General features: G+C 34.4%; 6 protein-coding genes across 8 annotated transcripts; 5 read left to right on the top strand and 1 right to left on the bottom strand.

The window, feature by feature from the left end:
- The first annotated feature begins 6,854 nt into the window (after window positions 1-6,854).
- On the top strand, window positions 6,855-12,312 carry LOC145587579 (exosome complex component RRP4 homolog). The gene is made up of 8 exons (XM_081644309.1): window positions 6,855-7,145; window positions 7,696-8,035; window positions 8,153-8,254; window positions 8,343-8,388; window positions 8,858-8,947; window positions 10,936-11,001; window positions 11,104-11,172; window positions 11,614-12,312. The coding sequence occupies exons 2-8, from the start codon at window positions 7,881-7,883 to the stop codon at window positions 12,061-12,063; spliced, it is 978 nt and encodes a 325-aa protein (XP_081500435.1). The 5' UTR covers window positions 6,855-7,145; window positions 7,696-7,880; the 3' UTR covers window positions 12,064-12,312.
- Window positions 12,313-34,319: 22,007 nt separating this feature from the next.
- Window positions 34,320-39,712, top strand: LOC145587580 (uncharacterized). The gene is made up of 4 exons (XM_081644310.1): window positions 34,320-36,110; window positions 36,181-36,271; window positions 36,867-36,945; window positions 39,550-39,712. The coding sequence occupies exon 1, from the start codon at window positions 35,153-35,155 to the stop codon at window positions 36,083-36,085; it is 933 nt and encodes a 310-aa protein (XP_081500436.1). The 5' UTR covers window positions 34,320-35,152; the 3' UTR covers window positions 36,086-36,110; window positions 36,181-36,271; window positions 36,867-36,945; window positions 39,550-39,712.
- Window positions 39,713-46,177: 6,465 nt separating this feature from the next.
- LOC145589485 (L-ascorbate peroxidase, cytosolic) lies at window positions 46,178-49,897 on the top strand. Its single transcript, XM_081646072.1, has 10 exons — window positions 46,178-46,332; window positions 47,790-47,920; window positions 48,011-48,185; window positions 48,278-48,343; window positions 48,500-48,548; window positions 48,696-48,781; window positions 48,873-48,952; window positions 49,045-49,147; window positions 49,403-49,461; window positions 49,573-49,897. The coding sequence occupies exons 2-10, from the start codon at window positions 47,802-47,804 to the stop codon at window positions 49,586-49,588; spliced, it is 753 nt and encodes a 250-aa protein (XP_081502198.1). The 5' UTR covers window positions 46,178-46,332; window positions 47,790-47,801; the 3' UTR covers window positions 49,589-49,897.
- Window positions 49,898-53,301: 3,404 nt separating this feature from the next.
- Window positions 53,302-54,306, top strand: LOC145587582 (zinc finger BED domain-containing protein RICESLEEPER 2-like). Its single transcript, XM_081644311.1, has 3 exons — window positions 53,302-53,620; window positions 53,764-54,140; window positions 54,222-54,306. Exons 1-2 carry the CDS (start codon window positions 53,339-53,341, stop codon window positions 54,130-54,132), a joined length of 651 nt encoding a protein of 216 aa, XP_081500437.1. The 5' UTR covers window positions 53,302-53,338; the 3' UTR covers window positions 54,133-54,140; window positions 54,222-54,306.
- A 4,887-nt stretch (window positions 54,307-59,193) lies between these two features.
- LOC145587583 (mitogen-activated protein kinase 3-like) lies at window positions 59,194-62,376 on the top strand. 3 transcript variants are annotated; one of them, XM_081644312.1, is made up of 6 exons: window positions 59,194-59,468; window positions 59,610-59,739; window positions 60,272-60,409; window positions 60,581-60,913; window positions 61,416-61,599; window positions 61,896-62,376. In XM_081644312.1, the coding sequence occupies exons 1-6, from the start codon at window positions 59,287-59,289 to the stop codon at window positions 62,066-62,068; spliced, it is 1,140 nt and encodes a 379-aa protein (XP_081500438.1). In that variant the 5' UTR covers window positions 59,194-59,286; the 3' UTR covers window positions 62,069-62,376. The 3 variants fall into 3 exon arrangements, with proteins under 3 accessions (XP_081500438.1, XP_081500439.1, XP_081500441.1); XM_081644313.1 differs by having other exon boundaries at window positions 59,196-59,468; window positions 61,899-62,376; XM_081644315.1 differs by having other exon boundaries at window positions 59,320-59,458.
- A 6,896-nt stretch (window positions 62,377-69,272) lies between these two features.
- On the bottom strand, window positions 69,273-87,195 carry LOC145587584 (DEAD-box ATP-dependent RNA helicase 13-like). The gene is made up of 15 exons (XM_081644316.1): window positions 87,052-87,195; window positions 86,559-86,915; window positions 85,658-85,830; window positions 85,394-85,588; window positions 84,660-84,836; window positions 81,287-81,675; window positions 80,119-80,299; window positions 77,192-77,314; window positions 76,988-77,104; window positions 76,762-76,866; window positions 74,288-74,428; window positions 74,028-74,093; window positions 70,656-70,811; window positions 69,881-69,962; window positions 69,273-69,763 (listed from the first exon to the last, which is right to left on the bottom strand). Exons 1-15 carry the CDS (start codon window positions 87,095-87,097, stop codon window positions 69,711-69,713), a joined length of 2,361 nt encoding a protein of 786 aa, XP_081500442.1. The 5' UTR covers window positions 87,098-87,195; the 3' UTR covers window positions 69,273-69,710.
- Window positions 87,196-144,179: the final 56,984 nt, after the last annotated feature.

Here is a 144,179-nt window from a genome sequence, read left to right on the forward strand (position 1 = left end):
AACCTTACATTCAATGACGACCGGGTCATCATGCGGACGGCAGACGCTGCCCCTGTCCTTCTCAGTTGTGAGGACGTCTGGGAAGGTGGAACTGGCAGACGCCTGCTCATCATCATCCTTGTCCATCTTTCGAAGATGGCTCTTAGTGCCCCGGATGGTAGGGCCACCACATGAAAATCCGCCTGCTATAGTGTAGACCGGATCCTTGTCGGTATCCGAGCTACTAGTAGGCTGATGGGTAGTCTTGGGGGACTGACCCTTGTTTTTCTTCTTTGCCCCAGCTGGGGACTTAGAAATGTAGGACTTTAGAAGCCCTTTGTCAGCCAGACGGTCCAACGTCCGCTGTAGACTGAAGCAGTCGTTGGTGTCATGGCCAACCTCCTCATGGAACTGGCAGAATTTATTTTTGTTCCGTGACTGGACGGAACTCTTCATTGGATTCGGCTTCTCAATAGACAGCTGGTCCTTTACCTCCATGAGGATGGAGTTACAGTCTTTGTTAAACTCGTACTTGGGGACGTACGGTTTAAACTCTCTCTTTTTCTTCTGGGACGGCTGGTCAGAATCACTAACCGCCCAGACTTCTTTTCTCTTTTTGCTCTCTTCTTTTTTGCTACCCGGCTGAGCAGACCGGCTTTCTTTTTGTTTGTCAGACTTCTTGGAGTCTGACTGACTATCAGGTGTGCAGAGGTCGGTAGCTTGTATGTAGCTCTCCGCCTCCCTCAGGGCCGCCTGTAGCGTAAATGCCCCTTTTCTGACAAGGTCGAACTTAAAAGCCGACCCGTCCTTCAGACCCTTGAAAAAGTCTGTAAAAGCAACCTCGTCAGACAGTCCCTGGATCTGTAACTTGACCAGGTTGAACCGCCTAACATATGAGCGTAGCCCTTCTCTCTCACCCTGCTTAACGGTGCTCCAATCAAGGCTCGTTTTCTTAGCAGGGATGTTCATTGAGAAGTTGGTGGCAAACAAGAAGGCTAGCTTCTTGAAGCAATCAATTGAGCCGGCTGGCAAGTTGCCAAACCACTGTTGGGCAATGCCCTTCAGTGTAGCCTGGAAACATCGACACCAGGTGGCATCGTCCCAACCCTTTAATCACATGAGGTTGGTGTATGCCATCAGGTGGTCTTCTGGGTTGGTGGTACCATCATAGGTGCCCACCAACACATTCTTAACCTTGGACAGCTGAGCCGCCTCGGTTATATTCTTGGCAAACACAGAGGGTTGTTCACCAAGTTTGAGCAGCCGGAGCTGCCTGTCTAGAGGCTGGACGGGAGTGTATTCCGCCTGACCTCCAAAAGGAGGGGGCTGCATGAACTGTAGGCCATATTGCCCATACTGCGCCTGAGGCGCATATGGGACAGACCCAATCATCAGCTGAGGTTCGGTATTGATGGTCTTGCCGCCTGTCCGACTCTCAAGTAAGGACTGTGAGTTCCTTACAGAAGTTTCTTTGAAGCTGTCTGGAAAGCTCAAAGTAGAGGCTGACTCAGACAGCTGCTGGTTTCTCCTCCGCTCGATGATGTGTCGAGCGTTGGAGGCTGTTTTCTTGCTGGTCCCCGGCTGTTCTTGCCGAGGCTGCCTCTGAGGTCCAGTAGGCAGTAGAATTTTCGACCAGTCAAGTCTGGAGGCCATCCTCTCCTTCTCCCTTTCTTTGTCTTTGGGATGGGGAGTTGGACGCCTGTCCTTGACGGGCTTTTTCTTCCCAGGAGTGGGAGACTTCTTAGCTGGCGGACTCTTGCTAGAGCCTGCCTTGTTTTTGTTGATCATGGCCTTGATTTCACCTTTGAAAGAGGTCATGAATTTCATGAGCTCATCTCGGGTGACTGGGGCTTGACCTTTAGCCTTCTGGGTTTCCCCTTCTGGCCTTCCAGAGGGGCACCTGCTTGGGCCCACCTGGTCGATATTGCGCTCCAATCTATCTTTGGAACGCTTGTACTTCGACATGAAGGACCATCCTTTGTGGTATAGGTCTCCACGTCGTCATCATCTTCATCATCAGCTTCGTCCTCAATGACAACCTCAGGTTGAGGCCGAGGGAACAACTGAGGAACTCCAGAACCTCCCGGCTGAGGTGCCGGTTGAGGGTTTTCTTGATTTTCCGGCTGTATAACCGGCTGTAAGTTGGTAAGATCAGGAATGGGTACAGACTCTCCAACCATCTTTGAGGTACTCTCCCCACAGACGGCGCCAAATGTTTTGGGTGTTTTGTCCCTCGGGAGAGTTACAGCTCGAAGACTGGTCTGGTGCGGCCTGTACCTGCAAGACAAACGGAGACACCAGTTGGTAGGTGCTCCGCCTCCGACGATCAAGTTAGTAACTTGAAAGGAGAGAAAAAGGTGCGGAAATTTAGGTGGGGATCTGCTAGTATTTCTAGCTCAGTTGTCTCTATCAAAGGGACAGTTTGTAATAAATGGAAAAACGTGCCCTCCAAAAGAGGGAAATCTCCCTATTTATAGGGTCCTTGGGAATTGTGCCCCTGATTAGGTCACAAAACCCTAATCAGTGGTGGGTTGCGCCGCATTACGGCTTTTTCGGGATTTGGGCCTGAAGGCCGTCATTTTCCCAAATATCTGGGATGACAAGTGTCAAGCAGGGATAGGTCCACTTTGGACCATCCTTGGGCTGACACATGTTGCCCTCTGGTTAGTCCACATGGCGGGGTAAAATTACCCTAAACAGTTCTCATTATAACTTGGTTCTAAAATAAGAACTAGGAACTAATCTAGGCCCTTAGATCATGTTAATCGGACGGCTCACATGCTTCCCGTGTCATTAATGGCATTTTTGTAATATTTTAACTTTATAAAGTAATTTCCAGTTTCATTTCTCAAAAGTAAATGAAAATTTAGTAAAAGTAAATGAAATCAGTCTTAAAGTAAATAAAATTGCCTTAAAAGTCAAAAAAACTGAAAAAAAAAATGAAAACAGCGAAATTACAAGAATGCCATTAATGAGAGCGGGTGCAATGTGAGCCATTAGATTGAGTGCGATCAATGGCTGAGATTAGGTCCTAGTTCCTATTATATTCACCTTGGTTCTCACATGATCTCAATTATATATATATATATATATATATATATATATATATATATATATATATATATATATATATATAGGCTGAAGATCTGAATATATATTTAATGACTGCGATTCTTAAAATATATATTCTATTATTTGCTAATAATGCTCATCGACGAGGTAATGCAAACAAGAATTATATACTAATTTTATTTATTTAATTATTTTGATAATAATTATGTCTTTATTTTCATATTAATTATAAATTATATACAAAAGACATCAATCAATAACTTAATACTAAAACAGACACCGGGAAGTGACATGTATCACATCCTGGTGCTGTTTTCTCCCTCCAAAACCCCCCTTCCCTTTTTAACCAAATTTTTTTTTCTCCATCAAAATAATAATAATCTATACTAATATACTAAAGTAATCCCCAAAATAATTCTTACATTACACATGTCAACACTATATTAAAAATTTTCCCTCCAAAAACTTTTTTTTTGTTGTCTTTTTTTTTCATAAGAAAATAAATAATAATTTTATCAAGATTAAAGATAAGATAGAAAATTTAAATTTAAACATACAGAATCCTGTTTTTAATTTGATCGAATTAAAAAAAAAGTTCTCTTACATATTGATAATTCCATTTATTAACGACTAAGAAAATCATTATACAAATTTTATCTTTCATGTTATGCATAAAAATATTCCAGCCATGTAATAATTGAAAAACCCGAGCATAGCTTGGGCATTAACTAGTAGTGATAATAATAATAATAATAATAATAATAATAATAATAATAATAATAATAATAATAATAATAATAATAATAATAATAATAATATCATTCCAAATCTTTTATATTATCTTTATGACAAAAATGTTACTTTTTATTTGATGTTCATAATTATTCCATACACATTTACCTAAAATATTATTCCAACTTCTTTTTGATTATCTGATATACGGAGTAAAATTAGATCTTGCTAAAAAAGTAATACTTTGTAATAAAATTGATTGATATTAACGAAATTACTTTAAAGCATCACTTTTATTTGTTAGATTTAATTATTTTTTACAAAAAAAAAAAAAATACACTTACCGTGCATGACGCGGGGCCTAAGCTAGTAACTTAATAATAAAACAGACACCGAGAGTGACACGTGTCACACTCTGGTGCTGTTTTTTTCCCTTCAAAACCCCCTTCCCTTTTTAACTTTTTTTTTAAAAAAAATATATCTACCCAATATTACCTATTATATTTATACACAAAATATTCACCAAATCATATAAGTATGGTATTTTTTATTCACATATTTTTTTTTATTTGTAATAATATATTTTCCAAATCTACTACTTTATTATTATTATTATTATTATTATTATTATTATTATTATTATTATTATTATTTCCCTCAAAAAAAAAAATTATTATTATTATTATTATTATTATTATTAGAAATCTTCGTACTTTACTAATAACTTACGAAGTATTTCTTGGACATATAACATTGTTAATTTATTTCTTAGACAAATATAACATTATTCTATTTTTTAATTTACAACTATTTATTATATATATCACTTAGCTTATTTATGTTTTCCACTATTACAAAGTGTATTAACTGCATTATAGTTTAAGTTCCGGTGTAATTTTTATGTTCTTAATATTTCGATTAGAATCTCTTCATTAATATAAAATGGGATTTTTTTTTAATATTTTAATTGGTTTCTCGCCTAATTATAATATATACGAAGAACATAATGGGATGAAGGGAGTATACAATATAGCTTAACATTATCATTATTATAAACTCTAATCTATGTATGCACTTTTTGAAATTTTTTTTTCCTTAAATATTTTCATATTATTATATTTTGTATGGAAAAAAATTGACCAAATATCATTAAAACAGGATTATTGTTCCTACCCATTGTGTGTAATACATAATTTTAATATACTCATGGTCTAATCGTTCTTTGTTATATTCCATGTTTTATATTTTATATATGCAAAATAAGAAGAAACTAAACAAAACCTATGTTATAGTTGTGTTATGTCGGTCATAGTTTTATATTAAAAAAATTGAATATTTTTTTTTTGTTATTTACCGTGCATGGCACAGGTCCTAAGCTAGTAATTACTATCATACAGACTAAGGGCCTGTTCTGATGACTGAACTGAATATTTTATGAGAGAAGGAAATTAAGATAAGAACTGAATTGAACTTATTGGAGCTGAACTGAACTGAAAAAAGCTAAAGAGAACAGGCCTTAAGCATTTATCAGAGTTTTTTTTTTTTTGGAGGCTTTATAGAGTACAATAAATATATATATATATATATATATATATATATATATATATATATATATATATATATATATATATATATATATATATATATATATATATATATATATATATATATATATATATATATATATATATATATATTAAAACTCAATAGGAAGACATGAGCCTGCCACATGTCATCATGGCTAGGCAGATGATGTGGTGCCATGTCATTTGTTGAGTAATTCTTATAACCTCTAATTTAAGAGGATGTTTAAGGTGATTAATCACCACCATTATTCTTTTGATAAGTAACTCTCATAATTAACCCCCCATTTAAGAGGATATTGATTATTCACCTCCCTTATGCTTGAGATTCTTCTTCTATGTTCTTTCATTTTTCTCTATAAATAGAAGAAGTCCTTTTTTTTCCTAATTTTTACACTTGAAAAGAACATCAAGCACAATAGTCTAACACACATTCTATATTGGGAGTTACTTGACTCAAACTTTTCACCCAAAAGTGTCTTTTGGGTGAAAGTGGTGTGTTAACCTTAGGGTTCGTGCAAACGAATACAATTGAGCATATTGATTGCGTCGGAAATTCATTTTCAAGTCAGTGATAATTTGCATCACGACCCACCGATACTGTGCCATTGTTTGTGAGATTATTTAAATATTTTTATACTGTTTGTACTAGACTACTTCTTTATTTACAACAAATGTAACTAATTTAATCTATATTTGTATTTTATCACTTAATTTTTATTATAAAACCTCATTTATAATATAAATATAATGACCTGGGGCATTGTCCGGGGCCAAAAACTAGTGTTTATATAATTAGTAGTTGTTCCACAAATAAATTATTTAAAGGTTAAATGAAAAATTATTATATGAATAAACAAATCTATAAATATAACTAAAGTAACAACCGCTGACATCATCATTTTTTTCAAATTGTACATGTGTTAGCTTCTCCTTCACTTTTATCCCGCCTAAACTTTTTTTTTTCCTTCCATATTTTTTTCTTAAAAAAAAATTCTATTGATTGTAAAGTATTTTAATACAGTACAATAAACTTTTAAGTTTTCAATTTTTCATTACATTTTTCTTTTAAGAACCTTTTAAAAATCTTAAGGAAAACAAATATCAACCTTTAATATATGTGATTATTTCATCTAATTACAAAGTTCGCTAAAATTTATTTTAGATGTGAATTTTCTTTTGTTTACATTATTTTAATTTTTGTAGTTTGGTTTATGTTAATAATATCGTATATAATACAAAGATTTTACATATTGTAGCTAATATGTGTTTGAAATTTACACAATTATAAATTCTTTTATTATATCTATGCATCGCACGGGAATTAATCTAATAATTAATAAATAATTAGCGGACCTGGTTTCAAAAAAAAAAAAAAAATTGGCCGACCTACTCTGATGCACGCTGAGTCACGTGACTTGAGAAAAAAAAATTAAGTTTAATTTTTTTATAAAAAAAGAAAAAGAAAAATCGCATGAAAGCCGTGAATGCGTTATTCAGCGAATTAGCGAACCTCAAACATCACAGACTCACAACTCACAACCCTAACTCCCTCTCTCACATCAATCAGCCGACCGCCGACGTCGGAGTGCCGGACCAGCCACCAGCCCTGCCCACCGTACCGTTCGTACGTGCGCATCACTTCGTCAGACCACCGCTTCACTCCTTCAAGCCTTCAAGGCGACAAGGCCTTTGTTCTGCTGTCTGCAAGCCTGCTGCCACGGCGCCACCACCCTTAGATCTAGGCGACCACCGACTGAAGCACTGAAGTAGAGCACGGTATGAACTATTTAATTTGTTATTTAGTTTTAATTTTAACTATGTATAATTTTAGTTATTTGACTGATTAAATTGAACTGAATTGTTGATTTGTTGTTCATTATTGTGTTAATTACTTAATTGATTATAATTTCAGTCATCTATAAATTATAATTTCATAGTCTTGAGTTCTTGACAGGTTGTTCATTGTGGTGTTGAAAAGTTGAATTGAATTTAACTTTTTTGTAATATTGCTACTTTGTATTTTATAGTCTTGATTAGTTGGTCATTTGATTGTAGTTTCTTGTCTTTATGTTTTGTTAATTGCTAATTTTTGTCTTTGTTTGAGGTGGAAAATTTTTAACAATTTGGTTTTGCTTTTGGGACTTCTGGGTGGGTGGTATAGTCTGCTGCCTCTTTTGCTTCATTGAAAACTTTGGCTGTATTTGGATTTTATCTAAGTTAATTTAATCTCCCTTTTTCATAAAATAAAGAAAAGAACTGAAATTGTGTGTATTTGATTGTATATTCGAATTGCTGAATTTTTTGTTATTGCTTAAATGATTTTTAGAATGAAGCGGAATTGCGGAAACAGTACTCCAAATAAAATGCAGAATATCGCTAGTTTTCTCATTTAAAAACTGCAAAATCTCATAGAGGGTTTAAGGGTTTAAGCAATTCACCAAATTCAAAGAAAGAATCAAACAAGCGCCAAAGAAAGAGCTACTCTCATAACAACAATAACCGAAGAAGAAAATGAGAGAAATAGAATTGTCGTTGAATCAAACCCAAAAGATTCGACTTCAAAGAGCCCTAGAAAAACTCCAATCTCTCTCCTCCAAATCCGCTGCCAACGCTTCCGTCACCGTCGCCGACACTATTCCTGTCAACAATGAAGACAATATCCTCAAGTATTCTTTTCTCGAATCCCTAATTTATATTTACTACATCCGTTTCATATTATTTGCAACGATTTGATATAAAGTGTGAGTAGAAAATGTCTAATAGTCGCTGTTTTTGTTTTGAAGGGGACATGGAACATTGGAGCTTGACGGCGAAGTGGTTGCAACTGTGTGTGGTGTTGTCGACCGAGTTGATAAACTTGTTATTGTTCGTTCTTTGCGATCCAGGTTTGTCGATACAAGTTTGAGAAATTCTGCTGATTTCATGCTTGAATAATTGTTTTGAATTTTTTTTTTGATGAATTGATTTATGTAGGTATAAGCCTGATACTGGAGATATCATTGTTGGACGAGTTGTTGAGGTATATACATGAGAATTTGATGATATGTAGTCAGTTTTAATTAGCTGCTAAGTGTATGATCAAATGAACATTTAGTTGTTGAACTAATTTGTAATTGCTTTATTTTGCTAGCTTAGTGCTATGAATTAAACTTAAATGCTATGGAGTATAACTTATACTACGTATGTGGTATTTGGTCCATTTTATTTGAGTTGACACATTTCTTTAGGCGCGTTTGCCAACATGAAAAATATCAGTAGGCAAAAATTATAAAAATTGATTTTTAGAAAGTGGTTATTGAGAAAATCTAACAATTTCTGTGAAAAGAGGGGATATGATTTTTGTTAGTAGAATTGGATGGCTTGTGATTTATATGTTGTTTAGTTCGTTTTTGACTATGACATGTTTGTCTATTTGATATCTGCTCATTAAATTGTTTCGAAGTTTTGATAAATATGAAATGTTAGCTAAATTTGAAATTTTTTATCAGGTTGCTCAAAAGCGGTGGAGAGTTGAGATCCATTCGAACCAAGATGCTGTTCTTATGCTTTCTTCAGTGACTTTACCTGATGGTATCCAGGTATATGTTGTTCTTAACTGCTGTTAGAATATTTGTTTGTCCTCTCTGCCTCGATATGCTTTGCATTGTTACTTGAAATTTCTTCTATTCTGCACCTTTTACTGAAGTATATGACACTCTGTTATGAACTTATAGCCAATCTTGAGCTGAAAATTTTGCTGCTTCTAGGATGATGATTTTTACTTATCAATCATTTTAGTTCCATTAACTTTTAAGAGTCCAAAACCTTAGGCATTAGATTAATAGATTGAACTTATCGGTTTGATATATCTATGTACTTTGTATCTGAATGGTACCAAGATTAAACCTATTTGTTTTTCTCTGAAGTGTACTCTCATCATATTGCTCAATAGTCAGTGAGCTTTCTGATTTATTTGTGAAAAAAGTTTAAATAAATTCTCATATCCAACACCAAACCATGCATCAGGACATCCGGTACTGATTTGCGATGTTCTAATCTTTAAATTCTTGGGAACAAACCTAGAAACTCAAAAAATTGCACCTTGTGAACTGTTATTGCCATTTACAAATTAGGATTGGACCAGGAGTGTTTTAAATCTAACATGTGAAGCACCAGGTCGAGGACTGGCAAGATGAGTTGGTTTTCCTTGCTCTACCCTCTAAATTGTTTGCCTGCATTTAGGTACTTTTAAATACAGACAAGTTTTACTTTACCTTACTGTAGTTATTAAACTTTTAATGTGTTTATTGGATTACTATGTTCTAGTAACTACTAAGGGGTTGATATGCATTACTCCATCGAACCCTTCTCATCGAGTACACTCAGGGAAAGGGAAAGGGAAAGGGAAAGGGAAAGGGAAAGGGAAAGGGGAAGGAATCAAGAAAGAGATAGGGAAAGGAATTAAGAAAGAGATAGGGAAGGAAAAGATTGTAAATGCTTTTGTTATAATATGTTGTTAGGGTTAAGTGGTTGACAAAACACAAAAGTCACAAGATACTACAGAATATCTTCCTTGCCTACCCTGTACACACCACCGTTTCTCCTAGTGTCTATTGTCTAGTCATCATTTTCTTCCTATTATCCTTGCTTGCCCACCAGCTTCCCTCACCACCCACTGCAGTTGCAGACTTATTTTAATGTGTCTCTCTCTGCTTTCACTCACCAGAGCACCTTTTCGGCCATTCACTTAGACATTAGTGATCAAATTGTAAATAATAAATGTTTTATGTATGGATAGGATGTGATTATTTGAAAGAGACGGTAAAGAAGAATGATAATGCTAGCTAACCTGTTTCCAAGTATGTTAACCTCAGTAGTATGTTAGGGAGATGAAGGGAAATAAACAATTATGTATAATATCAATGTTATGGCCACCATGATATGTAAACCTTCCACCTAAAGCAGGGACTTGTTGATGTATGATGCACCTTATCCTTGGGATTGGCAAATTGTCGCGACTTGACTTAGTTATCACTGCAACATTTACACTCACACACACACTGAAAAGAAAAGAACAAAACAATAATTAAGGAGAGGGTGAATGGCCACTTGGCCAACATTCTAAGTGTCACTGATGTTGAGATGGATGATATTAGATGCATTTTTAAGGTGTCCAGATTCTTCTTGCAAGGTTGATCTCCATTTCTTGAGTATCATATTTGCTTATTCTCACATCTGGTCTTTGGTTATACTTAAGCCTGCCACAGGGGAGTCTCTATCAGATGCTTCTAGGACTTGGAAAGCCTATTACTTATTAGGCCATCTTGTAAAGTTGTAATTAATAAGCTATTTTGTCTCTTGCTTTCCTATATATTGATAAGAATTTTTGTTTTCAGCTTTGAATAAATAATGAAGAAATATTATTAGCAACATGCATATTCATGAATGGGTCTTTGGAATCGTAATCATAGTTGAGTAGTCAATGTTGTCGATTTTGTTTGAAAGATGATGTGCTCATCTATGTATGTGTTTTGCTTTCTGAGATCAGCATGGTAAAAATTAATCTTCAGTTTGTTGTCATTGCTAGAGGCGGCGTACAGCGGTTGATGAACTCAACATGCGTAATATTTTTGTAGAGAATGATGTTATTTCTGTAAGTTTCGTTGGTTTTTTCAAATGTTAAATTATTTGGTGAATGACAACTTCAAATAATCAAATTTCTGATTTTTTTTTGATAAATGTGCCTTCCACACAGGCTGAGGTTCGTAACAGTCAACACAATGGTACTTGGCAGCTACATGCAAGGAGTGATAAGTATGGGAAGGTATGGTTTCAAGCTTTCTATTCTTAAATCATCCTTAACATCGCTAGTTTATTGTTATGGGAATTTGGGTATAAATAAAGTCATTTTCCAGGGAGAGTAATAAAGGGACTTGTGGGAAACAGTTATGGAAATCTGTGGCATCATTTTTCACTTGCTTTTTTTCTTTCCCTTCGTTTTTGTGGAAAACTGGAAACATCCTATCTTCCATTTGGGCCTTCGCCCGTCCTTGAAATCACCATGCCTAGAATATTATTCTGCATAGAAGGATTAAGTATGTAGTTGTTAATGTTTCTTTCGTGTTCATTTGTAATTGCTTCAACATAGAATGAGACAAGAACATGTTACACTTTATTTTGTAATTATTGGGACCCTAAATTTTAGTAATAGTACCAGCAAGTTCTTTTTTACTTTGTTTTCATTACTTGATGCTTAATCTTGCAGCTTGAGAGGGGTCAACTGATCACCGTTCCTTCCTATTTGGTGAAAAGACGCAAGCAGCACTTCCACCAGTTAGATCAATATGGTGTTCTCTTAATACTTGGTTGTAATGGTTATGTCTGGGTTGGTGAACTCACTGTAGCAAAAGACAGTATGGACGTGGATGATGCGAATGAATCCGAGAAAACCCATGCAAATTCCATTGGCGAAATGAATCTTGAAGAAAATTACACTCCCTTGGAAACACGGCAGAATGTATGCAGGATTGCGAATGCTGTCCGGGTCTTAGCCGTTCTGGGTTTCAATATAACTGTTGAAGTTATACTGGAGTTGTGTGATTTGAGTACCTCATTGAATCTTGACATTCACGACATGCTTGGGGCAGAGTTCTGTGTTGCAGTTGCTGAGAAAGAGGTGGAGAGACGGAGTACCGTAAATAAGAGGAAGGGCTGATCATGTTATTTGAGCTGGTGTTGCTGAAATTTTGGTATTTAGGGAAAGTATTTGCAAAGGATGAAGGTAGCTTTGTGTTTATTCTCCTTGACTAGTTAGACAGAACACAGAAGCCTGATTATAATTATGGGAAGAAGTAAGTCCCTTTACTACTATGAGTAAAATTTCAACTATGTTTTATTATTTTCACTTTTTCAGTGGCGTGAACGTAGTAATGAACATTAACGAAAGCTTAATTTTATTTTTTTCCATGGTGTCGCTTTATTTTTTATAATTAATGCATCCCTCCAATAATTGGGATTAAAAAAAAAAAAAAAAAAAAAAAAAAAAAAAAAAAAAAAAAAAAAAAAAAAAAGCTGCTGTTTAAATGGCTTCAGTTTTTTTTTTCTATTTTTGGCATCAAGTGAACAAGAGCTAAACAGGTTACTTCTGGCTTATGGCCTTGGTAGCAAGGTAATGTGAAGAAGTAACCTGTGAACCAAGGGACTTCACTTGTACAAAAATATGACGACTTACTAATATAAGATCTCTATTATTTCTGACTTAACTCCTGAGTTCCCATGCCAAATCCTCCAAGCTTCTAATCGCTGCTATTGCCTCTGACTATCTGTCCACACGTCCACACTTGCTGCATACTTCTGTGCTCTCGCTATTCCTGTCAAAATTGCTTCCACTTCTGAGTGTAGTGGTTGACTGGTTGGGCTTCCTGTTCAAGGGTTATGCCTTCCCTAACCCACCCTATAGCTGCTTGTTCTAGTCCCGAGTCTTTCCTATTCCAAGCTCCATCCACTATGCAATGTTACCGGAGTGATATCCAGGGTCCCTAGGCACTAAAAAATTGTCAATCTGATCTTCCGGCCGGACATAGTTGACATCCTTGACGGTTCTTCTACGCCCCTTTGTTTAAGCCTACTAGTTGATTCCGAGAGGAGAGCCATGATCCTTGATGGGCTTGAGGACACATCCCGAAAGATGACTTCATTCCTATGCACCCAAATGATTTCTCATACTTGTACTCCGTATAAGATAGTTACCAATATCCATTATTCCATTATGATGTACTTAACATTTGTCATTGTCATATATTTAGGTAAGTACGATCCTAACCCTTAACTATTCAACATAGAAATTCTTACCAAGATCATATCAAATGAGAAACAAATCGTACATTAAATTGAATATTATATTGGACACTTTTGACAATATGGGTTTTAATATATATATGAGTTTGTTTAGCTATACATTAGGGATTCCTCTCCTGATGAGAGTTCCTAATGTATATTAAAATTTGTAATAACTTTAGTTTGCTATCAAAAATCGAAAATTTAAAATTCAAAATCTAGAGCCTGGAGTGGTTTTGCTTGGACCAGATGTAGACTACACCAATAAAATCGGTTCAAAACTTGGATCGGGTTTTGTTTTTTGTTTTCTATTATATATGGTTAATAAAATCTACATAATGCTAGATCGAATTATGGAAGACAATATTATTAACTTTACCACAATGATATTGATTCGACTTGAACTTTGACACAAACCCAAGAATGATTCAATTTAAAGATTAGACTTGATAATTATCTGACCCAACCCGAACTCGAATTTATCACTTGTTAACCCGCTCAAACTCGACTTGACACAACCCGAACTTGAAGTTGAACCTGATCTGAATTGGACTCGAATCAAACCTGCCTAAACCCGAAAGGGTGAATGACTCGAAATAACCTGAACCGAGATTGAAATTGGAATAAAAATAATTCAAAAAAAAAAAAAAGCCAATAATCAGCAAATAAAAAAAAGAAAGATTAATCAATAAACAGAGAAAAAGGAAAGCTTAATCAATCAACCAAAAAAAAAAAAGTGGAAATTAATTAATCAGCAAAATTTAAATTAACAATAAACTATGCATAACTTTTGGATTAATGCCTCCCCATCATGGCTAATAGACGGCTTGAGCAAAATTAAAGAAAATAATTAAAATTTCAACTAATAGAGATTCTTAGCTAAAAGTAAAAATTTAAATTTCTCACTTCAAAAATTGGACTAAGGCCCCGTTCTTTAGAGCTGCTCTGCCCTGCTCTGCTCTGCTTAAAAATAATACTTAATATTGAATTACTATAATAATAATTAAAATTTTTAATAATAATAATAAATATTTAATACTTAATAATAATAATAATAAATATTAAATTATTATTATTATAATAATAAATATTTAATAAAAATAATAATAATTAATATTGAATCATTATTATAATAATAATAAATATTTCATAATAATAATAAATAATTAATATTTAATAATAATAATAATGAAAATTAATATTTAATAATAATAATAATTAATAAATAAATAATATTTAATAATAATAATTTTATTAAAAATTAACATTTAATAATAAATAATAAATAATTAATATTTAATAATTAATATTGAACTGTAATAATAATAATAATAATAATAATAATTAATAATTAATAATAATAATAATTAATATTATTGATAATAATAATAATAATAATTAATATTATTGATAATAATAATAATAATAAATAATAAATAATAATAATAATAATAAAAAATAATAATAATAGTAAAAATAATAATGATAATAACATTTTCTCAAAAAAAAAAATAATGACAATAATAGTAATAATAATACTTATTAATAATAATAATAATAATAATAATAATAATAATTTATTTTTTATAATATAAATTAATATTTAAAGATAATAACTAATATTTAAATATAATACTAATTATTAATTTTTAATAAAAATGATAGTAATAATAGTAATAATAATAGTAATAATAATAACAATAATAATAATAATAATAATAATAATAATAATAAAATCCACCTTTTCTTTGTCTCCTCGTCAGTCGGCATTGTGGAAGTCGCAGCAGGGAGACCACACCTCTGCTTGGCTTCGGGCAGTCCCTATTTTTGTGTTGGGTAAAATGATGAACGCAAAGACATACCGATGTGTGCTGTGCTACCGGCTGGGTATTCCATTGTTCTTTGTCTCAACGCCGTGCTCTGCTTGCTGTCGGGTTTTTACTAGGGATATTTTCGGTGACCACGCGGTGTCGTGTGCTGGTATTGTAGGTATTAAACATCGGCATAATATTGTTCGAGATACAATTGTTGATATTTGCTACAGATCTGGGATTTCAGCAAGAAAGGAGGTTGACATAGGGTTGTCTGGAGGGAATGACGGGGCCCTCAGACCTGCCGATGTGTTACTTTATTCATGGGATCGTGGTCGTGATGTATGTGTCGACTTCACTAGGCCTTCTCCTTTGACACATACAGGGTTATCTGACTTTTTTCTAGGGTGGGTTGTGGCTGATGCGGCTCATCGGAAGCAGGTTAAGTATGAAGCCCGTTGTCGGGCGATTGGCTATGGTTTCATTCCCTTCTCCTTTTCTTCGCTTGGGGAATTGGAGAAGGAACCTGTTGCGTTGCTGAAGCGGATTCAGAGGTTCTCGACAACGCAAGACATAGGGGCTCGTGCTGCAGCTCATATCTTCAATAAGGTAGGCTTTGCTATACCTAGAGGAGTGGGGGCCTAGATTGTATATCGACTTCCCACTAATTTATTGTAGGTTGTATGACTTTTATTTTTGAGAGGTTGACATTGGGTTGGCTGGAGGGAACGACGAGGCCCTCAGACCTGCGGATGTGTTACTTTATTCATGGGATCGTGGTCGCGATGTCTGTGTTGATTTGACAGGGTATTCTCCTTTGACACAGTCAGGGCTATCTGACTTTATTCCTGGGCGGGTTGTGGCTGATGCTGCTCATCGGAAGCGGGTTAAGTATGAAGCTCGATGTCAGGCGATTGGATATGGTTTCATTCCCTTCTCCTTTTCTTCGCTTGGGGAATTAGAGAAGGAGGCTATTGCGTTACTGAAGCGGATTCAGAGGTTCTCGACGACGCAAGACATTGGGGCTCGTGCTGCAGCTCATATCTTCACTAGGGTAGGATTTGCTATAGCTAGAGGAGTGGGGGCCCAGATTGTATCTCGGCTTCCTACTAATTTATTGTAGGTTGTATGATTTTTGTTTTTGAGATATAATAATAATAATAATAATAATAATAATAATAATAATAAGGAAATCTGCTCTGTGTTGTTCTGCTCTGCTGAAATCTGCTCTGCTCTGTCCGAAAACTCAAAAGAACAGGGCCTAATTCTCTTTGATTTAAGATCGACCCTAATCATCATATGTACTATTGATTTAAAAATCCGGTCACTGTGATCCCGCCTCGATAATTTAAATATACTGGCTCTACTATTTGCTTCGGAGTTTGAAAGAAGTGAACCGAAATTTGAACCTCTGAATCCCGCTTATTCTCCACCTTCATCATCATCACCACCGAAATTTAAATATACTGGTTCTACTATTTGATTTTGCCCAAATTGAGGTATCTTATGTACTTTAGGGATTTTTATTTTCAAATAGTAATCTACTACGGTAATACGGAGTATTAGTTTTTTTGCATCACATTTCTGAAAATTTGAATTAATTTTTTTTGTTTTCTATTAGGATTGATTGTTGATGTACGATGTTAACCACCTTATCCCTGGGATTGGCAAATTATTGCGACTCGACTTAGTTATCACTGCCACATTGACACACACACACACAATGAAGAAAAGAAGAAAACAATAACTAAGGAGAGAGTGACTGGCCACTTGGCCAGCGCTCTAAGTGTCACTGATGTTGAGATGAATGGTATTAGATGCATTCTTAGGTTTCCCTTCGTTTTTGTGGAAACATCCTATCTTCCATTTGGGCCTTCTACCGTCCTTGAAAACTTTCAGGTCTTCATCTTAGTGCTTATTGCTTCATATCACCATGCCTAGATTACTATGCTGCATAGAAGGATTAAGTATGTAGTTGTTAATGTTTCTTTCATGTTCATTTGTAATTGCTTCAACATAGAATGAGACAAGAACATGTTACACTTTATTTTGTAATTATTGGGACCCTAAGTTTTAGGAATAGTACCAGCAAGTTCTTTTTTACTTTGTTTTCATTACTTGATGCTTGCTCATGCAGCTTGAGAGGGGTCAATTGATCACTGTCCCTTCCTATTTGGTGAAAAGACGCAAGCAGCACTTCCACCAGTTAGATCAGTATGGAGTTTTCTTAATACTTGGTTGTAATGGTTATGTCTGGGTTGGTGAACTCACTGTAGCAAAAGACAGTATGGAAGTGGATGATGTGAATGAATCTGAGAAAACCAATGCAAATTCCATTGGTGAAATGAATCTTGATGAAAATTACACTCCCTTGGAAACAAGGCAGAACATATGCAGGATTGCGAATGCTGTCCGGGTCTTGGCCGTTCTGGGCTTCAATATAACTGTTGAAGTTATGCTGGAGTTGTGTGATTTGAGTACCTCATTGAATCTTCGACATTCACGACATGCTTGGGGCAGAGTTCTGTGTTGCAGTTGCTGAGAAAGAGGTGGAGAGACGGAGTATCGTAAGTAAGAGGAAGGGCTGATCATGCTATTTGTAGATATAGTTGGTGCTGCTAAAATTTTGGTAATTTGGCGAAAGTATTTGCAAAGGATGAAGGTAGCTTTGTATTTTATTCCTGTTGACTAGTTTGACAGAAGCCTGATTATAATTATGGGAGTTCCTTTACTACTATGAGTAAAATTTCAACTTCATTTTATCATTTTGAGTGGCATGAACAACGTAGTAATGAACATTATTGAAAGCTTAAATTTTATTTTTTCCATGGTGTAATGCATCCCTCTAACAACTGGGCTCAAAACCAAGAAAAAAAATGTTGTATGTTATAACATGGTTCATTGTTTTATACATGTTTAGTAATACATCCATTATGATGTACTTACCTGCATAGGGACATTATACTAAACCTTACTATCGCAGCAATAGCTGGGCTTAGTAGCATCAGCTTATCACCGGGGCATCAAGGGTTGACCTATGATGGTTCCTATCCTGATAGGATCCTTTTATCTTACCTATTATTACTTGATATTTTTTTTTATACTGAGCGCACTCTAAGTTAAAATGTTTTTTTGTGGAAAATCATTCCACGCCATCTCTCATCCATGCCCACTCATGGTTTTAATTGGTAGACCAAACGATTCTCCATACAACATTTTTAGTGAAAATATTCAAATTCAAAAAAAGAATTGTCGAAAAAGCTTTTGTAGTGAGGGAGAATAAAGCAAAACAATATATGTACTCAAATCGGGTTGACTCTTGATATACCAATTTGATGTGGATTTAAATGGGATATAACCTTTAATTGCAGTTAAAAGTTTGAGACATTGAGTTTCTTCAACAAACACTAAGTAACACTAGCCTATAACCTTAACAAGGCCATAGTTATAAGACATACATCCCATGCATAAGATCCCAAAAGATAAAATTAATCCTAAAGTAATTCTTAAGAAAGTGAAAATCCTTAATAATATTAAGTGATCAGCTTGATTTCAAAAAAAAAAAAAAAAAAAGATTTTCCTTGATTCACGCATTTTTGAACAAACACATTAGACTAATCTATATCTATACTTTTATACTGATTATTAAAAAACACAAACCATCATTATACATATAACACAAGTGATTAGCTTGCTTCGAAAAAAAAAAAAACTATGTACCTTTTACAAATACATTCAATCTGTATCTTTTACAAATACATTCAATCTTTACCCTTTCTTCTTTATATAATATTCATTTTTCAATAAAAACATATTATAAATTTATATTATATACCTATAAATAACTAGTGCATTGCACGGGGTAAAATACTAGTTATGAAAATTATCAACAAACCATGCGTAATTATTGGATTAATGTCACCCGATCTCATGACTATAGACAATTTGAGCAAAATTAAATAAAAGTAGTTAAAATTTCAATCATAACTAAATATGTACTGATTAAAGCATGTTCAAATTTTGTTAAACTCAAGAATATTGTTGAGAAAACGGCTTAACCTTTGTATTGATATTAATCACATATATATACACAATACAAAATATAACCCAACTTGCCTAAAACTCCTAACAAGATAAACTTGCCAAATATACAAACATAACATAATACACCAAACCGACTCTAATACTCCCCCTCAAGTTGGAGCATGCAAATCGTGAATGCCCAACTTGCGTAACGAAAAACCAAACTGCTGACGTCCAAGAGCCTTTGTGAGAATATCTGCCAACTGATGACCAGTCAAAACATATGAGGTAGAAATATTACCGTTAAACAACTCATCACGAACAAAATGACAATCTATCTCAATATGCTTCGTACGTTCATGAAATACCGGATTATAAGCTATATGCAGGGCTGATTGACTATCACAAAACAACTGCATAGGCTTTGAATGCTTAACACCAAGAACAAACAACAACTGCTTCAACCATTTCAACTCACTAGTAATGAGAGCCATAGACCTGTATTTGGCTTCAGCCAAGGATGTGGCCACAGTAGGTTGTTTCTTAGTCTTCCAAGAAACAGGGGAACGACCTAAGAAAACAAAATAGCATGACAAGGAACGCCGAGTCAATGGACACGCCGCCCAATCACTATCACAAAACGCCGTCAAGCGTAAATCCGACATAGGTCGCAATAAGATGCCTTGTCCCGGACTACCTTTAAGGTAGCACAAGACACGAACGACCGCATCCCAATGGGAAACCTGTGAAACACTCAAAAACTGTGCCAAACACATGCACCCGAATAACTCAACACTGGTCGAGTGACCGATAAATATACCAATCGTCCAACCAACCGACGATATTGTTCCGGTTGAGCAAATGGCTCACCGGAAGCATGTGCAAGTCGATGGTTCTGCTCCATCGAAGTATCAATGGGTTTACAACTCAACATTCCTGCCTTAGTCAAAATATCTAGAGCATACTTTCGTTGAGAAAGAAAGATGCCCTCCGGACTCCGAGCAACTTCAATGCCTAAGAAATACTTAAGAAAACCCAAATCTTTCAAATAGAAGCATTTGCACAAATAGGCTTTGAACCGAACAATAGCATCATGAGAGGAGCCTACAATAATCAAGTCATCGACATATACAAGAACATGCAAAGAGACGATGCCTTGTACATAACTAAATAGAGAGTAATCAGTATATGAGTTTTTAAACCCAAAAGCTCGCAGAGCACTAGACACCTTTAAAAACCATTGTCGCGGGGCTTGTTTCAAGCCATATAAAGACTTTCGCAACCTGCAAACTTTGCCAGGTGTCGGAGTACCGCACCCTGGAGGAAACTGCATATACACTTCTTCATCCAAATCACCACGAGGAAAAGCATTATGAACATCCATCTGATGTAACTCCCAATTCAAAGATACAGCAACAACTAACAAAATATGTACCATACCCATCTTTGCAACAGGAGCAAATGTCTCATTATAATCAACACCTTCAACCTGTCGGTTGCCATGAACAACCAAACGAGCCTTGAGACGTTCCACCTTCGATTTGTCGGTGTACTTGATCTTGTACACCCAACCACTACCAATAGCCCTCTTGCCGGGAGGAAGATCCTCAACGGTCCATGTGCCATTACGCTCTAAAGTGTCAATCTCATCATGCATCGCCTTACGCCATTCGACATCTTTAACCGCCTCTTTGAATGAAGATGATTCCTTTCCCTTAGTGATTGTCGCCAACAAACACCTGTGTCTCATAGAAAAACGATTATATTCAACATGACAAGCTATAGGGAAAGGTTTACCTAAGGAATGTGATTGAGGAGGGACGACAGTTGATGTTGAAGGAATTATGTCTTCGATAAGTGCAATTACTAGATATATCAAGGATCACTATTATGGAGATAATAAGTTCATTCTATAGGGTCGTCAATATATGGTGCTAGATATGATAATTGATCTTTGGGTTAGTTAAATAGCCCAAAGCCTTATAGAATGGATCCTATGAGGTCACACAACAAGGGTATTGGGTTAAACAAGTAAGAGGCCCGTTAATGGGCCTCATGAGATTATGACATACCATGTAGAGTGTTGGGCTAGAGTAGTGTGTTTAGGATAAGGGTTTTGGGCTTTTGACATGGGCTCTTATTTAGAGATGTGATCTATAAATAAGATCCATGCCTAGGGTTGCATGTAAGCAGTAACAATCAACATACAATAGATTGTGAAAGAAGCAACCAAGTCCCAAAACCCTAAACACTCTCCTCACTCACGGCCCTCCCCTCTCCCTTCACGTCCGTACGTGCGGTGCCCCTCATGGTGGCTCGTGGTGTTCGTCGTGGTGGTTCATGGTTAGCTCGTGTCTCTCCTCTCCGTTGAAGGTTGATTGAAGTGTTCAGTCACGACTAACTAGCATTAGTGGAGGTTTAACTTGTGCCCGTGGACCAAGTAGAGGAATCACGCTTGGGGTTCTTTATCTCCCTTTGTTCTTGCTCGATCGCACGTGGAATCACGCTTCAAAGGTACAATTATGTGTTCTTTATGTGTTATGCAATGATCCTTGGTTTAGGTGCTTTATGAATATGATTCATGTTATTTCCGCTGCGTAGTACCTATTAACCCCTACAGTGGTATCAGTTAGCCTATTGCATTTACGCATATTGCCAATAATTCTTTGATAATCCACAATTTTAATTCAATTAGGAGGGAGAATAATTAATTATGGTTCAATCTTTATATTAAATGGAGATTTAATTTTTGGAATATGATTAAATATGATTAAATATGATTTAATTGCTCAATTGTTCTAGTAAAATCCGAATTAAGCCCTAGTATTTTCGAAAATTTTAATTGAAATAAAGCCCTAAAATTTTGATTTTGTGCTTAATTTTGATGAATTTCGAAAATTTTATGCTTCATAAATTTAATTGAATTGATTTTATACATAAAATATGATTTTTGTATAATCAATAATTTGATTTAAAAGTTAAATTAAATTTTAATTAATTTTGTGAAGAACCCTAGATTTGAAATTGAATTGTGAATTTGATTTCAAAATTGAATTAAGCATAAAAGTTATGTTTTAATTCAAAAGACCTAATTTAATTTAATTTTGCAAAAGTTGTTTAATTAGATTAAATATCTCAAAAAAAAAAGGAAAGAATCAGTTTTTGGGAGGGGCAACCGTGGCTGGGTGGATGAACCACCGTCAGGTGGCCATGGCGGCTTCCCAGGTGGTCGAAATGGTGCAGCAAGGAGGGCGGCGAGTCGCGGACAGGTGGCAGCAGGAAGTGCAAACGTTGCACTGCCGCAAGCTGCTGCCTGCTGTAGCCAAGAGACGCAGGTGGCTGGGCTCCGGCCTAGCTGCGACGCGCGACGGCAGACTCCAGACAACCGCGGCGAACTCCGGCTGGAACAGTTCCAGCTACGTTTGGTTGGAGTGACGCCGTGGCTGGATCTGTTCCTAGCTGCGTTTGTGCGTTGGTTGGGGTCTTCCTGACTGACGCACAACGTGCGTGGTTCAGCTGCTTCGTTGGCTGGGGATTACTCCCTGGCTGACGTGGCAGCTGTTTTAATTTCAAAAAAAAAAAGTTTTTATTAAAATTATTTTATTTTAAAGATAATTTCAAAATAAAATATGATTTTATTTTGGATAAAATCAAATTTCAAAAGTTGGTTTTTGATAATTATCCTTAATTAAAGTTTTTACTTTTGGATAGAATTTGTTAGAATATTCTGAGCATATTCCAAAAGGATAAAGATTGATTTAAATAATGTGATTATCCCATAATTATTTTTGGATATAATTGATTTAAAATATTGTGATTGGCCAGTAATTAGGATAGAATTTCCTAACTTTGTTAGGATAATCTTTGAGGATAAATATGATTTATCTTTTAAGATTAAAATAAGATTTGATTTTATCTCATGACTTATTTAGAATATATGATATTTTATTGATGATCATGAATAATATATGATATTATCTAATTGCGGTAATTAAAATATAAGATATTTAGATGTCATGTTTCCTTAATTATGATCATTCGATGTTATAGTTTAGGAAAGCATGATGAGTGATTTATTATGTGGCAATTTTATAATATATGATGTTGTTTATTGCTATATAATGACTAGTATGGCCCAATAGATTGCTAAATACGATCTGCGCATCGTGATGTATTTTTGTAATTTTATTTTATTTTATTTAAGTAGTAGATAGAATAGAGTAAATTTACAGGTTGCAGTTAATCCAAGAAGCCCATGAAGTGAAGGCCCAAAGGAGCAAGGTGGATGCGATCCATGATGATTCAAGTGGGAGCATTTACTTTATTAGTTTTCTTAGGATTAGGGGCCATGCTATGTCTTATTTATGCATTCAGTATTTTATGCATGTTAGATTTTATTGATGTTTTGTGATGATGCGCTAGAGTTCACTATTTAATCACAACATAATAAATCTAGATCCCAGTAATATTGATGCAGCTTTTCCAATTAAAAACCCGACGAAACCTTCGATCGTTTATGATGGGTCAGCCCTCAGCAGAGCATCATAATATATCTTGGGGAAGTGGGGGTAGGACCGCATATCTACACTTTTAATTGGTTATATTCAACAAGGTTACCTAAAGCGTTTAGAACCTTGAAGCTAAGAGTAATAATTAAACATGCGATGGTTAATTATTCGACCAAAAATTACAAGAGTTGTAATCACTAAAGAGTTTACTCACCTTGAAAATGTAATGGTTGATTGCAGGGCCTCACTCTAGTTAATTATTGCACGAATAAAGGATCTTGGAATCACTTAATTCAAGTTGGGATCACTTAAATTGAATAGAGTGTTTTAAAGTTACCAATTTAATTCGCTTTTGGTACTTTAAATTTAATAAACATAATTGAATTTTGCGTTTACTTATAAGTAACATGTCGTTCTAATTTTATTATTATATATAATCTCCTCGATTGAAAATAAAGTTGAGAAACGTTCTCAAAAAGTTTAAAAGATAATCCATAAACCTATATTCCAATTTTGCTAAGATGGTTCTAAAAGGCAAGTTTTAGAAATCCATGTCACATGTCTAAGGTTGGTTTTATTCAAAATGTTTGAGTAAAATGCCAACACATCTTCATTTTGAAAAATGTTTCAAGGGATATAATGAGATGGGAGGTACAAACCCTCTTAAAGACAAATAAAGAAATCCAATAAAATCTCTTATTATCAATATGATTGAATATAAGAAAGTGATTGGAAATATCTATGATCAAAAGTTAATCAAATGACACTATCCATTTCATATAGGGTTTAATATTTGATTAAACTCAAATATGAAAAATGATTGAATAGACTTAGCAAAATCATGAGAAGTGCTTAAACAAGTTAAGCAAAGTATCATTTTGAACCTAAGAGAAGTGTTCTAAGTGGCTCAAACGGGAAAGGTTTAGGAATATATGAGGATCGCATTAAGAAGTTATAGGCCAAGAAATGCAAACAAGTTGCTACTTCTCAAACCTAGAAATACTTATATGCTAAAAGTTGTTATGAACAACAAATGTTTCAAATTAAATGGATCAATTCCAATTGATTAGAAACTACCTCATAACAGTTGGAAGGTAAAAGAATGGAAATGTTCCAATTTAAGAAGTATATTATAGAAATTGATTTAGCATATTGCTACTTCTTGGACATATGATGTCTTGTTTAGATCACTCATTGCACAATCTGGTTGAACTAAAGGAAGAATTTAGCTAAAGGAGGAATAAATCTACAAGTTTAGAAGCAAATGTTGCTACTTCACAAGTAGAATCTACGAGTCTGGACGCAAAAGTTGCAACTTTACAAGTAGAACCAGTATTTCACCACTAATAATTGGCTAGAGTTAAATAAATGTTATTTATTCTTGCCATTATCAAAACAACATTCAATGTTAGTAATGACTAAACATCGAAGATTCAAAAACGTGGAATAAATGTTATTTTATGCTTCATTGAATCATAATGTATTTTGGATTGCTAAATGGGTTTATAATTCTATATGATAGAAATAATTAAACCATTTCTACATATATAAATTGTCTCTAAAATGTCAATTAATTCGAATAAAAATGAAAATTGCATGCGGAAGATTCAAAGGGATGGACTTTCAATATCATTGAATTATGAATCCATTGATATATGTAATTGTCATTCTAATTTGAAACTTTGACAAAGTCACCATTTAGAGAAATGATGATGAGAACTCAAGGTCGAATACATATCGATGTAAGAAAACCAAAGGTTCAAAGACTAGAGATGGACAATGAAACTTCATTTGTGATACGATCACTACTTGTGCTTGGTTGAAGCATAAGAGTGAAGATTTTGAAAAGTTCAAAATGTTCAGTATGAAGTTCAGTATCAACTTGACAAGATAATGATTACACTACAATATGATTGTAATTGTGAAAATTTAAGTCAAGACATGTACTTGGCAACACATTTGAAATATTGCGATATGATCGTAATAATGAGAATTTAAGCCAAGACCTTGATAAACATCCAAGAGTTGTGAAAACGTTTTACAACAAACTCCGAAAGTAAACCTTGTGAAGTGTTTATGAAGGAAGCTATCAATCTATATGAGATATATTTTGAAAATGGATGTAAGTTACTTATCTTCCAACCATTGTTCAAGGGATATACTTTTAAGATAAGCTACAAAACTAAACAAAAAAAAATTACATAGGTCAAATCAGAATGTAGCAAAGGCTTCATATGTGATATGGATAAGAAAAGTTCTTATATAGTCTTTCTACAAACCAAGGAATAAAAGTTGTATTAAAACGTTTAATGCACGTTCGATTCCTATACAAAGCACAGGGTACTACTACACAAATCATACTTAGCACAAAATGATTGTTGCTCAAGTAGGTGCCCTTATGGAAATTGTTCCAAAAGGTCAAGTGGGAGTAGTATAAATCTCGAAAGAGTTCGAGAAAAGCAACAAACAAACATGGTTCAAAACCATGGTTGGTTCACCCTATGCTAAATATGCCTCCTCAAAAGGCAAGTGGGAGTATAAGAATCTCGAAAAGTTCGAGAGCCTTGAAAGAGTTCAAGAAAAGTGATTTCGAAAATCTCGAAGAAATTTGAGAAGTTATCGAATAAAAGCAACAATATGATCATGATTCACCTCATGTTACAAATGACAACGCGTGGTCTCATTAAGTGTAATGGGATTAATAACCATGTGTCGAAGGTAGTACATTCCAAGTGCACATCCTCTATTGTCGTTTCTCATTGAAAGCTAAACAAAGTTGTTGTATGAGTTTCAATTGTTGCATCAAACCCACAATGATGACTAGCATATGTAAATCTTAGCCAAAGAAATATGATTTCATATTGACTAAGAGTTCTAAAATATTTATTTTGGAACATGATGATTATGCAAGTAATAAAGATGATTTGACAAGTTATAACTCCAAGTGGTTTAAAACCATGAAATCTGAAATAGATTCTAAGTCTGTAAGAAAGTGTATGACACTTGATTAATTTGCCTAAATTGGGTGAAACCCATTGTAAGCAAAGCAGACAAGAAAGGAAAATGTTTTCTAACTAAAGCAAAGACTTGTTAATGGATTCAACATATTCATAGTATGACTATGATTACGATGAAACCTTTACATTAGTCACGTTGCAAAGATCTATTAAAGATATTTGAGTGATTTCTACCTTATAAGATTTGGTAGATGGATTTCAAAACGTTTTCTTGAAATTGTTCATGAAATAAGATTTGTATATGATACAATCAAAAGTTTGGAGATCCAATAATCCTAGGGATGCATAAAAGATCAATAATGGATTGAAGTTAGCATCAGGGAGTTAGTGTTCCTAATTTTGTGAGTTAATCAAATCGTTTGATGTTCTCGTAAAATGAAGAAAAGGTCTTGTGTGTACAAGATGTTTAGTGGGAGCTATGAAGTCTTCTTGGTCTAGTACAAAGAGCAATTAATGAAGGATCAAGTAATGGCTATTGCATTTTGTATGAAAACCTTGAAGAAGAAGATGAGTACATTTGGGATTCAAGATCTATAGAGATAGATCTCGAAGGATGTTTGAGTTTTGATTAAGAAACTTATATTGATAAGATTCTTAATAAGTTCAACATTATATTTAAAAGAGTTTCAATCCCATATGACATGGCACGTTGCTTAATGATTCAATACCTTGAGAAAGGTTGATGAAATTAAGACTTTGAGTGATGATCCTTATGCAATATGCAAAGGATGCATCATGCATGTCATGGACTATTCTCATCCATTTGATTCACGTATTTTAGAACAAGTGATGATAGATTTCAATCGAAATCCAATGTAACGTTGGAATACAAATTAGAAATTCCAAAGTTCCTTGCGAAAGGACGAAGGAAAATTCTTAGTGTATGGAGATGAAAATGATTATAAAACTTAGAAATTGCAAAATTCATGTTTATAAGAATGTCTCATGAACTATACTTACTGAACCCCTTCCATGACCAAGGTATGAGAGTCATACTAAGGTTTTTGGATTGAAGCAAGTTATGTAATTTTAGTTGTGTATGTTTTGAGAAAGCATATTACAAAAGTAAATACATTAGCTTGCAGAATTATGTTTATCAATTGAAACAAAGTTTCAGTCTTATTTAATCGTGGTTTCAAGATTAAATAAAATGTCCAAAATAATTATGAAATGATGGGCTCACTAGGTTGATGACCTTTTGAATGAAACCCCACAGGTGAACTAAATTCATATATTATTTAAGTTCCTAGTTCGGAATCATTAAACTGGACATAAATGAATTCCAATAATGGACTAGCATGTTAATATTGATTGGATAGCGCAGTTTCATGGGCTATAGGAGCGTAGTGATGCTTGGTCAATCACATGGATATGCATGAATGATGCATGATCGAACTATAGACCTACTTTGAAGTTCAAGTATAGAGCTTCCGGATATATTAGTGAATTCCTTTGACATGAGTGGAACACTGATTCCATTCAATGATTGATTTAACTGTGGTACATTCAAACGTCTAGCCGTAACTGGAGATTATAAAGGATGTTTCCCGGTTACTTCATGAGTTGAGTGGGAGCTTTGGTTGCCACAAGATTGGATAGAGTCTACCTATTTAAATTAGGAATGTGTCTTGGCCCCTTGAGGAGGGAGAATTCAGAAAATGCATGGTCGTGCTCAAATGGATTACATAGTAATCATTTGTTTTGTAATTCTAACTCAGATTTCAAGAAAAGATTTGTAGATTAATATGATCACGACATAAGATGCAATCATATTATCAAATCGACACACATTGACTTAAGGAATTTGAATATTGCGCACTTGTCTCAGACAAGTGGGAGATTGAAGGAATTATGTCTTCGATAAGTGCAATTACTAGATATATCAAGGATCACTATTATGGAGATAATAAGTTCATTCTATAGGGTCGTCAATATATGGTGCTAGATATGATAATTGATCTTTGGGTTAGTTAAATAGCCCAAAGCCTTATAGAATGGATCCTATGAGGTCACACAACAAGGGTATTGGGTTAAACAAGTAAGAGGCCCGTTAATGGGCCTCATGAGATTATGACATACCATGTAGAGTGTTGGGCTAGAGTAGTGTGTTTAGGATAAGGGTTTTGGGCTTTTGACATGGGCTCTTATTTAGAGATGTGATCTATAAATAAGATCCATGCCTAGGGTTGCATGTAAGCAGTAACAATCAACATACAATAGATTGTGAAAGAAGCAACCAAGTCCCAAAACCCTAAACACTCTCCTCACTCACGGCCCTCCCCTCTCCCTTCACGTCCGTACGTGCGGTGCCCCTCATGGTGGCTCGTGGTGTTCGTCGTGGTGGTTCATGGTTAGCTCGTGTCTCTCCTCTCCGTTGAAGGTTGATTGAAGTGTTCAGTCACGACTAACTAGCATTAGTGGAGGTTTAACTTGTGCCCGTGGACCAAGTAGAGGAATCACGCTTGGGGTTCTTTATCTCCCTTTGTTCTTGCTCGATCGCACGTGGAATCACGCTTCAAAGGTACAATTATGTGTTCTTTATGTGTTATGCAATGATCCTTGGTTTAGGTGCTTTATGAATATGATTCATGTTATTTCCGCTGCGTAGTACCTATTAACCCCTACAGATGTAGCGGGGTCTATATTTTCATACGAGTAACATAATTACGATACCACGAAGGAGGTCGTTTTTCACGATGACCACGACCCAAATTATCCGACGAACTCCCCCTCAAATGGGCGAAATCACAATATTGTCACCAACTATTTCTTGCTCCGGAACACTACCGGACCAAACTTGAGAACTACCCTCATTAGACACACACACCAAGGAAGTAGGCAAAGAAGAAGACGAAATGGGCGAAGAAAAGGAGGGGGCAGCACCCTCCACGGCCTGCCTGTGGCTGGAGGGCTGCTGCCGCGGCCTACCCGTGGCCAAAAAAGATGGGGCAGCACCCTCCACAGCCGTGGCTGAAGGGCTACTGCTGCAGCCTACCCGCGACCTACTACTGCGGGGCTGTTGAAACTCTAGGCTGCTCCGCAGCCAGGTCGTGGTTGGGAGCATCATGCCGTAACCTACTTGCGGGCAGGTTTGCTGGGGGTGATTGCGGGGAGCAAGCTGCTCCGCAGCCTGGTTGTGGCTGGGCAGCGGCTCCTGCAACCCGGTTGCGGGGTGGGTTTTCTCGGACGCGACTCCCCCTCCTTGTACACCAAGATGCGTCCCAAAAAATTCATCATCATCATCCCACACCGAGGGATTTGCAAAGTATCATTCCCACAAAAGTCTCCGCTCATCCGAAAGTGACTCAAGATATGAGAATTTATCCTCAAAAAACTGAACATCTCAACTAACAAAAAATTCATTCGTCTCTAAATCATAAAGATGTCAACCCTTTTTTCTGTGAGGATAACCGACAAGGATACATTTTCGGGAACGAGAATTAAACTTATCTTTAATCCGGGGATGATTCGCAGCATAAGCAAGACAACCAAAAACCCGCAAACTATCATATGAAGGTGACTGACCAAATCTCAACAATTAATTGCGGAAGAAATAAAAAAGATCGATGAACAAACCAAGATCGTAAAATTCTCTAGAAATCAGCCTGGCTCTGATACCATGTTAAACTCAAGAATATTGTGGAGAAAACGGCTTAACCTTTTTATTGATATCAATCACATATATATACACAATACAAAATATAACCCAGCTTGCCTAAAACTCCTAACAAGATAAACTTGCCAAATATACAAACATAACATATATACACCAAACCGACTCTAATAAATTAACTTAACTGAACTAAATCGTTTATGAGAAAGTAAAAATTTAAAATTTTCACTTGAAAAACCGGACTAACTCTTTGGTTTAAGACATTAAGATCGACCCTAATCACATGTACTGATTTAAAATCCGGTCACTCTGATCCCGCCTCGATAATTTAAATAAAGTGGTTCTACAATTTGGTTCGGAGTTTCAAAGTGAACCAAAATTTGAACCTCTGAATCCCGCTTATTCTCCACCTTCAAAGCCGATACCTCCTTCTTCACTACCACCACCGGCACAACAACCTCCGGCCGCCGTCATTTTTCTCCGACCACTTTCTCATTCCGCCGCCATTATTCTCTGCATTTATCTCTCTCAAGGTTACTTTTCTCATTTCTACATTCTCCATTTTCCACTACTTTACTTTTAGGGTTCTTCGATTTCGTAATGTCCTCAATTCATTTGTTCATGTTTGATGTTGATTTTCGCGGAAATGTGGACTGATTTCGCCCAAATTGAGGTATTTTATGTAGTTTAGGGATTTTATTTTCAAGTAGTAATCTATTACGGAGTAGTACTAGTTTCTTCGCATTACATTTCTAGAAATTTGGATTAGATTTTTTTGGTTTTCGATTAGGATCATGAAAGTGAAATGAATAACTAAATATTGGATTTTTGAATAGTAATCTGGAAAATCGATGTATATTTTCCTGACAATTGTAGATGAGACACTTATTTTGATGTTGAAAATAGTCAAATTGTCAGAAAATTATGAGAATTTGTATGTTACACAAGAAACTTAGACATACTTTCAATACAGGTTTATCTGGAAAATAAGGGATGATAAAAACATTAGGATTTTGTTAGATATCTAGTTATATGATAAATTTTTAATGATAATATAATCGTAATTTCTATAATGAAATTTGGCGGTTAATGAATTTATCAATCAAGACTCAATGTGCAATGTAAATCACATAGCTGCAAGCATGCTGGTGAACAACATTGAAAGTGTTGTCTAAAATTTAACTTCCTGTAAATATTTCTAAATATAAGGTCAAAGTTAGTGTAGAGGTTAAATATAGATGCTATGTTTTGACTTTGACTCGTGCTAATTCATAACTTTGATTGTTTATATTTCTAATTATCTACGTAAAAATTGTAAAATTTTGATATTCAGTTAGTATAAATTGAGATTGATCCAACTGCATTGTACATAGTCACATTTGTTAATCGTATTAGGATAAATATAAGGTCAAAGTTAGTGTAGAGGTTAAAGTGTAGCATCTATTTTGAATCGGAGGAAGTATTTTAGTAAATGACATCAAAACGAATCTTTTGGGCTCTAATCTTATCATGATTTTTTTTTTAACTGATGGAGACCCCTGCCTCTTAGTACCAAAGAAGGAAAAACTTGTGTTCATTAATGGATTTGGAAATTATACACTCTAATATAAAGTTAAGTCTTTCTTGTGGAAATGTTTACTTGATGATTATTTACTAATCATAGACTCTAGTGAGGTCGGTTTTGTGGTTTAGACACAAGTTCAAGGTAATATATATTATAGATTAATTTTTGGTGTATTTATAGAAGAGCCTTATATATTGATCATGCTGCCATTTGAGTTTGTGAATTCCTGATATTTCTGTTTCTCACACAACGTAGATAAATGATTGTCCACATATACTGTTTTGGTTTGGAAAATTCCTCAGAATTTTTGTTTCTCACACTTGTAAATGAATGGTATATTGCCCTCTTCCTGATCACCATCAGTCTAGTTGGTTTTAAATCTGACTATATATGATATGTTGTTTGCTGATTAAATGTATAGTTCAATGCCGCTTATGTAGAGAGTATCTTTTTGCAAAAAAAAAATACTCGTATTACATTTTATGTTGGTATAATACTTGTTGCTATGATGTTTGGAAACTTGTGAAAGTCATTTGAATTGAAATTATGTAAATTTAGAATGGGGTGGTTTATTTGTAAATTTGCCTCATTTCATCTTAGTTGTAGGCTCAAAAGGCAACACAAGCAGCCAAGTTCATGGGAGTGTTTGAACTTACAACAATAAAGAAAGTCTCAATGATAATGAAAACAAGTTAGGTGTGCCTAATTTAATTGCTAAACACTTAAACCACACAAAATGAAGAGGAGCAAAAAGGCTGGTGGGTACAATTTGAGGAAAAGCTTGGCTTGGGACAGGGCTTTCCTCACTGAAGAAGGTATTCATTGGGTTGCCTCAAAGGGGTTGACTTTATATTTACCTCACAAGAGATTGCTTTTGGACAATTAAGTTGACTGGTCTTTCTCTCAGGTGTGCTCAATGATTTAGAGTTATCTTTGATTTGTGGAACAATAGATGGTACAGATAATCTTTCTGTCATAGATGAACATGGAAAAGATTCAATGCCTGCGAACTCTAGCACAGCGAATTTGGAAACTCTTGAAGAAGATCTTTTTAAAGAATTGCCATCTGGTTACCCCAACAAAAGAAATGCTACTTGTAGTTCACCCATGAAGTGGGATTCCCTAAGTAGCGGTGGTCTAACTTCAGCTTCCAAAGTCAGTCTCTAATTTCCTGCATTGTTTCTGATCTATTCTTGCTGGAGTGCATCCTAAAGAATTGTTTATTGTATTTTGATATGTACGGTCCACACAAAAGGTTGCCCCTCTCAGCCATGGTCTTAAGAAGGCTGTATGTAAAGGGGAAGTTTGCTCTTCTTCAATGACTTCTGTTTCATATCCTTATAGTGCTTTATTATAAGAGCCTGTGTTTGTGTTATATCATACATTAAAAGTGCGAAAATAGTAGTCCTTAACTAATATATTACTCAGAAGAGACTTTCAAATACAGGAACTAAACAAATGTCAACAAGAAACTCGAAAATTCCTAAAGTTTCGGTTCCAAAGAACAATTCTTCTGTGCCTTCCATGACCACTATTCATAGTGCAGCAGGTGGAAGCAGCTTGATCCCTCAACCAGGTATATTAACTTTTGCTTGGTACAATTAATTTTTATGTGTCTGAGATTCATAGTTCTATCTCTACATTTGCTTGACTGCAAACTTTTTTCAGTTTTGTTATGATATACAACAAGCTGAAAATAGTATAGTGCACCCGGGTGCACCATGCGCATGGTGCACCCGGGTGCACCATGCGCATGGTGCACCCGATAAAACTAAAAAAGGTGGAAAGAACATACTAGTGTTGGAAAAAGAACATACTAGTGGTGCACCAACCACGCGTTAACAAGAAGCCTCCCTTTTCTTTTTAAATTTAAATCATCTAGATTATCTGTATTTCATATTTTGTTACTCCACCTCACTATTAAAGTTAACATTATTTCTTCCCATTCTGCAGCCCGGAAAAGTCTAAGCTCAAAAGTATCATCAAAAGTCAAGCATGCTTCTAATGCTGCGAAATCTAGTTTGGAGTCAGTATCCAAATCTAATAAGCCTGCTGCTGATTTGAGAAATGATGTGGTGAGAATATGATGTGTAAAAGTTCTGTTGAGTAGCATTGATTTATAAGTTATAGGAGTTTCGACATTTAATATGTGAGCATAATTTTCCACATAGGTCAACTCAGCTTTGCGAAGGCATTCATTGATGAGTCACAGAGCTCCACACACCACCAAAGTAAGCAAATGTTCTGAAAACAGTTCAAGTCAGGGTCTTCTGAGTGGTGTGGCTGACATGGTCAAGTCCAGTGATGAAACAAGTAACACTGCAGTCTTGTCCCATGTTCGCTTTGATAATGCTGGTCTTAACAGAAAAAATGTACAAGTTCAAGGAATAAAGCCATCAGGATTACGAATGCCGTCACCATCCCTTAGATTCTTTAGTGAGGTATGAAACAAGGTTCCTAAAAAGCATTCCTGTTCAAGGCTTTTAGAAATAAAATTTTCTCAATGTAAAAGTGCTCTTGAGCCTTTACGTAACTAACTTTGCACTCTAATCCAATGCAGACAAAGGCACCTACTTCAAATACCCTATCACAGGTTAATAGTAAGCTGCCTAACCTCCTTGAGTCTACTATCTCAACTTCAAGAAAATCTGAAGTTGCAGATTGTAACCATGACTTCAAGTGTACACAACTATCACATGGAGCTCCTAATGTTGATGCAATGGGAAAAGCAGTGACGTGCTCACAAACAACAGACAAATGCTCAACTTCATTAATTGTTGCCCCTAAAGTGCATTCTGACGTGATACAAAAAAAATGCAATCAGCAGGCAATCGACATTAAAACTCTAGTAGGAGACAAGACTTCTGAATTGACAAAGGATGAGCAATCTGGATATGATTTTCTTGACACATTTGAAATGCAATATGAAGGCCAGGTGTCTATTTCTTCGAAGGTTGAAGAAAAGGATAGAAAGGATAACAAATCAGTGTGCTCTAATATAGAATTTGAGGAACCCAGCTGTAAAGATGCCATTCTCTTACAAGAAAATAGAACCACTGATAGAAGTATGCTGGATGAGTCCCATGAGTCTTGCCTTTAAGCTGAACTTGTTAAGCCTTGTGAAGCAAATGCAGAAATTCAATCCCAACAATTAGAAGTGGAAGTCAACTCAAAAGCCATGAATAATGATGCTACACTTGAACCACAAACCAATTCAATTAGTCATTACGACAATTTGATTTTGGCTCCTGATAGCAACACATCAAGCAGAATTGTTGATGATAATAGAACTTCTGATAATGATTTGGATCAAACCAACAGTCAACGAAGCACACAGGAGCAGTTTTCTGAAATAAATTTGCTTGCAAATGACAAATCTGCGATAAAAGTGGTTGAGGAAGGCTCTGCTGTTCCAGTTCCACAGATAATGTTATGACTGAGAGCAATTGTAGTGGAGTAACAGGAATCTGCAATGCAAGTTGCAGTGTAGCTGGTGACTCAGAGTTTGAACGTGTAGATGATGAACAAGATGAAGTACTATATTATTGCAAGTCGCCAACCATGAACCTCAGTGAAAGTTCAGAAGTGCAAGACAGAGAAATTGAGAACCATGATATGCAGCAGATAACCTCTACAAACTCTACAAGTTATGATACCAAAGACAGTTGTGCTGTGAATGTGGAACTTGCAGAGATGTCCAGTCATTGCGCTTCAACTTTACCAGAATTGTTGAATAAAGTCCCTGTTAAACTTGATCATTTGGCCAACTCAGATCAAGGTGAAGGACAATCCCAGTCCTCTAGATGTGGAATATCTGGTAATTATGCTTCTGTCCTTGGTGCTTCAGTAGCTAGTAATCAAGACACAGAAATTACTAAAGACTCAGATGCTGAGGCAGACAAGCAGCAGGTCTTGAATAAAAAATTGCTTGCCAAGGAAATGACTCTCCAGAAAAATGAGGCATACTTGAATCATAGTACCGTGTCACAAGACAGTTCTTACAGAATAGGTCAATCTAACAACCACACAGAGGACGTGCAGGACCAAATTGATTTGCTTAGCAGTCTTCCCAACAACGACAATGAAATTACTCCTAAAATTACTCGTCTGGAATTTCAATCATCAGGATTGAGATGCGAGGATCAGTTGGTAGTTTCTGTAGCCAATTCTGATCCAGAAGAATATCAATGTCCAGTAAATAACAATGAAATGTCACCTCAAGAAGTGTTGATGAGAAAAACTTTTGATGAGTGCATTGTATCAGATGAACAAGGGTGCAGTGACAGCAATCTCTCACTAAGGGAAGCTAGGTTGAATGTTTCCCAATATGTAGAGAATATAACTGATGAAAGAACGAAGTTATAGATAACAAGGATGCAGCTACAAAGCAGTAAGTATTGTAGAGTTTTTGATGTCTTATTCATAAGTTGTTCAGTGTCTTATACTAGTCCAATATTCAGGAGGACAGAAAACCAAAAGTCAACGAGACCACCGCCAAATGTTGTTCCATTCTCAGATGAGTGGCTTGCTGTTATTGAATCTGCTGGAGAGGTAAACCATTTTAATCAGAAAGTTAGACTTGAAAAGTTCTATACTTATCACAGTCATGTAGACCACTCAGACCAGTGAAACACTTGTCTTTATTAATTTACATGTTTCACTATGCAGTTGTTCCTAAAAAATCCATTTAGCTTGTCATAAGTTTTCTGTAATATCTTATAACTTATTGGACATAGTTCTTATCTAACACTATCTTGTATTTTACAAGTTTCCAGATGGGGGACCTTCATTTATTATATTGACTTGACTTTTTATATCGAGTCCTATGTTTGACACTTTTACTGAATATAGTTTAATAAAAATTACATATATTTTAGTATATGTATCTTGTATAAAAAGAAATTGTTCTGAGAGTATGTTAGCAAAACACTAATAAAGTTCAATAGAACATTTAACTTTCCTTCCCTGCTGTCTGTAGAAAGCTGAGTAAAACGTAGGATTTATTTGACATGTTTCCAGAGCTCAGTTGTACTTGATTTAAACTGATGTATCTGAAACAGCAATTAGACAGTTCTTTGTCTTCTATTATTTGATCCTTCCTCGACTCAGTTTTTCATGTTATCCTAATGCTGCTTCATTGTGGCAGGAAATTTTAACGTTGAAGACTGGTCCTGTAACATTCGCCTCCTGACAAGTCAACACTTGAACCTAGTCCATGGTCACCGGTATGAGTCTCCTAATCGTTGCCTCTCTTTATTTGAATATTGATGCAAATATAAAGACATATGGTTTGAATGGTTAAATGATGATATCTAAATCCATCTGCAATATAATTGAGTTGGTGTAAGACATGGTGCTTTGCTTCATATGTGTCTATCAATGCCTGCACAACTTTCTATGCTTTAGCTCTTGCTTGATCTGTTTTAATCCCGTGGCTGATTGATCAATGCAGCTGTCACCCTAAACTCCTAAAGCAACTGAACCTTAAAAACATGAAACTATGACTTGTAATCATTAAACCTCGGTACTTTTGCATCTTTTTCTCGTCAAAGCTTGGTCAAATTCTGTAAGTGTTAAATCCTGGCAGAAGTTGACAAGCAGAAACTTAATCATTGGCAAAATGTATGCTGAATTGCTGATGACTCATTAGTTGTGTACAGAAGGGTATAATTCCATCCCTAACACCCATGTAGTTAGCTTAACACCTTATGTATCGAAGGAATTAATTTGACTGTTACCAATTTTTATTTATTTGTATTGTAGTCTTGTACAGAAATTGATAGTCAGAGTCACCTAGGACCAGGCACCAAACTCTCAATTTCTGTTTCAATTGCAAATTCTTCCGCTCTCAGCCATTTCCTCATTTTTCTTAGACTGCAAATTTATTTGACCAGTGTTTAACTGTAGGTGAGGATGTTTCCTGATTTATTCTCTGCCCAATACCTGAAAATTGTTCTATATGCAAAGATGTAAACTGGATTTTTAATGTGTGCCATGTCTGGTACTTGTCAGCACCATTGTATGCTTACTCACTGAAAAGACTACTTTTTCCTATCGAGAGTGGTCTTCGTTGTAAATGATGTAATTTTTAAAACCTGACTGGTCTACTCCTACCACCAGTTGCTTCGCCCATATGGATGTATGGGAGAATGATCTGATATTGATTGATTGAGAGAATTGAATAATCCATTTTAAATTACTTAATTCCTTTTGAAGCTGACTCGAAATTCTATTATTTTGAAAACTTTTTATAAAGACTTAGAATAGTATAAACCCCAACTCTAGGTTTTAGTGACCATTGACCGGCACATGTATCCTCATAAAATGAGTCTAGCTTTGCAGAATTCAAAATGAATTATAAGGCATTCTTACCATTTGATGTATGGGAGAATGATCTGATATTGATTGATTGAGAGAATTGAATAATCCATTTTAAATTACTTAATTCCTTTTGAAGCTGACTCGAAATTCTATTATTTTGAAAACTTTTTATAAAGACTTAGAATAGTATAAATACCAACTCTAGGTTTTAGTGACCATTGACCGGCAAATGTATCCTCATAAAATGAGTCTAGCTTTGCAGAATTCAAAATGAATTATAAGGCATTCTTACCATTTGATGTCTGAGTTAAAAACTTGTTGCCAATTTATGTTGTTGAAGGTAAGATTGTTATTTGTTTTCGAAGAATTCAAATCAGTGTCTAAAGAGATCTCTGGAATCATTTGGTCATCACAATTATCTAGATTCTAAGAAATAGCCTGATCATGATTACAAGATTCTAAACAAATTAGACTTGCAGCTTTTTACTTTGCCATTGTGAACCTTTAGAAGGTATACTGTATTTTAGATCTTCATGGGCAGCGTAATGTTGACTTGTAACTTAGTTCATAACAGCTTTGGGGAAAGGAGTTGAGATGAACAAGTTCCACACTATCACCCGTATCACACCTCGCTACTAGGTGTGCAACAGTATTACAACTCCTCTTAGCATGTGAAAATAAATAAAAATTAAACCAAGCTCTATCTAAATTCTAAACTATATCATCATAAATAACATGAATAAGGGAAAGACCAGTGACATTCGAAATAATGGCTTTGATCACATTGATTGCGTCTGATTCAACCCAAACATTTCTGAAGCCAAACCTCTTTGCAAGGAGAAGAGCATATCTCATCATAAAGAATTTGAGTCCTTATAACAGTATAAGATTTGCACATTTTGTTTCATATAGAGCTTTTTTTCAGCTTTACAGGAAACATTCATTCTTGACTCTTTAATTTCATCAAAGATGGTATAATGTATATCTCATGGTGCGGTGCCTTTCATGACCTAGGCCCCTCTTGGTAACGCTCTGGAACATTGTGTTCTTGTCTTTTAAAATTTCCTTTTCGAACAATCCTCACTAGCCTCTGAATAACTCAAAAATCCTTGTTGCTTTGGTTAAACTGCGAAGAATAGAATTTGGAAACTTTTCTTTCCTTGCACAAAACTAACCCAAATCTTCCACCTCTTTAAACTCTTTTGCAAGTCATTGTTACCCATCTGACGATTATCAACATAACTAATTGAAGCTATGCTAGGAAATTGGAATTACCACCTCTAATGTGCTGCAATGGCTCTCTTAAAGACGACTTTAGCATTCTTTGATTCACTTTCTTAAGAAAGGCTTAAGCTTCTTATGTTCTACAAGTTCTCTTTATATATCCTCTTATACTTGCTGGTTAGTTATATCTTATTAAAGCATTGCTGTTTTCTTAGACAAAAGATGATTGATCTAAATTTGCAATATTTTAGAAACTGTTCTTACAGTTCTGGTATTTATTTCAGGTGAAACGGGTGATTGGACCATTTGACTGCACTAAATACACAAATGCTCAACCTGATAACATCAACTAGGATTTGTTTATGTGCTAACTTGTGTACAAGGTGCTAACACTTCACCACGTTTAGAATACTTGATTTTCTTCAACATTCTATTCGTTTACAGCTATGGCTATTGATTCGTAATATTTTTCTCACAAACATTGTCTTCTTTTCCTTTCATTATTTTTTCTTTAACAACAAAAGTTGATTAACTAAAAGGGACATTAATCATTTCAATCATTATATTGAAGTGAAGGTAGACGTCAACAAATATTGTTCAATGATTGAACGTTTGGTATGAAATAAGGATAAAAGCTAGGGAATTCATTGTTGGGAATTGATTGATTTTTCCTTAGTTGAGAAATTGATTGTTATTAGCAAATTTATAAAAATACCCTTATTAAGCCTCTCTCATTCTCTCTTCCATTTCATCAATGGGGCGTTTGGTAAAAAAATTAAATTAGGGATAAGGGTAGGAAAATATTGTATGGGTAAAGGATAAAATATTAATTATGATACAGAAAGGGAATAGATTTGGGATGAATGATAGTCACATAAATAACCTTACTATTCTTTTTTTTTTTTTTTTTTTTTTCATTGAAGTTAAAATATAGACTGTCTTTTATCCAAGTATCCTTTATACCACCCTTCCCCAATATTATTTTGATGGAATGATGCAAATTTTTATCCATATCTCTATCCCTATAACTAGTCCTTACTTATTTTCATCGTTTAAAACATACAAATTAGGAAGAATGGATGTTATTAGTCCCAAATGTAAATATTCTTTTTTAAGCGGTCCTAATTACTGATTAACTCATAGCAATCTTAACTTTGGGGTTGTCCTTAAAATAGCCATTAACATATAGTGACCAAGTAAACCGATTTGATATGATATGTTTTATAAAGATGACATGATATTGTTTCCTCGTAAACGTTGTCTACCATAAACTTTGAAAGCGAGTTAATTTAAGAGCAATTTTATTCCCACTTCATTATAAAAAACAAAAAAATAAAAAATAAAAAATCAAATTATCCCCTTTAAATCCCCCCCCCCCCCCCCCCTCTTTCCCCCCCGGAAGAACTTGGGTGATAGACAAACAGTTGCTCTCCAGTCTCCACTCTAACTCTTGCAAACCCAACTTTAAAGTCACTTTGCATACTACAAAAAACTGTACTGTATTTGTTTCTACTTTTCTTATACTACCTCCGTTTTATATTATTTGCAACGATTTAAAATAAAGTAGAGAGGAAAAATGTCTAATCATTACAAATAATATAAAACGGAGGTAGTATCTCATTTCTCGCTTGATACTCGTATTGCATTGAGGCTAGCGAGTACAGTATCATAATCACATATTCTCCACCACCCCTATGTGGCTGTGTTGGATACAATTTTTATCCCCATCTTCGTCCTATGACAAACCAAGTCTCTACTGATTCTCACCCAAGCTAAGATAGAGGTATAACTCATCTAAGTAAGTATCTATAAAACCTGCTTTGTTGATATTCAAACATAAGAAGAAACATAAATATATACGTATATTGTAAAACAACAATCATTTTGACCAGGGACTTTATGACAATATATTATTCGATCAGAAATTCTATAAGAGACGTGCATACACTCACACATGGCGCACACATTAGAAAGATCTAAGATACTACTTTCCTGACATTTGAAATTCCGAGTTACCTTATGTAATGGAGTATGATCAGATCTTATACCTCAACATTTAAGGACATAGGTATAAAGTTTTATGATATCATGCCAATTTTACAAAAGTATACTGATATCATGTCAATTTTTTAAAAGTATAATGATATCATGCTTAAATCTTGTATCATTTGTACTTTTTGCTCGATGTTAACATGTTAAAGTAATACTCCGATTAGGCTTGTTATCATTTTAAGGTTATACTTCGATCATGCCACATGTGCACCTATGGAGTACAATAGTCGATAACTCATCTAAAATGTTGGGTTTTGTAGTGTGTGGAGAGTGGTTCAAGAAGGCAAATGAGAGCATAGCTTTGGAAGTTAAGCAATGGGTTGTTTGCTTGGTACAAAGCAACAATGAAAGGCAAGGGTTGACTTTAATTGGGCATATCTCAAGATCTAGAAATGATATTGAGATGATTCAAGTTGGAGGTGATAGCTCGTCTCAAGATCTTTCCAACGACTGGTCATAAGCTCAATTTGGCCAAGAAACGAGGAAAATATGGATGTTTTACGAGAAACTGTCCAGTAGGGGAATACGGAGCGGTTGCTCCTCTCTGTGGAGCTCCCGCTCCTTCGAGGCTCGTTTTGGCTATTTTCTTCCAGTCTACTGGAGCGCCCGCTCCTGTCCTTAGGAGTGGCCGCTCCACTAGGTTTCTCGGGGCTCTATTTTTCGCACTTGAGTCTCGGCTTTACGGTCTTGATTTCTCCTTTGTTAGTAACTTATAATCTTAGCGCTTGGATTATTTTCTTGTATTTGGACTATATATACTCATGTATGTCATTAATTAGGTTATGATGTTAGATTGAAGAGAGAGAAAAAGCTTCTTAAGATTAGTTCATCTTCTTAGGGTTTAAGAGAGTGAATTAAGAGAGGTGTGAGCTTTCATGGTGTATTGAGAGCTTGTAATCATCATCATCAAGTTACTCCATAGTGGATTGGTGGGTTTTCTCCCGGCACTTGGGTTCCCATGGTAAATTCGTTCTTGTTTCTTTGGTTCACTTGATTTCGTTCTTCGTTGTTGTTAATTGTCATTAATCATAAACTTGTTAGCACATACTTAATCCTTTCAGATAACTCATCTAAAATGTTAAAAACTAGCCCAATTCGAAACCGATTTTTAAAACTCTGATTTAAATTTTTGATTCGTTTGAACACATCACACATATAACATAATTTAAATTTAAAATAGACTTGGCCCCACTTCAACAAACCCGACATAAACATATGAATTAAAAGTGCTAAGGTCATTTATTGAACATAAACTCAATTAAATAGTCTAATAATATTTGTTTTTATTGTATTGTTTTGTAAAACAAAATAAAAATGAAAAACCAATCCACCAGAAGAAAAGTGTCCTTTGTGACCCCAGCACACGAGCATGTAGCCACGGATTGGCAGCATTACCTTTTCCAACAAGAAAACGGAATCTTGGTATATATGATGCGTTCACACTTGCTGATTGCAATCTTTTTCATGCCAAAATCATACCTTTACTTTTTTGTTCCTTTCAATTTGAATATGACGTCCTCACCTTCAATACCAATCTCATTCATGTTTTGATGAGAGTTTACTATGCAAGTCAATAATGACAGTTACATATTTGTGTTCTAATAAACATCAGAAATTCAGAATCACGGAAATTGATTTTTAAAAAATGGAACTTGGCAAATTTCTTTTTTGACAACACATTATAGAATTGTCTAGATTTTTTTTTTTTTTTTTTTTTTAAAGGAGTAATTAATTACCATGAAAATGACTTTGATTAATTTGATTTATGATAAATAGTTCCATTTACTTTAGCTATATAGATTAAGAAACATGAATTACTATTAACGAATGTTAGGCCTGGTGATGCCCCGAGTTACTACACTATTTCCACGATAAAAATCTTTATTAATATTTAATTATTATTGAATGACATGTAATATGGTAATAGCTTAGTGGCTATCACGTTGGAGTGTAACCTTTAAATCATGGGTTCAAATCTTGTAAGAACTATATTTTTAGACATGGAGTGAAAATCGGATTAAATGAGGAGAGCGCCACGTGACACCTAAATTTCTTTAGGAATATCTTATAAATTGTCTAGATTTTTTGTGAGTAAATGATAAGGATCATTAATTAATTACCATGAAAATGATGTTGATTCATTTGATTTATGATATATAGTTCCATTTACTCTACATAGATTAAGAAACATGAACTACTATTAATATTAATCAAATGTAAGTGAGTATTTTTATTGCCTAAGATCATGAGATGCATGAATTATGCTAAATAGATAAAGTGGATGCATATTGTGAGGTAAGATACGGTATTATAGAGAAATTTCATTGTTCTTTAAAAAATAATTTAATCAAAGAGGCTATTAATTTGCCACATTTGCACCCATAGGTAGACCATGGGTGGTCTATTGTCAAGCAACAAATGTATGTATAAAATAATTATACGTAGTATAAATAAGGTTATTGACATTCTTTTGTACGGAGTATGTATGTTCATGAGCGATTTGGTGTTCATCTAAAATTATTAATAATTATATGTACTTCGTATTATTTCTAAATTTAGACTCTAAATTTTAAATATCTAGATCTTAGTAAACATGTTTAAATTATTCTAATTTGGGCCAGGTCTAAAATCCATTTCATCTATACTTACTGCTAACTAATTAATTACCTTACTTCTTTTGATCCTTACAGGATGATTTACTAATAATGCCAATAAAAGAAATCCATATAAATTGGAAACAAATCAAACTTATCTTATTCTTGGTATACAATCATTACTTGATTTGCTTATTTTGGTTATATAAAATCATCACTTGATTTTAGATAGTGTTACAATTTATCTTGTAAAAATGAAATGAATTGTTTTAATTTAAGATAGTTTGGATGGTGTTTACTATTTATCTTGTAAAAATGAAAGGTATACAATCATCACTTGATTTGCTTATTTTGATTATAAAATCATCACTTGATTTGCATTTTGATTATAAAATCATCACTTGATTTTGGATAGTGTCAGGTACTATTTATCTTGTTAAAATAAAATGAATTGTTTTAATTTAAGATACGGATTAGTTTGGAAAACGATTTGCCTAATTGGTGTTAAAAAATAAATAAAATAAATATATTACTAAAATAGTGTTCATTTAAAAATATTTCTCAAAGTAGTGTCCATGTAGGTTTAGAAATTACAAAGCTAGGAATTAAAAATTAATGGCTATTACAATCCAAATATATATGTATACCATCAATTCTTTATTTTTAACACTTATGATATCTTGACCAGAGTATGGATATAACTTTATCAAAAAACATATATGTAACATGATACATAGTGCATTATTTAGTCGGATTTAAATTATCAAAGGGCACTCAATCACCATTCTTAAAACCAACTGCTAGTTCTACAATGCAATATCAATTTGGATATGGTATTACTTTATTACAAAATAACTCAAAACATGTCATACTAGCTAAATAAAAAAACTCAATTTAGCACCTTTTTTTTATGAATTTGGAGATGATGATCAAACAACCTTCAAGGTACAGATGTGTGCTCATGGTTCAAATGAAAATTTAAAGAGTCATGTTGGCCAAGAATTAGTTGGAAGCTCTGTTAAAAAGTACACATGCAACATGTTAGTAAGAAAAGTAATTCCGTTTGAACAACTATATATACATATAAGAAATAAAATTATCTTAAAAAATTAGCTAACCTTGATGAACAAGTTTTTTATTGTGTCCCTTTTGTCGACAAACACTACATGTCACCTTTGCTCGATTACCTTCATCCATCTCATTTCGTAATCTTTGGGAAGGAGGTCGTTCGGGACTACGCTTGAGACTAGCATCGGCAACAACTTTTGGTCCATTATAATGTGTCCAATAGTCTTTGTCAGGGATAACATGAAAAGTTGCCTTATATGTTCTCATATATGAGTATAATCGGACAATACTCACGAATAATTTTTCATAAAAAAGGTTAAATTTTACCAATTTACATTGTTCCGTTAAAGATAATCTAATTGTTAGGTAAGCCCACAGAAATTTCAGTTGAATTTTAATTAGAAAAGAAGGAAAACATACCTGATTATAGTGATGGCAGAGATTGACTATGCTTCCTTCATGATTGCATCTACCATCAACGTCTATAACAATAGTGAAGTAAAACCTAAGAGAACTAGTTTTGCCCGTCAAAGAAAAAAGAGAACTAGTTTTGAGACTCTAATTTTTAATTTAGACTTTAAAACAAAGCAATATTAACTCCTAGTTTTGTAATTTCCGAATCTACATGAACATTACTTTGAGAAATATTTTTAAGTGAACACTATTTTAATAATTTACTTATTTTTTAACACCAATTTGGCAAATCGTTCTAGTTTGGATAGTGTTTACTACAATATTTATCTTTAAATTGTTTTTATTTAAGATAATAATCTATTAAAAGAAAAAGAAAATGCTATACATAGTTCGTAAGACTGCCAATAAAAGCAAAAAATGAAAAATGCAGATAAAAATATAACATTAATTACACTATACTAATTTGTACATAATTTACCATGCATTTCTAAATTAATACGGAATACTTAAATTAGACATGAAAAATAAGTATGGACAGAGAGCTCTCACTAATATTCTTTTCACATATTTTTTTTAATCAATAAACAGAATATTTTTTTAAAAAAAACGGCAATTAATTCAAAAAAGTTTAAAAAACCCCACCTACTCTCCATACCTTAATTTTCTTTTTCTCTATAAATAAAAAGTCAAGACAACTCCATAAATATTCCCCAACCAATCAAAATCCCTTGATTTCCCACCACCAATTTCAGCCGCAGATTAAGGTCTAATCCAACGGTCCAGAGTAATTTACTAGAACCTTCGTAAACCACGATCATTTTCCCTTTATAATCCTCTCCATTTTCATCCATAATTTTATTGACTGAACTTGTGCTCTCCTCGTGCTCACCTTCCGCATTCTAGGGTTCTTCAATTTTCCTTCTTCGATTTTTTCATCAGGTTCGCCATTTTCTCTCTCTGCTTTTTGTTCTTGGTTTTGATTTAGATCTATGTGATTTTGTTATTTGATTTTTGAATTTCTGGAAAATGTGGATTTCGTTTGTTTGTTTGATCATTTGATTATGGTTGATCGTGCATGTTAATCTCATTTTTAGTGTGGTTTATCGGCGCTTTCATTGAGTTTTGAATGAAATCGAGCATTTTATTCTTTGATTTCGTTTGATATTGATTTCTTTTTTATGTGTAATCTTATTTTACTGTGATTTTTCGTCGCTTTGATTGATTTATTATGAAAAATGTGCCTTAAATTGTTTGATTTCATCTCATGTTCGCTTATTCTCTTAATCATACTTTATGATTTTGATTTATTTATGTGATTTATCGTCGTTCGATTTCGTTTGTTTATCAGTAGCTTTTTGATTCGTTATTTTAAGCAGTTTTTATCAGTGTGTTGATCTCAATTTTACAATAGTTGTGAAAATGTGATCTAAAATCGATTTATCAGCGTTTCTTTTTCGATCGATTTTTGGTTAGAGGTTTTTGAATAAGTGAAATCGAGTCCAGAATTTGATCAGTGTAGTTTGTGTTGTAATTTGGGGAGAAATTTGACTCATTTTATGACGCTTTAAATTTGTCGGAATTAATTGGGGTTGTTAATTTTGATGAAACTTCTCGTTTTACAACGATTACTGTGGAGTATGGACGTGTGGTCAGTGAAGAGGTTGTACCAGCAATATTTTATTTATTTATTTAAATTAACTTATACTGAGATTTTTTTTTTTTTTTTTTTTTTTTTTTTTTTTTTTTTAAAGGGTGATGTCCTAAAAAGGAGCCTTGCCCTGGTAGTTCTTTTTTAGATAACTAGAGAAATGCAAGTGATGGTGTAATAATAATAAAAGCCCACTAGTCAATTTGTGAGGGGAATTTAAATTTATGGTTTGTATTTTTTATTTTTTGATTAATTAATTACCTTAATTTTATGATTATCTATTGAACAATTATAAATTTTGGCAAAATACAGACTGTATTTGATACTCTGTATTATAGGATAAGCTTAAAGGCTACTTATAATTTTGGTGGACTTTTGGATGTCATGTTGGGGATATGAGATATCTATGAATTAAATGTTTAGGAGGGTTAATAAGATATAAAAATAATTTACAAGACGTTTTAAAGCCCATAGTTTATTATTGAATTATGTTATTTGATCTTAATTTTTGGTTCAGATTTCAAATGTTTCGGTGCTAATTCTATGTCTGATTTTGCTTCTGAACATATGTGCCAAGTTTTGATTAATAACCCTCACTTGTAGTTACTGTTGGATCATGAATTCATAATTACTTATTTTAAGGTCTGTTTAATGGTTACTTAAATCCACTAATTATGAATGATTGTTACTTGTGAACTAAGGCTTTGATTGATTGATTGTGAACTAACTTTTAATTTGGTCTTATCAGAATTTATAAGCCATGGGAAAGAGCTACCCAACTGTCAGTGAGGATTACCAGAAATCTATTGAAAAGGCCAAGAGGAAGCTCAGGGCGTTGATTGCTGAGAAGCAATGCGCTCCTCTTATGCTCCGTCTTGCGTAAGTTGGGCTTATATTGTTTTGAAGCTGTAATTTGGTGTATTAATCTTGCATCAACAAATTTTTGATGAATGTTTGTTTGTTGTACAGATGGCACTCAGCTGGTACCTTCGATGTGAACTCAAAGACTGGAGGACCTTTCGGTACAATTAGGCACCAAGCAGAGCTGGCTCATGGGGCTAACAATGGGCTTGACATTGCCGTTAGGTTGTTGGAACCCCTCAAGGAACAGTTCCCCGAAATTTCTTACGCTGACTTTTACCAGGTATAATTCCACTGTCTTGTATCTTATGTGCTACCCGTCATTCTTTTTGGCTGGTATTTAATGCTGATTCTCTCTTGTTTGATTTGGTGTAGTTGGCTGGTGTTGTGGCTGTTGAAGTCACTGGAGGACCTGAAATTCCCTTCCACCCAGGCAGAGAGGTTTGTGATTGTTTTTACTGCCTTCTTGTATTATGCATGTTTGGCTGCTCTTATGCTGTCATTGAATATGCTGTTAAGCTTAGCAATTTTTTCAATTTATCAGAAGTTACTATAATGTTAATTTTTTGAAAATGATGAATTTTTCCGTGATTACAGGACAAGCCAGAGCCACCCCAGGAAGGCCGTCTCCCTGATGCCACCAAGGGTATGCATCTTTTTTTTACTTTGTAATGTGTTGTGTTTCTTCCTTATCTCTCCCCAACACATTCCACCCAATCCTTTTCAATGTTGCGGCTAGCTTGCCCTTGTCAAGGTTCCATTGATTCCTAAATCAGTTGTGGTACTGTTGCAGGTTGTGACCATTTAAGAGATGTCTTCATCAAGCAAATGGGTCTTACTGACCAGGACATTGTTGCTCTCTCTGGAGGCCACACCTTGGTATGCTTGACATATTTGTTGTTGTAGTTGTTTATAGATTTTCCATGTGTCGGTTAGATTCTAACGCATTCCTACTTTTATAATTTTGTAGGGGAGGTGCCACAAGGAACGCTCTGGCTTTGAGGGAGCTTGGACTGCCAACCCTCTGGTCTTCGACAATTCTTACTTCAAGTAATTATTCTATGTTATCTGCAACAATATTTCTTTAGGCAATAAAATGTTGTTATATATGCTAATTCATCTTTTCCTCTACCTGTCGACAGGGAGCTCCTGAGTGGTGAGAAGGAAGGTCTCTTGCAGCTTCCATCTGACAAGGCTCTTCTCTCTGACCCTGTCTTCCGCCCACTGGTTGAGAAATATGCAGCTGTATGTTCTTCGTGATGAAATCTTGTTATGTCAATAAAGCTTTCCAAGCTGACTCTTATAAAATGATCAAATATATGCTCTCATATAATCTGTTTACATAGTTAAGAGTATTGAAGAGGGAAAGAAGGGGTCATAATCTTTTTATTTGAGAAGATTTCACAAGAGTTTTGTTCTCTTGTGTGCCCTATGCCTAATTATTTACGGACTTAATCATCTATTATATATTTTCTCATGGTGGTTTTACTTTCATATCAGGATGAGGATGCATTCTTTGCCGACTATGCTGAGGCGCACCTGAAACTTTCTGAACTTGGGTAATGCTCTTACTCTTTCTTACTCTTGTGCAAAATGATTTTTGCTAAAATTCTAATACCATGGTAGTTGCCTGTGCTCTGTTCTAAGACAGTCCTTGTTTTCTTTTGTAGATTTGCCGATGCTTAAGCAGCCGGAAAGACATTGATTGAAGGGGTCCAAGAGACTAGCACCAGTGCATCTTTTGTATTTCATTGCATTTAGAATGATATCGAGAAACTTTTAGCACAGTGCGCATAGGTTGCAATAGGGAAATGCTTGGTGACCCTTCATAACTTTTTGCTGAGTTTGATGGATTGGTTTGTGTAGGACTTCCCAGTTTGTGGATTGGTCATGTTGCTTATGTAATAAAAGATATTTTAACAATCGCGGCTGCCTGAATGTGCTTGGTAGTGTTCGGTATTCCTTGCTTTTGATGATAGATCTTTTATTGCGCCATGATACTATGATACCTTTACAAAGTGCTATCTTTTGGTGAAGTATATAAAGTGTCTTTGGTGCTTAAGATGGTTATTTTCGGAAGGAATGTACATTCTCTTTCCGATGGCAAGTTGGCAACGAGATTGTTTAAATTCAAATTGTTGAATAAGATTCCTGTTTCATCTTTCTGGACATCCAAAATCAAGCTGCCTTTAAACTTTAAAGGCAGTTGTACTATAACGAAATTTGGCTATAACTGTCTTAATCGTAACTGGATGTGCAACGAAAATTTTTCAATCTAAATGACAATTTTAGTAATTTCCACTTTGGTTAAATTATGACCTAACTTATTAGTTCACTTATGTGTAGTGACTCTGTTAAGTATTACTGCATATTATTTGCAGCTTCAGGGTCAGGTACGGCTCCAAGGCAAAAGATGTCAAGTGATAATTACGAAAATTACCCAACTTGTCGTGACTCGTGACCACCACCTAGCCATCAAACATTAGTCGAACCATCCTATACACACACACAAGAAACAATCAACACTCTACTACCCACCCTTTTTAAAAAACAAACCCTCACAACCCCACAATTGAAAGAGACTAGATCTAGATGTTGTCAACTTGTCATCCTCTTGTTGAAAAAACCAAGCCATGATCGTCTTCTTTGTTGTCTTCTTGAAATTGATTTGGGTTCTTTCTTTGAAAAGCAAGAGTTGGGGTTTTGGGTTCATTCTTTAAGCAACAAGGTTTTTTTTTTTTTTTTTTTTTTTTTTTTTTTTTTTTTTTTTTTGACAAGGAAACAAAAGGGTCTAGCTCGGGTCGGCCCTAAAAAAGATTTGGAGTTTTGGGTTCTTTATTTGAAAATCATAATCATATTCTAACCGAACAAAATTTTCATCCGGTGACAAGATGAATAGAAATAAAGTAGAGATTATAATTCAGAGGCGAATCTAGGATTTTCGAGATGGTGAGTCACTACCAGTTATTGATCACTTGTGAAAGTTTTTTTTATTTTTTTTTAATTTTTTTTTTATTTTTTTTCCTCGAATCAAATCTAGTTCTTAATTAAATTCAATCCAAAAATAATACTCCCTCCGTTTCAATTTGTTAGTCCCGTATACTATTTTGGGCGTTTCAAAAAGATCTACCCATATTTAATGTATTCCACTTTTAACTTAGTTTTTATTTCCTATTTTATACATATTAAATTCCCGATTGGTTAGATTAATTGATTGTGAATTAATGACATGACTCTAAGTAAAGAGATTACTCTTTTGATTTACGCAATTATGGCTAATGCTTTCCTAAAAAAAAATCAAAAAAAAAAAGGCAAAACTATTCATGAATTGTTTTTTGCTTTAATGCTAGATTTCAAATATTACCCTTTTCTTATTTTATGTGATTGATTCCATATGGAACTATCATATTGAAACGAAGGGAGTATTACAATTTAATTGATTTTAATCAAAAAATAGGAGACAAAATCCATACTACAACCCAATAGTAAGTAATAAGTAAACTACAAGCCGAAAGTGCTACAAAAGTACAACATAACATATTACAAACAACAAATGGTACTATAAAACTATTGCATTAACTTATGATTCCTTTTTTTTTTTTTTATCTTTTTTTATTATATATATATATATATATATATATATATATATATATATATATATATATATATATATATATATATATACAACTTTATTAAGAAGTTTTAGGGAAAATTTAAAAATTTGTTGCACATATATAAAGACCTATATAGAAGAAAAAAAAAGGAGATAACTTAAGAGAGCGATTATTAAATTAACCGATCTCTTTAAGACTTTAATTAAAAACAATCAAAGAGGCCGGTTATTGCATTTTTAGAGCTAGTTTCATGCTCAGTAGCAGTATCAAAAGGACCGGTCTCTTTGATTTTTTTTTTTGGGCTTGTGATGCACGTGCATTACTGTGCACACACATAGTTCCGCTACAGTTGCAGGTCAAAAGTTAAACGTGTTAACTAGTCAGAGATAAAGTAGTACTAAAAAAAATACTCCTAATTATATTTTGAATTAATTTCATACTAGATTGTGTATAGAATGATGATTGCATAAAAGAACTTGATAAATCAAAAGTAATTAAACGCACTCCATCTTTGACTATAGCTTTGGACTATCCTAAATTCCTAATCTTTTCCTCTTCCCTCCGAAGAAGTTTTCACCTTTGTCCCACATCCTACAAAGACTATTAGCTGACCCCTGACCCTTTATAATGATTCCCAAAGTTTTTGTTTTTAGGAAAAAAAAAAAAAAATTGTAAGGGAAAAATTGTAATCGGTCCAGTCCTCAATTTTTTTTTTTTTTTTTTAAAAAAAATGGGTTTTTGTCTGGTCCGATTCAAACTCGGAATAAAATCCACATCAAATTGGATCATTTTTTTTTAGGAAAAATTGTAAATAATAATCCCAACTTTATCTGATTTTCTTTTAATAATCCTAACTTTAAATTATTCTGGAATAATCCCAACTTTGGGGTGCATCTAGAGCTGTCAATTCGGGTAAATGGGTCGGGTTTGAGTCGGGTTTGTGTTGGTCGGGTCATCTCGGATCGGGTCAATACGGGTTAATGTCGGGACCTATGCGGGTCGGGTTCGGGTTGGGTCATGCTTGAGTCGGGTCACGTCGGGTCATACATCTTATCGGGTTTGGGTCGGGTTTAGGTCGGGTCAATAACAAGTCGGGTTACATTCGGGTCGGGTCAATAACAGGTCGGGTTACATTCGGGTTTTTACGGGTTTAAATGAGTTAGGGTCTTGTTCGGGTTTGAGTCGGGTTCGGTTCAAGTTAATAAATTACGGGTTATAATAAGGTCGGGTCATTGTCGGGTTCGAGTCGGGTTCGGTTCAAGTCAATAATTTGCGGGTTATAATCAAGTCGGGTCATTCTCGGGTTCGAGTCGGGTTCGGTTCAAGTCAATAAATTTTTTTTATAGCTCCAAATCAAATTGCATTATTTTACAAATATTAAAATAAACAAGTGAATATTAAAATTTGAAAAATAGGATCAATAAAAGGATTATAATTTATACACGTAGTTATATGGAAGTATATTTTGAAGATAAATTAAGAAAAAAAACAAAAAAAATACATTTAGCCTCATATTCGTTTAAAATACATTGACAGTTTACACTCACAGCTCTATTCTAATACTCTATCACCTCATGTCCTATTGCTCATATAGGAAGTTGAAGATAATTAGGAAAAATAAAATCAATCACAATAGAGATTTCATGGGGAAAATTTTCGTCAATCTCGCCATTAGAGTGCAACCTTCCTTAATATACTAAGATTCAGTGATTTTCCTATGCCTATAAGTCGTACTCTTCAAAGATTCAGAATGTGGAAAACCACAGATCGAATTGCGCTATTAGTGGCTGCTTCCAAAGGGGATGATCCAAAACTCAAAGAAATGGCAGATCTTATGCGTTCCAAGTTTGATAAATATTGGTCCGATTACTCTGTGCTATTATCTTTTGCTGCAATTCTTGATCCTCGGTTTAAGTTGAAATTTTTGAGACATCTTTTCAAGGATTTGTATGAAGCTCACATGGTTGAAACAAAAGTTCAAGAGGTGTATTATGAATTTGTTCAATTGTTTAACCATTACAAGGAGCCTCTTCCTACTTTTTCTTCCCAAGATAGTTCAAATTCAGATTCATATCGTCCACGCAAGAGTAGTAGAGTTTATGAGGTAAGATAACAACAAAGTTTATCATTATTCTATATATATGTTAATCACTTTTCTGGGTTATTCTGTTCTGATTTTTTCTTTTTTTTCTCTTTTTTCTCTTTTTTTTTTTTTTTTTTTTTTTTTTTTTTTTTTTGCGATTTCAGAATTTCGTTGCTGATATTGCTAGTAGTGACATGGGTAAATCTGAATTAGAATTATACTTAGAATTGCCTTTAAAACCTTGTAATGCTGATGAGGAATTCGATATTCTGGGTTATTGGAAGGAGCAATCAACAGCTTTCCCAAGTCTTGCTCATATAGCTAAAGATATTCTTGCTATTCCTATTACTACGGTTGCTTCCGAATCTTCTTTTAGCATGGGTGGCAGAATTTTAAACAGATGGAGGAGTTCACTCTTACACAAACATGTCGAAGCTTTGATAACAACTCGAAATTGGCTGTATGGTTATGCTGAATTGGAGAAAGATGGGGTTGAGGTGGAGAATGAGGACGTGGATGATTTTTCTGCATAACCAGATTTGTAAGTTGTATTTGATTTTTTAAAAATGAATGTAATGTTTTTGAATCTTTATAACACTGTTCTTTGCTTATTTTTTTGTAGGTGGATGTCACTCACCCTCATGGGCTCACTAGTTTAAAACCTCAAATAAATTCAACCATGCTGCTTGCTGCCTGCTGCCTGCCTGAGCCTTACTGTCATTTCAGCATGATAGTTTAAACTCTTTACTTAGTTTGTATTCTACTTTAATTGTAACCACCTTGTTTTGGTGATGATGTACTGCTGCTATCATTTGGTGGTCTAAAATAATTGTAATTGCTATCACTCTTTCTATAATAAAGTGCTTCTTCTAATACATCATGGCCTATTTTGGTTGATTTTTTTTTTTCTGTAGTATATTATTGGATATTGTTGGATATTTTTCTGTAGTATAATAAAGTGCTCCTATCCCTGTTGGCATACAAAATGACTAGATCCCCCTGCTGCAGACACCATTAAGGTGAATACAGATGCTCAAGTTTACTGGACTGATTGAAAGCAGTCCTACTAAAGTCTTTGACATTGATCCTAATACTCAACAGGTTGGTATCTCCTTAAGTTTACTGGATTGATTGTATCCTTTTGCTTGTGTTGTGATTATGTGATAAGTTGTGCCTTACTTTTAAAGCAGATTTTGCTGATAAGTTCTTTTTTAGATCATAAATAGAATTTTAATGTAGGGAAAACTATGATTTAAGGAATCTATTGGGATTGGATTGGGTAAGTTCTGAGAGACCAGCTTTGTCATATGTTGATGAGAATGAAATGCCCTCTGGACCCCTATGTGCAATGGAGCAAATTAGATGGAAATAATTCCAATTTGTTGATGTTTTATGACATGATTATTACTAGGCCTCTTGTGCAAAGCATTATTAGTGATAAAATTAATTTAGGTCGAATTTTGTTTGTTTGCTTGCTTTTCACTTTTTCAGCCACGTAATTATATATATTGAGATTGTTATGGAGATGCTTTCATTCCATGTCTTGGTTTTGCTAGCTTTTCCTATGATCCTCTTAATTTGCCATTTGTATTAAAAGAATTTCATTAGCATAGCTGTATTTTTCTCCACCAGTTCTCTGTTTTATGGAGCCTTCTTATACAAGGCTTACTTGTATCATATACTACAATATTATCTTAGTGAAATTTCATCACCTGTTAATGTAAGATCCCACATAATATATTCTTGCAGAGTACTCCAAGTCGGGTTGAATTTGGGTCGGGTCAATAACAAGTCGGGTTGAGTTTGGGTCGGGTTTAAATTCGGGTCGGGTTAGGAACGGGTCGGGTTGACCTCGGGTCGGGTTAGTAACAGGTCGGGTTGAATTCGGGTTTTGACGGGTTAAATCGGGTTTGGGTCATTATCGGGTCTGAGTCGGGTTCGGTTCAGGTCAATAATTTACGGATCATATTCGGGTCGGGTCCTCTCTAGGTCGGGTCATGGTCGGGTTCGGGTCTCAAATGCTCGGGTCAACTCGGGTCTAGGGTTGGTTTCAGGTCGGGTTAGGTCGGGTTCGGGTCGCCATTTTTTTCGGGTTCAGACGGGTTAGGGTTAGGGTCGGGTTAGGGTCGGTATTTCGGGTCGGGTCAGCTTTTGACAGCTCTAGGTGCATCAATATAAGGTAATGATTGATTTAAGCATATATCACCGTGCTTCCTTAATAAGTATCCTGTGAATTAACTTTAATAATATATATGCAAATATGTTGAAAACAATCATTAAAAAATAAATAAATAGCGAGTGTGACATATGGCGCTCTCCATTTGCACAAAGTCTTATATGTGGCTAGCCACATGGTGTGACCACTTCATATAATAAAGGTTACGGTGATGAGCAAATGAGGTTACCTTAACGCGTGTATAGTTACTTAAATGAGAAATAGGGCTTACTCTCTTAAATAAGTGGAATTATTCTTTCATTTTTTTAAAACAAAAGAATAGGGGTTACTTAAATGAACAAATGGAGTTACTTATTTCTAAATTACTTAAATTCACTCGTATAATGAATTTGGGTTACTATTACGGACAACATGAGGTTGCTCTTATGAATAATTGAAGTTACTCATACATATAAATGAAGATTACTCTTATAAACTAATGTGGCCACACCGTATGACTAGCCACATACAAGACTTACCCTTGTGTTATTACTAAATAAATATACAAATCTTATACGTTATCCTAAAATTATTCTTGTAGGTTGTTAAATAATCCGCATACAGTTTTAGTAAAATAAATGAAAATTTTATAGTACACCCAAGTGTACCAAGCATGGTACACTTGGATTCAAAACAACGACAGTAGTTTTGATTTTTTTTTAGGAATCAGTTTTCAAATATGTCTTCCTTAATTGAAGGAATTTGTTAATTTCTTTTCCATATTTATAGCATCTAAAATATTTGTTTTTATAATTTTCTATAATTTAATTTATGAGATCCAGAGAGAATTTTTTAGAGAGAGAAATTTACATAGAGAAAAATGATAGTGCGTGGTGAATTTCATCACAATTATGATTGAAGATCTCCTCTTGATGTATGTAAGAATGATGTTTTTGAGAATGAAGGTGAGATTCATGAGGAATTCGCGACCACCCAATTAAAAGGTAAATTTAGAATTTTATTTTTATTTTTTAATTTCATTACTTTGATGGTTGTTTAATGATGATTTATATTTGTTCATTGATTATGGTTAACAAATTCGTTATTGAAAGTATCTAGTTTTCAATAATATTTAGTATTTGCATTTTTTTTTTCTTCTAAATTTGTGTTATTTTCAAAGGTCGAAGATGATGTTCTTCAAACTATAATGAATGTTCTTTTATTTGTTTGATCCATATTTATCTTTTTAAAAGGAATGAAATATGTACTTTTGAGTCAGATTAATATATATGTTCTTTGAGTTTGAACCATATGTTCCTTATATTACCAATTATGTTCTTTAAGGTATATATATGTAAATTATAAATGTTTTTTAGGTTTTAATTATATGAAGTATGTTCTTTTTACTTTATAGTATGTTCTTTTTACTTTTTCTTTTTAATTTTTTTTTAAACAACGTATACAAGGTCTAATACGTTCTTAGAATAATTTATATATATTTTAATATTAATTTAGAATATCTAATAATTATGTTTTTATTTCTTTTTTGTAATCAGGATTATGAAGGTTAATGAGAAGTTTTTGGGACAATGATGGACATTTAGATTTAAACAGCATCCATAATATTAAGAAAGAACCTCCATGTTATTGATAAAGAACATGAAATGAACAACAAGTACATTAAACTTATCATCAAAGGACATGGACATTTAAAATAATTTATTAGAAGATTTAAAAATTATCATTATATGATATAATAATGTACATATGAAAAAAGAACGTTGTTAAATTATACAAAGAACATTACAAGTTATACGCATGGACATACCAAATTAAAAATGAATATAAGAAAAATAATAATAATGAACATGATATTTTTATGAAAAGAACATTATTTAAATTTTAACTAGCATGAAAAAATTTTGAAAATGAAATTTTAAATTTTAAATTTTGAAAATTAAATCTTGACTTATGTTTAAGAAAAAAAAAAAATCTCTTAGAGGATAATTATTATCAGAAATTGATTTTCTTAAAAAGATTTACCATAAGATGCAAACTAAAAAGATAAATAGTAATTATCTTTTACTTATTTAAAATCTATGGTAAAAAATTATCATGTTCTTTACCTTTTAACGATATGTTCTTTTCACTGTAATTATTTGTTCTTTACATTCCATCTCAAAAATTTAAAAGCATTGTGTTCTTTATGTGTAAGCACTATGTACTTTACAGGTGTACCTTGTTCGGTACACTTGGGTGAAGGAACCATGCATTGATAAATGAAACCTATTAGAATTTAGAATCATCTATAATTTTAAAAATTCCTACAAAATTAAACCCAAGATTGAAAAAGTCACGAGTATAACCATGGACTTCCTAAGTGAATCGATAATTCACGATTAACACTTGACTTATCCAAGAGGTCACACTAATCATACCTTAACAATAATCTTTCCTCACATTTTTATTCCAATCCATTAAATTAATAAAAGTCCAGCAGAAACGGCAACTTTCATGGACCCAACAAAATTACAGCCGTTGATCTATGGCGGGCGCTCAATCTCAACCGTTAGTGTTATTTTTATTCCACCAAATACCGCGTCACTTTCCCCTTCTACCGCGCGTTTCCTATCTCCTTTCCTCGCACCTGCTTAGCGCTAACAACGTGACTGCTCCTCCTGTCTTACAATACTTACCCGTTTCGTCAGGATATTATAAATTTGACAATATACAACTTTGATCATTAATAATTTTATTGTATGGTTTACTAATTATAATTAGCAAATTTGTATAAAACTATAAAAATACATTGAGATTAATCCAACAATATTGTTACAAGTTTATATATTGTGGAAAATGATATACATAGGTGTTAAGGACTATGTATAAGAAGCTAAAAAGGAAAATATTAAGAAAAAATTAATATTAATTACACTAATCTGCGCATGATTTTGTGATGAATTCCAACTTAATTCCATTTTATCAACTATATTTCATGCTTATATATAGCCCTAATGGAGTAATGGCTACATATTTCATTACCAATATATTATTATCAATACATAAATATAATTAATACTCCGTATTAATTAAAATATTATCACATCAATTACAATTATATATTTTACGTGCACCTGTCTACACCATATGATCGTGGTAAAAAATAAAGTAATTTCCATAATACTGACCAAACCACCTTTATAGCGCACATTAACTAATATGTGTAAGAAATATCCACATATTAATTTATTTTATAACAGTTAAGATATAAATTATAAAAGTAGTACAATAATGTAAAAACTACCATTATTGGCAAAAAGTTGGGTAAAAAAAACGTGAGGGAGGGAGTATTTAATTAGTAGCATCATCAGGTCTTTTTTCAACTTCAACGGTATATATATATCATTTACTCCCACCCCACCAAAACTTAGACTATTCTTCAATCTCATCATCATCATCATCATCATTTCTAACATTTTTTTTTTTCAAAATTTTTTTAGAGCATTTGAATTTGATCATCATATCATAAGCGATGTCGGAATTTCCGATGGCAGCGGCAGCTGGAGGTGGCGGTCAATTTCCTGAATTTCCGGCAGTTTATACTCATGGAGGACAGTTTATACAGTACAATGTTTTTGGTAACTTGTTTGAAGTTACTGCTAAGTATCGCCCTCCGATCATGCCTATTGGCCGAGGAGCTTACGGTATTGTCTGGTAAATATATATATATATTTGTTATCTTGTTCGAAATTAATTGTCACGTTGATATAATAGTGTCGGTTGTTTGGTGATCGATTTTTTTTTCTTCTTATGTTTTTTTTTTTTTTTTTTTTTTTTTTTTTTTTTGTTGGGCAGTTCGGTTTTGAATACAGAGACAAAAGAGATGGTTGCGTTGAAGAAGATTGCTAATGCTTTTGATAATTACATGGATGCTAAGCGTACTCTTCGTGAGATCAAAATCCTCCGCCATTTTGATCACGAAAATGTCTGTTCTTTGTCTCTTTTTCATTTATTTATTCATTTTTATTTGATCATGGATGCGACTTTTTCAAAAAAATTAATGTTCGCGAAAATAACCCATATATGAGTTGTCTCACGTTAATAAATAACATACAAGTCAAAAAAAAAGTTACTCCATTTATTATTATTAGTTGGTTTTAGTATTAAAATCGCTAATTATATATACTTTGTGGAAAAGTTATTAAAATCACTTGTTTTGTATAGTTCATTCTGTACAAACCCGGGTATAGCTAAGAATTTGTGTATGATTTTTTCTTAACAGAATTTTAATAACTGGAATTGGGTTACATGACAGTCGAATGACTTGAAAAATTTGCTGGATTATAAATTTAATACGAGTAAAAGTTTTACTTGATTAGCATACTTTTATTTAAAGTTGACTTTGGAGTATAAAAAAAAGGTTCAAAGTTCAAACTTGGTAAGAAAAGTTGGATAATTTTATAGAATATTTTTTTTTAAAAAGCCAACTAATAGTTGTTACTGCTTGCTTGAATCAGATCATAGTATTAAGAGATGTTATACCTCCTCCTGTACGAAGAGAATTCACTGATGTATATGTCGCGACTGAGCTTATGGATACTGATCTTCATCAGATAATTAGATCACATCAGAGTTTATCAGAGGAGCATTGTCAGGTATAATACTCTTCCACTTTTGCACGGAAACTAAAATTCATGTGTATTTACAAATCTTTATCATTATAGTGCTAATGGCTTGCTAACAAAGTTACAAAGTGGTCATATCGTGCTACTTCTATAAGGCAATGTTTTGGAATTTCACTCACAATGTACCATATATGCTTGCAGTACTTCTTGTACCAGATTCTTCGAGGGCTTAAGTATATCCATTCTGCTAATGTCATACATAGAGATCTGAAGCCAAGCAATCTATTGATAAATGCAAATTGTGATCTTAAGATATGTGATTTTGGTCTTGCACGGCCAACCTCAGAAAATGAACACATGACTGAATATGTTGTCACTAGATGGTACAGAGCACCTGAGCTTTTGCTCAATTCTTCTGATTACACTGCTTCAATTGATTTGTGGTCTGTGGGCTGCATATTCATGGAGCTCATGAACAGAAGGCCTTTGTTTCCTGGCAAGGACCATGTCCACCAAATGCGACTGTTGACAGAGGTGAGATTTTCTGAGACAAACTAGAATCAGTCCATTTTACTCAAAAAGATTGCTTCCTTGCTGTCAATATTATGTCATTTTTCCTCAACTAAACAAATTGATTCACATTTTTAACCTTTCATGATTGAGAATGTGATGTAATTTTAGTAGAAAATCTTCTATAACAACACATTAGTACTCTCTTTTATAAGTATCATGGAAAGTTAAATCATATTGTTAACTAGGTATGAATATGTAACATTAATTCAGACACATCCCAATATACTATATATATGTCACTGTCATTTTTGGAGGGACAGAGTATATGAAATGCAATATGAAATAGGTTGTATACATGCTGTGATCCGCTGTTTCCTTCCATATGGATTAAAGATGCATTGATTGTTTTCACTTTGCAGTGATCATTATACTTTACGACTTGCTCACACACTAGTTGACTTTAATCGGTGTAATATTGCCAATGTTAGCTTGAGTACTGATCCAAGTTTCCTCTTCTTTTCAGCTTCTTGGGACACCTACTGAAGCTGATCTAGGTTTTCTTCATAATGAAGATGCAAGAAGATACATACGACAATTACCACCACAAACTCGTCAACAGTTAAGACTAGTTTTCCCTCATGTTAATCCCTTAGCAATTGATCTTATCGAGAGGATGCTGACATTTGATCCCACAAGGAGAATTACTGGTAAGTTCTTGTCACTTGGGAAATTGCATCCTTGAAAGAAATGGTCTTTTCCACCATATGTTGAAACCTTGCCTTTTTATATACTCGACATAGCTTGATGATTGTGATCATCATTTGGTATTCAAATCTGCTGAAACACCAAAATCTTCGTTCATTGACTTGCATGTATGTGTATAGGGTAATGAAACGAACAAAATGAGATCTCAGACAACCACATTTATTAGGAGACTTCTCTGATGCTCTTCATTACCTATTATGGTTTTCAGTATGACTAATTTTTTTTCTTTTTACTCAAGCAGTTGAAGAAGCATTAGCACATCCTTACCTTGCTAGATTACATGATATCACGGATGAACCTGTATGCCAAGAGCCATTCTCATTTGATTTTGAGAATCAAGCCTTAACCGAAGAACAGATGAAGGACATGATCCATCAAGAAGCTTTAGCACTCAACCCGGGATACATATAGCATGACAGCATGTGCCTCTGAGAATCAACTCTTCTCTTGGGTTATATCAGATCATTGCTAATTGACAGCTGCAGTAGTGCAGTATGATGGCTTATGATTTTTCTGGTACAGTGATATGTTTGAATTCTTTTATTTAGGCATATGATGTATATTAACATTTAATTTTTGATATCAGCTTCAGTAGTTCAGATTGTTTAAAACTTGCTAGAAGAATATGTAGTGTTGTAATAACTTGAGTCAATGTACCTTTGCTTTTGTTATAACTTGTAAGTTCATCAATAATGGCATTATATATTCACTTTCCTAAATTCAAGGTACTAAATTATTTGATTGGCAGCTTATCCTATACAAGGTACTAAATTCAGTTTCTTATATATTCACTTTCCTAGATACTTCAAGTCGTTGCTATTCAAAAAAAAAAAAAAAAAAAAAAAAAAAAAAAAAATTTCAAGTCATTTATTCACATATTTTTTTTTTTTTTTTTTATCTTTATTATTATTATTATTATTATTATTATTATTATTATAATTTTTTTTTTTGACGGGCATTTATTAATATATCTTAAAAAAGTTATTACATTATATGTTTTATATTTCCTTTTTATGAAGACGATTTGGCGAATTACCCTTTAGGTTATTTGTTTTATAGTTTTTATCTTCTATATAGGGTTAAATGAGAATAATTAAAATCAAAAGGATTTAATATACATATTTTTCATACTAAATGTGCATATTTTGGTAAGTAAATGTTGAAATCTTTCTAAACTCATATATATACTAGCACTATATACACGAGATGGGTGCGTTTGTGTATTAAAGGTATTTTTCACACAATTGTTGTTACACCTCGGCATCTTCTTTAGTGTCCTTCAAATGTGTTTTTGAAGTTTACAATAAACCTTGTCAATTATATTATTTGTAATATTTTCATCGTTTTTTTCCTTTTTGGGATGTTGCATATTATTGCACCATTTTATTGATTTGGTATGTGTGCTTTTTTAACCTTTTACTTGTGTTCACACACAAAATACCCTAGCTACTCTTGTTTACATGTAATAAGTAATAACAACCATTACTATCGTTGGTTCAATCTAGAAGACGGCAGAATAAGATTTTTTGGTTTGAGGGATTCGTCCGGCGTTTGGCATCGTGACTTTGAAAGTATAGCGTCTTTATCTTTGGATTTTTACAAGGATCTCTATTCAGTCTCAGATTCTGCTACTTCTCACAGTTCTGATTGGTGGGAAAGTTTACAATTGCCTTTGCTCTCCCCTGCACAACAGCAATCTCTTATGGTTCCTTTTTCTGTAGAAGAGATTCGGAATGCAATTTTTGGTATTGATGATAATAAGTCTCCTGGTCCAGACGGGTTCCCTTCAACCTTTTTCAAGTCTCACTGGTCTTGTGTTGGTTCATCGGTAGTTTCGGCGGTTCAACACTTCTTTGCTCATGGTTATATGTTAAAAGAGTGGAATCGCACCTTCCTTGCCTTACTTCCAAAGGTGGAGAATTCGGAACTCATCTCTTAGTTCCAGTAGATAGGACTTTGTAATGTGATTTATAAATGCGTTGCCAAGTCCCTCACTAGGTCGGCTTCGCTTAGTTTTGCCAAGTTTGGTGGATGACTTTCAAAACGCTTTTGTCCCAGGTCGTCTTTTATCGGACAATGCGTTAATAGCTCATGAAGTCATTTCTTATATGAATAACTCAAAAGATAAAAAGAGATTTTTCGCGGCCATCAAGTTGGACATGAACAAAGCTTACGATAGAGTTCGGTGGGATTTTCTGTTTAGGTTGCTTCAAGAGTATGGGTTCCCGCCTTATTGGATTCACATAATCAGTCAGTGCGTTTCAGCTGTTTCCTATCAGGTGCTGGTTAATGGGAATCCTTCGCCGGCTTTTCAGCCCCACTGTGGCCTTCGTCAGGGTGATCCTCTTTCTTCCTATTTATTTGTTCTTTGCATGGAGGTTCTTTCTGCTACGAAAGGCCGAAAGAGAGTCTCTTATTCGAGGGATTACTATTTCTCGAGGTGCTCCTTCGATCTCGCACTTGTTCTTTGCAGATGATTCCTTGTTATTTCTATAGGTTTCTCCCGAGATATGTAACAATTTAACAGCTCTTTTATCAGAGTTTTGCGGACTGTCAGGTCAGGTTATAAACTTACAAAAGTCATTTGTTAAGTTTAGTCCGAATACTCCGAATGACTATCGAGATTACCTTTCTCATAGTCTGAAGCTGCAGTGCAAGCCATCTCTTAGATCGTACTTGGGTTTACTGGTGGAATTAAGTCGCAGTAAAGTTTCTAACTTTAGGTTCCTTATTGATAAGGTAGTTAAGCGTCTTTCGGATTTTTCTTCCGTGGGCCTTTCTTCAGCGGCAAAGTTGGTTATTATAAATTCGGTTTTGGTTGCATCATTCAATCATATTCTCTCTGTGTTTAAGGTTCCATCCTCGATCTGTTCGAAGATTGATAATCTCCTTACTCGATTTTGGTGGAAATCTGATTCTCAATCTCGAGGACTAGCTATACGCTCGAAAGCCTCTTGCATTTGCCTAAAGGTTTGGGGGGTTTAGGTATTCATAAGATGAACAATTTCAATTCTGCTCTTTTAACCCGTCAGTGCTCGCGTATACACCATCACCCTCAGCTTTTGGTCTCTAAGTTACTTACGGCCAAGTATCCTTCCCTTCGCTCTTTTCATAATCGCACAATTCCGCGTTCTTCTTGGGGTTGTCGCAGTCTACTGACAGGTTTCTCGACTCTAGCAGATGGGATTTCTTGGAAGGTCGGTTCAAGTTCTCAGGTTCGGATTCTTGAGGATAATTGGGTCCCAGGGAACCTGTGATTTTTCGTCCAACCTCTGGTGAGACGGTTCTTCAGACTCATGTTTCTTCTATCATTAATGCGCGTTCTTACGCATGGGATTCGAATTTGGTTCACCGGCTGTTTGATACCTCTACGGCGCTTCGTATTATGGCTTTGGAGCGTCCTAGTCAGCCGATGGATGATTTTGTATACTGGAAGTTTTCTAGGGACGACTCTTTTTCTACTAAGTCAGCTTATACTATGTTGCTCAATCAGTCAGTTGGCTCTACAGTTGCTTCTACAATCCTGAACTCCTGGTGGAAGCACTTTTGGGGACTGCCCCTTTTGCCGAAATTGCAGTGTTTTTGTTGGAAGCTTGTCAATAATGCTTTACCTCTTACTAGGATCTTACAGCTAAGGGGTATTCCGGTGGACTCGACTTGTGTATTTTGCCACATGGATCAAGAAACATTAAATCACCTGTTTCGGGATTGTTCATTTACTTCTTATCTCTAGACTTCTGCTCCGACTGCCTCTTCAGTTCAGCTCTTGCATGACAAACCATTTATTGATTGGTTTGTCGACATGGTCTCAGACTTTTATTGCGCTAAAAATTGGGATGGTTTGGTCTCATTTGTTTCCTTGTGTTGGGCTATTTGGTTGGCATGTAACCATAAAATCTTTTGCCAAGCTGTGTTGTCTCCAGCTGTGATCTTTCATATGGTGCAAGACTGGATTTCTAGGATTTCTTCGACTCGGGAATTTGGTTCGCTTATTTACTCTTCTGTGAGACCTCCTCATGGAGCCTTGGTAAACTCTGTATCTTGTTGTCTACAAGGTTCCTCACATCTACTTTTGACGCCTGCTTAATTTTTGATGCGGAATAGTGCAGGGATAGGTTGGATCTTTCGAGATGTTAGTTCGGACTTTGTTTAGGTGGTGGTTCTCAGGCTTTAATTTGTTCTTCAGCTCTCCATTCTGAGCTACAAGCTTCTTTATGGGCCCTTCGAGCTGCAGATCGTCGTGGTTTCAGGCGCTTGCTAATCTACACTGGTTGCTCGATTTTATTTACTCTTCTTCGGGATAGAAGTGATCAAGACATTTCCTGCCTATGGCTCCTTCAGGATATTAGGACTTTGCTTTCGTGATTTACTGCTTGTGAACTTCGCAAGGTTCCTCGTCAGTGGATTATTCCGGCCCACTGGTCGGCGGTTGAGGCTCGTCGTCGGTGTGTGCTTTTATGGTCCTTTTAGTCTTTAGTTTTTGCTTGTTTGTCTTTGCTTTGTTAGAACTTCTTGTCAAAAAAAAAAAAAAACCAACCATTACTATCCCTACCTTTCTCACTCTCTCATTCGTCTGTATCACATAGACAAATTCAGTAGGGGCTACCCTCATTAATTAGCCTGTTTATGTATATCAAGCGGTAGAAAAGGTAAATATTTGCAATATTTTTTTTTTTTTTTTAATAAAATAAACCAAATCATCCTCCATCACCACTACTACAGCTACCACCATTACAACCACAAAGGCTTCCTTGTTCCACACTATTTCTAGTTTTCCACCAATGACATCCAATATTCTGGCGGCGAAGTAAATCCTAAAAAAAAAATCATATAACTAATGTATAAAGCTAAACTTTTAGCCTGGCCACGAGGCAACGACACTTGGCGTTCCAACTTTTCACCAAATGTCGCGCCTCGTTGGATAGATTTAAATAGACTTCATAAAATAAAAATAAAAAGTTAGTTTAGAATTTCATTTAGATAGAATTTAAGGATAAAATTGTTACTTTAGAATTTTATTTTTGATAAAATAGAAATATTTCAGATGTACAAATTGAATTATAATTTTATTCAAAAAAATTATTAGATTATAATTCTAAAAAATTATCATATAAATTTATTTTTTATATCATAATATTTTTTTGGAGCAAAGAAAGTAGTTCAAAGAGTAAAACATACATTTATAATATATACTAATTGGTTAAAATAATATACTTCACAATGTAATAGAATTTTATTACTATGTAGACCTGTCGATTAGGGTCGGGTCATAAATCATCTCGGATCAGGTCACTTAAGGTCACGAGTCAAGGAAATGTTCAACCCTTACCTAAATTTTTGGGTTCGGGTCAATCCAACAGGCTTTGAACATTATTTTATTTAACTTATTTTTTGCTAATTTTTTATTTTTTTAATGTATTAAATCGAACATTTCTACCAACATTATTATTAGTCATTACATGCCTACTAAGATACCAAATCGTCACAAAAACACATCAATTCCTAACTAATTTTGTATCAATGATATGTTTCAAAATTTGATATATAGATTAAAAATTTATCTTAAAATTCAATAAAAAATGGGGCACAAAACTAGTATAGAAATAAAGGGAATGATTGCGGCAGTGTGGGATTGGGGTGGAGTGTGTCATTTGAATGATTAACCTTCAAGTTGACGACCTAAAGACACGATTTAGAGGCACCTCTGTTCTTAGATGTTGTTACCTCCTCTATTGTTGTTCCATTAGCATAATCTTCGTTTGTTCATTTGTAATATCGTCCGATTCATCAACCAAATATATCATCGTCAGATATTCTTTTGTGGATGGAAGGTGTAAATATTGAAACAGTTTCTAACATGGGTGGGGGGTGTATGATATGGTTAGATTAAAACCCTACAACCAAGTTGCTTGAAAAATCTAAATACTCGTATGGTGAGATGATGAGATTCATTTCTTTGTAAATCTATTAGCCCAATAAAAAAATAAAAGAAATAATTTGTGCGAGACCCATAAAGTATTATGATTGAATACTACCTCCGTTTTATAAAATCTGCAACAAACTATATTGCACGATTTTCAAGACAAAATTTGACAACTGTAGATTAACAAAAGTAAGGGTAGGTTATTAAGGGTAAAATAAAAGTGGGATGATTTGATTAAACCACCCACTCACATCCAGAACCTCTGCCCCCACCAAGCCACCCACCATAATGTCCACCCCAACACCCTGAATGACCACCCTACCACCGCCAACACCCACATACTCCACCAGCAAGAGCATTCGACTGCACAACCACCGCACAAACACCTTTGCCACCCTATACCCACCCTTTCACCACCACAAGATCCGAAACCCCCCCACGCACCCTAAACACCGTATACCCACCTTACCCGACTCACAACCACCAAAAACCCACCGTTTAATGACCTTCTCACGCACCACCACCAAGATCCAAAAGCCCCACGCACCATAACCACCAAAAAACCCAGGCTCGCCATTTTTCAAGGAGCAACGACTTTGAAGCCCAACCTACCTCGCCACCACCATCAAATTACAACCCGATCTCACCACCATCAAGAATCGAAACCCCACCTCGCCACTACGATCTGAAATGCACCACCTTGAACACCACGCTCTGAAATGCGCCCCAACCACAAGAGAAGGTAGAAGAGAGAGAAGAGATGGTGCGGTGGATCTAAATGGTGGTGGTGCCGTGGATTTGAGTGATGGTGGTGTGGTGAGAGAAGAGAGGATATGGCTGGTGCTGGTGGTTGTTGAGAGGAAGGAGAGAGAAAAGTTGGTGATGTTGGTGGTGGATATGGTTGTAAGGGAGGAGAGAGAATGTGGGTTAGAGTTTTTATTAGGGGATAAATTAATTTGGGTTAAAGAGTTAATAGGTTGTTTATTGAAGTTAAGTAAAATTTAGCAAGGGTATGGTGGTAATTTTACACAAAAAATTTACTAAAAGAGGAAACTTTTGATTTGTTGCACATAATGTGTAGTTTCCGTTTTGGGAAATTGTTGCAGATTTTATGAAAGGGAGGTAGTATAAAATATAAGGTAATATAAATAATTATAAATTTTAATCCATTTATCATCTTGTCTTATGCAACACTTGGGTTCAAAAAATTCATCACATTCTTTTTTTTATCTTTTTTTTTTCTTTGTTTTAGATGAAGCATTACCTTAATTTTTAGCGTTGACCAAGCTTTTTCTGACGTCGACCAACTTGTGCAAGTCACGTGAGCTCCTGTTCTCCTATCTCCACCCTTTTGCCTCCAAATCTCCCACAAAATACCCTTGTTCCTTTCTCCTTTTCAATGTGCCACATACTTCACCATCTTCACTCAAATTTGATCCTCCTAATCCTCCCAAAGATTATTGTTTTTGCAATTCAAGAGTTTTCCATCTCAATTCAATCCAATTTAACCAATGTTCATATGTTTTCCTTTCTAATTTCTCCATAATTTTTGTGCTGAAAATTTTGCCCAAATGTATGCATTGAAATTGTGCAAAAAGATAAATGAAAAAAAAATATAAAATTGCCCTATTATATTTTGTGTTCAGAGAGCTACAAGGACGGGGGTGAGAATCAATCCCATGATAACCTGGAATCGGGAGATAAGCTTTAACCACTTGAACTATCCCATACTCTCATTTATGCCCTATTATATGCATTGAATACAATGCAACAAGAAAAAAGAATCATACAAAAAAGAATGAAATAATAGTTACACAGAACTCAGCTTGGACATTCTCAAAGTCCTAACAGCCTAAAACATACGAAGTCATAACAAACTAAAACATAATTTCCCTCCATATTTTGGTGAAATTCACCATCTCATGTGTAAGTTGTTGGGTCAAAGGTCCAACAGACCACTCTTTAAGACCTCCAATGGCATTGGTTTAAAATGACATGAAGATTATATAGATTAATCTATTCCTAAATCCTAATAGAATCAATACAATGTTGAATTGTTGATATGATGCAATAACAGTATAAGGCATATATTTTGTACCATCATTAGCTCTTTCTTCCTCTTTTTCTTAATTACTGGCCTTCTTTTCGCCTTTTCTTATCCTGCCTCTTTTGCTCTTTTTGACCTACATGTACGAAACCGACCACCATTAATCTAATATCTTACTGAACAAAAAATGACAATGAAGCAAGAGACCAGAAGGCATCCTAATAAGCATGTGAGACAGTGAAAGAAATTATACGTTTTTTCGCCTCTTTCCTTTTTCTCCTCAACCTCTCCATGTCTTGTTGCTTCTCTCCAAGCGCATTGAGATCCAGCCGTGTCTGCACCATGAAATATTGACATGAAAAATGTTTAGAATATATAATGAGAAAATGCAAGATTTATAGATTTTGACAGTATTTATTTGATGGAGTATGTAAATGATCAAAACTAGCAAATTCAAGGAGTCATTACTAAACAACACCCATTAGAGTAGAACTAAAACCTTACCAAAATACATATAGACACTCCCAATTTATGATGCTACAATTCACCTTTTTTTTTTTTACATTTTTGAAGAAATGGTTCAACATTCAGCCTTGGATCAATATACTAACCTTATTGACCAAAGACTAGCCAGCTTCAAATGGTACAGCTGTACAAGTGTATAAGAGTAAAGGTGGTAGGCGTTTGTTTGGCTTTATGAGTCGCCCTGCATACATTTACCATAACACGTCTACAACACCACAGAACTTTTTTTAAGCTAATTTCGTTGTCTCATTGAGAGGTTTCGGAATGGCAGTGGAAACATCAACTTACTTTGGTCATGGAGATAAATTAACAAAGACACACACATAATTTGTCCAATGTATTGGTCCATGAGGTACCAAAGTTGTAGCAACTGAGTATACAATTACAGGGGTTTAAGGAAAAATAAATTATGGACTTATCAGCTCATTAGCAAATCAGTGAAAACAATGCACACTAATCTCACAAGATGAGTAGTAGTAAATTATTTTAAATCAGCAAATTACCTCAGGACCAGCCCTCCGAAGTGCCTGGAGCGGCTCCACACAATCCTGGCCAATTACAGCTAAATTCTGTTTAATTTCCCCTGAACTTTTTTCGTTGCTCCAATTCTGCTGAGCTAGCTCTTCTAGCTGATGTTGCAGGAGTGGTGAAATGCCAGCCTGGAAAATAAAAAGTAGATAGTAAATATACAAAAGAAATGAAAGAAAAGACACACATACATGATACACAGAAACATTACAAGAGTAACTACTCAGTATGTTCTTAGTTTCTTCACAAGTCTCTGGTGTTTGAAAGTGTTAGAACTTCCCCATCTAGTATGTACTTTATGATAATGTTCTGTAGGCCATCAAGTATTCGTTTGGAAATAGTGACTGATTTTTGTTGTTGCTGTTGATGTTCTAGGTCTTAATGTCATGCTTGTTGTATATTTACGACATGGTGACCTTTGGAATAGTTAGATTAGATTTTTAAGGTTGTATAAAAATTGTCCTGCTTGTTTTTGCAACCAAAAGGTTGGACTGCCTCAGTAGGCTCCACAGTTTTCCAGACCATAACCTATAGAAAATATTCATCAGCTATGTTCCTTTTTTAGGATATTACCTAAAGTAACCCATGTGGGCATTTCAGAAATTTGTCATTCCGACATGGGTATGGAGTTTGGACACCCGGACATTAAATTCAAATAAAAACATGCATAATTCTTGCAAAATAACCGATATGGAGACTTCTGTGTTGGATAGTCATAGTTGAGTAGAGTTCTACATAACAGAACATGTCACATGCAAATATGCAATGGGGTGGTTAGGAAAGGTGCTGTAGGAAACACAATATCTTGTGCGAACCCAGTGAGCAGTAATTGTCATTGTAAACCTGACCAGTTTTGCATAGGCTACCTTCTGTGTCGATTTTGAGTAACCCATTTTGAAAGAATTACTATAAACACATGAAAAAAAGACTGACATGGTCACTCATAAAATTAATGAAAGAGCGACTAAGGGTTCAAAGCGCAATGAATTTGCTTTACCTGGTGCATGCCAGACTAGCAGTTTCAGGGAAGGTAAAAGTTAAAGTGACCCTTGGTTCCTTAAGTAGAAATTTGATTGAATCATAGTTAAATAAGAGTTCTATGTATCAGAACAGGTCACGTGCAATGGGGTGGTTTGCTAAGGTGCAATCAGAAATACAATATCGCATGTGAGCCAAGTGCATAATAACTGTCATTGTACACCAAATCACTTTAGCATATGCTACCTTTTATGTTGTTTTCGAGCTACACTTTTGAAAGAATATTTAAAACACATGAAAGGATGACTATGACATAGTCACTCAAAACGATCACTAATAAACATATGAAGTTAAGGACTGAGGAGTAACAAAGGCATCAGTACAGAATTAATCTATTGCCGTACCAGGTACATACAAGATGAGTTGTTCAAGAGTGACCCTAGATTACCTTAGTTTGATGTTTTCCATATTTTACTTTTTGGTTATCTATTAACTCCTCAATTCTAATAATCCCTTTTCAATTATTGCCTAAATCTATCTTCACCATCGAGTGGGTTGGCCCAAACTTTATAACCACCATAAATTCCATCTTAACTCCATCCCACCACTATCCAAAAATCACCACCAACATCATAAAACCCCCATCATTGGCCAAACAACACCTCAACCCTCTGCAAACCAAAACACCTGCACAACACAAACACCACCATCTTCCTCACTTGACAACCACCAATCTGCAGGGTATAGATATAGGCCCTCTTATCAGGTCATTGCCCTGTGCAATTACAATAAAATTTGGCCCTCTCTTCTATTTAATGTTTAAAAGTAAACACAAATTAGCAATCATTGCTGATATCGTTAACAGTAAATTAGTTTTGTATACTTCATGCTCTTGAGAAATTAACTAGAAAACTTATGTTAGATATAATTTAGTTGATATTAAGTTGAAAACAAGTACATATTAAATATTATTCCTTAAAAGAGTATATAACGTCTTTAGAAAAAGAGAGTAAAAAAAAAAGCTAGATACTTAACTTAGTTTTAAATTAATTGAAAATTTTAGAAACAAGTATGTATGTATTAGTCTTTAAAAAGAGTGTATAAAATCTTTTCAAAAAAAAAAAAAAAAAAGACAGAGAATTTTACCAAAAAGGAAGAAGGATATTCGAACCTCGTATTCATTTTGTTAGATATTTTTGAGGCCTTTTAGCTTTGGGCCCTGTGCAAGTGCATCCGGGTAAGGGTCGAGTCTGGAACCCATAAATTCCACCATCTACATACATGCAATTGCCTCAAAACATTGAGCAGGACTGACAACCTCATTGCAGCTCTCAACTACCCCCTATTCATCTTCCTCAACTGACTTAACCACCAACCATAGCCTCCATGGCCACAATCTATTGGAGGAAAGAAAGGGTAGGAGATGAAAGCATGACCTCAACCAAGTTGATTGTGAGTTCAGGTAGTGGGATATGACTCAATGCCATAAAGATTGGATTTCAATAGAAATGCTCAAGAATTGGAGCATGGTCCATAACAACTGATTTCAGAAGGCAACAACTACAAATAGTTAACAGAAGGCACTCTAATCCTTTGTTTAACTTCCTTATCCTTATCTTTTTTAATGCCTTCTATCTTGGATTAGCGTATTTTTACTGTTTTCGTGGTTAAGTTGATATTTGGAAAACATATAGAACCTCTAACTGCATTTGAGCAGTTACACATAGGTAATTAATGATGAGTTGGATGATCTGGACCTAAGAAACCAATTTTTTTTCCAGCTCTTACATATGACGTTGAATGTGGAAATGTTATCATCTGTATTATACATTAAAAGGGCAGTAATTGTCAGTAGCAAACCAAATGCTTGGATGACAGCAGTGGTTTACCTTTTCAAAACTAGTCCATATAGGGAGGGATTGTAGGAAGTCGCTGGGTTGACAAAGGCGGTGGCAAGAGGAGAGGTGGCAAGTCAAAAATGGGAGAGATGGTAGGAGGTGGCAATGTTGACAAATTGACATTGAAGGAAGGTGACAGAGGAAACATTGACGAGGGTGGCTAAATTGACATTGAGGACTTTATGAGAATGGTTTGAAGGAAGACATGTAATGGAGGAACAATATAGTAATTTCTTCTTTCATTGGAGAACCAAGTTGGAAAAAATAAGGAATCAATATACTTATTTCAACCAAACAAAAGTAGCTGGAAAAGTATACCACTAATTCACTCAACATAATAAGGACAGCTAGAACAGATGTGTACAAGGACCAGTTGCAGGTGGTTTTTTTTATAATCAAAATCATTCTCATGAAATGCAAAATAGCCAAAGGAAAGTCAGAAAATGAAATTAATTGGCCATAGTGTATTACCCCAGCCAAGAAGCGATGTGAAAAGGACTTTGGCTGCAATGGACGTGATAGCAACATATTGAGCTCCTGCAATTTCAGAGGAATATGCACATTGTGAGCAATCTGCGTATTGCCAATTTTTTTAACAAAAAGAAAAAAAATGTCGGCTTAGATGTGAAGTCCATTGGAGAGTGGACATCAAAGGCTAATATCCTACATCCAGGGCTACCAACATTTCTGAAGATTGCATGCCCAATTTTACAGATATTTGTAAACTCTACCTGCTGAAGTTTTTTCATTTGTAAGGAGGATGTTTTCATTTTCCTACACTTATTTACTCTTTCTTCTTCACTGTCATTTTCCTCCACATCCAGCCCTATTGCCTCAGCATTGCGCTTGATCCAGGTCTTATTTGCTTTTTCCTACAACAAAGATTATCAACAGATGAGGTTTTAATAAAATGAAAGCCTCAAAAACTAAGCACAAGGTACTTAAGGAACTACAGCCTTTGCTACTCAGCAATCAAAGAATCAAACTACAAGTCCAATTGGAGAAGAGACAAGTTTAATGTGACATTAGATTACCTACATTATAAAAAATGCAGCAGATATGTCACAACTGCAATCACCACTTAACAATAAAACAAAGGAGGAACATGTGTATTGAACATAAATTAGCTTGACTAAAAAAAAAAAAAAAAAAAAAACAACAACAATGTCACACAGTAGCCAACACAAAATAATGAAGGCATAATCTCAAATATCAAAATTTTAATCCCCATGATTTTGTGTCAATTTATAACTAACTAATCATAGGACTCAAACTATTTAATAACACTAAGACCCTTAATTAATTTTAATTTAATATATTGGATCAAAGAATAAACAAGGTTGTCTGACTTGTCTCTCCCATGCTCCAATTAGGAACAACAAATTAAATAGTTTGTAGCATACGTGGTTGGTATGTGTGTTTCTTGGTCATGGCCTTTGCCTCTCAATGACCTTGTAATGATCCAATTTCTACACTTGTTATATTTACATGTATTGAATAGCTTGGACATGCATCAAGATGGTGGGAATTGAGTGGAGAGTTGGTTGTCACTCATAATTCGTTTTATTCCTTAAACATTGGATTTTCTTAAGCTTTGGTTTGATTGATTTCCTCTACTTATTATTTGGATTTCGAATAATGGCCTTAATGGTTCCAACTTGTTAGACAAAATTTGAATTTTCATTTTGGGCTTGAAACTTTATTTTGGTTAAATTAGTTTTCCGCTGCTAAATTATGATTATTGCCTTAACGTTTGAACACGTGGAGGTAGTACGCCGGCAAAACTGCACTAAGGAATAAGTTTTCCCCCAATTTTTGAAGAAACAAAAAGCCCAATAATTCATTGGAGATGGGTCGAACGTCAATCTCAGAGTATTACAATAAGTTGAGGCTCAAAGGTTTGAGCAGAGGTTGATCAAACAACTGCAAAAGGATCTAGCTGGAAATTTTTTTAAGACTCTCGATGAGGTATGCACACATGTACCATCTGAATGCTAGGGATGCAAGCGAGAGTAAGGTTGGGGAGAAGAGAAAGGATATCGGGAAGGTAACTTTAAGAGGTTTAGAAATGGGAACTCTAAGAAGAGTAATCAAAATGTTAGTGGTTCATCCAATGCGAACAATGGGGAGAGAAAATACTTCTACAAGAGGTGTAGGAGAACCAACCTGGGAGAGACTATGATGGAAATTTGGTAACCAGCAATGTAATAAGAAGGGGTATAAGGAGTTTGAATGTTACTCTAAGCAGAACTAGAAGGGGAATGGTGGAAATGCTCAACAAAGGCCTAAATATTTCTACAATCAGGGAGGCAAGGGTAATGGACAAAACAAGGAGAATGGGAAGTCAGAGAATGGTAACAAACAAAAACTGGCAACAATTGCACTAGCAATGGCAACGATGGTAATCAGGGAAGGAGCAACACTTTCAGGCACTTGTTCGTGAACCGAGTGTTTCATGAATACCTAGATTAGTTTGAATAGTTCGCACATGCATCAATATGGTGGGAATTAAGTGGAGAGTTGGTTGTCACCCATAGTTTGCTTTATTACTTAAACATTAGATTTTCCTAAGGTTTGGTTTGATTGATTTACTGTATTTATTATTTGGGTTTTGAATAAGGGCCTTAATGGTTCCAATTTGTTAGACTTCATTTGAATTTACGTTTTGGGTTAGAAACCTTTATTTTGGTTAAATCAGATTTCCACTGCTAAATTCTATTTAATGTCTTAACGTTTGAACACGTGGTGGTAGCATGTCGGTAATTCTCTTAATTTTAATTAAGATATTTCTAGGTAAAAAAGAGAGAATTATTGGGGTGTTACAAAAATGATCTTGTTAACACTAAGAGGCAACAAAGCAGTCCTACCCTACCATAAAAATCTCCACGATGATGTGTACTAATTTAAATAAAATATTGGTTCCATTGAAATTCTTAAAAATGCATTAAAAAAATTTCATTTTCTAGTAAAGCATCATAATTTATATCAGCATTAGAAACATACACAATAAAAGTATAAAATTCATTGTTTAAACAAAACCCTTCATTTAAGAGGCGGAACACAATCAGGAAACAAGATATGCCCTCATTTGATAACTGATACATCACCAAGGTGACTAAGAAACTCAATTTAATTATAAACCATCCAAATATCCAAACTATAATCATCAAGAAAGTAAAAACATAACTGTAGATGAATAGTTTACCTTTGAGTCTCTCCGCGAAATCTTATCTATTTGGCAAGCAAGAGATAAACGCTTCTGAACTTCAGGCATGTAGGAGTTTTGAATAGGAAAACGTTGAAGTGATTCCTGCATTTACAGAAAAGCTCAGTAAAGAAAATCAATCCAAAAACTGAATGTCAAATATCCTTTCCAAAAAAAATATGCATCTATCTTCCATTCACTGCAATATATATTGAAAGAGCCAGACCTTGCCAAAAGATTTGCACAAAGAGGAGAACTTTGCTCTATCATTTGATGAGACTAGTAACACACTGCATCCATCAGTATTAGCTCTAGCAGTTCTTCCACTTCTGTGCACATAAACCTAAGACAAAGAATAACCCAGTTCTGTAAATGTAACTGAATTTAAATTTGTTTTGCAATTGAAGAAAGAGAAGAATGTTCCAATTACTTCTGCTGCATGTGGAAGCTGATAGTGGATAACAGTACGAACTCCGGGTATGTCCAGTCCTCTAGCAGCCCCATCACTAGCAACAAGTATTCCATTCTTATTCTCACGGAAGCGATCAAGTGCCTGTGTGAACAGCTCAAAGGAAGCACTTATCAACAGCAAATTTTTTGAATTCATAAAAAGAAAACCTAAAGAGGGGCCTGTGTCCAAACAGACAAAAAAGTTAAGAAAATAAGAAAAGATATCTGTACATGTATTCTATAACTACGATCAGCAATGTGTCCAAACATATAGCATCTCAAGGGTCAGTTAATTTACAAGTATGATTAGCAAGGTCAAATTAGTTCGGTAATACAAAAGGCACAAAAGAGAGGAAACAGTGAAACCACCCCCCTCTCACCAGTCACTACGAAGAATAAGAAATATAAACAAACATAATCCTTCTTGATGAAAACATAGGGGTGTAAATGAGCCGAGCCGAGTATTACCTTGTTCATGTTCAAGTTTATTTAACTTAGGCGAGTTCGAGCACGATCCCGAGCTTTCAAGCGAGCTCAAATTTCTGTTCAAGCTCGGCTCATTTAATACACAATATGTTCACGAACGGTTCGTGAACAACTCGTTTATTTAACAAGCCTTTCATGAACGAACTTAATAATAATCGAGCTTCTCCAATAAATGAGCTTTGTACTTTTGATATTTGAAATTTTCAAAATTAGCATAATAATTGACTCTTAATTACAAATTTAATAACTAAATTAACAATTGTAAATAAATCAATAATTCATGAACATAAATAACAGTAGTTCATGAACATAAATAAATGAGTTCTTCATGAACATAAATAACAGTAGTTCATGAACATAAATAAATGAGTTATTCATGAACTTATCTCAATGAGCATATTTATGTTCGTGTTCAAGCTCATTTATGAAACGAGCTTCAAAATTTGTTCAAGCTCGGCTCATTTATTAAATAAATGTACCTGAACGAGCTTCAACCGAGCCCGAACACGAGTAGTTTATTGATTGCCTTGGTTCATTTACACCCCTATAATGAAACATAATCCTTCTTGGATATTTGCAATTAATTGCAACAATACATTATAAATACAATGATTTACTCTATTTGTCTACTCATCACACTGGTACCATTTCTCAATCTATCTCTCATAAAATACCGTGCATCCCCCCACAAATAGAACAGAGGAAGCATGCTAATGAGGCTATACAACAGGCAACAAATACAAGTATCGAGGAGGACACCACAAAATATAAAGACCATCAGTAAACAGAATAGTTACACTAAGCCCCTAGCTAGTTCAGGGTTTTTAATAAAAAGCCATCTAAGGCCACGTTTACCAAAATTTTACAGTGTAAGCCACCATAAATTGGCATGCACATCAACACAACCTGCCAGTATCGACTTCCAGGTCACTCTGAATCTAGCTGCGGTCAGGCCGGTCACTGATCCCTAATCTTCAATAACTTTTGGTTGAGTATTTAGGCCACGCTGGAAAATACACCTCCAATATTTCACACTAAGCAGTAATCTTGTTAACCATTCCCATGTCTTATCAGGTGACAAACTTGCCGTCACCTGTTTAGTGGTGCTACCTGACTGTCTCCACTTCCCACTGCATTTCCAATGCAAAGGCAGCATAGGCTACAGGATCAACTTTTCATCATCCCAAAACTTAAAGTATCCCCAATACCAACATCCCCTCCCTCCCCCTATCCTCGTCTCCTTCATGTATAACTCAGTGATATGAACAGAATCCAGCACCAAAATAATCATCAAAGATAATCTTTGAATTCTATGATGACTTCACCAGTGTAAGCTACCATGCAACAGCTAACATCATCCCCAAATGATGAATTTTGAAAATCTGTCTTGCCAATCAAGGCAAAGCAAACCATAGGACAGCTAATGGGGACAAAACTATCTCAAATACTTGTAGCTTCATTGCAAGAGTCGCAGTATTGACATGTCAAGCGAGTTCGGACACAACTCCTGAGATGTTTGGCTGTACTACTTGTTTACCAATAAATACTAAATAAAAACTTTTAAAAAGTTCCACAACAATCATAAATTATATTTTATCAACTAGTGCCATTATCAAACACCACGAGATATTCAAATCTTGATTACCAATGAGTAACAATCATTAAAGAAATTCCCTTTTTGTGAACAATCACAGCTTCCAATCTTCCACACCCATGAAACATCCACCATGTCCGTCAAAACACTATTTTCATAATAAAGGATTCAGCAATAATTTTCTTGTGTAGTAGAAAGTTCAGCAAACAAGGGGCTTCTTTAAATAAGCCTCCCTACCAACTAATCAAATTTTCAATAGAATTGATTTGATATCACATTCTAAAATACAATTTTATAAGGTTTAAGACACCATCTGCCAAGCTGTAAAATCCAGTAGCAAATATTATGACTGGGACCTCGAAACTATCATACAACTTCAATTGCTGACAATGTCTACCAGATTATTAAGAGAGCTTCATACATCAACAGCCCTTTTGTGGCCTGATCATCAATTTGTGGAGCATTAACTAGTATGAGTATCATCCAAATATGCAAGTTGAAATTCATTTAGAGACAAATGCGGCAATAAGGACTAAAATCTCAATTCGAAGATACTAAGAGTACCAAACCCATCACCCAGAAAAGAAAAAAGGTTGGATTGATAACAGGTATCCTTGGCGTTAAGAAAAGAGAACCTCAATGCACTAGCCCCTTGAGCCAAGAAAAAACAAAAAGCATCCTCTATAAAATATTGACAGTAATACTTATTGTGACGGTGTTCATTCTGTTCACTACCAAAAATGTCACAAAATGACAGAACCTAGTTTTTATTGTAAAATAAATAAATTAAATTAAATTAAATTAAAAAAGTACGGCATGAGACTGACCTTTAACCGAGCTCGCTGCTGCATCTCACCATGAAGGATACAAATGTTGACTTGAAGGGTGAGTAAAAGAGCAGCAACATGGCGTAATGCAGTGATTGATGAGCAGAAAACAATCGTTTGGCCTCGACCATGAACACACAAAATGTAATACAAGTAGGCATCCTTGTCTTCTTCACTACACCTGAAATAGAATACTTTGCGAATCAGTCTAAGAAAATGACAGTAACTAAAAACAATTGTTAAAATCAAGATTATTACAAAATAAGCAGCACACATACAATTTATTAGAAACCAATTCAAAGGGTACTGGGTATTTCACAATCACCAACATAATAGACAAGGAACTAAGTGAGCATGAAAGATGAAACACACATACATTATGGATACCAATTTTGGACATCCATCTGTACGAAATCATATTTGATATGATGAGTCTCAAATTTAATATTCAGTTGGATATGGAACTTACTAAATATGGGAGATGTTGCACCACCCATTGCAAATAGTCATCCACAGGATTTATTAAATATATTAATCTTTTTTTAAAATTATTAATAGGTTATATTTGTGGACATTCTTAAACTAATACTTCAAAAACCTAATTATAATAATTACAATTGATGAATTGTTACATGTTACTGTGAATACAAGTTTCCAGAGTTACACCAATTGAGAGCTTCAATTAGCACACCGCAAAAGTCTTTGTGCATTCCCACTCAAGAGTCAAGACAGCATCATTTCCAACAAGTCATTCTTTCAGAAGGAAGCATACTAGCAATTTGTAGAACATGCAAGTAGCATGCTTTTATCATCTGTTGATCTATTCTCAAATTTTAAATTCTTTACACACTTTTTTTGAGGCAGGCTTAAATGTTGGATTCTACAATATTTGATATGTTAGTTATATAACTAGGTTAAACACTAATACAATTACTATCAGTGAAGGTACAAAAAATAAAATTAAAAATAAAAAAGCTTCCACATGGTTCAAAGGTTTTCAGTTATTAAGTTTTTAAATATCCATTGGGTCACTCATTAGATATAGATGTGTGGATATGAAATAAAGCTCATGGTTATAAATATGGAAAATACAAATGTGGCTCTGCTTAATCCATATCCAATCCATTACCATCACTAATTACTCAAGCACATGAGATAGACAACATACTCAAGGAAGCACTCCACAAGATTACTGGTCATTATCGATTCACTGGTCAAATCAAATATTGCAGCATCGGGTTTCATTCCTGCTCTTTCTGATAGAGCTTCTAAAGAGGACATTCCATCAGCAGCTGGCTGTTTTAATTTAAGGGTTCCACGTTTTAGCTTTTTGCGAAAGTCACGAGATAATGCAATTGTTGCAGAAAACACAAATGTTTGACGTTTCTTCCTCTGGAAATTAGAAATAGTTGTGCAATTCTCCACATCCTGGGAGTGCTTTTCATTAGCTCCAATAGATCCAGGGAGCATGTCAATTATTGACTGTAGTTCTTGAAAATGCCCATTCTCAATCATTCGATCTGCTTCATCCAGAACAAAGAAAGATAACGAATGTAACTGCAAATACAGGATCAAATATCTGGTTAATTTAATGTAACTACAAATACAGGATCAAATATCTGGTTTAATTAAAGGAAAGACCATATTTTGCAAGGCTAATTAATTTATAGCATCAGGAAAACACATCTATATCTATACTTAAATTTTATAAAAAAGAATGTGCTACGTGTCCCCCATTAAACACTACAAACATGCCACATCACCTCTGTAATATGTATTAGATCAATGTGAGTGACAAACCAAAAAAATATGCTTATACAAAGGCCTTGAACTTGAGACCAACTTAGTGCATTTGATATGCTTTCATACCCAACAAAAAAACAGTTACTATGAAAAAATGAGTGCTTATTGTACCTATTTTCCATTTTGTAATGATCATAATTCATAAAGCAATATAGCAACTTTTAGTTTTGAGGTTCTGCAAAGTAGTATCTTTTTTTTCTTTTATTCTTTTTTTATTTGATGAAATATGATAATTTTATTTTATTTTTTGTTAAATAGTCCATGTCATACAAAACAATGAATGTGGTTCTCCTAATACAAACAACCCAAAAAAATATAGAACAAAAGTACTCAAAAAGATACACTAAATAAGTTTAATTCCAAAATAAGAAACTTTGAAGATAAAAATAAAAAAATAAAAACACTAAGAAACAAACATGCTTATGAAACTAAACAAGTACAAAGTAGTAAGCCGAGGCTTTACTCGAGCTACACACTAGTTGAGCTACCAATACTCTACCAAACAACAATTAGGAAGAAGGGGAAAGTTCTAAGTGGAGCAAACATGCCATGTCATACTCTCCGAGAAAGAAAAGCTCTAAATATTTATAAGCTTCAACCCCCTCTACTTCTCTCCCCTTCATCTATCCTAGTAAACTCTTGGACAACAAATTTCAAAAATTTAGCCAAGTTAACTTTAGGACAACAAATGCTTCCTCACTAGAAATATAGCTTCTATTCACATGCAATTTTTTTTTTTTTTTTTCATTGAGCATTGATACATCAAAAAATTTATTGAAGCAAATATTTTGCTTAAACAAATCCTGTTTTAGTTCAACTAAGCTTTTAAACTCTTTCACTAGGCAATAACACTTTGTTTGGATAGAAGGAAAGAGAAAGAGAGGGGGACAAACTCTCTTGTTTGGGTAAAGGATTGGGGAAAGAAAGGGAAAGGAGAGGGAGGAATCCATTTTCCCTCTCTATTTAATAAGCAAAATCCCTCGAAAATTGGAGAGATTTGGAAGGAAAATGGAGCTCACCTTCCCCTCCTTTTCTTTTCCCTTCCCTTCCTCCACTTTCCCTCCCCTTCCTTTCTTTCTTATTTGCTATGCAAACAAAGCGTAAATCTTCTTATACTTCTTTCACACTATCTATTTTAAAACAATTCTACCAGTCTGCCACCCATTAGTATCTAATACAGGTGCAGATCCAAGTGTCCAATACTCCAATACAAAAAATTTAATATATAGGGATACTGTCCTAAATTTGGACACGGGTTTGGGGGTAAGGCAAGTTTTTTTTTTTTTTTTTTTTTTTTTTTTTTTTTGGGTTTTAATAATATAATTTTTTGTTGGATGAGTCTTATAAAAGAAGGCATCAGAGACTTATAATATTAGCTCCCAGACCCACAAATATAAGTTATAAATTTAAAAGTGACTGGCCTCAAAATCTTAAACCTTAAATCTGAAGCATTAATCAACACCCATAAAGGTTGTAATTCAAGCTAACGTTGTTAATTTACCAGCCGTGCAAGAGGAGAGTAGACGAGAGAGAACCATAGAGCACTGCACAGGTGAAGACAGTCAGAACTCCGACAATCTCAATTGACTCGCCTCTCTCCGTCAAACAAAACCCCCAATATCTTAGCTCGTTATGTTGGATTTCTTCTTCAATGACAGGTATGTGGACAGTTCTGAAAAGCTCCCATTATTGACTAGATCTCCCTCCCTTCCCGCTGTTCTTTGGGGGGGGGGGGGGGGGGTTTATTCTGCTGATTTATGGTTAGAGTAGGCAACCGTATCTGAGTGCAAACTGGTGTACCCCCTAAAGTCTGTAGCATATCCAGCAGTTCTTCTGACATGATCCACCCTGTCCTACTAGGCAACAAGGGACATGCTATCTATTTGTCTAAAGTTCTGATCGATCTACTATTATAAGTTCTATATCAAAAAGATTTTCAATTCCTTAATTTATTATTAAACAATTGAATATGTTTATTCCGAGACATGAGGAAAACTAAATGAAGTATTCTAAAAGACACAGCAGCAGGGCAAGGTTTGTGCAAACAGACATCTATTCCATTAACAAAATACATAATAACAAACATACACTCCAACAAGCAAAAAAAATGAAATACAAACACAGAAAACACAAATTATGACTCACAAAAGGATCTAGACTTCTAGAGATTGCAGTTATATTGCCCAATTCCGAAATTAAAAGCATTATGAATGCTGTTCCTCTGTATATTTAGTAGCAATCTGGGGAAGAGGCATAGGGTTTCAGGAGACCTTTGTGATGAGGAGATAGGTAGAGATGGTAAAAGTGCCATGTAATAAGAGGGGAAAATAAGAAACCAAAAGCTAGAAAGTTATGTTGCAACTAATTCCCAAAAGAAAAAAAAAAAAAAAAAAAAAAAAAAAAAAAAAAAAAAAAAAAATTGATGCAACTAAAAAACGGAGCAAGAAGTATATTTTCAGAATAAGATAACATGTCTGTGCTTTATTCAATAATCTTCTTTTGAATTTATTACACTCCAAAATATTCAGGCAGATTTGCAGGTCAAAAAATGTGCAATGAAGCCAGTAAAGTGTCTAATAAGACTGTGAACAAGGGAGAGGAATATTTCCAGATCCCAAGAGCAAGACGTCAGCAGACCACTTGTGTAGTTTATGTGGAAACTCTTTCTATGTATATATCTTGAGGTGGTTCTATTGACTTCTATATGTGTACCATGTACACCATAACTGCAAACATACCTCAGCTAGGTGCTTTTCTCCCCCTGACATGAGTTCCCACAGCCTCCCAGGAGTGCCAACTATAATTTCAGGCCTAGCTTTTAAAAGCCTCTCTTGCTTCTCTGTTGACATTCCGCCGACAATAGCAACCACCCGGAAATTGGTAGATGTTGCTGCTGCTTTAAGATGATCAGTCACCTGAAAAAGAAACAGTCAAACACATATAAAAGAAAAACAAATGAGGTCAGCAATAACTGCAGAGCAACTATCAGTCTATCACCACTTCAAATTATATTGCATATATATTTCAATATTTGACCTTGACTAGCTAAAACTAAAACTAGGATTTCATATAGATGTTGATTGTTTCTCTGGGAGAGACCATGCCATGCAGAATAGTTGATGGAAAAACATTCATAGTTGGTAATTGGTGCTTGGAGTCAAGATGTTTATCTTTTTCAACGAAGGAGATAAATTGATATGAATAAGGGGCAGAATTTATACATGTTAGGAATCTTCTCCAAAAGAGCAAGCCCACAAGAATCATACAGCCAAGATATGAAATCATCACAGCTCAAAATGCCCACATCTTCTAAATTTAGTATTTACAACTATAATATCGCAAGATTCAGAATTTTAATTACAAAGGCTCTCTGTTTCGAACAAAGTACTTTGGATAGTGCATGCAACAGGAGGAGAAGGCAAGATTTGAGAAGTGAATAATGGCACTAATCACAAATATGATAATGAAGCACCTGAAGGGCAAGTTCCCTTGTAGGAGTTATTATCAAAGCTCGGATAAAGCCTCTTGGTGCGATTATCTCAGCAGCATCCGCATCATCTAACATCAGTTTATCCACTTTCTCTTGCTCATCAAGAAGGCGTTGTAAGATTGGCAAGCCAAAGGCAAGTGTTTTCCCGGATCCAGTCTCTGCAGCACCAATAACATCCTACAATCCACAGTAAAAATTAGTAACAAAATCCACATCTACTAAGTGCCCTCACAAAAAAGCACAAACCTTTCCCTGATGTGCAGCAGCAGGTATACAGGCCTTTTGAATTGGCGTCGGGTGTTTAAATCCAAGCTTGTGTATTGCTTTCATGAGAAGTGGATGAAGCCTAAGCTCATTCCATTCATTAAATTCATCTTGATCGACCAACTCTTCATCATTTTCAGTGTTGGTTTCGGTAACTAACATCAAGAGAAATGAATTAGCAATTAATCGCTAGCCTTTTCCTTTTCCTTGATAAATAGAAGCAATGAATCCTTTGTCAACTCGATAATTTGAAACAAAAAAACTAATGATAATCATCTTAAGTTTCCATTCATTGAGGTTAATATTTCTAAAAATAAATGAACTATATATTAACAGACAATTTCCACACATTTTATCCAGGTTAATACTCGTAGTATTATTTTTCCACATTTTTCCCAAGTGAACTATAACAAGATCATACATTTTTTACCCTTCTACATAATTTCTCGATAACTTTAGATCCCAAACACTAAATCTCTGACATCCAAGCTTCTATAATTGAGGCACAAACAACCTCCGCCCAAATGTACCACATATCGCCAATGGTTTAGCGAGGTTAAAGACACAGAAAGCTCAAACACTACATCACTAACATCCAAGCTTCTAAACAGTGAGCACTAACACTGAAGCTGATTCCTAGATATCCTAGCAAAGCTGCTAAATTGGTCTAATCAACTAAGACTCACCCTAAACTACAGCTTCAAGCATTTGAACTGTCACTATTACTAAATAACAAATCAAAGCTAGGAAAATCCGATAGGCATACACTTATATAAAAACAATGATATAATAAACACCCTTATCATGCTTAGCAAATTCAGCATACAAAAATGCCAAATAAATTAATATGACCGCTCGAATGCAATAGAATTAACATAGCAACCTTGTGTTTGCACTTGCTTCTCCTTCTTATTCTTCTTCTTCTTCGGTTTTACATTAGAATCTTTCGTATCATTCTCAGCCGCGATTTCAACATCGCCATCGTTAGCTTGCATTGGCACTTGTTTCGCCTTCTTTTTCTTAAAAATTTTCTTCTTCTTTTTCACATTACCAGCTTCCACCACTTTATGAGCCTCAACTTCAACATTATCAACATCTTTCACTCCAACTTTCTCCACTCGTTTCCTCTTCTTTGTCTTCTGAGACGACGTCTCTGGTTTTTCCTCGACATTACCTTTTCTGAATTCCGGAATTGCAAAATCATACTCGCAATCATCAATCTCTTCTAGCGACACAAATCCTACACGAAATTCCAAATTCATCAAATTCAATCCAAACTAAAAGCATTTCCGATGAAACATTTCTTATAATAAATCAACAATAACCTAATTATAATATACCATTGGTTATACACTACTGTAAATAGTTCAACGTACCATATATTTCATCATTGGCAGCAGCGCCGGCGCGAGCGCGTGGCATGGTGAAGATGATTGGAGTTTGGTCGGAGGAGGTGGCCGGAGATGGTGGGAATTGGCGGTGGGCGAAGTTCGGAGAGAAGGGCGGCTGTTGGGGTTTAAGAGGAGAGTGAAGAAACGGGGATGAATTTTACATAGCAGGGTTTAGCAGGCGTGTGCACGGTAACACAGGGGTACAATGGTAACTTCACTTGTAACCATCTCCATACTAGACTCAACTTTGACTATTAGACCATCTTAAATGGTGACTGGTGAGACTTAAGTTCTAGTATTAAAATATAAAATGAGTTGTTTATTACCTTCAATGGTGATACCATACCCACTTTTCAATTTAGCAACTCATATGAAGTTTAATTTTCCAATGGTAAAAGTTTATGTCACTTTCAATTCATGGCCCACCAAATCCATTTATTTTTTAATATCAAATATTGCAAGATTAAAAAATAAAATAAAAAAGGTAAAACTTAAATATATTACAAAATATATTAGAATATTGACAAGAGCTCCATATTTTTTTCAAATGAGACTCAAAGTTGAGTATCTAAACTTAGCAACTTTCTTTTGGAGTTGCTAAGTTTAGATACCAACTATACATTGCAAAAAATACTCTCTCTCCTAATCATACTCACTTGACTCTCACCATTGGAGAGGGTCTTAGTATTGAAATACAAAATGAGTTATTTTTTTTATCTCGATTGGTAATACCTAACTCACTTCTCAATTTAGCAACTCATGTTAAATCTAATTTTTTAATAATGTCACTTTCAATTTATGGCCCACCTAATTTATGTTGTAATTTTTTCTAACAAAAAAATAAATAAATAAATAAATAAATTTAATATTATAGTATTTATCAATATTATAATATTGATAAAGGATCTACACTTTTTGTCAAATGAGACTCAAAGTTGAGTATCTAAACTTAGCAATTTTCTTTTAGAGTTGCTAAGTTTAGATATCAACTTATTGTTATCCTTTGCAAAAATATTCTCTCTAAAAAACTCCCTCAAGTCTCGCCATTGGAGTTGGCTAACTGGCGTACCAAGGAACCCGAAATTTCTGTAAAAGGTCCGCATAATCCAATATGGGGCCACACATTCTGTCGCTGCACTGGCGCATGCCAGAAACTCTTGTCGCTGCGATATCACTCTGAACTTTCAATTTGGTTGTTTCCTTACAATCAAATCTGCTCAAATCTTTTGCAAATTAAGGCTCTTCACCTATGATTTACTGATCCATATAATTTTGCTCAAACTTCTCTCATCTTGGAAAAGTTTCATACATCAATATTCGCGGTTTTTCGAAAAAATCCGGGAATATTCTTGCTCGCTGGAATGTACCTGCATCTATATTTTAGACTATAGGACTTTGCTAATCTTTTATTATCTTAGGGTTGACCTAAGACTTAGTGTTGCTTGACTCATTGACTGGTCATGACTCGACTCAAAGCGTTTGACACATGTGTTAGACTCAACTCGATGTGAACTTTGACTTAATGATGACTCACTATGTGTGACTCGTGTGTGCACTGGACTTGATGTGTACATGACTCAAAAACAAAAATACAAAAATTTTCCGTCATTTTTGTGGAGGGTACCGACTTTCTCCCGAAAAAGAAAGACGCGAAAAAGAATCGAAGTGTTTGATGGTGCATGTTGAATGAGCTTAATCAAGTATATGCGTTTGATACTATTCCTCAAGGTGCAAGGATTAATTCCTCCTAAACTATCTTAGTTGACTCGATTATGAAAGTATTTAGGTAACTTAGGCACGGAGGCTAAGCACTTCATACTTTTTGATACAATGATGATTATAAGTGATAAGTGATGTTGATATGACAAAGCATGCTTCAACGTTGTGTTAAGATTTCATGGCAAAAGGTTCCTAAGGGAAGTATCTTTGGCCATGTATATGTGATGTGTGTGAAAGTGACACTAAGGTTAGGCTGCAAAGGCTAAGTGTATGGAGAAGTATTATTTGATAAGAGTCAAATAATGATGACTCTTAGGCTAGGTAAGCTAATGATGTAAGGATCAAGCCCCCAAGTCTAGCTCTAAGTAAATAGGGATGAGCATTGGAAATCCCTTGATATGATCATGGTGTAAGTGTGTGAATGTGAAAATGAATGCATTTTTATTATGGCCGCACCTCAATATGAGGTTGCCTACGTATCCGTTAGGAATCAGGCCAAACGTAGCTCTAGTCGAACCTCGCACAAGTGTGTGTATACCTCAAAAAGGTCTTTTTTTAAGGGTTGTAACGTGGTTAGGCTAAAGGTTGAAGAAGAAGGGGATAAAGGCTCAAGACCCTAGATAAGCCCCCAAGGTGTGTAACCTTGCTTTTGAATCTTTGTATTTTTATGCTTGAGGTTTCTCATTTTTGAGCTCTCTTTTTTTATTTTTTGCTCTTTTTTTTTTTGCTTTTGCATTTTTATTTTATTTTCATAAGTGTGGGCAATCCCGATCATGCGGTCTATCACTCACTTGGCATTCATGTTTCTCAGGCACGGTACCGAGCACTCGATAAGAGACGCAATCTGAGACATGTTCTTATCAAAGATATTTTCATATCATAGACATTGGAACACTTGCCCTTTTGTACACTTTTATTCATCTACTTATTTTTATTTTATTCTTTTGAGATCACTCAAGCTTTCATATTTGTAAATTGCATAAGTTACACACCATCCCATCCCAAGGTTAGTAGATGTGGGTTGAAAAATGAAAGGTCTATCGTTAGACGAGGCTCAAAGTGGTTTATCAAAAAAAAAAGGATTATATATTTAAAGGGTGAGAGATATGATATGGCTACAAGGGGTGCCTCAAATCATTGGTATACCTTGTGCTTAATTCGGCGAATTTTTTTTTTTTTTTTTTTTTTTTTTTTTTTTTTTTTTGTTGCAATGCAATGATCATATGCAAGAAATAAAATGCTCATTTTATTAAAGGGGAACAAAAAAAAAACCTATGTAATAAATCTAAGGTAGACAAAGGGTGCCTATGCTGGACTTATGGGGAAAAGGTTTGAAAATAAGAAGAAGAAAGCATGAAATCTTAGTGAGAAGCTTGCCTTGTGTTTTGTCTCATCATTACTCCTTTTTTAATTATTATTATTATTGTCAATCACATGACTCGAACTCGATTCAACATGCATAGATGGGAAGAGATCATGAAAGAATGAAGGGAATAATATGCATGGGTAAAAAATGTAGTAAGTGGGAAGATGATGGAGATGGAGAAATATGGAAGAAAGTATGTGGAGAATAGGAAGAAGATGTAGATGAAGAAATATTGAAGAAATAGGAATAGAATGGACCCCCACTCAAATGACGGAAAAATCGACTCATGCATGAACCTAAGACATGGTCATGGTAACATGTACAAAGTGTGTGCTAAGACTAGTGAGTGTAGGTGAAATGTTAAGACTTGTGTCATGACCATGTGGCTAGACTATGTGACTAGACTTAAGCAAAGACTAAATTAAGACTTCACGTATGTGCATTAAACTGGACAGGCTGTGGTATTTTAGTCATGACTTTTAATCTGTGACTCTGATTGGGACAAAACCAACGCCAAATTAAAGTTAAAACTCGGGGCTACAGATCCATATGTTGTACGACTCGTGGTTCTTCCTAGAACTCCGGCTATGACCAAAACAAGTTGACGCATGTGCAGTATACGGGAATAAAAATCCGGGTTGACTTAAAGGAACTATGACTCGACTTTAGGCTTATTTATTAGTTCAAATTAATTAATTAATTAAACAAAGTCTTTGACTCTTAGTGTATGACCATTGGACTTTAAGTGCCTAAACTCAATTAAAGACTTAAACATGGTTTGAACCATTAATAAATTGATTAACCGATTAGTAGACTGTTAATTAGACTCGTCATGATGACTCGAGCAAGAAAACTAGACTGTCGCTAAAACAACAGGACTGTCGCCACTGTTTAGAGCCTGTCGCCAGACGAAAAAATTGTCGCCAGGCGACAGACACTAAACTGTAGCGCCACAGTCCAAATTTCTGCGCCATTGCTGGAACGTTAATCTGGACTGTTTCCAGTAATTTTACTCTAAATGGGCATGCCTAAAGTCGTACTAAGTCGAATTGATTAATTTATTAACCTTTAATTAATTAATTAATTAGACAAAGTCCTTTTAGTCATTAGTCAATTTATTTAGTCTTAATCACAAGTCAAACAAACGGTTAACACATATATAATATATACAAGCAAGGGTGCACAAGTAGTTCACACAGTCACAATATGATGAGTTTGCAACCTAACCATGGCTCTAGTTCTCTAAAGTTCAAGGATATGGTTTAAGTCAAAAAGGTCCATGGTTATGAATCCATATGCATTGCACACAAGCCTACCGTGAGGGTTGGAGCGAATGGACAGGATTCCGCGAGTTCGTGATGAAATCGAACTCGACTCCATGGTTTGGTGGATTCACAAACTTTGCACGTACCCAAATCTGAACTTTGCACATGATAGTGGGATATTCCATTGGGCAGGTGAAGCAGGAACCCCCAGAGGGTTATATCCATATGTAGAACACATATGGGTTCAGAAAAGTGAGAAAAGGACTCAATCAATAAGAAAAATCAAGCCAACAATGCTAGAAATGGTCAAAGCAAGAAGGCAGACCCCTGGCTCGGTATTGGAAGAACTTGGCGCCAGACTATAGGGACTGTCGCCGCAAAAAAGCTCCTGTCGCCAAGCGACAGAACTGTCGCCAGGCGACAGAAACCTTTTACGGGCGACAAGCCCTGTTTTCTAGACGCTAGTTCCTACATGTCTTGGCAAGTTTCTGTGTTCTTCGAATTTTCCAGATTTTGCATCATCTTTTCGATTCTAGTCATGAAAGATATTTCTCAAATTTCCTACGTGTAAAATTCCTAGGTATTGACTCATGGGGCTCTCCCATGAGGACCTTTTAATGCATATGACAATAATGTTAATCAAATCACGCACATGAAATACTTAGAATTTTTCGAGTCTCATCCGCTCATTCTAAATAATTGCCAAAATTAAATAAATTTCAGGAATATAAATAGAAATCCTCCCCAGTGGAGTCGCCAAAAATTGTAGGGAATATTTCAAGCATTATGACAACCCCAAACTTGAACCCCACTGTGATCATACACTAAAGTACGGTGGCGTTCCAAAGGGAAAGACAAAGAGCAAAAAGAGTCGCCAACAAGTTTTAGGAACTTGTAAACCCAAAAGACAATCCAAAGGACCGTCAACTACTCCATAAGGTCTTGAACCAAACAGGGTCCGGGGATGAGGGTACGAATCCAATCTACAAAAGAAAGGACCCGCCCTATAAAATAGGCCTCTACTTTGTTCTGCTCGTATTCATGTGCGCTTTTCGAATAACATACAAACATTATATTAAACCTAACCTGTTTATCTATGTTGGTTGAATATTAATGCACAAACAAGACTATTATTGGCGATCACTTGTATTAAAATCACATTAGCCTAAACAAAATTATTAATTATCTTATTAAGCGTGATTTCAAGTACAAATTCCCTTTAACAATCATAAAAGGTGTGATCAAGCAATAACAATAAAATATAAATCAAGCAACATAATAATAATCAATAACAATAATGATAATAGCATGATAAGGCATAATAAAGCTCAATAATAATAGCAAGATCCTAGGCATGATACTAACAAGGTTAATAACAAATCCTAGCATGTCACTAAACAATAAAGATCAAAGCTTTAAACCTAACATGGTACTAACATGATATTAGAAAGCAATAAAGGCATCCTAAACATGATACTAGAAAGCATTAATAACATCCTAACATGATACTAGGAATTAAACATTAATAAACAAATCTAAACATGCTTTCTACATTGAAAGAGAGTAATAAGATTACATACTTTGAAGCCTGGTACCTCTTTCTAATAACAAAATACACAAGTTAGTAAACTTCAATAAAAATAATAAAGAATAAAAAGAATTAAATTGAAATCAAATTAAATAAAGTTTTGACTAGTTTTGGACCAAACCCTCAGAATTTATCAACCTTGCACGTTTAGGGCGAAGGCAACTTCGAACTTGGCTAAGAGATTCAAGATCTTGTGAATGCGGAAAATTGTTTGTAAAAGCTATTTTAGAAAGAGAGGGAAAGAATTAAGCTATATTGCTTAGAGAGAGAATAGAGAGAATTAAGGATGAGAATTTAAAGAGAGAATTGTTGAAAGTTGATAGTTGATTGTAGATGAGAATTGATGATGAGAGTTGATGGAGAGAATTGATTGTTGATGATTGAAAAAGGGGAGATATGACCTCTATTTATAAGAAAAAAGAGAAGGTCGAAGAATAAGAAAAGAAATCCGAATTCAAATCGAAATAAAACTCGTAGACAGCAGTTTTTACAAATTTTGTTTTTATCATATCTTTTGATCTAGAAGTCTAAATAAGTCATATAATATGTCGTTGGAAAGCTCTTGAAGTCTACTTTCTAATGCAATTAGAATCAGATTAAAATCTTTTGTAGATAAAAAGATATGGACGAAATAGTAGGACGGTGTCAGTTTTGGATAGAGTTTCGTATATCTTTAATATCTTTTTCGTTATAGCTCGGATTTATTATTATAATATATCATTGGAAAGATAATTTCAAGATCTATCCAACCATATAAAATTTGGATAAAAATATGAGGCATGAAAATAATATATGACTATCTTTGAACATCTTTAAATCCGAATAGAAATAGGAAAGTTTTAAAGAAGGAAAGTTTATATTCAAATCAAATTCTATAATCTTATCTTTTCAAAAAAGGATAATTAAGATATTTTAGAAACTTATAGAAGATTCTGATCAATCCTAATTAGTTTAGGAATAGGATTAAACCTTTGGACCCTCCTCATGATCATTGGGTCGTAGGTAAAATCCGGTTTGGGCCCAGTTTATATTTTGGCCATAACTTCCTTATTATTCATCGGAATTGGGCTTATAATATATCGTTGGAAAGGTCTTTTAAATCCCCATCCAACTACACCATTATTGGACCCTTATCATGGACCAAAATAAACTAAATTGGACGTTTTTATAAAATAGAATGGGTTTTCGAAAACAGAAAGAAGGATTTTAATAAAAACTAACCGCAACACTTGACTTTTCACACTTTCACCTCATTCGATTATGGTTCGACGTGACAGGTATTCATCACTGGGTTTGGTTTTGGGGAGACACAAATGGGTGTCTACAACCATAAATCCCCCTAGTTGTTTAATTTGGGTTTGTTCTTGAAACGAAATGAAGAGTATTCTTAAATTTTCATTGTGATTGTTGGATTAATTTAAGGGTCGTTTGGTTTGCACGTGATAAATGGAATGGAATGGATAAAGGGAAAGAAAGATAATGGAATGAAAAAAAAACCCTTACATTTACTGTACTACCCCGTAATTTTGAGAATTATTTTTCTTATTTAATTTAAAAAGGGTATTTTAGTAATTTTAAAAGTTCTATATGCTGCATCGAGAGTTCGGGATTGATCACCTAGTTTAGGGTTTCTTTTAAAGTTTCATAATAATTGTGTACTACACAACTTTGGTCAAATTTAAATAAAATAAAGTTTGTTTTAGCTTTCGCTGCTAAGTTCAAAGGTTTGAGTTAGCCTTACGTTTTCATGTGACGGTAATATGCCCAACTCTACCTCTACGATATTTTACACATATTATTATACTATTTCATAGAGGGAGATTTGAGGGTATTATCAAATGGTATCAGTTTGCCGGGTTTTTAAATGATAAAAATGTGAAATAAAATTGGTGGGTAGACTTAAAATGGACATATAGGATATTCGCATTATTGTAAAAGAAATTTATTTTCTACAAAAGCCATTTTTACTTTTTGGAAAGAGGATTGAAAAAGGATGCACAAGTTCTCACTCTCTGTCTAGGAAATTCTGGGAGGGTGAGACCTATAATGGGTGCGACTCTCTGTCTAGGTAAGGCTCTACTCGACGCTGTGAGTAACTTACCTAGGAGACTCGGGCTTGACCGTCCTATATCAAGAATCAAGTATGCAATGATTATTTTCGAAAATAAATAAAATGAATTGAAAGTATTTGATTTTTGAAGTAAATGTGTGAGTTATGTGAATATAAATTTGGTATAATTAATTGAAAATTTTGACTTTTACCACCTGCCAATAACCACTTATTGGCTTTTACCACCTCTATAAAAAAAAAGTTTTATTTTACCACCACATACGAAAAATTAAAGTTAGCTTTTACCACCAATCACCCCCAACTAACGGATTCTGTCCATAAATCCGTTAGTGGGACCTACCATGTACGCGTATCATCATATTATTGGGTAAATTTTTAAAAAATAAATAAATAAATAAATAAATATAAATAAAAACCTAGCCACTAACCGGCTCCCATCCACTGCCGGCCCCATCGCCGGTATTGGCTCCCCATCCATTGCTGCTATCGGCGGCCTAGGCCATTCCAACCTCAGCCCCAGCCCTAGCCCCAACACCCCCTCCTTTACCAATTTTCGAGTCCTTTCCCAAGCCCCACCTGATTTGACCCCAACTTGCCTAGCCCCAACATTGGATTTAAACCCCATTTCCACCAATTTCTAGCCTCAAAACCCTAACAATGGAATTCCAACCCATCTCCCACCGATTTCCAACCCCAAAACCCTAGCCACCGAATTTCGACCACCCATAAAGCCTCCTCCTACCGAATTCCGACCAAAACTAAAACTCTAGCCACCACCAAATTTCGACCCCCTCCCTAGCCCACACCAAATTCCAATCCCTCCTTAGCCCCTCACAAAATTACGACCAACCAAGGTGGGGTTGATTTCGCTCCCGGCTGGTTGGCATGGAAGATCAGGAGAGATGAAGAGAAAGTGTCAAAAAGTTGGGCCCTACTAACAGATTCATGGACGGAATCCGTTAGTAAGTGGTGAAACCCAATTTTTGGAAATTTTTGTTGGTGGTAACATAAAACTTTTTTTTTATACTAGGGTAATCTAACGCGTGCGTTGCGCGCGGACCGTTATGGTTGTAAAGTCGTGTATAACGATATGGTAACGATTTTTTTATAAAACTGATATGTTTCTGATTGGTTGGCATGATAATCAAAGAAAATGTGCTGGATAACCTGTTGAGAATAAGGTTATGCATGCTATTAAGTGTAAGGTATTGTGCTTTGTAATTTAGATTTATGATATACACATTTATGAATTGTGATAATTTAAGTCTTTACTCTTTACATATTCGCTTTACTTGATTATGGGTGTCTTAAGTGGTGCAATTGAAGAGGTCTATTACTAAAAGAAAAGCAAGCTTTTGTTGTTTGGGGCCTTTGGGTCATGTTTAAGGGGACAATTTGGTGCAACAAAGCCAACAATACTAATAGCATTGTCAAGAGAAGAATACTCATTTCACAATACAAGAATCAACAAACACAATAAATTTGCAACTGGGAATCAACGAAAACAAGTGAAAACATCTTCCTTACAAAGAATGATAGTAATTTAGCACATGTTGGACTTTTAAACTACTACTATGCACAAGCAATTTATTGATCAATTGTATCTTCAAACCTTTTTTAAATGTTGCCTATGCTAACAGTGCTTATAAGCACCAATAAATTTGCACTGCTGCCGTCATATAAGTTGAACATTTCATTTTCAGTACTTCTCTTCGTTTGAATTTTCACTCTTTTTAGTCTTTTTACATTCATAATAATACAAGTAGTCCAGAAATATAGTCTGTTATTGGTAAAACAGGTTCTACTAAAACATAGAAAATATTTAACTAAAATACCTCAAATTCATTGATTTTGTGTATACAAACTACATTTCTTACAGCATTATCTTGCAGTGTGTTTCGACCTTATTACCAATGTTTAAAGAATAAAAAATGCCACATCTAAAAAGAAAACTAACTAAAACAGAAAATGTATACAATATAACACAAGTATTTATGTAGTTAAAAAAAAATCAACTTTCAGAATTCAGATCAGTGATGGCATTTCTCCGCAGATTACTCTGGATTTCAGCAATGAGCTTTAGATTATTCTCCTCTAAGTGCTGAAGAACCTAGTGAACATCCGGCATCACATCAGGTGAAGGATCAACCAAGTGCAAGGCTAATTTCAATGTGTTAAGCATTTCATCCCCCTATAATTGAAACATCCTTCATCAGCTCCAAATAAAAAACCTCATTAGTCCACTCTTCCTTGACAGTTGATGCAACCCACTGCGACTAATCTAAACCATCCACTAACTCATTAGGAGACTTTCCTGTCAAGAGCTCCAATATGATCACCCCTAGATTGAGATGTCAGCTTTTGTGGTCGCCTTCTCAGTCTTTGGAAGCTTGGGTGCACGGAAACCTGTTAAACCAAATGTGGCAACCACAATGGTGTTTGCAGAGTCAATCATCAGCCTGTGAATCTCATAATCTGATATTTTGGGGTTTTTTTTTGCTCATTTAGGTTAACATCAGTTGAAGTAAGACTTCCATGAACTAAGCTCTCTTAGCAATGAATATAGTTCAGTCCATGCATTACTCTTATCGCGATCTTCATCCTCAAATATCTCAAATAATATGAATAAGGTCATAATCTAGGAAAGTTTATCACCAAAATTAAGTTTCAACATGAAAAGTTCACAATGAACTATTAAATATCAACCTATACCATCACCTTAGTCAACTTGGTCGGAGAAAGAGTTGTAGGAGACATTAGAAGATGTCAAATTTGAGAGATTTTCGAGTGATAATGCAAGAATTTCTCCTATAAAGTTGTTGTCTAACAAATCAAGGAGACTAATCCTAGAAAGACTATCAATTGAAAGAGGTATATATCCTGTGAGATGGTTTTTCTTGAGATTAAGAGATGACGAATTCTTCAAACCAACCAATTCCTTAGGAAAACTACCATTAAAATTGTTATAACTCAAAGATAATTCCTCAAGACATTGAAAGAGTTATGATTAGGGATGGCACTGGATCTAGACCCCGTTTCTCACGGATCGGGGTCTTCAAAATTTGGACCCATCGGATCCGGGTCTGGCCCCTAGACCCGGACCCAGATCCGTTTATCCGTTTTTAAATTTTCCTATTAAAAAAATATAATTGTTTTTTTTTTTATTAAAAATGTTGATGATGTTAATAGTGATAAAGATTAGCCCTTTCAAGAGATGAATTTCGGATGCTCATATCGGATACATCATTGTTGTTTTTTCACTTGCTCATTTGTAACATTGTACCTTTTTCGTTGTTTATAATTTTTATTTCAAAATATAAGTGTATAAGGTGGTTACTTTGTATTTTTAGATTAGTTGTATAACTTTAATTTAGGTTGAACTTCATAACCCCTAACGGAAGTTTGAAATGCATTTTTTTGACTCAAACATTACATTTATTGCAAAAATTTAGGCAAAATATATATTGGACCCGTTTTGGACCCGGATCCAAACCCGGACCCGTCGGATCTGGATCCGGGTCTCCATTTTCCAGACTCGACGGATTCGAGTCGGATCTGGATCCTTGATACAAAAACGGATCTGGATCCGGGTTCACCCGGACCCGGTCCAGATCCGACCCGTTGCTATCCCTAGTTATGATCAAGGGTTGGTGACCTTAATTTGACAAATTGAATCTTTAGCGAATCTTTTGCAAGGTTTGCATTTCAGGAACATTGCTATACATTTCATAAAATATTTATCATGACCATAAATATTTCATAAATTTTCAATCTCCCAAATTTTTTATCAAAAATTTAAACTGGATTTTTCTTATATACATTTGTAGAAAACTTTCCCAAATTTCAAATACCCATCAACCTAATTCATACATGTCTGAGAATTCTCAAATTTTGAATAAAAAAAAATCAGTGTTTTGACCCAAATCCATATAAACCTAGATTTTCCTCAATTAAGTTAATATCAAATAAATAAATTTATTCAACTGTTTATTATCATGTATGCTATACACATTGTGTATTTTGAAGGAAAAAAAAAGTAGGTTTCCATGAATCATGTTAATTGTTACGAGCATCAAAAGGCACAATGGAGAAATTCTTACTCGACAAAATCTCAGGGTTACATAAACTCCACTTCTTCTTCTTGTTTTAGCAATACTCTTACTATCCCTCTCTGCATAGAATCCCTTGGATAAGCCTTCTCAGCCAAACCCTAGAAGATACCAAATAATATACACATCTGATTTCATTTAGAGACAATCACTAAATCAGCAGGTATTATATATCTTTTTCTTTAAGCTTACAGTCCAATCCAGAGAAGTCGTCCTCAAAATTACCCTTTCTAGCCTAGAATCCTTACCAGCGACATTACTAAGGGTAAGGATTACCGGCCCTTTCTTGCCTAGAATCCTTAGTGCTTCTAAGTTAATATTAGAATATGTCAACAAGAACACTAAATAAATAGAAAGTCTTTAAAATGCCACAGTGAATTTATCCCTTCATCTCCAAATACTTAGTTTTGATATATATGACTCTACAGTCAGCCTTCCAGATATTTCACACAAAAAGCACTATAGATTAGCTAAATCAAAGGATAGCTTTCACATTAGATTGAAAGATATAAAAGAGGTAAAAACCCGAATTCATGTTTTATAAACTAATCTAGCTTGCAAAAACGACAAATTCATAATCATTCTTCTAAAACTAAAACACCCATTAATTTTCATGAACTCGGTAGGAAAATACAACAATTCTTCAAATGGGTAAAAAATTTATGAACCTAAGCACACAAAGAGAGGCTTAAACTACATCAATACATATAAAAGAAGAGTCATTGAGTAAAATTAGTACTGACCCTCAAATTTAAACTTTCTGCGGAATAATTGCTGCCATGAAGAATTACCAGACTGCTTTACAGGAGAGAAGAGAAGAACAGTGAAAATCATCGCCATTCTTATCTTATCATTCTAAAGAATGGAGAAATGGAGATGCGAGTACTCACCCGATAGTCAGATACCTCTCCGACAAAATCACAAAAATAACCCTTCTTCAAGATCTGCAATGATGATAACCAATACAATTAGATGCATGATAATCAGAGTAGTGGAATATACCATTGTGCGGTGGTCATCGCTGGTTGACGGCTCATTTTATTTGATACTATTGATATGAATAAGATGACCTCTAAACAACAAACAAATACCAAATCAAATTGATACTGAGTATTAATTCCAACTTAAATTAACAAAAATTAGAAAAAATGTGACATGCAGAAAAATATATTAGGTGACGTGAGAGATACATGTAAGGCGTCATTAACAAAGCCACCATTACCACCACTGCGGGTACTACCATCACCTTTTGGAATTGAGGTTTGATTTTCTTCACGGCAAAACGCAAAAGCTACACATGCACAAACATAGACATATAATTTATAGTAATTTATAATTATCCATCTAAGAATGTCACTAGATTTAAAAGAACTAAATAGTTCTACTACTACAAAAACCATCAATTCAAAATACCTCCATTAACAAGGCAATTCAAAAAAATGAAAGTCCTGAGTCAGGATCTCTCAAGTGTATTCTAATTAATTGTACCTACATCACCCACATAATATGTTCCACCTTATCAATGACCCATACAAAAATAAAAATCCATAAAACACCTAAAATTCATCTATCTTCATCTCTGAAACAACATCCTACTTTCATATTCTTAATTTTATTAATTACAATACATGATAAATACCAAATTTGATCATATAGTCCATTTTCTGAATTTCAATTCCATTGATGTTCTTTATGAAATAATTTGAGAAGCCTTATAATCAGGCAACAATCGCAGCAAATTCTGCAATTTTCTCATTTTCACATCTTCCGGAAATCACTATATGAAAAACTTCTTCACCTGTTGAGAATTCATCAAAAATCAAATCAAAACCCTAAAAATCAAGAGAATGTGCAAAATACTAATTTCATTTAAGAGGGAATTGTCGAGAGGAGGCGGTGGCTGCATGGGGAAGACAAGGTTAGGCGACGAAGGCGGAATAACGACAGCCGGAGCTAGTGGAGGTACGAACAACTAAATTAATTAGCCATCGCCGCCCATCTGAAGATGCTACAATAATGAAAGCCATTAAAGAAAGAGGAGAGAGAAAATAAGAAATATAGAGAAGATGACCCACTCACCATTAAGATTCTAACCATTTAATTAGCAATCCATCACCGTCGCCGGCCGATTGTTGATTCCGTTGTTGGCAAGAAGTGAATAAAAGGGGCAATATAGAGGAGGAGAAAAAAGGGGAAAGTGAAATGTAGATTCCATTGTTGGCAACTCATGCTAAGATGATGCATTCAAGGTGCAGGAGCTCTTGCTATTACAGTTCAAGTATCTTGCAAGCAATTCATTAGAGAGAGAAGAAAGGAGAAAGGAGAAAGAAGAAAAGCAATTAATTTGCCACATCAGCAAGACAGAAACAGTAAAGCACAATAGCTAGTTTATGCATGTGAGCTGCACATGCTTCCACACATGTCATTTCCACGCATGACTACTGTTCATAAGGGGCAAGACTCACACTTTTTAAGGGTTGAGGAAATGTGGTTGATGAGTCTATTTTATATATATATTTATTTCCCGTCCCATGGTCATATTTGTGCTTATTTGAGCTCTACGTTGGTATTTTTATTACTAATATACGTTTTCTAGTGTTTTTGTAGAGTTGGTATTATTTTGTAGAAGTTTGCAGATTTATGACAATTCCCGAGCTTATTGAGCCACTAAAAAAATAATGGAGTTTGATCGTATTTTATGACCGAATATTTTATGCCCAAAACCGAATTAAATAAATTTGGTTTGGTAATTAATTAAGGGTTTGATTGGTGAAGAAGTCCAAGTTCTATAAACTACGGACCAAGTTATAAGGCCCACAATAAATCTGTTGAGTGTGAAAAAGCGGGCGGCCCAATGCCCAATAAGGTGGAAAGACATTACCCTTGATTCCGCTAATTTGATGTCGGTTGATGGAGAATTATAAATACCCATTTAGGGGGTTGTTCTAGGGCGCACGTAGGCTTTTCTTTAGTTTTAGTTTAAGTGGAATTTGATAGTTTTTTTTAGGAGTTGACTTTAGTTTTTAGTTTCCAGTTTTTACGCAACTTTGGAGATTTGTTTTCATAGTTTCCTTTAGCTTATTTAGTTTTCTTGGAGTTTACTAGTTTTCGTGACGATAGTTTCATTATTTGTAAGATTAATTTTTGCTTCTTTGTTTTGATTATTGTTTAATTTGATTGCTTTCATGTTAGTTTATTAGTTATATATTATTGTTTTCTATATGCTTACTTTAATTGTTTTATTTAATTGCTTATTAATCATGCTCTTTTTAATTGTTTTGATTAGTTTAGTTTTAAATATGCGCAAGTAGTTTAATTCTAGGGTTGTGGGGATCCATGATTAATATGAAGGGATGATTTAGTATTGTTGATTGTTAATGTTGTGGGTTAATTTCCTATTGATTGATTTAATGCTATGCAATTAGATTTGACCAAGTTTAATTGTATGAGTTAAACAATATTGATTCGAGATTCGAGAGATGAGAATTGATGTTTAGGATTAGTTTCAATAGGCAGGTTAATTTATAAATGGTTAAGTTAAGATTTGAGAGATGCGGTTTAATATCGGTAGATTTATTATGTGATTGTAATACGTAGCGAAAGCCCTTTATAATCTGGTTAATTTATGCATTGATAATTGATTGTTATGTTTTATCCCGGAGTATTAATTATTGGTGAACCTGTGACTCTAGGCTTTTTATTATTGATTTCTTCCTAATTATTCTCCTTAGTTTAATTCCCTTAAAACATAATTTGGTTACTTGATAGTTTAGATTATAATAATTTATTAGGAATAAAAGAACATTGTTTCCCTGTGGATTCGACCCTACTTCCCAATCTATTTTAGTTAGTGGTTTTAGGAATTACTTTTGATTAGGTGATACGACTTTAGCCTGTCAGTGGTAAAAGTCAATAAGTGGTTATTCATGGTGGTAGAAGTCAAAATTTCCTAATTAATTATACCTTGAGTATAAAGGAGGTCCAAAGATTTTGATGCCCATGGTTTGGTAATTTGAATTATAATTGTTGCTTTGTGAGAATGAAATTTATGAATTTATTTAAATTGCTTATGTGAAATAACATTCACGTGTTTATATGTGTATTGAAGGAGTTGTTATTAAATGATTCATTTCATTTTAAAAGAAATCAATTATTAAATAATATGTAAGTGTGTATAAATTAATTGGGTTATGAATTGAGGCAATAAAAACAGTTTGAATTGGGTCAATTTTATTTAAATGATTGGACCAACTTATTGGGAAGTTAAGGAAACTTAGGAGCCCAATAAGTTGGCCCCAAAGGAAAAGTTAAGGAGAGTAGGATTTAATAATAACAGTTTTGTAATTATGAGTTTTTTTTTAAAGGGGAGTATAAATACTTTAAAACCTCAAAATTTTTTCCACTCAAGATACATAATTGGTAGATTTCACGAAAACATCAAAAGTTCTCTTTTTATTTTTCCTCTCTTTTTCCTTTCCTTTTTCTCTCTCTTTTCCACGCATCTCTCTCCTCTTTTCTCTCCCACCGGCGACCATCGGCAGCCACCGGTGCCACCACCAACCACCGCCGGCCACCATGCTATCTCTCCTCTCTCATATCCTTTTCGATTTTGGTATTAAAGAAAAAAAACTCTTTCTCTTCCTAATTTAATTTTACGGTTTTATTGTTTTTAAATCATGATTTTAATTATATTTTGGCATTGATTTTGGGTATATGATGTTGTTAAATTATTCATATAAATTTCAAATTTTTATTTCATCAAGAACCCTATATTATGAACCCTTGATGCTAGGTTGTTGTTATTGATTAATTCATGGTTTAAACATGTTTTAATGAGTTTAAAACCCTCGGTTTAATGCTGTAATTTAATTATATACACTACTTATTAATTATTGAGTTAGGGTTTGATTACCCATAAAAGGGAAAAAGGTATTAATGATTTAAATATGATTTCCTAGTCTAAAAGTGATGTTTTATATTAAATAAGTATGCTAGAATTTTATTTAAGTCATAAAAACTAAGTCTTTTTGAAAGGATTTAAGGTACCCACTTAAAGAAAAGGTTTTATGGCTTTTATGTCATTAAATTGGGTTGATTAGTAAGGTTTAAAGAGTATTATAGTTACTAAAAATTTGTGAGAACAGTGAATTAATTATAGTTATGTATATTTTTATTTGTAGGAAACTTCGAGCTAGGTGAATTCTAGCGAGTATCATGCGTAGTATCATGCTAGGATTGTAAAGTATGATTAAAGTGATGATTTAGTAGCATGTTTGGTTGATTATATGCTTAGAATTGATGTTGGATGAACATGAATTGTTATGCAAGCATGTGAATATGTTATTTGAAGCATGATACTAGTTGAATATGTATGAAACATGGAAGTATGTTTTATTTTCAAGTATCAAGAAAACATGAAATTAATAAGCAAGGCTTATGTATGTTTAAAAAAGCTATAATTAGAATTATTGAGCATGATTCATGAATTTAATTCTCACCCATTTATTATTGGTGTGGAATTAAGAAGTTAGTTTATTTATTTACTCACTCAAGTAAGTTGAGATTGAGTCAATGAAGTTTATTAGTGCATTCTATGCACCAAGGTAGTAATCGTGCAATTTTGTGCATAAAACTAGGCAAGGAACCTTAATTAAAATAAATAGTATGTGCTCACTAATTAATTCAAGAATGAATTGGAAGCATATGTTGATTGTTATTATGTTTGCACTTGATTGATTGGTTGGAGTCATCACATGTTAAATTGGTAAATCACGTAAAGTGTAAGAGGATACGCACCAAAACTCTTGAAACGTATATACCTTGAGTATGAACATATGGGGGGGGGGAGTAATGTGGTTTTATATTTAACCATAGCTTCTACAGGGGTACATGACGCTATACTTACTTTATTTATTATTATGTGTTGGAATTCTGTCACAATGTGACACTAGTTAGTACTCGCTTGATTAGCTCCCAAGTAAGGAGTAATTTTTAAGGGATAGTTAAGGAAAGAAAACTCGTTCGATGCGTAATCCAAAGCTATTAATAATAATTAATATTATTATTATGAGTAAAGGTCCGGCACGGCACGGCACGACGGCCCACTTGTGGGCCATGGGCCGTGCCTTGAACACAAATTTTGGAAATTGGCACGGGCACGGCGGGCGGCACAGTCGTTGGCCCGTGGGATGGCACGCCAGCATGGCCCACCAGCCCGGCATGACCCGACACGTGGCCCGCCTGGCACGGCCCGTGCCAATTAGTAGTTGGAACTAACCGTTTTCCCCCTAACAGCCATAAACGGCTAGTTTCCAACGGAAACTTCCAAATTTCCCACCCAAAAACCCTTATAAATAGCCCATTTGTTCCTCCAATTTTTTTCACAATTCATCAACTCATCTCTCCTCTCTTATTCTCTAATTCCTACTCTCTTTTGTGCAAAGAAAAAAAAAATTCCTACTCTCTTATAAATTCTACTAGTCTACTACTCAAAAAAAAAAAAAAATTCTCATATTTAAATTCTCTAATTCTCTCAATTATAAAAATTAATTACAAAAAAATTATAAGTTTGGGAAAGCAATCGAAGCGTCATTGTAAGATCTAACTCAACTTTATTTTAATTTGTTATTATTATTATTATTATTGTTGTTGTTGTTGTTGTTGTTGTTGTTGTTGTTATTGTTGTTGTTGTTGTTGTTGTTTTTGGAACTTAATTTATATAAAAACTACTTTTTATTTTTATTGTGGATAATTTGGATTATTAGTGAGCTGTGCCTAAGGCGGGATTTGGGCTAAGGACAACTTCGTTCCTAACCTCTCCTACCTGGGATCTCACTGACCCAAGTAATTTATTATTATTATTATTATTATTATTATTATTATTATTATTATTATTATTATTTTTAAAAACTTAATTTATATAAAAACTACTTACTATTCTTATTGTTATTGTTATTATTATTGTTATTGTTAATTTTTTATTTGGAAAAATTGCCCGAAATAATCCCACCTTTGAGCCATCCACCCAAAATAATCCCACCTTTGGATTATTTTTAAATAATCCGACCTTTATAGTCAATCCGCTCCTAATGGTCCCAAGTAACCTGTAACCGGTAACCGGTTGAGTAGGTAATTTTTTTTTAATTAAGTTTAATTTACATGTGTCATCACGTGATTGGTCAAAAAATAATGTTTTATTTTAATTTTGTTTTCAGAAATGATTATTAGTAATTAACATTAGTTAATTATTTTAATTTCTTTTTCAAAAAAAAAAAAAAAACCTAAAATTTAAACTAAAACCTAGCCCCACCACGATCCCAGCTACCTTCCTGCTCGCCTGCCCCTACCGTTGGCCTAGATGAGGCCCAGAGCCACTAGCTTCCCCGCGCGGTTCACCGATCTCCCCTACCCCCTTCCGTCGCCACTAAACCACCACAACCAATCAACCGTTACCGAAATCAAGGTTGAGGCTAGGTGGGATGACTGGGTCACCAGCTATAACACGGTCGCCGGTAGGGGGATATGTTAGGGTTTCGCGGGGCAAGGGGTTGGGGGCTGGGCGTGGGATCTCATTGGTTGGGGTAAGGGTTTGTGCACTGGTTAGAGTCGAGGTTGGGGCTCGCTGGCAGGGGTTGGTGGTTGTTGTGGCTGGTTGGGGTGGGAATTGGTGGTGAATCAAGGGTTTGGATTTAATGAGGCTGGTTAGTGGTTCTGGGGAGGAGCGTTAGGCTGGGCGTGGCGCGGCAGTCGGAATCGGCACCGGAGTCAGCATCAGCGCCGACTCCGGGTGGTCGGGGTAGGGATTCAAGTGGCGGTGGGGTGGCTTGGCAGCTGGTGGGGTGGCTTTAAAATAATTAATTGTTTTTTTTTTCTTTACAAAAAAAAAATTAACTTTTTTATTTAAATTTTTATTTTATATTAATTTTTTGGACCAATCACAGGCCCCCACGTGTCAGGTAACTTGTAATAACAAGTTACATGACCGGTTGGGACCATTAGGAGCGGATTAACTATAAAGGTCGGATTATTTAAAAATAATCCAAAGGTGGGATTATTTTGGGCGGATGACTCAAAGGTGGGATTACTCCGGGCAATTTTTTCTTTTTATTATTATTTGTATTATTATTGTTGTTGTTATTATTATTGTTATTGTTATAATTATTTGTATCATTATTGTTGTTATTATTGGTATTATTATTGTTGTTGTTATTATTATTGTTATTGACTTATTGTTATTATTATTAAATATTAATCATGGCATCAAACTAGAATGCTTCCTCCTCCTCTAGGAAAGTCAAGTCAAAACGTAGGGAATCACCAAACCCAAACATTTCAATGCCCCCCTAACATGCCTTTTTCCTTCTCCTAACATGCCCTTTCCAAACACTTCCACCCTTTCTTTCATCCCCAAACCACGGGAGGTTTCGAACAAATGGATGATATGTCTCCTTGGACTATGTCTAGTTCGGTATTTCAACAAAACCAATTCTCACCTCATTTATACGGATCACAACATGAATTTTCTATTCCTACTAGCCAAGGTAGCCAAAACACAAGCCGCCGGGTCGAGTGAACACTCCACCTAAATGCCAAACACCCAAATTCCAAACCATTAGATGAGTGGTGTACCGAAGAGGAATTTTCCCAAACCAACCGAAAGAGTAATGTTTGGGCACATTATCAATTAAGTAAAGATGGATCCAGAGCCAAGTGTAAGACTTGTAGGAAACTTTTCTCGGCCGAAACCAAGGGAGGGACGCGACACCTTAGTAGACATGCAAAAAGATGTGGTGGACAATCTAGTGATCCAACTCAACCCAAAATTTCTCAATTCCATCCACAAGGCTTCATTTACAGTTATGAGGGAGATCAGGATGAACTTGGGAGAATGATAGTACACGCCGAACAACCTTTTCTTTTCTCCGAAAATGATGCCTTTAACAATTACATTAACCGAGCACTACAACCCCAACACAAAAAAATCTCCGAAAAACCGTTTGTTCTGCTGCCATGAAGAATTTTCAAGAGTATAAATTGAAGTTAGAAAATGAATTGAGTAATCTTCCTAGTAGAGTTTCTTTAACTGCCGATGCATGGGATAGTGGTTACGAACTTTACTATTTATGTGTTACTTGTTATTGGTTGGATAATGATTGGTTGTTACAAAAACGCATCATTTATTTTAAAATGCTTGAATACCCCCATATCAATCTTAACATTTCTCATCATTTAATGCAAGCTATTGATGCATATAATCTTAGGGATAAAATCATGTCTATGACATTTTGATAATGCAACTTTTATGACATTTAGTGCAAATTTGGTTAAACCCCAACTGACCGATGTAATATTAGATGGAGATGCACTTCATATTAGATGCATTTGTCATGTTCTTAACTTGTATTTGAAGGATGGAACACAAGCAATTGGTCCATTTTATCACAAAATTAGAAATGCTATTTTGTCTATTAATAGCTCTAACTTGAGATTTCAGGAATGGAAAGGTTTTTGCTGGCAACAAGGATAAAGGCTATTAAAATAGCACAGGATTGTCCAACTAGGTGGAACTCCACCTATGAAATGTTGAGTAGGGCAATCAAGTACAAGGTTCATTTAACACTTTTTTATAATAAAAAATTTCCACAACTTGCTTTACTAGAAGATGATTGGTCTAATTATGAAAAATATATGCAGTTTTTACATTTACTATATAGTATGATGACACATTGTTTTTCTTCTGTATATAATCCTTGTTCCCATTCTTTTCTTACCAATGCATGTTTACTTGCACAATTTTTTGCCAAACACCGATCACAACACGATTATGATGGATATCTTCCATCTACGGAGAAAAATGGCGTAAATATTACACTACTATTCCTATGATTTATAGTTTTGCTTCTATTTTAGATCTAAGGCAAAAGTATGATGGCACTTTTTTTATTAATTGATATTTGTTTTACAACACATGAATTTTGAAGATGATGTAGAAACTTATAAAACTAAGGTGACTAATGATTTTTTCTCTTTATATAGAGTTTATGAATCTAAATATGGAATTGTGTCTCGATTTACCCCATCTCAAACATCCAAAAACGTAAGTAAAAGGGCCAAAGGTTTATTTGCACAAGCTGCTAACATGATGTCCAAGTTTTCAGGTACGGAATCATCATCAACTAGACACAAAGCGATGTTTCGGAGTTGCAAATGTACCTAAGTTACGACTTCATGAAAGGCATGGACGATGAAGAGAAGTACGGCCTCGACATCCTTGATTGGTGGAAAACACAAAGCACGAAACATCCAATTTTGGCGGCAATGGCTCATGATATTTTTGCTATCCAAGTCTCCTCCGTTGTCTCTAAAAGAGCTTTTAGTGCGTCGGGACGGGTTTTAGATGATAGAAGAACAAGACTAAAACCCGAAACACTTGAAATATGTGTTTGCTTCAAGGATTGGTTGGATGCCGAAACTCGTTCCCAAGATCGTACTTATGCACAAAACGACGACGATGAGGAACGCCGGGTTCTACTAGTTCTCAATCAATTCAATTGGCGATGAACTTGAACAAGAAGAAGACGAAGATGTAGACGAAGAATAATAATTAAATATTTACATTACATACTATTGTACAATTTTTGTATTATCGAACCCCGTATTCGGTATAATAAAATGAAGTTATTCACCAATTATTGTACGATTTTTAATTATCATTAATTTTTTGTATTATTGATTTATCGTACCGGCATATAATAAAATAAGTTATTCATCAATTTTTTGTGTTATCAGCTTATCGCACTCGTAATTTTTTTTAATTATATGCATTGTTGTTTTTTTGCTAAATTAATAAAATTATTTATTTAAACTTAAACATAAATTATTTATATAAACTTAATTTTAAAGTTGTTCAAAAGAAATATATATATTAACATAAACATAAACATAAACATAAATTAATAAAATTATTTATATAAACTTAAGTTGTTCAAAATATATATATATATATATATATATATATATATATATATCGATTTTTTTTATATATACATATATATTTAAAAAAAACTGGGGTGGCCCGCTGCCCGGCACGGCACAGCCCACGTGCCCCGGCACGAGCCTCACCCAGGCACGGCCCGCGGCACGATGCCCATGTTTAGTTATGAGTCCAAGGTAAGTTGACTCGTGATTGTATGACAAGCATGTTTTAATTAGTTTTATTGATGTTAGGATGTTCATGTTAGTGTGGTGCATATGTACTCAGTTTTTGCTGATTCGTACTTTTGTATTTGTGTTTGTGTTTGTGTTGGACTTTCCCTTGGTTGACCCTACTATGACCCATTTATATAGTGAGTAAAAGGTTGAAATTAGGGATGTCAATGGGACGGGGTAGGGTGGATGTTGGCCTTCCCATCCCCATCCCCACCTAAAATATTCATCTCCATCCCCATCCCCATCCCCATCCCCGCGATGGGTCCTAAATTCATCCCCATCCCCGCCCCGTCGGGTACAATTCCAAAACCATCTTTGCCCCACCCCCCACTTAAATATCCATCCCCACTTAATCTCCACCTAAAACCCGCCTAATCCCCACCTTTCAATACTCAATCCAACATAATTAATATAGATTAAAAAAATTGTTGTTAATGTTACACACTTTTTTAGTCATAATATTAGTGTATTACAAATTATTATATCTACTATTTTATTTTACATAAATTTTTGATAAAATAGTATAAAAGTATATAATTTTGTTTTTAAATATATATAGATGTGGGTGTAAGATGGGGATGAGGCGGGTACGAAGTGGGGCGAGGATGGGGCGGGTACAAAGTAAAATCCACCCCCGCCCCATCACCCATGGCGGGTATGATTTTTATCCCATCCCTGCCCCACCACCCGCCAAACAAAGACCCATCCCTGCCCCACTTCGTACCCGCCCCACTGACATCCCTAGTTGAAATAATGGGAAAGTGACAGGTACTTGAAGCATGAAGAACATGATGGGAGTGAGTGCGGAGAGTTACTTGCTATGTTTTCCTAGTTTATATTTAGAATTATTGAATTATGGTTTATGGATTAACATTACTACATTTATTTTTAAGTTGGTTTTGAAAAGGCCATGTTTGGATTGGTTCCAACTTGTGAACTATGTAATATTACTTTTGTTTTGAGGTTGTGAACTCGAGTTTTATTTTAAAGATTGGTTTTTATTTTAGTCTTCTGCTATGTGACTTTAAAAAATAGCCTTAGCCGTTATCACGGTAGTAGTAATATTTTGGATATTTCATAAAAAGAGTTTTATAAAGGGAATTTCCAGGGTATTACAAAATGGTATCTAGGAGCTTTGGTTGGATTTTGTTACCACTAAAGCCAAAAACGTATTTTTTAGGTACTATTTATTTTTTTAAAAGATTAGCCAAGTACTTATTTAAACAAGTTTGAATTTTATTTTAAGAGGTCCAAATTTTTTTAAGGGTCGATTTTTTTTTTAATTTAATTGGTCCGAATTTTTTTTTTTTTTTAGTAATGAGGGCCGAACTTTTTTTTTTTTAAAAAAAAAAAATCAAGGGGTCCGATTTTTTAAAAAAATTTGTCCTGATAAATATTTTAAAAAATAAAGTTCGAATTTTCAAAAATTATATGTGCAGGTGTGCGAAGCAATTAAGATATGTAATTATGTGTTAATTGCTTTTAAAGGCATGTTGTGGGATTGGGTAGGAAAGAATGGGCATATTGGTTAGAATTGTATGTCTTCCTATGTGCATATTTTATTTATATGAGGTGTTCAAAGCATGTTGAATGATAATATGTATCTATGTGAAAGCATGTTTATGTGTGGTAACATAAATTGTATGATTGAACACCAAACTTAAATTTTTGCAAAGAACTGTATATTTGATTAAATAAGGAGTTTTCTTTATTGAATCATAACCCAAAATACTTTGCAAGATGTTTGATTTACCTAGTAGATTCTCTTCCATGGGTAATTTGGGCATACGTTAAATTAACTGTGTTTTAATTATTTTTGTAACATAACATCCAACCCTTTAAAATCCAAATCTGGTGTTGAACGTAAGAAGCTCTGCGATGTGATTAATTTTGACAATACGCTGGTTGATTTAATTGATTGCCGTGATTAGGGGCTTTTAAAAATTGGCCCGCACCGAAAATGGACTGGATCGGACCGAACGGAATTAATCGGTTCAGCCTTCGGCTTGAGAAATTCATTTTTTTCAATCTTTATTCCGGTTCGGTCCAAAAGCCTATAAAAATCGGTCTTGGATTGGATTGATTTTTTACTTCAAATTATGCATAAAACCTTACATAAAGATTATGATTATCCTTAACATGCTTAGAAAAATTTAATTGTACTCCCTCCGTGTTTTTTTAAGTGTTACACTTACCAAATCCGGCAAAAAGCTACATTAAAATATTATATCTCTCTCCTCTCATGGTCCCCACCTAAACCCACTACTACTTCTTTTTAATTATATCTCTCCCCTCACATTCATTACTTTTTAATAAACTATTAACCCCACTATCTTTCTTTTACAATTTTTTAATACTCCAACTACCCCACTTACCTCTTATTTTATTTTAGTCAATTAAATTGCCTAAAACTATGTGCCGGTCAAACTGTAACACTTAAAAAAACACAGAGGGAGTATGAGCTTTTTTGTACTAATCATACATAGAAAGACGCTATAATATTGTTTTTCCTTAATTTTTTTTAATTTTCTATAAAATAATTAAAAATTTAGTTTTTTTTTTAAAAAAAAAAATCCTAAAATCGGCCCAAAGCGGTCCAGTTCGGGTTTTGGACTAGTTTTTTCGGTCTGGTTCGAGTTTGGTCCCACCTTAATCGGTCCTATCTTCGGTTCTTAAAATTCTATTTTTTGGTCTGGTCTTGGTCGTTATGTTTCAGTCCGGTCTTGGACCGCTGAACAACCCTAACTGTTATTACAAACATAAGAGTTGAGGAAGAGCTAGCGTATGTTGTATACATGAACTCTTGATCAGATCATCCTATTATTTCAAATGTTAGATACTATTGTACTTGTTATTGAGTATGTATTTCTTTTCTTTAATGAACTATTATTATTTTTATAATATTTTTGTTTAGAATCTACGTAAAATTAATAGGTGAATCTTAGAGCATCCTTAACAATGAATAGAGGAAATTATTTGAGTTACTATTTAAATAAAATATTATTTAAAAAATCAAATGTTGATGAACAATACTTTGAACAACTATGAATATTTTTGAAAAAAAACCATCTGTGAGAAATTATTTGTTTGACAAACAATTGCTTTTGGTGATATTTTATACAAAAAGTCACGTGAATTTAGAAGAAATAAAAAAAAAATTAAAAAGGGGGAGTTGGTGACATTGGCATCATTTAGATTGTGCCACTTGTCACCATGCATGCTGTTGGATTGGTTATTAATGTTACAAATTTTTTAATGTTAATAACTTTTAATATATAATTTTTTTAAAAAATTAACAAATAACGTTAATCGTAATTTTCTAATACTAAAGTGTAACTAATTACGATAATAACAATCAATCACATATCAAATGAGATTAATATATTATTAATTATGTATTTTATTTTTAATCTTTAGTAAAAGATAAACTAAGTTGGGTAAGATGAATAGTAACATGAATAATTTTTTTTGGGAAATTCTCAATGGTAACCCCCTACTTTTGCTTATTGTCTATGATAGCCATTTTTTTTTTTTTTTTTTGCATTCTTAATGGCAGCCTTCAACTTTTAAAAAGTTGCAATTGTCACCTTATTAAGTCTAAATCATTTAATATTCGTTAATTTTAAATTTTGTCAACCATCTTCTCTCTCTTTACCATTTTCTCTCTCTTTCCCTTCACCCATCTTCCATGACAGCTACCTCCAACCCCAAAACCCTCAACCCGCAACAACCTCCACTCCAACAACCACTACATCTCCATCCCCCCTTCCACTGCAACAACCACCCCCTCTCCATCCCCCCTCCACTCAACCGTAACAACCTCCCATAGACCCATGAAACCCGCAACTCACAAAATACCACCTACACATACTAAAACCCCTCCAAAACGAAATACCCTTGCGAAAACCCCACCCACCTCAACCCATGAAAATATTAAATCACCACCCATATGCACGAAAAGCCCATCCACGAAAATGAAGAACCCTAGAATTTGATTGAAAATAAAAAGGGGAGGTATGGAGAAATGAAGAGAAGTTCAAACTTTAGAGAATTAAACAATTGAGAGTTTGGTGGTTGATGGACATTTAAACATTTATCAAATAATGGTGATGAAGGTGGAGAGTTAAATGGCCTAAGGCCCCGTTCTTTAGAGCTGCTCTGCTTTGCTCTGCTCTGATCAAATCAAATCTGCTTTGCTCTGCTCAAAAGAAATCTGCCCTGCTTTGCTCTATTTTTAAATAATAATTAATAATAATAATAATTAATATTCAATAATAATAATTAATATTTTATTGATAATAATAATTTATTATTTTAAATAATTATAATAATTATTAATATTTTAAATAATTATAATAATTATTAATATTAAAAATAATTATAATAATTATTAATATTAATAATAATTATAATAATTATTAATATTAATAATAATTAATATTTATTAATCATAATAATAATTATCAATAATAATATTTAATAATTCAAACTATTAAGAATTAATATTTAATAAGATTATTAATTAATAATTATAAAAATTCTTTCAAAAAAATAAATAATCATAATAACAATTAATAATAATTTCATTTTATAAACATTTGATATTAGAATCACAATGTATAGAAACATTTTATGTGGGTATTGATTGTTAGTTCATTGAGTTGAATTATTTTTCAAATCTTTCCATACAATTTAAGAATTAAAAAAAAGATGTTGTTTTCAAGTAGTACTTTGTATATCATTATTATTTTGAGGGTTAAAAATATATGATTAAGACATATTTATAAGTAAAATCATTATTACTCATTAAATCATTTTATTTTAAAATTTTTGTGAAATGAATATAAGTAAACTGTTGTCTTTTATCTTTATACTATTAACATATGTTAAATGTGGTACACATTTATTTATGTTTTTACTCACCTAAATCAATGGTATATGCACTTAATAATAATAATAATAATAGTAATAGTAATAGTAATAGTAATAGTAATAGTAATAGTAATAGTAATAGTAATAGTAGTAGTAGTAGTAGTAATAATAATAATAATAATAATAATAATAATAATAAAAATAATAATAATTTTAAAATCTGCTCTGCTCGGCTCGGCTCGGCTCGGCTCGGCTCTGCTCTGCTATCCTGAAATCTACTCTGCTCTATTTTGTTGAAATTTAATCTGCTCTGCTCTGCTCTACTGACCCCTGCTCTACTATGCCCAGAAGCTCAAAAGAACAGGGCCTAAATCTATGGAGTTTGGAGGTTGTAGGAAAAGGAGAAATAAGGAGGATGGAGGTATTTGTGGGGGTATTTTATGATTTTTGTATCTTTTTTTTTTTTATAATTATTGGACTCCGTAGACCGTAGTTAGATTTAACGGAAATTTAAAAAAAAAAATCATCATTAAGGTTACGGTTGTAAAAATGTGAAAGTTTAGGGCTACCAATGAGAATCAGAAAAAAAAATGGCTACCATTGAGAAAAAGCAAAAATAAAGGGCTACCATTGAGAATTTCCCATTTTTTTGGTACATGGTTAAGAGGAGGATGTTGGAAATTATTTGTTTGGTTTATATATATGAGAGAGAAAGTATTTTTTTATGATCATGAATAAGGGTGCTTTTAATTTAGTGAAAGATGACGAGCATTCAATTGTTTTAGCTTTGGACAAGCAACTCGTCATAAATATAATTCTTTATGCTTAAAACATTATTACTTTTATTAGAGTTCAAATTTTTATACATATTATTTTTCCTTTCCAATATCTTATATATAAGCTAATTAAATTTTTTATTCATATTGTAGGATACTTTATATAAGTATTTGAAATTGATAAAAAAGTTGTTATCTTAAAGCACGATGAAGTTGTCACAATATGTTATTAGTTGGACATGGAACTTTTATTAAATCATCTTATAAAAACAATTAAAAAGGGATGGATGACATTAAGTATTGGAAGTTTAAGAATCAGTATGACTATCATCATGAATAAAAAAAAAAAAATCAGTGGGACTATGTGTAGCTACTACTAGTTTTAGTTACTCGATTAAAAATTCAATCACATTTAAGATGAAAGCTTTTGATCGTAACTGGTATTGTGTACCTATAATTCCAATTTTGGTTAATATTTCACTTTTTAATAATGTCTATTTATTAAATTATTGGTAATGTATTCAAATTGTATTTCATAAAATTAAAAGTCGTAATATTATATTTCAATATGTTGAATTTATAATTTATTTTATTTTTTACCTAGTCATATGAATATGAACTTGTAGATATTTTTAAAGTATTCAGTTGGATGGTCGATGAGGTTAAGATATATATTTCGCAAACAAAACATATAGAAAAAGATCTTATTTTTTGTATGATAAAATGTATGTGATTTTATATATATACTTTGTATTTATTTTCAATAAAACAATTTATATTTAATTTCAGTGATTAACGTGTTTTCTTTTAATTATATTCGTGAAGAGAATATGTTAAACAAGACAATTAAAGTAATAAATGTATATTAATACCATATTAGATTATTTATTTATTTTCAATTTTTTTGTCATAATTTTGCGAATATAAATTTCATGTATTATGTATATTTTATAGAGGTTGATTTTGTGAATTATACGTTTTTAGAGATGCATGTAATTAAATATTTTGGCAAATTTGTCGTTTGTATGAGTACGATATGGAATGTATTGTTGATATAGTTGATTTTAATTTTCCTTAGATACTAAGAGGTGAATTGAATATTCATTTTAATTTTGATAATTCAATTTATGTTAAATATTAAATCCAATTAATGTAATTTGTAACTAATTATTTTGACACTATAGGTTAAGAAAAATAATAACTTTTTTAGTCATTAGGAAGACGTTAGATCAATTCGGTAAACAAAAATCAATTTTTTTGACTTGTTGTATTAATGATTGTGGACATGAATATGAACATTGACCCATTATATCTTAATTTAGATAATATTAAATAAATAGATTAACAATTACAAAAAAAATTAGGCTTATAATTATAATTAGTAATTTTTTATATACAAGATTATGTAATATATTGAAAATTTAACGCATTAGCACGGCACAGAATGACAGAATAACTATTAATAAATAAAATCATCATTGAATTAAAATACTTTTGTAATACATATCTAGATTGATGGGCATTAGAACGGTCACACATTCCACACTCAATCAAACACATTTATAAACAAACATCCCACAAACCAAACACAATGATAAGTAAGAGTCCGATCCACAAGGAACGGGATATAATTGCTAAATATCTTAATACTTAAGCTAATTCAAAGTCTTTTGTGATTGGGGGTTCGTCAAGTAGACAAACAAGCTATGGATCTAAATCAAGTGATTAAAGACACTAAGGAATGGGATCTACTCAACCATGGCAATTAGGCAAATTGGGAGTAAAATAGACAAGAGATAGCAAAGACTATATGTAAGATCAACCTCATGCAATTAGGAAACAACTCACACTACTAAACTTAGATTCCTCATTAATTTAGCAATCGAAGATACATAATCAAATTGCAATAAATAATGACATACTCAATTTACATTTCCATGTCAAACTAAGCATAACATGCTATCAAGCTCCAAAATCAAGGGTAGCTAATCCTATCATGAAGAACTAACAAGCAATCTCATACAATCAATTTAATCACAAATCAAACATCAATGCTTCTCCCAAGTTTTCTCAGCTAACCATTAGGTTGAGCTTCACCCAACCCATAGCAAAGAGGACTACTCACGGCTCATTTCAAGTGACTTGCAAACAAAATTTTGGGTTCTAACTTGTTCAATAATTGGGGAAAAGTGATTAACTAGTGATAAAACTAATATCCAACAACAAATTATCAAGAACTAAAGAGATTTTACTAACATGCAATAACAAAATATAATCAGAAATTAAGTAGAGAAAGGTAGAAGAAGTTACTAATTGAAGCTCCAAATGTTGAGTACAATGTGTTGAATCTTGAGAATAATCCTTGAAACTAACTATTACAATGATTAATTTGAGAAAAACTAAACTAAATTATCAAAGTGGATAGTTTCAAACTAAGAGGAGATGCTGAAAACTATACTATTGTTGTCTGTCTTTAAAAAGAACTAAAGGGAAAGTATTTATACTCCCCGAATTACATAGGTTAATCTGTCAAAATAAGACGAATTCTAGCGAGGAGCGCCCGCTCCAAAATTATGCGCGCCCGCTCCTGGAGAGGTGCACGCTCGCTCCTCTAACAGTGGGCTCTCCTTTCTCTGTTTTCTTGCCTTAAATCACCCATGAGCTTTGATTGCTTGTCAAAGGGATTCATAATACCTGCAAATCATGGACAAACACATGCAAAAAGGGGGCAAAGCCGAGATACAACATTGTTATTCAAAACGGGTTAGAAAAGTGGGAAATAATTGTAAAACCGGGTTGTAATCACCCAATTAAGTGTTCAAATAAACCACTTATCATTAATTTATATTTTATATTTGTTTGCTAATTCCCAAGGTAGAGCAACCTATTTTTGTTATAGAAGACTCATTGTTATAGTTTTCGTAAATGTATAACTAAAACTAATCTAAAACTCTATCAATAAATATAAGAAATCGGTTACTGGCTACTTTTTTGTCCTTACGTTATCTTTCTCTCTCTTCTATTCTTTTTCTGTGTAATCATATTCTATCTTTTCTCTTGATGATTTTCTAACCTCCATCAAAACAATTTCCCCGAATTTTCTCTTCTTCGATCAACATCAATTCAAACCCAATTCCTAAAATAGATTCGACACCCACGAATTTCTCAATACCACCTCCAGATTTTGAGCGTTCTCCTTGTTTGAAGCATAATTCAAGCTCTCCAATGAAAGCTTGAAGGGTACTCTGCGTTATATCTCCTCCATTAAAGCAACTTCTTGAGGTAAGATGTTTTATCATTTTTAATAATCATCTAATCAAGTTCACATTCCTTCAATTAATTCAATTCTTACTCCAATTTCTTCATTCCCAAATTCTCACTCTTAACCAAACTACTACAATTTTAGGGTAATATCCAATATACCTAGTTCCAGCCCAGTCTGCTGTCGGTGTTGCTAATGACGAAAATGATGAAAATGCTGACGAGGAGCCGAATTTTGCATTGAGGGGTAATTAGTGAATTTTGCATAATGAGTTTGATTTCTTGTGGATATTGAGTGGTAATTTGATCATTCTTGAATTTAGGGTGAATTTGGATATATATTTGGTTGATATACTATTGGTTCACGAATGTCAATAGGAGAGATCGATCCTATTAATGGGTGAAGATTGTGTTTTGATTTTTTAAGTCATAAAGTAGTGAATTTGGATTAATGGGTGTTGTTAGTTTATCAATGTTAAATTGGTGAAATTAGAGTAATGAACTTGTTCTAGAAGATGTAAATGTAATTGGTCTCACTTTATCCCATCACAATCCCTTAATTCGCCCCCATTTTCTAGGGTTTTTCTTTAATTTCCTAATTCTAGTTCCTATTTTGTTTAATCTTTTTGTATTGCAGGTTCATGAGCTTCAGAAACAGTTCGAGGCTACACATAAATCTGGTATTTTTTTTATCAATCCTTTTGATATGAAGTAGGTTTATGTCAAATGTTAGTATCTTGAGTAAAAAAATTTTGGGTCGTTGTATAATGTCAGATTTCACTCTAAATTATCTTGATTTTGCTCAAAGATTAATGAGTTTTGCATATGATTTTATGTTCTTGGAACATATAAAAGGCTGGATTTTGAGGTGAAAAGTATGATTTGATTATTTGATCCGTATGTCATTTGGTGAATTGTTTGATTTCATAAATTGATTTGCTGAGATGTCTGAAACTTAGCCTAACTACATAAGGCACTTGATTGAAATGCTTATTGTAGGATGTTTTCTAAAGGGTAAAAATTATTGTGATTTGTTTTGCTATTAATTGTTGAAGAGAGTAAATATTCGGAGTTGAGGTTGATATTGTACAGAATGCTGAATTAGGGAGGGTAATAATTGCTTCTTAATTTTTAATTTTATTTGTTGTCTTGCTTTAATTTTGAAGCAAATCAATTTTTTTGTATTTTATTTTTTTATTATTATTGTTGATTTTGGAGTTTTTGATTAATCAGAGGCTTTATGAGAGCAATGAAGAGGGGGAAAAAGAGAGGAGGTCCTCAACTGGATTCGCAAGGTATATATATTCGTTTTGTTATTGTCTTATTGAATTATCGATATTGATTGTTTCCTTTGAATCGATCTTGTTTTCAAGGTTGGAATTTGCTCCCAAATAAAGTAATGTTATGATTAATATGTTAAATTACATGAAGTTTTTTCATAAAGTAGTACAGAGTAATATAAACAACATTTTATTAGTATATTTTGAAGTAAAGTAATGGTCAAAGTCTAATTGGTAAAGGGGGTGATGCATGTTTTTGATGTGAGGGACAAAGTATGAAATGTAAGACTTTTGATTATGAATATGTTAGAAAGGGAGCATTTGGTTTTTTGGAATGAAATTTGATGCATGACTTTGATCACTATTCATTTCGGATGGTAATGTGTAGATCAATAGGGTGGTGCGAGATTTTGGGCAGTATGGGTAAGAAAATGAAAAAAAACCAGAATTTTGTTTATAGATCAAAGTCAATTTCCATGTATTTTTCACTAATACATCTATGAAAACTGATGATAAATAGAAAGATAAGGTTGTCTGATGTTTTTGTAATGAATTTTGAAATTTTGTGGTCTAAAATAGGCAAAGAAGATCTTTCTTATTTTAACCAAGCAAAATGGAAATAGGAAATTATGGTTTATTTTGCTTTTAGTTTTATATGAGAGAAGATTATATGGAGTATAAAATTAAGGAGTTTTAGTATAACCAAAAATGATTGGTATTGTACAAAATTTAACGAATGATAGAGTATTTAAACATTGTTGTGTTGCTATGTTAGTATAGTGGGATTTAAGAAAGATAATTAAGAACATACAAAGCTTAAATCTTGCAAAACCCACAACAGATTCAAGTGTGGTACTATGCATACATGATCAACTCATATAGGTTTGCAGTATGATAGCCACAAATTGTACATACCTATCTATCTGTTCTAATTTTTGCGGTTGTAACACCCCCAAATCTTCCTCTACGGAAATACTAGTATAATACGTATAATTATACCATAGAGATAGATTTAGGTGTATTGCCGCCGCGTGATTATGCAAGTCTACTAAAAAATAATTAACTTAATAACAAAACTTGCAGCGGAAAAATCAACTTTATTCTTTTATTAATACTTATAAAAATAGTAACATTGATATGAGTACTCAAAATAAAGACAAAACCAACATTCCTAAACTAGGTGAAGCAAATCTCGGGACTTTCATATGCTCATTCATAACTCCACCTGAAGATAGTCAACACTGCTTACCATTATGGTAAACAGGGCGAATCAAAACAAATAGGAAATACGGATTAGCAAAATATGCTAAGTACAATAAGTGCAAGATAATGTAAACTCAATTTATTCGCAAACATGATTTTAAAACCAATTCCAGTAATTAATCCAATAAATTCCAAACTCGTGATTCAAAACCAATTCTCAAATATTCTCAAATTGATTCCTATAACTCAATAATAATGATTAATAAATCAATTATTTTTAAAAACTCAATCTCCTCTGTAAGTGTGCACACCCCCTAAGATAGTCTCCTACTATTTCAAGGCTATTCTTGGAGAAAGACTAGGTCATACAAAAGTCCATAGTCTTCAATGAATCCGCATAGTGGGATTAATATAATAATCATGCTTGTAAAGCTTTTTAAATAAATAATCAATAAATCCTCATAAAATTCTCTTTGAATCAAATCAACCTTTATAATAGGTTAACTCAAAACTCCTTTTGTATTTAATTTAACATGCTTCAAAATCAACCTTTTAATAAATACTCGTGAACTAAAACTCATATTAATAACTTTTCGAAATCAATAATTCTTCCTTTGAAAAACCTTTTATTTAATTCATCAAACTTTTCAAATCAATTTCTTTATTCAAACATGATAAGTAATTCAAATCATTCAAAACATGATATGAAAATCAATCCTTCAAAAGTACATTTATTAAAACAAATATTAAAATCAATACCTGGCCTCCAAACATAATTTATTTCATAAATCATAATTCGATTCAATTTAATTCAATCACCAATAAAATCATATAAACATGCTATTCAAACAATCACTTTCAAAAGGTATCTAGCCACTTAAACATACCTTGATTCCGAATATCAATCAACACTTCGCACTTTCAAAGTTCAATCACGAATACACCTTGCAATTAATATAGCCATAAGGTTATCACAATATCTTTAGACATAAACTCAAATCTAATGTGCATGGACTATAAAACTCTTTTAAAAATAATACTTTAATATAAAATTATAATTTTGAAGTAGGTATCTATATTTTAGAAAACTAACCATGAGGAAAATAAAGGAATAGGATTAAGGAGGTTTAGATTTGCGTTGCAAAAAACATGCAGAACTTACAGAGGCCATAAATTCTTCAATATAACTTTGCATTGGGCGATTTTTGAGCCTAACCTCAATGAAATTTCGAAAGGAACAATCATCTGCGAAATCAAAACCCCCAAAAACTGAGCAGAAGTGCCTGAAAATTGGTTTCAAAGGTATACGGGCTGATTTTCTTTTAGAAAACAGGAAAAGAAAAGTAAGAAAAGGTTGAGGGAAAAGAAGAATAAGGCCCTGTCTAGTTCACCTTATATTTGCTTATCTGAACTTATTTGATATGGTCTGGTCTGGTCTGGTCTGATATGAATGTCAAATTTGACCAAACTTTGACCTTGAATATACGATAATCTATACGGAAAAAATATATCAAGTGGGGCCTTGTTAGATTCGTAATAATGCGTATTTTATTAATATGTGATTTTTAGAATTTTTTTCATTGCCAAATTAAAGATATTTAGCGATAAAAAACTGCACATAAAACGATGATCTGATATGAACTTATTTTTTCTGATCTGAACTTATTTTTTATGATTTGATCTGATCTGAACTTATTTTTTCTGATCTGAACTTATTTTTTATGATTTGATCTGATCTGAACTTATTTTTTCTAAAATAAGTAAAAATAAGGTGAACTAAACAAGGCCTAAGAGAGAAGAAGAGAATTGAGTTTTGGTGTGAAGAATATGAGAGGCATGAGTGAGTATTTATAGGCTCATGAATGAAAAAATTATGGTAGGAGAATGTAGGAAGAATTATGGTAAAAAGAAATAAGGAAATTACTTGGAGAAGAGCTAAAGAATTATGGAAAGTTTAATATTAAGGTGACTAAGAATAATTAATTTAAGGAAAGTGTGTTGTCATGAAAGATAATATGGCAAGAGAGATTACTTGGGGAATAATCAAGAAAGATATAAGGTAGGAAAATAAGATGATAAAATATTTAGGAGATGGAGAAATAAAATTAAGGAAAATAAGAGATTTTAAGGAGATAATTAAAAATATAATTTACCAAAATAAATCACCCAAATTTGACCATGAGGGCAGAAAATATTGAGCTTCCATAGCTCAAATTTTCAGATCCTATTAGTATATTTTAGGGAGTTATTTTGCTAGATTTAAGGAATTATATTAAAAATAATTGTGTAAATGATATTTATTGTATAAAATAATTAATTGATAAAATACCAATTATTCACCAAATAAATTAACCTAGAAAATCAGACTTTCCACACTAGGAATATTCGAAAATCTTAGTGAATAATTAGGAATTTTTGGACCTTATTAATTAAATAATAAAATATAGTTTTTGCTTTAATTAAAATATCCGAAATATATAAATAATCCAGTTTTTAAAATAAAAGAAATGGATGATAAATCTTATCAAAAATCTAAAAATAATAATTAGGTTTTCAAAATACTTTTGGCGCTAAAATTCAAATATCATTTTGGCTCCAAAATTCAAATAGTAATTTAAATCACTAAAATATCCTTTTTAGGAAATAATAATTAATTAATTAATTAAAAAAATACGTATCAAAATACAGGGTATTACAGCGGGCTTATCCTATGCTATGATATGTAGGTCTGTTATTATTGACGACTGTGTCGATCTACAAGGTTAATATAATTTGCAATTTGGTTGTTTCCTTGAACTAAAAAAGTCATAAGTGATTTTTAGGTTGTTATGTTACTTCTCTTCCATACATTGGAAGCAATTAATATAAACCTAAACAATATCAAGGGTGCAATATTCATGGAAGTAACCCCTGGATAACCTTTGGTGCCATATGGTTTTTTTAGTAAAAAGAGGAGGATCTCTACCTTCTTTGCTTGGTTGTAGGTGATGTTCAGTAAGATTAGTTATTTGCTTATGTTATCTTGTTGAAACACTGCTTTTTATTCTTTTCCCTGTTCTCAAACCATGCTTAATCTTTACTATACTAAAGCATTCTAACTTATGATTTCCTCACAATGAATAAAGACTAAAGAGATATCTTTACCATTTTCTAAATGTAGTATCTTCTTAAGCTCTCTAAAATTAGATTGATAATTTAACGTGATCATTTAGTGATTGCTCTATTTTGTGTAGCTTCAACCGTCCTTAAATTCTTATATCGGTTTACTAAGCGACCAAACTTGCTTGACAATAAGCAGAGTATAAACTTAGGATAGCCTTTTGAAGGCAATATTTATCGTCCTGGATTGATTGCAATAAAAGATAATGTAGGGCCAAGGATAATCCAAAGTATAATGCACTTAGGCTTCAGGCGTCTCTTCTAACTTCTAATAGCAATGTATTGCTTGCGTTATTCCATTTGGATATTGATATTCAACCATATACACTATTTTGAAGTTAGCATTGCTTTAGGTATTATCATTAATATACCTTATTATAAGGAATTCATTACTCACACTTCCCTATTTCTACAAAATTCGTGTCAAGGTTTGCATTTCTATCAACTACAGTATTAAGACACAATTTGGAGGAAACCTACATGTATTGAGATAGCTTATTACAATGAGATACTGGCATTTAGTTTTGGGTATTGTGGTTTAGAGATATTATCTTGCACCTCTGACTTTCTTGTATTACGCACATATCATCATGGCATTTGACTATTGGTTGATGCGGAAGCACATCATTAAAGACATTTAGTGCTTTTTCGCTTGCTTTAGTATTCATTTAAGGGTTAGAGACAATTTATGCCTATCTATACTGAGATCCCATTATCCCTATAACATGTTACCCAAGTAATACTAATCACCCCTAATAAATTTGTTATCAACCTGGAAATTCTTGAAGTCAACGTATTGCTCATCTGAAAGATAATAACTGTTCAGTAGATCAAGATATGATATTGTACTATTGTAGTAAGAGAGTTTATTATTGTTGGAGGCATATGATGAAATAATAGTGTATAAATAGATGAGTATTAATCGAATCATCAGCTGTATAATCGTTTCCAAATCACTTCGATCCGAGGCAATGTAGATATTCTGCATGTGAATATGATATTGTGGAAGATATGGTTTTTTATTTGAAATTTGGAAGAACACAACTCGTCTTGAAGAGCTTGTTGTCTTGTAGAACACAACACAAGTTCCATTTTCTTAAAAAAAAGAACACAGTTGCAAGTCAAAGAATTTGTCTTGCATTCTTTTTCTTTCCCTCGAGGATTTGAGCTTTCTCATGTTGGTTTCCATTATGCTTAAGTGATGCTTGATACCTTTGTGTTTTAATTACCTCCTGTTATTATTATAATATGGAAAATTTGCCAATTACTACCACGTATTAATATCATTTTGAAAATTATTACCGCAAATTAAAAAACTTATGAATTACTACTGTAAAATTTTAATAAAATTTGATTTTACTACTAGACTCCACTTTAGGCCATTTATGACGTCACTTTTCTCCTTAACTCACGTTTAACCATTAATTAAGCATTTAAGCTAGCAACCAAAAAAAAAGAAAAATAAATTCCCCTTAACCCATGGTTACCCCAACTAAACTAAAATCCCTTTCCTTTCTTTCTCTCTCACAATTTCACTTTAACCCACTAACCTTCAACCTCCATTATTGAAGAACACTCTATAAATTGGTGTAGGGAATAATTTCAAGCATCCCAAACTTGAGCCCCACTATGATCATACACTTAAGTATGGTGGCGTCCAAAGGGAAGGAAGCTAGAGCAAAAGAGTCGCCAACAAGTTTTAGGAACTTGTAAACCGTTCACAGGGTGAAGGTTACACCCCTTCACGATCCATAAGATCGCTAACTCCATAGTGGTCTGGAACCATGACTGGATATTCGGGGATGAAGGTACAAATCCAACCTAAAAGAGATTGAACCTGCCCTAAAAATAGGCCTCTACTTTATTCTTCTCATATTCATGTGCGCTTTCTAACTAACATACAATCAATATTTTAATCATATACCTGTTTAATCTATGTTGGTTGAATATTAATGCACAAGCAAAACTATTTTTGGCGATCACTTGAATTAAAATCATATTAGCCTAAATAAAATTATTAATTATCTTATTAACCGTGATTACAAGTACAAATTCCCTTTAAACCTGCAGAAAAGGCGTGATCAAGCAATAACAATAATATATCAAGCAACATAATAACAACAATCATCATCATCATAATATAATCAACCTCATCAAAGCATAATAATATTATTAGCAAGATCCTAGGCATGATACTAACAAGATTAATAACAAATCCTAGCATGTCACTAAACAATAAAAATCAAAGCTTTACCCTAACATGATACTAATATGATAGAAGAAAATAAGAAGCAACCTAAACATGATACTAGAAAGCAATAAATAACATCCTAACATGATACTAGGAATTAAAATAATCTAAGCATGCTTTCTATAAGATATAGCAATAAAACAACTAACTTTGTTGCCTAGTATCTTTTTCTATCAAAACAATACACACGTTAGTAACTTCAAGGAAAATATTAAATCAAATAATTAATTAAAGAATTGAAATAGGATTTGGGACCAAACCTTCAGAAATTATCAACCTTTCACGTCGAGGGCGAAGGCAACTTCGAACTTGGCTACGTGTGTCTAGAACTCGTGAATGCGGTATTGTGTTTGTAAGAAGGGTAGGCTTAGAAAGAGAGAGAAAGAATAAACTTCTAGCTTAAGAGAGAATAGAATAGAAGATTGTTGATGATTGTGAATGATTGTTGATGATTGAAAACGGGGAAATAACGACCCTATTTATAAGAAAAATAGTCCGGAAACGATCAGAAAAAGATCGAATTCAATTTGGAGTAAAACTACTTCTGTCGCGACGCGACATGGTCCTATTGTCTCGCGATAGAGAACGCGTTTTCTAAAATCCGTACGGAATCCTTAATCTAATTCGATTAATTAAAGTTCGTACTTATCTTTTAAAATCAAATTCAATCTTTTTAAAACACTTGTTTTATTCCAAATAAATTCTTTATTTTCTAAAAATATAATTATTAATCCTAATTCCACTAGAATTTAATGGAACTTTCTAGATTATTCTAGAAGATTAAAGTCAATCACAATGACTTTAGGAATAATAATTAATGGGTCATCCACTAGATCATTGGGCCGTATATAAACTCATTTCGAGCCGAACTTAGTATTTGGCCATAACTTCCTCATTATTCATCGAAATTGGGCTTGTAATATATCGTTGGAAAGCTCTTTGCGAGCTCCATCCAACTACACTATTATTGGTCCCTCATCATGGACCAAACTAAATTGGACTGGACATTTTCATAAATAGAGTAAGAAAGGAAATATTTTCGAAAACAGAAAGAAAGACTTTTTATTAAAACAACCCCATCACAAGACTTTTCACACTTTCACTTCGTTCGATAATCAATGACGTGAAAGATATTCATCACTGGGTTTGATTTTTGGGGAGGCACAATCAGGTGTCTAAAGAAGCCCCCACTTTGACTGAGTTTGGAGAAATGCATGTTCCGAAAACAAAAGTCAAAGTAGCGATAGGGACAGAGAATGATTCAGAACATTATGCGATCCTAAATCATTCTTGTAACGCCGATACCTGCAAACTAGCGTTAGTTAAACAGATAAAAGAGTTAAGAAACGCGTATCTTGCACCGTCGAGTACACGTCTCTGGGGTAACCGATTTTGTTTGACGACCTTCCTCAAGCTAGGGGACATCTCCTGAAGACTGCTCCGCTTATAGCTGCCTTCAATTTCCGCTGTGATAGTCTTCCACATCTTAGGGAACACCATCGAAGATTTCTCTGCTTGTAGTAATCTTTAACTGCTTTGTGACCATCTTCCACATCTTAAGGAACACGGTCGAAGATAACTCCGCTTGTAAGTAGCCATCTTCAGTTTTTATGACGATCTTCCACATCCTAGGGAACATCGTCGAAGATCGCTCCGCTTGTAGCAATCTTCTATTTTTGCATGATAACCTTCCTAGGAAAATTATCGAAGATCACTGCTTGTTGATCCTCCGTTTGCTGATCTTTTGCTTGAATGCTTACTGTGCTGATGCTTTGGGGGTGATGACAATCCTCTCTTTCTTTAGGGACAGTTGCCAACACAACTCTTGAATGATGAACAACAATCCGATTTAGGGAAAGTTGTCAATGCCACGTACCAATCCATCCTAGGAAATGTTGCCACAATGAAGCTATAATCCGTATCTCGGAAATTTTGCCAAAATCCAATTTTAGGAAAAGTTGCCAATGCTTCGTAACAATCTGTCATAAGAACCTTGCTACGATCGACAATCCACGTCTTGGAATATAAATCTTGAAAGCAATCCACCTTGGAAATTTGCCAATGCTATGCGACAATCCTTTTGGGAAAATATTGCCACAATTGACAATCCGCATCTTGGAACATTTGCAAAAAAGGGTCGATCGACAATCCACTTCGGGAAAATTTGCCACTTACTGAAATGAATGACAATCCACGTTGGGGAACCTTTGCCGAAATTTTAAGATGAATAGAGGCCTTACGACAATCCTTTGGGAAATTTTTCCATAAGGAACTAGGTGTATGACAATCCAATTTCGGAAAAATTGCCAAGGATTTGATAATCCGAACTTGGAAAAATTTGCCAAACAGAGAAGAAGTACGACAATCCACGCTTGGAATCTTCGTCAGAGGTGACAATCCAATCTTGGAAAAATTGTCGTTGAAGAAGATGCGCGACAATCCATTTTTGGAAATATTGTCAGTTGGGGATGACAATCCAATCTTGGAAAAATTGTCGTTAAAGAAGATGCGCGACAATCCACTCTTGGAAATATTGTAAGTTTGAGATGACAATCCAATCTTGGAAAATTGTCGTATAGGTGCTGTGCTTGCTTTTGAACTAATGCCTTGATGCTTGTAATGAGCCAATGTTTAGGCGCTAAAGTCAAGTGAGATGATTGTCGTCAGGCCGATCACTGATTGTGATTGTAATCGAGCCGACTTCTAATCATGTCAATTTGCTTACAGGGGCTAACTGGCGTACCAAGGAACTCAATCAATCAATATGACCGCCGGCAGGCCGATCGACAATCTAATATGATTGCAATTAAGCTGACTCCAGTTGATTTGCTAAGTTGTTTGCGTCCTTTTGCTTCAAATCTTTTGTAAAGATCACCTGTCCGTGTGGGACTTAGTATATCTGCATTTGGACTATAGGACTTTTGCTTGTGTTTATAGTCATCTTGGGTTTGACCTAAGGTTTGGTGTACTTGACTCTTGTGATTGGTTGACTCAATGTGATTGACTAACTTGAGGTTGACTTAATGTGTTTTGACACGACATGACTCAATGTGCATGACTCGTGTGTGCATTGTATTGTGATCGTGCGACTCAAAAATGCAGAAAAACAAAAATTTTCGTCATTTTTGTGGAGGGTACCGACTTTTTCCCGAAAAAGAAAGACGTGAAAAGGAAGGAGTGAAGTGTTTGAGAGTGCGTGTTGAATGAGTTTAGTCAAATGTTGATGTTATATCTCATGTGCAAGGATTGTAACATCCCAGACTATCCTGATTGATGATTCTATGATGAAAGTAATTGAGTAACTTAGGCACGGAGGCTAAGTACTTCATACTTTGTAATGCAATGAGTGATCTTGATATTACAAGGTATGCTTCAACGTTGTGTTAAGATTTCATGACAAAGGTTCCTAAGGAAAGGATTATTTGGTCATGTATTTGTGATGTGTGTGAAATTGACACTATGGTTAGGCCGCAAGAGCTAAGTGTGTGGAAAAAATATTTTGAGAAGAGTCAAATAATGGTGACTCTTAGGCTAGGTAGGCTAATGATGTAGGGATCAAGCCCCCAAGTCTAGCTCTAAATGGATAGGGATGAGCATTGGAGATCCCTTGATATGATCATGCGTGAATGTGAATGTATGAATGTATTTTTATTACGGCCGCACCTCAGTGTGAGGTTGCCTACGTATCTGTTAGGAATCAGGCCGAACGTAGCTCTAGCCGAACCTCGCACAAGTGTGTGTATACCTCAAAGAGGTCTTTTGATGGGTTGTAACGTGGTTAGGCTAATGGTTAGAGAAGAAGGGGACAAAGGCTCAAGACCCTAAATAAGCCCCCAAGGTGTGCAACCTTGCTTTTGAATCTTTGTATTTGTATGCTTGGGGTTTCTCACTTTTTAACTCTTTTTTTTTTCTTTGCTCTCTCTTTTTTCCTTTCTTTTCTTTTTTTTCTTTTGTATTTTTTATTTCATTTTTCGATAAGTGTGGGAAATCCCGATCATGCGGTCTATCACTCACTTGGAATTCATATTTCTCAGGCACGATACCGAGCACTCGATAAGAGACGCAATCTGAGACGCGTTCATATCAATGACATGTTCATATCAAAGACATTGGAACACTTGCCCTTTTTGCACACTTTTATCGTTTTTTGCATTTTTGAACTTTTTGAATTTTTGTAACATTACTCAAGCTTTTGTATTTGGAAATTGAATAAGTTGCACACCATCCCATCCCAAGGTTAGGTAGATGTGGGTTGAAGAAAGAAAGGTTTATCGTTAGACGAGGCTCAAAATGGTTTATCAAGAAAGTGATTGTATATTCGAAAGGGGTAGATGATATGATGTGGCTACAAGGGGTGCTTCAAATCATTAGTATACCTTATGCTTAGTTGGGCGTGGTTTTTTTTTTTTTTTTTTTTGTAATGCAATGATCATATATGCAAAGAAAAGAAATGTTCATTTTATTAAAGGGGAAAAAAGAAGAAACCTACAAAATAAATCTAAGGAAAATAAAAGGTGCCTATGCTAGACTTATTAGGGAAAGGAAAAAATAAAAAGAAGAAGAGGTCACGAAATCTTGTCGTTGAAGCTCGCCTTGTGTCTTTTGCTTTATCATCAACCGGTCTTCTTGCTAGCTAGAGGCAACGGGATCTTGTTTGCTTCTATGAAATCTTGAATGAGATTTTAAAATCTGTAACATTCATCCGTGGTATGACCATTTCCTTGATGGTACTTGCAGTAAGAGTTGGGATTCCATCTCGAAGATCGCTTTTCTGGCGTTAGATCCTCAGTAGGGCCAATAGGTTTGATTAATCCTCGATCGTGGAGACGATTGAAAGCAACATCATAGGTCATTCCAATGGGTGTGAATTCCCTTTTGGGTTTCTTTTTAGATCCTTGGTTATCCATGGCTAAAACCTCATTTAGATTAAAGGTGCTAACATTGTTTGAGTGGGTAGTTTTGGAAGAAGAAGGATTGTTGTTCTTTTTTCCTTTCCAGCCACTGTTGAAGTTGTTAGCAGCTTTTTGTTTTGCAAAGTCGTCTTCAATGTTAATTCCTATATTATAGACGGCCTTGAAAGTACTCAAATTACTTTGATATTTGAGATGCTTAGAGTACTTTTCTTGGAGATTCTTGATGAACATCCTTACAGATTCTTTCTTAGTGGGCACCTAAACCATTCTAGCGGAAGTTTACCTCCACTTATTAAAGAAAGAAGTAAATCTTTCGTTCTCTTTTTGCTTCAACATCTCAAGTTCTCTATGGTCAGTTTCAACTTGAACGTTGTACTTGTGTCTATCTATAAAAGCGTTTATTATGCCATCCCAAGTAGAGGCTTTCTCCTTTTCAAGGGAAAAGAACCATTATTGACAAACGGTTTCTAAAGATAGTGAGAACAAAGAGTGGAAAACCTTCCTATCAATCCCCTTAATGTTCATTATAGTTTCAAAAGCTCTTAAGTGGAAGTAGGGGTTGTCAGTTGGCTTAAACTTAGGGATGTCATTGGCATTGAACTTCTGCGGAAGAAGTTACTTGTCCACTGAGACCCCTTGTGAGCTAATCCCCTGAAACTTATAGTCATTGGAGAGCTTGCTTAAGCTTTCCTCCATTCGCTCCATTTGTTGTTGTTTCGCAGGGCCATTGACTTGAAGAGCAATGGTCTTCATCATCTCAGTTAGACTAGCAAGGTTTTGCCTAAGCTCATTAACTTCTTCCTGAGTTGCCTTTTTCTTCTTAGCTTTTCTCTTTTGACGAATCGGTTTATCAAATAATAAGACTTGAACGAAAGTGTTGTCCTTGATTAATCATCCTTCCTTTCTAGACCAAGAGCTGTAAATTAAACCATATTTGACTTAATTGACTTGACTCAAATTGACTTTGACTTTATTGGTTTTTAAAGGCAAAAAAAAACAAAAAGGGTGCATATTTTTGGGAATCAAGTATGGGGTTCAAACAACATGGTTATGTTTGGAGGATTAATATCCGACTTACCTCCCTAAAACAAATGACGGAAAAAACACGCGCACAAAGACTCTCTAGATATGGTCAAGGTGAAACATATATACAAAGTGTGTGCTTTAGAAGTGATTGAAAGTGGCATGCTTTGACACTTGTGTAAGACCATAGGACTATGTTCTTAGACTCAATTAAGGACTAAATGTGGTTTCTGCCATTAATAAACTGATTAATTAGACTCAGCGTGAAGACTCAAGCAGGAAACTGGTCCATCGCGTAAACAACGGGACTGTCGCGATGTGCCAGCACCATCGCGGTGCGACATTGCTGTCGCGTCGCGACGGACACTAGTGTGTCGCGCCACAGGCCAAACCTCAGTGTCATTGCTGAAACGTTGGTCTGGGCCTGTTTTCAGTATTCTACTTTAGAGGGACAAGCCTATAGTCATGCTAAGTCAGGTTTGATCAATTTATTTAGACTTTAATTACTTATATTCATTGGTTAATTAATTAAGCAAAGTCCTTTAGTCATTAATTAGTTTATTTAGACTTAATCACAAGTCAAACAAACGGTTAGTGTAAATATGCACAATCAAGAGATACACAAGTAGTCAAGTAAGCACAATATGATGCAATAAGTTTGCAACCTAACCATGGCTCTAGTTCTCTAAAGTTCAAGGATAAGGGTTAGTCAAAGAGGGTCCATGGTTATGAGTCTGGATGCATCGCGCGGAAGCCTTACCTTTGGAAGGGTTGGCGCGTATGGATGAGACCCCGCAAGTTAAACTTGCTTCCATGGTTTAGTGAATTCACAAACTCGGATGTACCCTTCGTTGCAATGAGCGTTCGATTGGGTAAATGGAGAATGAATTCCTAGAGGGTTATGGGCATATGTAGAACACATATGGGTTCGGAAAAGTGAGAAAAACTCAATCAGGAAGTAAAATCGAGCAAACAGTACTAGAACTGGTCAAAGCAAGAAGGTAGATTTCTGGCTCGGTATTGGAAGAACTTAGCGCGAGACAACAGGGACCATCGTGAGACGATGACCCTGTCGCCACGCGACATTGCTGTTGCACAGCGACAGAGCCATCGCACTGCAATGGGCACTGTTTTCTTAGCGCCAGTTCCTACATGCCTCAGCAGCTTTCTGTTCTTAGAATTTTCCAGTTTTTTGCAGTGTTTTTTTTTTCAATTCTAGTTATGAAAGATATTTCCCAAATTTCCTACGTGTAAAAATCCTATGTTTTTGACGCATTACGGGTGGTCTATCCAATGCGGACCTTTTTTATGCTTATGCCAATAATGTCAATCAAAATTACGCACATGAATACTTAGAACTTTTCGAGTCTCATCCACTCATTCTAAATTATTACCAAAATAAATTTTAGAAATTAAAATAGAAATCCTCCCCATCTGAGTCGCCAAAAAACTGTAGGGAATAATTTCAAGCTGTAGGAGTTTATAGGTACTATTAAGCGGAAAATCATGAATCATATTCAATCAAGCACTTAATCCCAAGATCGCATGAAAAACACACAAGACACATAATTATACCTTTGAAGCGTGAATTCCACGAAGCTATTTGACAGGCAAATCAAGGAGAGAATAGAGCCCCAAACGTTGCTCCTCTACTTAGTCCACGAGATTCGAACGACTTGTCCACCAATACTAGATCGGTCGAGTGAAAGAGGAAAACCGCGATCACCACCTTTGTGGACAACCGACCACCGCACGAACCACCACCACCACGAAGCACCACCGGCGTCGAGGAGGAGGTGAGAGAGCCGTGATAGAGAGAGGAGTTTGAGAGGGTTAGGTTTCGTGTTTGCTAATTAGGGTTTCTATTTATAAAACTATTATAATTAGACTAGGGCACAAAGCCCAAAAACCCTCCTTATTACTCCCAATGGCCGGCCACCTAGAGTGATGAGTCCCATGATGGGCCTCGTCCTCTAATGCTCGATCTAGGCCCTTTGTGTGACCTTATAGGATCCGTCCAATTGGGCTTTGGCCTATTTTACTAGTCCAAAGATCGTTAGTACCTCTAGCTATGATAAAACGACGACCCAAATGTACGAACTTAATCATCTCCACAATATGATCCATTTATATATCTAGTAATTGCACATGACGAAGACATAATTCCTTCACAAGCATCCCAAACTTGAGCCCCACTGTGATCATACACTTAAGTATGGTGGCGTCCAAAGGGAAGGAAGCTAGAGCAAAAGAGTCGCCAACAATTTTTAGGAACTTGTAAACCGTTCACAGGGTGAAGGTTACACCCCTTCACGATCCATGAGATCGCTAACTCCACAGTGGTCTGGAACCATGACAAAATATTCGGGGATGAAGGTACAAATCCAACCTAAAAGAGATTGAACCTGCCCTAAAAATAGGCCTCTACTTTATTCTTCTCATATTCATGTGCGCTTTCTAACTAACATACAATCAATATTTTAATCCTAAACCTGTTTAATCTATGTTGGTTGAATATTAATGCACAAGCAAAACTATTATTGGCGATCACTTGAATTAAAATCATATTAGCCTAAATAAAATTATTAATTATCTTATTAAGCGTGATTACTAGTACAAATTCCCTTTAAACCTGCAGAAAAGACGTGATCAAGCAATAACAATAATATATCAAGTAACATAATAACAACAATCATCATCATCATAATATATTCAATCTCATCAAAGCATAATAATATTATTAGCAAGATCCTAGGCATGATACTAACAAGATTAATAACAAATCCTAGCATGTCACTAAACAATAAAAATCAAAGCTTTAACCCTAACATGATACTAATATGATAGAAGAAAATAAGAAGCAACCTAAACATGATACTAGAAAGCAATAAATAACATCCTAACATGATACTAGGAATTAAAATAATCTAAGCATGCATACTATAAGATATAGCAATAAAAAAAACTAACTTTGTTGCCTCATATCTTTTTCTATCAAAATAATACACACGTTAGTAACTTCAAGGAAAATATTAAATCAAATAATTAATTAAAGAATTGAAATAAGATTTGGGACCAAACCCTCATAAATTATCAACCTTTCACGTCGAGGACGAAGGCAACTTCGAACTTGGCTACGTGTGTCTAGAACTCGTGAATGCGGTATTATGTTTGTAAAAAGGGTAGACTTAGAAAGAGAGAGAAAGAATAAACTTCTAGCTTAAGAGAGAATAGAATAGATGATTGTTGATGATTGTGAATGATTGTTGATGATTGAAAACGGGGAAATAACGACCCTATTTATAAGAAAAATAGTCCGGAAACGATCAGAAAAAGATCGAATTCGATTCGGAGTAAAACTACTTCTGTCGTGGCGCGACAGGGTCCAGCGCCGCACGACAAGGCCCATCGCCGCGCGACAGGGTCCTGTCGTCTCACGATAGAGAACGCGTTTTCTAAAATCCGTACAAAATCCTTAATCTAATTAGATTAATTAAAGTCCGTACTTATCTTTTAAAATCAGATTTAATCTTTCTAAAACACTTGTTTTATTCCAAATAAAATTCTTTATTTTCTAAAAATATAATTATTAATCCTAATTCCACTAGAACTTAAAGGAACCTTCTAGATTATTCTAGAAGATTAAAGTCAATCCTAATGACTTTAGAAATAATAATTAATGGGTCATCCACTAGATCATTGGGCCGTATATAAAACTCATTTCGAGCTGAACTTAGTATTTTAGCCATAACTTCCTCATTATTCATCGGAATTGGGCTTGTAATATATCGTTGGAAAGCTCTTTGCGAGCTCCATCCAACTACATTATTGTTGGACCCTCATCATGGACCAAACTAAATTGGATTGGACATTTTCATAAATAGAGTAAGAAAGGAAATATTTTCGAAAATAGAAAGAAAGACTTTTATTAAAACAACCGCATCACAAGAATTTTCACACTTTCACTTCGTTCGATAGTCAATGACGTGAAAGATATTTATCACTGGGTTCGGTTTTTGGGGAGACACAATTAGGTTTCTACAATTGGCATCACAAATCTTCTGATCTGTAATGAATCCTTTACTTCGCAAAATTGACAAGAAATTTGATCAATGAAGGAAAAGGGAGGGATCATAGAAGGAGGAGGAACGAAAAGAAACAATTTACAGTTCCATGCTAGAATTCATTGATACTTTAATTAAAATAAAAATCACATATTATGCATAACTAATAGATTAATTCAAAGAAAAATACAAAAGCCCTGTATTAATCAACCAAAATCATAAACCATTAACCCTAAAATTGGAAAACCCTATAATTCAAAAACCCTAAAGACAAATTTATTAGAGGTGAATCACATGTTCTCCTAGAGCAATTGTAGGATAAATGAGAAAAATTAGTGTGAATTCGGAGCAAGAAGCTTAGAGGGTGTTTAGAAATGGTGAATGAGGAAGATTAATTAGGTAGAGTAACCATGGTTTAGGGGGATTTTTTTTTGGGTCGTTTAAATAGTTAATCAAAGGTTTAACGTGGTTTAAGAGGTAAAAGTGACATCATAGATGGTTTTAAGTTGAGTCTGGTAGTAAAATCAAATTTTTAAAATTTTTTGCGATAGTAATTCACAAGTTTTTTTTTTTTTAATTTGCGGAAGTAATTTTCAATAGGACATTAATACGTGGTAGTAATTGGAAAATTTTCCTTATAATATTTGAATTATTGATGTAGGCTCTTAAGGTCAGCAATTATGATGCTGAACCTATGCTCCATTCTTGTGGAATCACAATCAGTAGTGTGTTTACTCAAATCAACGGTTGTGTCCTTCTCTCTCCTAAAGTGACTTCTAATTGCATATTTCACCATTTATGTTCTATGAATTCTTGAAGAAACAACTATACATAGATGGATTTCCCACACATTTCTTTCTAGTTTGGTTTCAGCTTAAATGTGGAAAAGGAGAAGATTCCCCCCTTGCGGATTGGGCGCTGGAATTTTCAACAAGGTGCCTGTGATTTATTTATGTGATAACTTAGGTTTGTCTGTAGGTCTTCTCTTTAATATCTTGTTTTTCTACTGCAACTTTTCAACCATCAAAGATAGAGAGATGGGCAATGGTCAACTTGTCTGCCCAATGTGATACTAGGAGCCTTGTCAGGGATTGGAAAAATGTGTAACCATGAAATGCATTGTAAATAGGATTAACCAAATTAATAAATTATATTTAAGTTGTTTCTGATAAAAAAGAATCATTAAATCAAATTATCTTGTAAGAAGAGGCAAAGACATGCACATAATATTGAAGAAATTTTTTCCATTGCTACTAACATGAGGGTTTATTAGTTTTTGTCACCCACAATCAAATAGTAAGAAATGTGGTTAAATGGTTTCATTCTTTCCACGTTTTTTGTAGTCTTGATATCCGTTGCCTTCATCTCTTTGCTCGCCTCACCTCTTCACCTTACCTCCTCAAAAGCTCTTTGCTGCTTTAGTTATCTAAACTTAAATTTTTATAGGGTTTTAGCTTTTATGAAAATTTCAAAATTTTGATTTTTGATATTTATTTTGTTAAAATTTACAAATTGTTTTTCACATTTGAATATTTGAATTCAGTACGTTTGAATAGCAACAACTACCCAGCAAAGAGCACCCATTGGCAGGTGTCACCGTGCCAAGAAAGACTTATGACTCAGTTAAGTGGGATTTCTAAAGGAAATGCTGGCTGACCTTAAGTTCCCTAAGAAGTTTATTGAGCTGCTAATGGTGTATGTGACTTCTGCTTCTTTTTCCTGAATATTAGTGGTGGGTTTGTAGGTTTCTTTTATGGAAAAAGGGGATTAAGACACGGTGACCCAGTGACCCTTCTTCTTTTTGTGATACATGTGGAGTATTTGTCCAGAATTCTGAGATGCGTTATATAATTGATGATAGGGGTTTAAGTTTCACTCAAAATACAGACATCTTAACTTCAGTCATTTAGAGTTGTTGACGATTTGATTTTGTTCAGCAAATGAGATAAATATTCAGTTGAGCTTATTTTGAGAAGTCTTACCACTTTTGTTGTTGGTTCTGGTCTAGTGGCTAACAGTGGGAAGTCTAATATCTATTGCTGCAATATGAGTTATGGAGATAAAAGGGAGATTATTAGTAAGTATGGTTTTAAGGAAGATATCTTGCCTTTTAAATATCTAGGGGTGAATGTGAGTTCTAAGAGGCTCAATAAAACTGACTGACATTGTCTCATTGACAAAATTATAGCCAGAATCAGGTCCTGGGGCACTAGATCTCTGTCATATGCAGGAAGGGCTCAGCTTGTGAATTTTGTTTTACTTACCCTGCACTCTTATTGGGATTATATTTTTATTCACCCTAAGAGTGTAATTGCTGGAATTAGTGCATTTTGTAGGAATTTTTTTAGGATGGAAAAGTTGTCTCTAATATAAACCCTCTAGTTGCTTGGGATATTATTTGCAAAAGTAAAAGATAAGGGGGTTTGAGGTGCATGATTGTCACTTATGGAATATTGCTGCTCTTGTTAAGCAAGTATAGAATATTGCTAGTAGGGCTGTTCATAACTGGGTACCCGTTTGCGGGTAGTTAGGTACTCAGCCCATGATCCTACCTGCGAATTTCGGGTACCCGAATTTCACGGGTCGGGTCAACAGGTACCCGTTAAAAACCAATTTTAAATTAAAAAAATACTATAAATTAATTAAAATAAATGATATCTACTGTATAATTGTATATTGTACTGATATTATTACAAAGTTACAAAAATTTCATCTAAAACCTAAATTCTATACTCTTGTAATTGCAATTAAGTAAAATCAAAATCTAAGTTATAAACTTACAATTCATTTCTCCCAAATTACAAGTTATTATTTCAGTTGCAATCACAAATTGCAAGCAAGGAGGAGGAGTTGGGGACGTGGGTGGAGGTGGTGGAGGAGGATAGAGAAGGAGAGAGAAAATGAGCCCCTTCTTCAAATCAATGCTCATAATTCTACAAAGTAATATGTAAACACATACTAGAAAAAAAGTGTCTCGTCTTCACCATAAAACCTCAATCGAAGAACAGGTCGAAAGACGTCGTGATGGACGTGGGTTCGTCGGAGAAACGGCGGAAGTGCGTGGCGAAATCGAGGTGTTTGAGCTTGACTTCGACCTCCATTTTAAGGGGTATAAAGACCGATTAATTGGGGTTTTGGACTTTGGAGGTAGATTGGTCTAAGTATTGAAAAAAATATTTCCATTTTTGTATGATGGTGGTGGTATACGGTTGAAGGAGAAGGGAGATTGGGAGAGAGGATGGGGTTTGCAAAGAGGAGAGGGATGGCTACTGGTGGAGGAAACAAAAAGCCCAACTGCTTCTTATTTTTTAACCTAGCATTTTTATGTTTTTTTAAAAGAAAAACTAGGTGGCGGGTCACAATTACCCGAGTAACTCAACACTCGGCCCATTACCCGACCCATGACCCGAGTTTTTTTACGAGTCGGGTACCCGACCCGAAATTTTGAGAAAAAATCTTCAAAAACCCATTGGTTATTTTGCGGGATAGCGGGTTATCAGGTCGGGTCAACCAGGTTGGGTTTTTTTGAACACCCCTAATTGCTAGTAAGCAAGATAACTTTTGTTTAAAATGCATCTATACATAAAAGGAAGGAATTGGAAAAGATTTTTCTTCCCTGCTTCTGCAAGCTGTAGTTGCGTTATGGAAGGTTAAAGATATTTTTAAGTCATATTTTATAAGAAGCAAGTGAAATGCAAATGTGAAGGGTTACATTGTGGCTAGTGGGTGTAAGTGGCTAAAAGATGAGCATTCTGAAGTTCCTAGATGCAACTGGGTTTGGAATAGGTCGAATATTCTAAGACATAGTTTCACTTCATGGCTAATTTGTGGAAAAGAATTAGAGTCAGAATGAAATTGGCAAAACTAGATAGGCATTATTAGTGAGACTATTTTTCCTTTATGTGGGGAAAAGGATGAGACTATTGAACATTTATTCTTTCAGTGACAATATAGTAAGGTGTGTTGTGGTATTGTGGATGAATTACAGGTGTTAAGTGTTGTCTTAACACCCTAAAAGATTGCATTAGCCTGAATACTATAAAGGGCAACAGGTTTAGAAGACGAGTTGTGTGGAGTTGCTATGCTGGGATCCTGTGCTATATCTCGCAGCAGAGGAGTAAGACAGTTTGGGACCTTTGTTTATAGAGTCCTCAAACTGTTATAAAGAAGTTGGTGTGGGAGGTGTACTAGAGAATCAATCAAATTATGCCAAGAAAAACTAGTAGACATAATAGAAAGTGGTTAAAATGCTTGAATGTTTAATTTTGTTTTTGTGGATGTTTTTTTTTTTCTAGTTGACTTTTTTGTTGCTGGTTTGGCTCTTGTTTTTGTAGTTTGGTGGTTGTTGCCTTTTTTTTTTTTGAGAAATGTTTGTTGCCTTGTTAGGCTATATAGTTTTTTGTGATTTACATAAATAAACTACTAACGCATAATTTAATTTTTTTTTTAAGAATACTAACTGTAGGCGTCGTTCGAAGTGCGCCTACTTTAAAGCATGTTGTGAATATGCTTGGCACTCATAGGAAGTGGGAATTGACATATACGATAAGGGACAAGGAAAGTAGGGAGCCGCCAACAAGTTTTTATGGAACTTGTAAACCGTTCACGGATCATAAAAGGCAACCACGAATAAAGGGACAACGATAGGCAACAACGATTGACCCGTGAAGGTTACACCCCATTCATAATCCATGAGATTACTAACTCCATATGGTTCGGAACCACGAAAGGAGGATCGGGGATGATGGTACGAAGTGAGTCATGGAGTCACATTCGCCTGTATTGGCCTCTACTCGATTCTTATAGCGAAAAGTGATTCCTGCGATCTCAAAGGCATACAAACAAAATATTTAATTCGCTCCAAACTATTATTAGGCTAAATTGGTTGAATATTAATGCAACACATAATCCTAAAATATTTGTGATCACTTGAATTAATAACAAGATTAAAAAGGAACCTAAATCGGTCGTCCAAATTATCTTATTAGGCGTGATTTTCAATTACATATTCCCTTTAACATGCAATATGGTGATCAGAAATAATAATAGAACAAACATTAATATTGGAAGCAATTTAACAATAATAGCGTTAGTCAAATCGAATATAAAATAACCTAATCATGATACTAGCAATATTAAAATAAAATAAGAGTAGCTAAATTAATTAATTACTCACATTCCACGCGTTCCTTTAAATTGCTACATCATGAATAAACTGTTAGTAACTTCAATAAATAATAAATCAAATGGAAATTAAATTAAATAAATGTAGATTTGAATTGGTCCAAACCCTCAGTTATTTGTACCTTTCACGCCTTGGTTTAAGAACGGAACCTCGGGTTAAGTATGGACTCCTTGGAGTGCTTAAGGGAAGAATGTTGTAGTTAGGAATATAGGTTTAAGGCTTAAAATATGGGAGAGAGAGAATAGAATGATTTTTAGTGTAAAAGAGAGGAAGAGAGAATGATTTTTGTGCCCCGAACTGCAGAAAGGAGGGTCTTATTTATAGGGAAAATAAGTAGGGGGAACACACGGAACCCTAAAAAGATAAAAACCCTAAAAATTAACATCGCGACATGGCGGAGAACACCGTGACACGGTGCCAGGCACCGTCAAACGGGGAAAAGTCTCGTGACGCGAGGAAAATTGGAGCGACGCGGGACATATTTGACCTACGGGAAGTGAAAACGCGTGAAGGGTTTACGCGGAAAAGACACGAGAAAATTCTGTGACACGGCACACATACCGTGACACGGCAGTGTCCACCGTGGCACGGTACAGTACACCGTGTCACGGTAAAAAAAAAAGTGCACGGAAATTACACGGAAAAGCCCCGTGTCACTGACTGGGCACCGTAACACGGTGGATTAAAAACATGGAAAAACGCACTGTGACACGCTGTAAATTACCGTGTCACGGCACCAGGCACCGTGCCACGTCATCAGGCGCCGTGACACGGTGCTTTTACACCGTGCGCGGTAATTCCAGTTTTTTTACCTGTTTTTAAAATTATCATAACTTTTGATCCGTAACTTGGAATAAGGCATATAATATATCATTGGAAAGATTATCAAGTATACTTTCCAACCCAATTAGAATCAGGTTAAAATAATTTGTAGATTTTAAGATATGGCCGTTTCAGTGGAAGGGTGTCGGTTTTGGGCCGAGTTTAGTGTTTTGCTCATATCTTTTTCGTTATAGCTCGGAATTGGGCTTATGATATATGGTTGGAAATATTATTTCAAGGCCTATCCAAAAAAATAATAATTGGATAAAAATTATAAGACCAAAAAATCAATTTCTCTCGGTTTTGCGATGTGGACACGAAAAGTGGATAACAAGTTATGGTTTAGGGAAATGAGCTAGGAAATGGATTGGTTTATGAAATTTATTGGATAGAACATGGATTTAAGCACTCCAAATATTAAATGCTCAACCCGACCAATAATGGCGGTGAAAGGTGTTCATCATCGGGTTTGGTTTTGGGGAGACATTTTTAGGTGTCTACACTAACACATAATTAAAACTAAAGTAATCAAAGTAATTAAATTCAACATGATTTAAAATCAATTAACAATTAAATAAAGCAATAAAGGACAATAGAAATAATACCGAATATTTTTTATTTTATTTTATTTTTTTTTATAAAAAAAACTCTAGCCTCCTCTCTCTCCTCCCTCTCTTCTCTCTCCTAAACTCTAGCCTCCATTATCAATTTTGAAGGGGCTTCCATCGGATTTCACCGGTGGAAAGCCCCAATCTTTATTTTCTTTTAAGCTTTTTTTTTTCTTAAGTTACAATAATGTCTCCCTCGAAAGAAAGGGTTTATCTTCTTCGAAAGACAGGTTTTTTCGATCTCCTTCGAAAGATAAGGTTTTTCGGACTCCTTCGAATGACAAAGTTTTATTTGTGTTTGATTTGGTCTCCGGTTGTGTGGGGCTACGATTGATTATGACTCGGATTGGGGTTACGGAATCTGCACAAG

The sequence above is a fragment of the Chenopodium album genome, chromosome 17 (assembly GCF_948465745.1).
Source record: "Chenopodium album chromosome 17, dcCheAlbu1.1, whole genome shotgun sequence".
NCBI lineage: Eukaryota > Viridiplantae > Streptophyta > Magnoliopsida > Caryophyllales > Amaranthaceae > Chenopodium > Chenopodium album.

What these genes read in the sequence shown, in the direction of transcription:
- LOC145587579 (XM_081644309.1), top strand. Translation starts at nt 7,881, where the DNA reads ATGAGAGAAATAGAATTGTCGTTGAATCAAACCCAAAAGATTCGACTT. An exon ending in CTTTACCTGATGGTATCCAG is followed by an intron (nt 8,948 to 10,935) that starts GTATATGTTGTT and finishes TGTCATTGCTAG; the next exon opens with AGGCGGCGTACAGCGGTTGA. An exon ending in TAGAGAATGATGTTATTTCT is followed by an intron (nt 11,002 to 11,103) that starts GTAAGTTTCGTT and finishes CCTTCCACACAG; the next exon opens with GCTGAGGTTCGTAACAGTCA.
- LOC145587584 (XM_081644316.1), bottom strand. Translation starts at nt 87,097, where the DNA reads ATGCCACGCGCTCGCGCCGGCGCTGCTGCCAATGATGAAATATATG. An exon ending in CTGCTGCACATCAGGGAAAG is followed by an intron (nt 85,589 to 85,657) that starts GTTTGTGCTTTT and finishes TGTGGATTGTAG; the next exon opens with GATGTTATTGGTGCTGCAGA. An exon ending in AAGGAAAGAGGCGAAAAAAC is followed by an intron (nt 69,764 to 69,880) that starts GTATAATTTCTT and finishes TCGTACATGTAG; the next exon opens with GTCAAAAAGAGCAAAAGAGG.
- LOC145587583 (XM_081644312.1), top strand. Translation starts at nt 59,287, where the DNA reads ATGTCGGAATTTCCGATGGCAGCGGCAGCTGGAGGTGGCGGTCAATTT. An exon ending in GCCATTTTGATCACGAAAAT is followed by an intron (nt 59,740 to 60,271) that starts GTCTGTTCTTTG and finishes TGCTTGAATCAG; the next exon opens with ATCATAGTATTAAGAGATGT. An exon ending in TATCAGAGGAGCATTGTCAG is followed by an intron (nt 60,410 to 60,580) that starts GTATAATACTCT and finishes ATATGCTTGCAG; the next exon opens with TACTTCTTGTACCAGATTCT.
- LOC145589485 (XM_081646072.1), top strand. Translation starts at nt 47,802, where the DNA reads ATGGGAAAGAGCTACCCAACTGTCAGTGAGGATTACCAGAAATCTATT. An exon ending in TCTCCCTGATGCCACCAAGG is followed by an intron (nt 48,549 to 48,695) that starts GTATGCATCTTT and finishes GTACTGTTGCAG; the next exon opens with GTTGTGACCATTTAAGAGAT. An exon ending in TTCGACAATTCTTACTTCAA is followed by an intron (nt 48,953 to 49,044) that starts GTAATTATTCTA and finishes ACCTGTCGACAG; the next exon opens with GGAGCTCCTGAGTGGTGAGA.
- LOC145587582 (XM_081644311.1), top strand. Translation starts at nt 53,339, where the DNA reads ATGGCAGATCTTATGCGTTCCAAGTTTGATAAATATTGGTCCGATTAC. An exon ending in AGAGTAGTAGAGTTTATGAG is followed by an intron (nt 53,621 to 53,763) that starts GTAAGATAACAA and finishes TTGCGATTTCAG; the next exon opens with AATTTCGTTGCTGATATTGC.
- LOC145587580 (XM_081644310.1), top strand. Translation starts at nt 35,153, where the DNA reads ATGACTGAGAGCAATTGTAGTGGAGTAACAGGAATCTGCAATGCAAGT.